The 144,179-nt window shown below is 38.9% G+C and overlaps 9 protein-coding genes and 2 long non-coding RNA genes across 20 annotated transcripts in view; 5 read left to right on the top strand and 6 right to left on the bottom strand.

Moving 5' to 3' along the window:
• LOC129766146 (polycomb protein suz12-B) overlaps window positions 1-4,398 on the top strand; it is a 19,991-nt gene extending 15,593 nt beyond the window's left edge. The window contains exons 6-8 of the mRNA XM_055766611.1: window positions 2,527-2,884; window positions 2,941-3,211; window positions 3,336-4,398. Coding sequence (XP_055622586.1) covers window positions 2,527-2,884; window positions 2,941-3,211; window positions 3,336-3,598 — 892 coding nt within the window. The 3' untranslated portion in view covers window positions 3,599-4,398. The remainder of the gene's footprint in view (window positions 1-2,526; window positions 2,885-2,940; window positions 3,212-3,335) is intronic.
• Window positions 4,399-14,600: 10,202 nt separating this feature from the next.
• Window positions 14,601-16,612, bottom strand: LOC129769535 (RNA-binding protein 28). The gene has a single exon (XM_055771882.1). It carries the CDS (start codon window positions 16,522-16,524, stop codon window positions 14,641-14,643), a length of 1,884 nt encoding a protein of 627 aa, XP_055627857.1. The 5' UTR covers window positions 16,525-16,612; the 3' UTR covers window positions 14,601-14,640.
• A 12,241-nt stretch (window positions 16,613-28,853) lies between these two features.
• On the top strand, window positions 28,854-30,266 carry LOC129769539 (tRNA-splicing endonuclease subunit Sen34). 3 transcript variants are annotated; one of them, XM_055771886.1, is made up of 5 exons: window positions 28,854-28,974; window positions 29,031-29,066; window positions 29,130-29,375; window positions 29,433-29,540; window positions 29,605-30,266. In XM_055771886.1, exons 1-5 carry the CDS (start codon window positions 28,917-28,919, stop codon window positions 29,937-29,939), a joined length of 783 nt encoding a protein of 260 aa, XP_055627861.1. In that variant the 5' UTR covers window positions 28,854-28,916; the 3' UTR covers window positions 29,940-30,266. The 3 variants fall into 3 exon arrangements, with proteins under 3 accessions (XP_055627861.1, XP_055627860.1, XP_055627862.1); XM_055771885.1 differs by having other exon boundaries at window positions 29,031-29,375; window positions 29,605-30,259; XM_055771887.1 differs by lacking the exon at window positions 29,031-29,066 and having other exon boundaries at window positions 28,868-28,974; window positions 29,605-30,265.
• A 1-nt stretch (window position 30,267) lies between these two features.
• On the bottom strand, window positions 30,268-31,260 carry LOC129769540 (28S ribosomal protein S2, mitochondrial). 2 transcript variants are annotated; one of them, XM_055771888.1, is made up of 3 exons: window positions 31,108-31,260; window positions 31,004-31,048; window positions 30,268-30,949 (listed from the first exon to the last, which is right to left on the bottom strand). In XM_055771888.1, exons 1-3 carry the CDS (start codon window positions 31,133-31,135, stop codon window positions 30,321-30,323), a joined length of 702 nt encoding a protein of 233 aa, XP_055627863.1. In that variant the 5' UTR covers window positions 31,136-31,260; the 3' UTR covers window positions 30,268-30,320. The 2 variants fall into 2 exon arrangements, with proteins under 2 accessions (XP_055627863.1, XP_055627865.1); XM_055771890.1 differs by lacking the exon at window positions 31,004-31,048 and having other exon boundaries at window positions 30,268-30,964; window positions 31,108-31,218.
• Window positions 31,261-36,503: 5,243 nt separating this feature from the next.
• LOC129769542 (uncharacterized) lies at window positions 36,504-37,675 on the bottom strand. Of its 2 annotated transcripts, none has more exons than XR_008741899.1 (4): window positions 37,552-37,675; window positions 36,931-37,254; window positions 36,665-36,873; window positions 36,504-36,604 (listed from the first exon to the last, which is right to left on the bottom strand). It is a non-coding gene; the product is annotated as an uncharacterized LOC129769542 (long non-coding RNA). The 2 variants fall into 2 exon arrangements; XR_008741900.1 differs by having other exon boundaries at window positions 37,158-37,254.
• A 3,218-nt stretch (window positions 37,676-40,893) lies between these two features.
• Window positions 40,894-42,789, bottom strand: LOC129766144 (uncharacterized). The gene has a single exon (XM_055766610.1). It carries the CDS (start codon window positions 42,787-42,789, stop codon window positions 40,894-40,896), a length of 1,896 nt encoding a protein of 631 aa, XP_055622585.1.
• Window positions 42,790-42,890: 101 nt separating this feature from the next.
• LOC129766143 (uncharacterized) lies at window positions 42,891-45,098 on the bottom strand. Its single transcript, XM_055766609.1, has one exon. The coding sequence runs from the start codon at window positions 45,096-45,098 to the stop codon at window positions 42,891-42,893; it is 2,208 nt and encodes a 735-aa protein (XP_055622584.1).
• An 8,101-nt stretch (window positions 45,099-53,199) lies between these two features.
• LOC129766142 (uncharacterized protein K02A2.6-like) lies at window positions 53,200-56,676 on the top strand. The gene is made up of 2 exons (XM_055766608.1): window positions 53,200-53,283; window positions 53,428-56,676. Exons 1-2 carry the CDS (start codon window positions 53,200-53,202, stop codon window positions 56,674-56,676), a joined length of 3,333 nt encoding a protein of 1,110 aa, XP_055622583.1.
• An 11,541-nt stretch (window positions 56,677-68,217) lies between these two features.
• Window positions 68,218-68,998, top strand: LOC129769544 (uncharacterized). Its single transcript, XR_008741904.1, has 2 exons — window positions 68,218-68,356; window positions 68,418-68,998. It is a non-coding gene; the product is annotated as an uncharacterized LOC129769544 (long non-coding RNA).
• A 1,421-nt stretch (window positions 68,999-70,419) lies between these two features.
• On the top strand, window positions 70,420-87,614 carry LOC129769534 (probable peroxisomal acyl-coenzyme A oxidase 1). Of its 4 annotated transcripts, none has more exons than XM_055771881.1 (11): window positions 70,420-70,661; window positions 70,761-70,879; window positions 70,954-71,092; window positions 78,842-79,001; window positions 79,070-79,362; window positions 79,419-79,824; window positions 79,885-80,238; window positions 86,589-86,744; window positions 86,802-87,060; window positions 87,121-87,321; window positions 87,381-87,614. In XM_055771881.1, exons 3-11 carry the CDS (start codon window positions 70,969-70,971, stop codon window positions 87,438-87,440), a joined length of 2,013 nt encoding a protein of 670 aa, XP_055627856.1. In that variant the 5' UTR covers window positions 70,420-70,661; window positions 70,761-70,879; window positions 70,954-70,968; the 3' UTR covers window positions 87,441-87,614. The 4 variants fall into 4 exon arrangements, with proteins under 4 accessions (XP_055627856.1, XP_055627852.1, XP_055627853.1 ...); XM_055771878.1 differs by having other exon boundaries at window positions 70,459-70,490; window positions 70,553-70,661; window positions 70,761-71,092; XM_055771879.1 differs by having other exon boundaries at window positions 70,472-70,490; window positions 70,553-70,661; window positions 70,745-71,092.
• Window positions 87,615-109,960: 22,346 nt separating this feature from the next.
• On the bottom strand, window positions 109,961-138,975 carry LOC129765013 (probable helicase with zinc finger domain). 3 transcript variants are annotated; one of them, XR_008741323.1, is made up of 6 exons: window positions 138,825-138,975; window positions 137,943-138,361; window positions 130,302-131,417; window positions 128,408-130,233; window positions 114,301-120,318; window positions 109,961-114,267 (listed from the first exon to the last, which is right to left on the bottom strand). XR_008741323.1 is itself a non-coding variant. In XM_055764770.1 (6 exons), exons 3-6 carry the CDS (start codon window positions 137,998-138,000, stop codon window positions 116,833-116,835), a joined length of 6,486 nt encoding a protein of 2,161 aa, XP_055620745.1. In that variant the 5' UTR covers window positions 138,001-138,168; window positions 138,246-138,361; window positions 138,825-138,975; the 3' UTR covers window positions 109,961-116,832. The 3 variants fall into 3 exon arrangements, 2 of the variants coding, with proteins under 2 accessions (XP_055620745.1, XP_055620744.1); XM_055764770.1 differs by having other exon boundaries at window positions 109,961-120,318; window positions 137,943-138,168; window positions 138,246-138,361; XM_055764769.1 differs by having other exon boundaries at window positions 109,961-120,318.
• Between the last annotated feature and the right edge of the window lie 5,204 nt (window positions 138,976-144,179).

Genomic DNA, 144,179 nt, shown 5'->3' with positions numbered 1-144,179 from the left:
CAGATTTGAATCATCCATATTTCGCTATAAATACTCATTCAGCTACCAAAGAGCACACCAACCACAGCATGACATGCCGCACGTTTGAGAAAATTTGCATTGAAGATGCGTCGTAAGAAACAAGCATAATTCAATTGTGAAGAAAAACAGAAGGCATGAACATTCTTATTGAATTAGTTTCTCAGTTCACATAGGCTGAGCTTCCGAGGTCACGATGAAAGCATAACGTCTGTAAATAGAGGAAACTATAAGGACATGTGTAACTTTTTGGCTACGAAAGATATGTCGGTTTCCGTTTTCATAAATACCACGGTAGTGTTTTCTGGAACATTAGAATAAATTCAGAATGAGTTTATTCTAATGCGTCATTGTAAGACGCATGTTCTCAATATTGTTTTTCTGCACTCTTGCACGAATAATTCAAAAACAAGGAAATGTTTTTCTTCCCTCTCTTCGTTGGCACCATACTTTATCCAAAGCCCAAAGTGCGATTACTTTAAATGGGCACTAATTAGCCCCTTTTGGGCTTCGCTGGTTCACCGTGTAGGTGCAGAACTAGTTAATTTACTCACGAGACGCCACTGGGATATCAATAAAATTCTTTATTCATATGAAAGTACATTTGATGCCATTATGTACGGAATTCGATTTCTTATGCATGACCAACACGAGCTCGCTTGCAGAAGTCCAGACGCTTAACCCAATTTTTGACGATAGCGATACCGATACTGTTGCAATTTCACGTTCAATATTCGTACGAAGTTCATCAATCTTCGCTGGCTTGTTGGCATGGACCATAGACTTGACGTAGCCCCACAGGAAATGGTCTGACGGCGTCAAATCGCACGACCGAGGCAGCCATTTGACTGGGCCATTTCGTGAGATAACACGGTCACCAAACTTGGTTTTCAATAAATCGATTGTTGAATTTGCGGTGTGGTTTGTGGCGCCGTCCTGTTGAAACCACATATTGTCCAAGTCCATATCATCCAATTCGGGCCAAAAATATTCGGTTATCATTGAGCTGCATCGATTCCCTTGATCATCACGGAAGAAGTACGGCCCAATGACGCCGCCGGACCAAACCGTATTTTTTTTGGGATGCAACGGTGACTCATGGAGTACGTGTGGATTGCTGTCTGACCAATAACGCATATTTTGCTTATTGACGAAGCCATTCAGCCGGAAATGAACCTCATCGCTGAAGGTGATTTTTCGATGTGCCTGTGCCTGTGGATTCAAATTTTTCCAATAGGCGCTCAATTGTTGATCTGGCAGGACGATTATGACGACCATAAGTTGGACGTAGCGCTCTTAAAGTTGAGGCCATTGACTCCGAATTTCGGTAGTAGATTTTAATAATTTTGACTCGTTGTTGGATCGTATTTTTTCCATTACGAAATGACAAACCATACTGAAAAGAAATCACTAGAGCGGGAAAAAATATGGCGTAGTTTGCTGTCCCTACCGGTTTACTTCTGTAGCGACTCTTTTAAAATATCCGCTATTAAAATTATTTCAATATATCCACAAAAATTTCATCATTCAATGTGTTCAATATTCCTTGCAGGAAACTTGATTCTCTATTAAGGGATATTCATTCTATATGAAAAATTTAATAATAGTTAATTATTTTTATGTAAAGATGTTTTTTTTCTTTCTTTATTAAAGAGATTTTCAGCCAAAGGCAGATTCATCTCTAAATGAGAGAGTGGAGAATCCTGAGGGGACTCTCCCAAATAGTGGGTAATTTTACCCCTTATTATGTTACACTCTAAACATGGAGCCCTGAGTGGGCTAGACCTATGAATTGGGGACATCAAATTTTCTATATTTTCTATTTTTATATTGGTTTCTGTTCTCGTTGTCCTAGTCCATGCCTGGTCTTTGCCTTGTAGATCCGTCGTTGCTGTTTCCTTTGCGTGTCCTTTCTATTGTTCGCGTCGTCGTGCTTATCCATTGAACATTGTTTCCGTTCTCGTTGTTCTAGTTCATGTCTCGTCTTTATTTTATTGACCCGTGGTTGCCTTTACCTTTATCGTGTCTACAAGTGGCATCACAGAGGAGTCTACTGCCGGTCGGGCCATCGCCCTCCTCCATTCGCATGGTGTGTGTTTGGTGGTGTTATTTACGTCCGGTTGTACATGTTGTTATCTTTTAAGTATGCAATCACTGCAGCAATTGTGGATGTGTATCGTATTGTGGACAGTGACATTAAACATGTTCTACTGACTGGTGACTGCGGCATAAACCGCATTGAATTCGGAAGCTGTCTCTGTTTCCGCCCATGTTGTAGGCAAAAGCGGATGTAAAGATGTGTTTATTTCTCCCTAAAATGTAATCTTTTATGAGCTTCGTGCAAACATGCAGTTTCTCCCAGTTTCGTCTTGGCAAATGAAGAACCGGCTATCCGATCTCGAAGCTTGCCGGATATCCGGTATCCGGCCAAACTACTATCCGATTCATCACTACTGTAAGCCACATTCGCACGTCTAATTTACGAGTCGCTCTTTCTCCTTGGAACAGAATGTATCACCATACGATGACATGCCTGCCGGTTCATCCCAAGGAGCTCGAGATCGATTCAGAGGGTGAAAGTGATCCGCTTTGGCTGCAATATAAAACGATGCAGATGATTGATGAATTCACCGATGTCAACGAAGGCGAGAAAGAGTTGATGAAAATGTGGAACCTTCATGTGATGAAGTATGGCTACGTCGGCGATTGTCAAATCCCCATCGCTTTGGACATGTTCATCGATTGCCGGGGAAGAGAATTATTAAGGAAAAATCTCTATCGTAATTTCGTGCTGCACATGTGTTCAATGTTCGATTTTGGATTGGTATCGCCGGAAGCGATGCAAAAAACGGTTAGAAAATTACAGGTAAAAAACACTATTGGTTATATTCACTCAAATATTTGAAAAAGAAACTTTTTTAGAAATTATTATTTGAGAGTCTTGACTTGCAAAAACAAGTGTCCACGGCCCGCAAAGACCAGATGGAGTATTGGAACAATGTCACTGTGCACAAACAGGTTCAACCAAAGACAGAAAAGACAACGGAGAAAACGAGCGCTGGCGCAAGTGGTACTCCTTTGTCTACTCCATCCTTCAAGATTATCGGTAGTACGGGAAACGAGAAGAAAGTCAAACCCACTATCACACCTGCTAAGAATACTGCCTCGTCTGTTACGGCGATCATTAAAAATGGTAAGTGTTCGCTTTGTTGAATTGGTGTTTTGTGTGGTTTTATGGTACGCAACGCAATCCATTAATCCATCAAAACTCACTCGATGTTTCACCATATCTAAAGATCACGCACAAACTATTACAGCCATCTCACCACCCCGCCGTAGAAGTACAAGCGCTGCGCTTCATTCCAACCAATCATCCACCACCCATCATAACTCATCTCATTCGTCTTCTTCTACCTCACAAACCAACAAACGTTCATCCGCCGCTAATAGCAATAGCGCGAACAAACACCACAACAACAATAACAGCAGCAGCAGTAGCAGCAAAACCTCCACCATTACCACAAGAAGAAAATCTCTTTCGGTAGGCACACATCAGCAGCGTAAGAGATCTCTCAACTGACTCTGGGTTCTGTGACGGGTCGTACGTTACTGATATCGTTAACAAAAACTGCCTGATCTGCCCCTTTGAACGGTACTCTCATGCGTGTGTCAAAGAGGCAGTTGATTCCGATGCGATATCAAAGAAGTTATGAAAGTTTGTGTGAGTTTTTAATAAAGTATGAGTGAGATATTTTGTGGATATATTATTATAGTGATAGGCACAAAAAATAAAGCGATAACACTACGTATTCGTTTTTGAATATAGCTAGAGCGAGGGTATTTCCTATTAGGAGAACACAAAGAACGGTGATTGAGCAGGAACAAAAAAAACCTTTGTTAACAGAAAATGTAGACATATGAACGTTTGCGTAAAACATGCTAACCGGATGGAAGTAGATATTAATTTCGAAGTCGCAATGAAGCAAATACGTTGAAGTTAGATATCAATAGTCTTGATTCCGTACCTCGCAGACATTGCACAGAGAGTACTGGAATGAGTCTATAGCTAATGTAAAAAAAATCAACTTAGAATGAAAGTGATATCTGCAAAATTTAGATTATATTTTATGTTTCTTTGACTGGTAAAACTGTTTTTACAATGCGTTCACGTTTCTATAAAAATTGAAGTTTAAATTAAGCATAAAAGCAGTGTTAGAATAAATATGAAAAATTACATGTTTTATGCCGATTGCGATTTTCTTTTTTAAACTCAGAAATGTATCATTTTTATAAAAGTTGGAGAAACCTTATATTTGTTTTAAATAATTCGATCCTATACTGCAATAAAATGAGAATGTATGGTTTACATTACGAGTAGAATTTATGCTACATCATTTGAGCCATGGTGGTACTATCATAGCCAAAATCTGAAGCCGGGTTTTTACTGAGGCTGCCTTTAGGCAAAATTTTGCAGTCTTTCGATCGAGGCAATACGATGCTAGAATCCAACACTTCAACATAATCGATGTGTCGGATAATATCATCTTCTATCCGCATGGCACATTCCAACCTCCCCCCGGTGGCAAAACAATCCTGGTTTGGTGCGAATGACTGGAGGTTCCTAACTGTTTTCGTCGAGAACGGTATCAGGAACAACTTCCGAGCCGGCGCGAAGCTCGACCGGTCTACTAGAATATTTCATGACCATCAGAGCAGAAAAATACAGTCTAATGGATCAGTCAAGAAGATCCTTGTTCCTTCCCCTCCACGGCGAAGGGGAATAAGAACACTTCGGCATCTTCAACGGCACGGCTGCCTCTCCACTGGCCTGGAACCATGGACCGAAGACAACCTTGCCTTCTGGTCCAGCAAGCAAACAGAAAGATTTTTTTTTGGAAATTATTTTTTGAAAATGGTTATGTGTTTATGTGTTTTATTTTTTGTGTCACTTGAAGTCCAACTTTTTTGTAATAATTTTATGTGCAATAATTTGATCTCAAACGAACCAGCCAAGGAGGCTGAAATAGTGATCCCCGATAATCGTTCGATTAATCGAATACTTCATACAGAAATCGAATATTAATCGAACGAATGCTGGGCATGCGAAGCAGGGTTGCCACATATACAGAATATTCTGTATTTTACAGATTTTTCGCCAAAGGGCCTGGCCAGGTAAGGGAGTAAAAAGTGCCCCCAAAACAAATCACTAGCTGTATGGCAAATATTGTAAAGGATATTAAATAAGAAATTTTGGCGGTTTATTTGAACCCCTATGTGGTTTGACGAAGGATCTTTAGTGAAAAACGTACTTTTTCGTTTATTTCACGCCATCCTCAAAAGATCCGAGATAAATTTGAAAAAAATACTGAATGTGCATCTTACTACGGTGTATCAAGAAAAAATTTCAAAAAAAAATTTCATCAAAAATTTTAGTACCAAAAAAAAAATTGAAATTTTGATTTTTTTTTTTTTAAATTTAGAGATTCAGTACTACTCTAATTCATATTTAAATGTGTTTCTACGGCTTTTCTAGATATGTGTGATTTTTTTCAGTGTTCCGCGGTATCAAAAAATTTTTTTTTTATATTTCCAAAGAGTGGTTAGGTAAGGGAGTAAAAAGTGCCCCCAAACCAAATCACTAGCTGTATGGCAAATATTGTAAAGGATATTAAATAAGAAATTTTGGGTGTTTATTTGAACCCCTATGTGGTTTGACGTAGGATCTATAGTGAAAAAGTACATCCTCAGTAGATCCGAGATAAAAATTTTAAAAAAATACTGAATGTACATCTTACCACGGTGTATCAAGAAAAATTATCAAAAAAAATTTCATCAAAAATTTTAGTACTAAAAAAAATATTTTAACTCTGAAAAAATTTTTTTTTTGTGATTTAGAGATTCAGTACTACTCTAATTCATATTTAAATGTGCTCTTACGGCTTCTCTAGATTGATAAATATCTTCAAACTGTTTTTTTTTTCAAATATCTAATAATAAAAATAAAATAAAAAAAACTAGAAGTGGATTATATCTTTGATATAAACGCAAGGTGGACGTAGGACTAACGTTGACTTAGCAATCAATAAGTAACAAGCATATAAATCTTAGACGTTTCATCTTTCGAATAAAGTGATTATCATACCACTTCGTTTAGCGGGAAAAGAATTATTAACGTTCAAAGGAGGAATCGATTCCTCCTCGGAAATACCCAGCGCAAGTAGTACCAACTCTCCAAGCCCCGACACTTGGAATCATCGTTGATCCGGAGCAGGATTATTAACGCTTGAGAAGGAATGGTTTCCTCCTCGGAATCACACAGCGAAAATAAGACCCCCTCCCAACAACTCCAAATTCCAAATCGATTGCAGCATTCGTTAACAAATAATTTTATAACGCTGCTTTTATAAATGTGATTTCTTCGATACGTAATATAATATCCACTTTGATCATATCCACTACAACGTATCATAGCATATCAAATCCGTAGTCAATCCGAGTACAATAGTACTCGCTGCTTGCATCTAATTTTCTATGCCAATTTAATCTGGCTTCATGGTTTTGAAATCTGCGTTAGGGAAACATTCCGATTTGCAGAGAGTACAACAGTACCCGCAGCTCACATCTATTTTGCAATGCCGATTTTCCCATGCTTCATGATTTTGAAGTCAGTGTTAGGGAAACATTCCAATTTGCAGAAACGCAAACGAGTTCAAAAGTACCCACTGCTTGCATCTAATTTGCTATGCCTAGTGATGTCTAAATTTTTCATTTATCGATTAACCGTTGGGGTATTTTTTAATATTCGATTCATTAGAATAATTGGTTTTCAATATTCGATTAATCGAGCGAATATTTATTTCTTGTAATAATCACGTATCACGTTGTCATTCTGGTCGCGTGGTCTATCGGGTTGTCGATGTTAGATGGTTGGATAAAAAAAATGTTGGAAAAACAATTATATAGCCTAATTCTTAACCTAAAAATGCATTAACCTTGAGAAAGATTTCTTCTTTCATTAATCGCGATTACAGTGACAATTATTCGATGTATTCATATTTTGATTTTAAATTATTCGATACAAAATTACTCGATTATAATGTCAGTTATTCGATTATTTAAATTAATCGAACGATTAACCGACGTCTCTAGCTATGCCAATTTCCCCTGGCTCCATGGTTTTGAAGTCTGTGTTAGGGAAACATTCCGATTTCCAGAAACGCAAGCGAGTACAAAAGTACCCGCAGTTTGAATCTGTTTTGTAATGTTGATTTCCCCCAGGCTCCATGGTTTCGAAGTCTGTGTTAGGGAAACATCCATCCATTCCAGCGATCGTACCTCAATCGTTGCGCAATTATAACTGAGTGGATTTCCGAGCGGCACTCGCTTATATACCGATTGGTGTGATTTCAATAGCCTGTTTTGAAGGTAATTTTAGGACTATTGAAACAAATTTTTGGATCAAAAAGTAACAAGCATATAACGTGTAGATATTTTATCTTTCGAATGAATTGCTTATCATACTATTTCGTTCAGTTGTTTAGGAGCTATTAACGCTCAAAATCTCGATCTCCGGCGTAACGCTTTCGTTTTCGAAAGTTTGAATTTACACCCCAGTATAGAAATGAAAGACGTAGTCCTACGTCAAAAATACACAGTACAAAAAATGTTATAGATTTTCTGGCATTTCGAAATTTTGAAAAAAAAATTACTTTGAGACCCACTCCTGCTCAAATTTTTATTTAAATGCGTTCGTATGTGTCTTTTTTCTACATGTGGCGTAATTTTTCCTGAATTTTTAAGAGCATTGTGTGACACAAAAATAATTTTCTTCATCGTCTGCATTATTATTTTTATTTTTTTGAAATCGATTATTTTATTGTATTCGTGGTTTTTAATTGAAAGATTAAAATTTTAAAAAAACAAATCGGATTTGTGGTCCCAAAGTTATATTTTTTTTCAAAATTTCGAAATGCCAGAAAATCTATAACATTTTTTTGTACTGTGTTTTTTTTATTATTTTATTTTTATTATTAGATATTTGAAAAAAAAAACAGTTTGAAAATATTTATCAATCTAGAAAAGCCGTACGAGCACATTTAAATATGAATAGAGTAGTACTGAACCTCTAAATCCAAAAAAAAAATCAAAATTAAAATATTTTTTTAGTACTAAAATTTTTGATGAAATATTTTTTTGATAATTTTTCTTGATACACCGTGGTAAGATGCACATTCAGTATTTTTTTTCAAATTTTTATCTCGGATCTATTAAGGATGGCGTGAAATAAACGAAAAAGTACGTTTTTCACTATAGATCCTACGTCAAACCACATAGGGGTTCAAATAAACCGCCAAAATTTCTTATTTAATATCCTTTCCAATATTTGCCATACAGCTAGTGATTTGGTTTGGAGGCACTTTTTACTCCCTTACCTAGCCACTCTTTGGAAATATAAAAAATATATTTTGACGTAGGACTACGTCTAACCGGAAGATATAGGGGGTGAAATGGAAATCTAGGCACTGAAAAAGTAGGAAAAAATGCAAGATTTGGAACGCTTATAACTCGAGCGTTTCTCAATAGATCGCAAAGGTTTTTGCATCAATTGATAGGAAATATATCTACGCATCTATCATAACGAATAACATTTCATTTTTCTTGAGATAAATAATTGAATAATTGTGAAATATCAAGCATTGTCCAAATGCACTATGTGCCCATTTTTGATTGGTCCATTTTGTGCTCCTCAAATCGTACCGACCAAAACGGGCAACCAGAGCAGCAGCGAAATAGAATGAAGCACGATTGGAAAGGGAAAAAAAATGAACGAAACATTGGTCGCAGTCTCACACATGCGTAATTCTCGAGCCAGCCAGTCAGCTTAAAAATCCCCGCTCCGCTGCCGTAACGATCATTCTCATTCAAACCGTACACCACATCAGTTCGCATCACACCACACCAACCAGCCAACCCAAGCAGCCATGTCTGGACATGGCAAAGGAGGAAAAGTGAAGGGAAAGGCAAAATCCCGCTCGAACCGTGTTTAGTTTCGGCCGCCGAAGTGATCGAGTTAGCTGGCAAAGCTGCTTACGACGATAAGAAAAACTGCATTCGAATCAGAACACATTCGGTGGACATCAAGACAACAGGCAGTTGCAGCGAGTGGCGAGTGGCAAACGCAATCGCAAAACGGCAGCTGGTAGCAGAAGAAAAAAGTTTGTTCTTTTTACAATCTGCTTCGGTGGCAAATCCAGAACAAGGCGGCATCGAGGGCGTGGTTTTTTTCAAAACCACGAGTACAAAGTTTTCTAAATTGGAACCATTCCATAAAACAAGGCGCTTATCAGGGCCATTAAACCTTTCAAAAAAGAGTTTACGAAATACAGTTCAATGGTTTCTAAAATAATATCCAAAATAATAATAAAACACAAATTGGTTTTTTCATAATTTGTTTGCCAGGATCTGATGAGTATGTGAATTTGGCAGTTGTTCTGAGCTTTTTGATAGTTGGGGACTTTCCTGATTATTCAATTTTCACCTATTCTTAAATTGTTTCCAGATTGAAAGTACAGTAATTCACAATTAGTTCGACATTTAGCTAATTGGACGGACATGTAATGTGACTTATTTAGTTGGACATTTTTGTAAACATAGAGATCCAAATTATGACCCCACATTGAAAGTCGACACTGTACCACTGTCATCGCAAATGTTCAATTACAGGTTAAAATCGCCTCCAATGCGTTACTGAGTGGCGTTTCGGCACGTCGCATTGAATGTAATTTACTGTACAACATGTCACAAAGCTGGATGGGAAGAAATTTTCCAACTGTGAAAGCTGTGGCGAGTGGCAACAAATCCCTAAACAGGAAGGTTTAGCCGAACAAGATGGGGATATCGAGTGATAACAAAACAATAAACTCTTTAGATTAAAGATAATTTTGTGATCCTGAAAAAGACCCTTTTAGCCTGCATGTGAATCCAACGAGCGAACAAATCGTAATGAATGTAATGAATAGCGGTTATAGAATTTCGGCCGCCGGAGTTCTCGAGTTGGCTTGCAAAGCTGCTCACGACAATAAGAAACCCCGCCTACAGAACATACCACATTCGGTTTGGTGGCAACAACTAGTTTCAGCGAGTGGCAAACGTAATCGCAAAACGGCAGCAGGTAGAAGGAAAAAGTTTGTTTATACAGGCTGCTTTGGTAGCAAAACCAGCCACCGTAAAACACGGCGCCTTTCAGGGCCATTAAACCTTTCAAAGAAGAGTTATTAAAAGTTTTTCACAATACCAATGCATTCTAAAGTGACATAATATGACATATAATATAAACTAATTTATTTTGTTTATGCTTGTTCTTGAACTTATTGGTGGTTGGGGTCTTTTAAATTGATCATTCAGTTTCCACAAACCCATGCATGGTTTCCGAATTAAAAGTGACTTCAAATTACAACACATTGTATGCAGGATGGCATTAACGAATTTTCTCGGTAGCAAGAACTGCTTTCTTTGGTTGATAAGTTATGTTGAAAATTGATTGACGTTACATCTGCATTGTATAGAAATAATTAAGGAGCAACATGATGAGATATGTATTTCCTGCTGCTCTGTTCTTATTTTAAAAAACTTCAATCCGAAGGTCATCCGTCCCTGTATTTACTGTTGGTTTTTCAGAACGCTTATAGCTCGTTTATTTCTCGACAGAACGTAGAGTTCGTCTCCAAAACCTCAGTTCTTTTTCATTTTTATTCACTTTGTTTGCAGAGACTACAAATCTTACAATTCATTCGTCTCCGAAACCACAGTTTAAGGTACGGTAATGTGCTCAATAGTGAAATATATGATAGTGAACGAGCTGATGACCACCTGTGCATTCCCTGTCACAGCCATCATTTTGATTGTACGATATGTGTATACGCCGAAAAATGCCCGGCGTTGAACATTTAATAAGTACAAAGCCTTCAGGAAAAAATCAAGAATCAAGTTTGTAAAAAAACGCAAAAACACAACACCAAAGGTTCTTTTCAGAACCCCCAACATGTTCATAAAGAGTAAACAGTAAACTAATCAATTTTTCAGGTAGATAGGTAGGTATTCACGTAGGAGAAGACAATAAAACAATATATTTAAAATATATATTTAGCAAAAGCTGTCCCCTTTGTATAGTCCTACGTCACTCCGGTTATGTCCCCGACATTACCCACCCATCTTTTTTGATACCGCGCAACACTGAAAAAAAATCTGAAAAAAAATCACACATATCTAGAAAAGCTGTAGAAACACATTAAAATATGAATTAGAGTAGTACTGAATCTCTAAATCCCAAAAAAAAAATTTCAAGATTTCAAAATTTTTTTTAGTACCAAAATTTTTGATGAAATTTTTTTTGATAATTTTTTTGATACACCGTAGTAAGATGCACATTCAGTATTTTTTTCAAATTTTTATCTCGGATCTTTTGAGGATGGCGTGAAATAATCGAAAAAGTACGTTTTTCACTATAGATCCTACGTCAAACCACATAGGGGTTCAAATAAACCACCAAAATTTCTTAATTAAAATTCTTTACAATATTTGCCATACAGCTAGTGATTTGTTTTGGGGGCACTTTTTACTCCCTTACCCGGCCAGGCCCTCTGAGATACAGAATCTGTATATACAGAATTACAGATTTTCAGCGAAAATACAGAGTTTACAGATTTTTTCGAAATTCTATTTTAAATCGCAACGCAACGCAACGAGATGGATTTCGTTGGAGGCAGTTATTAAGCGAAATCTTGAGCAACTTAACGAGCTTAAACTAATATTTTTAATGAAAGGATGTTTACGTTAGTATCGATGCAGAAGAAGCTGAAAAGGATTGGATGCAGCTAGGAAGTTGATTTTCAGATCGATTTGTTGTGACTTCTATATTGAACTGGGGAAACATTATTGCAGCCTTGATAAACCCTCAAAATTTCGTCAAGCTACAGGGTCTTTCAGATTGAACGCTCACGTAACAAATTTTAATAACATCTATCAAAGTGAACCGATTTTTATTTTTGAAAAACGAAAATAAAGCTTATTTTAGAACATTTTCGATGGGACCACCCCTTTTATCGATAATGCGTTTTAAACGGTGAACAATATTCTTCATGCACTACTCAATCATTACGACTTCGATGCTGTTGAAAATCCGAGTTTTTTCTTCTTTAACAAGTTCATCGCTCAAAGTTTTTGAGTTTCTTGCGTAGCCCAACTTGCGGATAAATTATTAAATGAATATCAAACTTACTATTTAGACAACTTGTACATTATCTAGCAACATTTTTTTTCAAATTTGAAGACGAATTGACAACATTAACACATGCCAAAGTCGTGGAGGCGATCTGGCGTAGTGGTAACATCCATGCCTCTCACGCTAAAGGTGAGTTCAATTCTCACTCCCGACATTCTTCCAAAAATGGAAGTAAAAAGTGACGAACCAGCCAAATGAGTTGAAAATCACTATAATACAGATAAAAAAAAAAACATGCCAAAGTCATATTATATGGGCTTCGCAAAACACTGCAGTACAAACCATCCATACTATAAGTTAATAAAAAGTATAATGATAATAATGTTTATACTATAATAATATGGTTATGAATTTATTATTTTCCTACATGTCTCCACTTTGGTGCTTATTCTATCCAATTCCTTTTAAAAATTCTATTCAATTCGAACGAGGAAAGTGTCACCCATATCTTGGTGACGGGGCGACGAAAGTGTTAAGTTCCTCCAAATTTTGTGACTTATTAACATAGCAACGGTCCTTAACGTACCCCCAGAGGAAGTAATCGACGACGAGAAATGTTGAAATTCTTACCATAAGGAGACAAAGTTTCATTTAGACTTCGGTTGCTCGAGATCACTAAAAATACACGTTCTTGTAAATTGTACATCTTGACACTAAAAACCCGCCGATCAGATTGAACGAGTAGCCGAATATTATCGAAGTGGGGAACGCAATGTTACAATCGACGGAGCGGAAATAATTTTTTTATAAGGAGCTATTCGATTTTTTTTTGCGTGAGCGTTTAATCTGAAAGACCCTGCACCAAACCTTAATGACTTGATGTGCCAATTTCCTCAATTTGTTGAAACAGGTAACAGACAAGGCTTGGAAAGCGAGAGAGAATATTTTTGCTTTACAGTGCCAATAAAAGAAGGTCTGGAAATCGATTGGCTCCCACAATTATGGACTCTATTTTGTAAGCGAAGAACTATGTATCGGCTCAAGAAGGAGCGTCAAGGATGAAATTGAAGGAAAATTTAAAGGCAAAGTTCAACAAAACCATGTAAAAACATCATACAATTCACAGGCGAAAAACTTTTCTACGATTTATTTTGTTGTATTAACACGACTTTAACAACCCATAAATAAGAAAAATAAGTTCAAAGTGAAACTAAACCTTTATTTTCATTTTTTTCCATTAAATTTACGATACAGATTTTTCATGCAGATTTTTTGGCTTAAAGTACAGACTTTTTCAGAAAATTTTACAGAATTAAATATGGCAACCCTGATGCGAAGTCGATTGCTGCCAGCTCAGCAACATAAACGGAACAAGATTCCTGTAGTAACTAACTACTGTTTATCGAAGGCGCAAACATTTTCATTGAAAATACCGAAGCCAGTGGATCCATTGAGGTGAGACACATCAGTGAAGTATCGGGCCTGATCACGAAGGTCACTTCACGTCGAAAACGAAATGAATTGTATGCATTTCACATCGTTTTCACCGTGAAGTCACGTTCGTCCCATCTTTTCATTCAATTGACTTTTTGGCACTTTCGATTAAAAATATGTGGAATGAAAATTGGTCGAAGCTGATCTGGAATCCCAAGAGTTGCTTGATTCATCAACAAATCGTATCCAATTAAGAAACTGCTGATGGTGAAGTGAGCACAGTTTGGAGTAAACGATGGATGACAAATATTTGACGAAATATAGTGGTGATAAATTCTCATAAACCGAGATTGTATATTCAGATAAAGAATTTCCGAGAGAAAGTTCCCTAAATCGGTTTTGTAGAGGTGTTACTCCTGTCAGAATTTAGAGACACATGTTATGCGTTTAGTGCATATAGCAAAGAGCTATACACAAACAATGACATTGAATTCGTTCCAATTTTAGGTGACTTTTAGCTGCTGAGAGGAAGAAGAAAGAGCCGTACTCCAGAGTAGACAGAATAGTTGTTTTGTAAAGCGTTATGAGATCTCCCGGAAGAACTCCACACTACGTGTTACAAATCGAGCGGAGGAAGTGGACCCTTTTGGCATTTTTGCTTCAAATACGTTATGCGAGTATCCAAGTGCATTTTGAATTAGCTCCCTTAATTGTGTGATAGCAAAATATTTATCTAGATCCAGGTATAAATCACCGGTAGGCTTTTTCAAAAGTCATGCATATGAAACCCACAATTAGACGAGAAAATAATAACAGCAACGTGTGACATCTAAAGGACAAGAACATACTTCAGTTGAATGGGTTTACCGATTGAGTAATTCAATGGAACTGAGGTTTCGAGGTTGTCATCAACGAAAAAAGTTTACAGTTTCAAGTATTTCAATGTATTAACAACTAATTCTTATACATTACTCACTATACCATTTACTGCGTTCGTTCTTATTTGAGGCTTGGCTCAGAATAGTCTTATATTTGCCCACAGTTTGTAGAAAATATTGGTCCTCTTTTTTGATTTCCGCAGACTTGGTTTGCTTAGGCTTAATGCGTCTCGATGCCTTTAATTTCCGATTCCGTTCGTGTTCTCTCTTGACTAGTTTTTTACGAGCTTCCTTCTTTTCTGCCTTCAACCGAGCCATATGCGCATCTGCTTGTGAATTGATTTTTCTATTCGATCGTATTCCCATCCTTCCCTGCCGGGAAATTTCCCCTGTGAAATCCTCAGTGGACTCAAGTAGCTTCCGTTTCCGTTCTTTCTTCGTAGTTTTAACGTCTTGTTTTTTCGAAACTTTCATAGCACTGATCGAAGTGTTAGGAATGATCGCCAGCTGATCATTGAGTGTCTTTTTCTGCTCCTTTTTGAGAAGATTTCTCTCCGCTTTTTTCTTGCGTATTTTTTCCATCTTTTGCTGATACGTAGGATTGTTGAGTCGCGATTTTAGCAGACGTTGCTGTTTTATGTTGTGTACATTGCGATCTTCAATGCTAAACGCAACAATTGGTCGATTGTTAGCTCCGAAAATAGATGGATTGTTGTTCAATTTTCGAAGCACCTCCAATGCGATTTCGTGTTTTTTGAAAGACAAAAACCCATATCCACGAGACTTTCCGGATGGATTTCCAAATGATGGACAATTTTCTCGCATCACTCGACACTCCAGTGGTTTGAAACCTGTATTATTCTGAACCATCTTGTGAAGATCACCGTTTGTGTAGTTTTCTGGAATATTATGTATAGTAAGCCGCTCTTTAGCGACGAATCGGTTCAAATTTTTCAACACTTGAGAATTTCTTTGCTCGAGTCTTAAGCGTTGCGCCATATCTGTCTTTGAAACACCCTGGGCTGCTGCCGAACCTGCCATTATAAGTCCTTCCTTCAATAAGTAGAGGTTCCTTGAATCTTTCCCGGTTTTGTCGGTTTTGATACTCTCCTGCTCGCGTATCTCTTTCTTCTTCAAAGCTTTTACAATCTCAATGAACTGATTGTTTACCTGTATCTTATAGCTTTGTCTCAGGCTCATTTCAGCGGAATCGCTCAACTTGAAAATAACAAAGGCGGTCCCTTTAGAATGCCCCGAAATTCGTTCTTTGTTGATGTGAACCTTCTCAACGATTCCAAACTGAGACATAATATCCTTCAAATCGGAATCAGTTGCATCGTAAGGTACATTCTTAAGGAAAACTGTTCTACCTTCATCTATTTCAGTGTGATTTTGCTTTTTTTCCAACGTCGGCTTTGTATCCTCTAAAATCGAATCCTCAGCGCAGTCCGCATCGGTTTCCATTTTTTCGAAATCTTTTTCTTCTTTCACTTCTGCATCAGATTCCTCAACTTCCTCTTTCTTGGTGTCGGTATTTTTCTTAATCTTGCTGTAGGTTTCCTTGTGCAGGGCATAACACAGCTCTATTTTCCGTCCCATAAATACGTTGTTATTCATTGCGTCGACAGCGCGATCAGACTCCTCTCGTTTGGCATATTGTATGAAGGCACATCCTACCAGTTTCCCATCCGGCCGTTTCAGAATGCTAACCTCTTCGAGGGTGCCATACTTTTCGAATTCCACCCGTAGCTTTTTTTCCGTTATCTTGTAACTCAGATTGCGAATGATTAGACGACACTGGCGATGAGCGTATTCTCGACTACGCACGCGGGTTGCATTTTTACTGAGTTTAGCTTTTCTGTTGAGGTCTCCGTTGCTACCACTATTTTCCTGTTTATTTTCAACACCACGTGGTGCTCCTTTTGAAATACTTTTATCTGTTTTGCAGGATTTTGATTTCTTGGGTGAAATCATTTTATTAATCGCTTAGTTTTCGAAAATATAGTTGAAATTAAACTGAACGCGTGCAACAAAAACCAAACACGTTTGTTTTTATCGTGAATTGAACTGTTTTGTTGATCTGACGTTTGATGGTAGAGGGGTATGCCTCTGATGCAGTGTTTACATACCTGGGTGGAGTAGAAGGCGGAGTATATTTGAATTGGTAAACGAAAGTGGTTCTTCAATTTTTACATTGGTTATAAATTTAGTAAAGTGGCGGCGCTGCGGTGAAAGTGATGATGGTTTTAAATTTTGCCATGTGAGTTTATGGTAGGTTTGTAGTTCTTTCAATAAATCCCAATGTTATAGTCATAAAATATTATTTGGTTGCGATGAGTTTGGAAGAAATTTAATTCTGCGCAATTTTATATATAACATGTTATTTTCTTACCTCTTTCAGTAGTGAAAATAGCATAAATGTTGACAATGGTTGAATCAAAAAAGGAAATTTGAGAACACAATCAAAAACAAGTTTAAAAATGCATGGTTCCTGCATGTGAGACTTACATTGAAAAGTCCAAAAGTAAAATATACGTGATTTGTTTTTGAGTTTTAGGTTACATTATCATCATTTTCTTAGATCAAAAACAAAATTCAGATGTCTCACCGATCGTTTACGTTTTGCGTTACATCGTCAATCGGATTAGTGAGTCCAAGAGATTTTTAAATTCCCAAAAATTTAAATGAAAAGTATTACCTGAATGCATAAACCAAGTAGCACTGAACCCTACTTAATCAATTTTCTATAATTTTTCTGAAATTCCTACCAAGATCCATTATTATAATATATAAATATTATTTTAGTTTCACCATTTGCGAAAAAACCTGTTACTCTACTACCTAGAGCAACATATTTGATGCGAAGAAAATAATTTTCATTTATATTTTTTTATTTTAAAAATTTGTCCATTTCACCTGAAAATCCGTTATCATTTTCGCTTCACAATTGACGAATTTACGCAAAGCTGAATCAGTTCATGCGACATCTGCATTAGAGCTCAGAACCACAAAAGAGGGGCTGTATGTTTATTTTACGCACTGAAAAGCGCGATTCGGTCGTAATTATTAATTTTATTTTTATTTAGATTCATTTCAGTCACTAAATGTCGTCAGTATATGGTTAGAAAATTATTGTTTTGTATATTGCCACTGGTTTCAACAAGCGATTTTACCAAAGTCATAGATAATCTTCGGAAATTTTAGGTTTGATGATGCATACCGGTTATTGATATTATGGATAATTGCGATGAAATCGATGTCATATCAAATTGGCTGATATCATTGATTATGTAGGGGCCGATACGAGAAGGATTTGCAGTATTTTTAGCACAAAACACCCTATTCGTCGTTTACATAGTTGAGAAAAAATTAAAGTTACAATACTTATAACAATCCATTCCTCGTAATGTACATAGCACATTGTAAAATGATGATTTTCTAACCTTTTTAGTGTGGAAAGAATACATGAAACCGGTAAATTTGAAGATAAATTCTGATTTTTCTAGAAAATTACCAAAAAAACAAAACATCCTCATTTTACTCGCTGTGCCATCTGGTTGTAAATCCAACGTAAATTCATCAATGATGGAGCATGAAGCTTAAAATGTTAATTCATGATGGCGACGATATTGTGTCGACATCTGTTGCCCAAATAAGGAGGTGAAGCATACGGGTAAGAGCGGTGTCGACATCTACGAAGGTATTAAATGGTAATGAATGAAGCATAAGCTATTAAAATTACTATGATAAAATACAGTTTTAAACTGTTAATAGATCAATGAAAAGCATTTCAAAATGTTTTATTGAAAGCTCATAATATATTGTGCTGAACCTTTTTCATCCATTACTGAAAGAAATTATAAGAACAGATCAAATTGTTGAAATTATGATTAGAAATCATTATTAGAAACAAGTTTCTTTCAAGATTTTTCCATTATATACACAAAACCTTTCGGATTATTGATGGAGATGTTTATTTGATACAATAAATTTCATTTTCACTTCAAAAATATGTTGGTTTCTCTTACGACTATCAAGGCTAGAGTTGCTGCATTCCTCCAAGAGATAAAAATGATCGTGTATGGTTGAAGAATAATGAGAATTCGGAATGGAGTGATTCTTGCTACTATTGTCATTACTGATAATGTCAATGCTACTGATCGTGTAAGGGCCGCTCAAGATTTTATAATATTTTGTGTCATAATGCTTATTAATTAATAAAACTGTTTCATTTTCAATTGACGAATTTACGCAAAGCTGAATCAGCTCATGCGACATCTACATTAGAACTCAGAACCACAAAAGTGAGGGTGTTTGTTTATTTTACGCACTGAAAAGCAAGATTCGGTGGTGATTATTCATTTTATTTCAATTTAGATTCATTTCAGCCATTGAATGTCGTCAGTATATGGTAAGAAAGTTGGAGTTTTGTATATTTACGATGGTTTCAACACGCGATTTGACCAAAGTCATAGCTAATCTTCGAAAATTTTAAGTTTGATAATGCATACCGGTTATTGATACTATGGATAATTGCGATGAAATCGATATCATATCAAATCGGCTTATATCATTGATTATGTAAGGGTCGATACGAGAAGGATTTGCAGTATTTTTAGCGCAAAACACCCTATTCATCGTTTACTTAGTTGAAAAAAATTAAAGTTATAATACTTATAACAAGTATTGTAACTTTAATTTATAAATTCCTCGTAATATACATAGCACATTGTAAAATGATGATTTTCTAACCTTTTCAGCGTGGAAAGAATACATGAAACCGAGAAATTTGAAGATAAATTCTGATTTGTCTAGAAAATTTAAACGAATTTCATACCAAAAAAACAAAACATCCTCATTTTACTCGCTGCGCCATCTGGTTGTAAATCTAACGTAAATTCGTCAATAGATATCAACAGTATTTTGAATTAGTTTCATTATAGAATTGGTCAAAAGGTACAAATTCTCTAGAGATTATTGAAATATTATCCAATTAATTGTGAGTTTACTTGAATATTGACGAATTTACGCAAAGCTGCATCAGCTCATGCGCCACAAAAGTGATGATATTTGTTCATTCTACGCACTTAAAGGCAAGATTTGGTTGTGATTATTCATTTTATTTCTATTTAGATTCATAACCTGTTTGCGTTATTGTTGTAAATCTAACGTATATTCGTCAATTGCAATCTGAAGTCATTTCAGCTTCCTATTGGCGATTTAACGTAAAACGTGAACGATCGGTGAGACATCTGGATTTTGTTTTTGAACTAAGAAAATGATGCTAATGTAACCTAAAACTCAAAAACAAATCACGTATATTTTACTTCCGGGCTTTCCAAGGTAGTTCTCACATGCAGGAATCGTACATTTTTCTACTTGTGTTTGATTGTGCTCTCGAATTTCCTTCTTTAATTCAACCATTGTCAACCTTTTTATAGTTTTCACTACTGAAACAGGTAAATAAATAACATGTTATATATAAAATTGCGCAGAATTAAATTTCTTACAAACTCATCGCAATCAAATAATCTTTTATGATTATAACATTGTAATTTATGGAAAAAACTACAAACCTACCATAAGCTCACATGGCAAAATTTAAAACCATCAACACTTTCACAAGGGGGTCTCCGTAGCCACATTGGTTGCGCGTTCGCTTAGTAAGCGATCGATCGTGAGTTCAAAACTCAGGGCCCTCATTGACCATCTTTGTGTTGTTACAGAATAACTACGTCCACGCAACAATCATCAGCGATGGAGATCGATCCACGGTCGAAATAAGATCGACTCATCCATACAACTGCTCTGCTCTGCAAGACACATCGGGCTGCTGTTCTATAAATAACTCAACAATGATCAATCAACTGTCTCCGCTGTCCGGTCTAACTGGATAATGGAAGAACAGAACGAAAACTCTTACGCCTATATGGCAACTGTGTAATGTGCTAATTATAGATATGATAAACATGTGACATGTACACGATTGAAATTCGGCTCTGTTACAGCTGAAATGCTAATGAGCCTAAAATAAACAAAAGGGATAAAAAAACACTTTCACCGCAGCGCCGCCTAGGTGTAGATTTGTACGTTAGATCGCCAACTTGAATTGTTCCTTTCTAAGAGGGGTGATTGAATTTATGAAAAACATTATTGATCATCCTTCAACTTTATTCCAAATGTCAAAATATAAATCAAAACAAGTTTATAAAAATGAAAATGGATCGCCAAATAGCAATTCGCGAAGCCCAAAGAAGGAATCGTCCGATTTCAGCCATTTTTATTTTGTCTCATTCGTCTCTGTCCGTAGATCAATGTTCGGGTGAGAAAAAAAAATAAATTCCTCAAAAACTTTGAGGGAATGTTTGAAAAAAATCAATTCTCATATGTTCTTTTTACTTTTTGTATCAAACATTTATTCCATGTAACGGAAAAAACATTTTACTCGCAAGTGAATCAATAATCTTGAGCTGGTCTGGGAGCTGGGAGTGTCGTCGACTGGGGGGTGTGGAGGGGGCGGACCGCCCCCGGGTGGAGAATGAACCGAATCTATATGAAAAAAAAAATGAATAAATATGATTTCTGACAGAGTGGTGAGGATGCAAATCGACTCTTCCGCCCCGGGTGCGATGCAGACTCTCCTCTAGGTGCAAATGTTTATACTTTTCTGGAAATGGAGTGCTTCCGCCTCGGGTACAAAAGCTTCAGTCGACGCCACTGTTTATAGTTATGAATTTTGATAGAAGTACCAGGCCAATTAGAAGATCAATCAATGAAAAGTTCTGTGATCGAACCCACGAACGTTCGCTTGGTAAGAAAACGAGAATGTTCGTAAGAATTCATATTTTACTCTCTGATACGCAATACAGAATCGAATAAGTGTGCCCACTTTGAGATTAGCATGCTCAAAGACAGTTGTAAATTTTCAAATATTGAATGAAAGTTATTTCGAAATGTAGTTTGCATGGTCAGTGCACATAGTCATGACCCTTATATAATAATTATCTACTACAACAACCCCAAAATATTTTCACCAGAACCTATGAAAAGTGGACCTGAAAAGTTGGACGAATTGCTCTAACAATAAAAAAAAAGACAGGTGGGTAATGTCGGGGACATAACCGGAGTGACGTAGGACTATACAAAGGGGACAGCTTTTGTTAAATATATATTTTAAATAAATTGTTTTATTTTCTTCTCCTACGTGAATACCTACCTATCTACCTGAAAAATGAATTAGTTTACTGTTTACTCTTTATGAATATGTTGATGGTTCTGAAAAGAACCTTTGGTGTTGTGTTTTTGTTATCACTCGATATTCCCATCTTGTTCAGTTAAACCTTCCTGTTTAGCTATTGCGTTTGCCACTCGCCACAGCTTTCACAGTTGGAAAAATTTTTCCCATCCAGCTTGGGACATGTTGTTCAGTAAATTACATTTAATGCGACGTGCCGGAGAAACACTTTGCCACTCACTGAAACTAATTGTTGCCTTGATGAGCGCCGAACCGAAGCTGCTCTGTTCTTGATGCGGGTTTTCTGATTGTCGTGAGCAGCTTTGCAAGTCAACTCGAGCACTCCGACGGCCGAAAGTCTATAATCGCTGTTAGGTATACTGGTGCTCCGGCACCAATCCGTTCGGCCTAGTTACCCTTGCGGAGCAATCAGTGAATGCGACCAACAGGGAACTGGAGACCTGCACGGTTCGAGTGAGACTTTGCCTTTCCCTTAACTTGTCCTCCTTTGTTACGTCCACGATGCCGATGCCGTACAACCACGCGGGTTTACGGTTTGAAAGAAAATAAGATATTTTTTGGGGTCCGCGTGTTTTATACTCTAGCGGTGCACACTCACAGGATAGAGACAAATCGGCAGACTCAGCCAGAGGGGCGAGTCCAACGAGACGAACGAATGAGCGTTAAAAGGGGGCGATGGCAAAAAAATACATTCATTACGATTTGTTCGCTCGTTGGATTCACATGCAGGCTAAAAAGGGTCCTTTTCAGGATCACAAAATTATCTTCAATCTAAAGAGTTTATTGTTTTGTTATCACTCGATATTCCCATCTTGTTCGGCTAAACCTTCCTGTTTAGCGATTTATTGCCACTCGCCACAGCTTTCACAGTTGGAAAATTTCTTCCCATCCAGCTTTGCGACATGTTGTACAGTAAATTACATTCAATGCGACGTGCCGAAGCGCCACTCAGTGTCGCATTGGAGGCGATTTTAACCTGTAATTGAACATTTGCGATGACACTGGTACAGTGTCGACTTTCAATGTGGGGTCATAATTTGGATCTCTATGTTTACAAAAATGTCCAACTAAATAAGTCGCATTACATGTCCGTCCAATTAGCTAAATGTCGAACTAATTGTAAATTACTGTACTTTCAATCTGGAAACAATTTAAGAATTGGTGAAAATTGAATAATCAGGAAAGTCCCCAACTATCAATAAGCTCAGAACAACTGCCAAATTCACATACTCATCAGATCCTGGCAAACAAATTATGAAAAAATCAATTTGTGTTTTATTATTATTTTGGATAATGTTTTAAAAAACATTGAACTGTATTTCCTAAACTCTTTTTCGGAAGGTTTAAAACCTGAAAAGCGCCTTGTTTTATGGAATGGTTCCAATTTAGAAAACTTAGTACTCGTGGTTTTGAAAAAAACCATTTCGATAAGTTTGTATAAAGAACAAACTTTTTTCTTCTGCTACCTGATGCCGTTTTGCGATTGCGTTTGCCACTCGCCACTCGCTGCAACTGCCTGCTGTCTTGATGTCCACCGAACCGAATGTGTTCTGTTCCGAATGCGGGTTTTCTTATCGTCACGAGCAGCTTTGCTAACTCGATCACTTCGGCGGCCGAAACTATATAACGCCGACTAGGTGGACTGTTGCACTGGTACTAACGCGCTCGGCCTAGCTACCCTTGCGGGGAACTCCAGACCAACACGATTCGAGCGGGATTTTGCCTTTACCTTCACTTTTCCTACTTTGCCATGTCCAAACATGGCTGCTTGGGTTGGTTTGTTGATGTGTTGTGATGCGAACTGATGTGGTGTACGGTTTGAATTAGAATGATCGTTACGTCAGCGGAGCGGGGATTTTTAAGCTGACTGGCTGGCTCGAGAATTACGCATGTGTGAGACTGCGACCAATGTTTCGTTCATTTTTTTCTTTTTCTTTTCCAATCGTGCTTCATTCTATTTCGCTGCTGCTCTGGTTGCCCGTTTTGGTCGATACGATTTGAGGAGCACAAAATGGACCAATCAAAAATGGGCACATAGTGCATTTTGACAATGCTTGATATTTCACAATTATTCAATTATTTATCTCAAGAAAAATGAAATGTTATTCGTTATGATAGATGCGTAGATATATTTCCTATCAATTGATGCAAAAACCTTTGCGATCTATTGAGAAATGCTCGAGTTATAAGCGTTCCAAATCTTGCATTTTTTCCTACTTGTTCAGTGCCTAGATTTCCATTTCACCCCCTATATCTTTCGGTTAGACGTAGTCCTACGTCAAAAAAATGGTTATGGTAGTGATACAGAAAAATACCAGCATAACACTGAACCCAACTGTTCCTGATTATAAATTTAAATATTGGCCAGGAATATAGTAACTTTTCATCGAAAACGGATGGAACCTCCCAGCAAACATTAAATAGTATAACCAGCGTATATACAGCATCATTTTTCCTAAGTTTTGAGTGGTATACGATGTACCTAATTAGCATATACATGCAAAAGTGGAGGCGATATACGTACATGGCAAAGTCTACGAATTAGTTTGGATAAATATGCGAATCATCTATGTATCTAGTACAACTATTGTCATACGTATATACGATTTATTAGAGACAAATTAAAAAGAAAAAAATGGCGGAAAATATTCGTGAAGTTATAATTATTTTTATAACCTCACGCCATTTGTATACATGAGATCATTTATGTTTGTAGAAATAGAAAATATTCAATTGACTTTTAGAGAGAAAGGGAAATAATGAGTAAACTGAGTGGTGATGATGGTTGAGAAAATTGCTCCGATTAGATTTGAACTCCGGTTGTTTGGATTGTCAAGCAGCAGCTATCTGGGACATAATGCTGGAGCAGTAGTAGAGATGCAATCACATACGTCATTCCTGGTTGCCGATTGCTCTTTTTTAACTGTGTCTGAAGGAAAAGGAAGTCATCCCAATCAAACAAACCAAATACTTAGTTTCGTTTATTTGAAACAATAACCCAGGAACTTCACAGGAACGTTCTCAATTGTAAAGAATTTTCGTCCATTGTTTGAGAACAAATTGCTCTCTCAATGAGTCCTGAATGTAGTTTTACATAATTGGATACTATTTGTAAATCAACTTAGCAACCTTACAAAGCCAGATAAACAAAGGTGCTTGGGAGTATAATACATGCGTGGTTTCTATTATTCTGTATGTTATATTATTTGAACTTTTTTCTTTCATTAATACAACTAAAAAATCGAATTACACAAATTACAACATTTATTTATTTGTCATTATCAAGTATTCCGTTTCCGCTCGTTTGTGCATCGGTCCTTCATTTGAGAAAAATCGGGCTACCAAAACTTACAAACTACGCAGAGAGGGAGATGACGACAATTTTAAGCAGTTGTATAGGTTTAATCGCGAAAAAGTAGGTTTTTCAACAAGAATATTTTTACCCAACTATGGGGAAACCAGAGGGAGAGCGTTGCGAAACATGCAAAAATGAAATGTTTCCAGCCTTATGTGGCCGATCCCGAATTCTAGGTATACTCTTCATGACTAACTTCGACATTGCCAAAACAAAACAGATACAGTGGAACCCTGAATATCCGCGACAGCGAGTTCCATAGTAAATACAGTGACTCAAATCCGTAATCGTACTCCACCATGCAGATCTCTTTTCCCTTCTTTTGGAAATCGAATACAAGCTTTCAGAACATTCTATTTAGATAAAATTATGAAGTCATATGAGAGTTAAAAGGTTTGTTATCTGTTTTTAGAATAATGGTTTTTATTTCTCTAAAAATGGCGAAAGTATGTGCTAATGTATGAAAATGGACTCAAACTCATAATCGTACGCTGGTTGAAATCTCTACTCGATTTCGAAGGCATTGGCCAATTTCCTAATTCCATCATTATTATAGTATCCCTTGTTCATTGCAACTATCTTTAGCTGTCCGTAATCTGTTAGTACGATTACGGATTTGAGTCACTTGAAAGTGGCTCGCGGCTTACACCGCGAAACCTGCCCAGCTTAGCTCACCTCTTTTTTTTATATAATCTCTCAGGGTCGGCCACCGACCTCGGGAGGAGTCTTCGACCCGTATTTTCTCGCAACGGAAACCTAGAATCACCTTTTCTAATGTGGACTGGTTCTGAGAAATGAGGATAGACAACTCGTAGAGGGGGTTAATTTTATATATTTTTTTTATTTTCTAAAAACGTGGGTTAGTCGATGCGGCGCCGGATGTCACAAGTTGGGGCCCGTTGATGACTTCGTTGGCATGAGAGAGGAGGAGTTGACGTACCTGGTACCTTTCCTTCGTGGGGACAATTTGGTGAGGTGTGGCTGAAACGTGGGTGTTCTATTCCAACCGAGAATTCACTGGCTTCGAACGCCTCGGGATGATGAATCGAGTGGACGTCTTCTACACAATCTTTCACACTTTCCACTCTCAACCACTTTCTTTCCGCTTCCTATTTCTCCTTCTTTACTTTTATCAGTCGACTACGTATTTCTTCTCAACGTGTTAACTTCCGCTATGCTTTCTTAGAAACTTGTCTTTTTTTTTTGTAACGTTTTCTTGCTTCCGTTGTTCTCCACAGTCAAAGTCCAAGTCCTCGTCGTACGCTACATCGCCTTCCTTTTCCCTTCTCTCTCTCTCTCTCTCTCTCTCTCTATTTCCTCTTTCTTGATGGTCTAAACCTTCCGGAACTCTCGCTGTTACTCCGAAGTCGCTCGATGTCCGCGGGGTTTCCCAAATACCAGCCCAGAAGTTCGTCACATCGCTAATATCTGGCAAACCTTCGCGGTAGTCGGGCTTCTCGTCGCTAATGTGGTCGTAAAACGCTTTTTCGTTATCTCTGAACATCCGATTTTGTTCCTGGCGCTTTGCAGAGTCAGAGTAACGTTTCAGCCGTTTAGTTAGGACGCTCAAATGCTGTACCAGTGTGTCGAGTTTTTCCGTCAGCTGGTGAGCTCCCAGCTGGCGAAGTTCAGTAGGCCGCACGATCACAGCAACTTGGCGACATAATTTCGCCGATCTGCTGCCTCTTTTGTACGCCATCAGTCTTCCAATTGCGGCGCGCTTGTTTAGGATCCGTTGCTCCAATCTTCTTCGCCATGGAGGCTCACGCCTTTCACGGAGATGTTGGAGCAGTCTGCCTCTTGGCCTAATACGGTATCCTAAACTTTTGGCGGTCGCCACAGCAGCGCAGTAAACTTTCAGTTGCAGCTCCTCCATGTTCTCAGCATCAACCAAGTGCAGCGGAAGAACGTGCTCGTTCATGAGCTTTACTGCACTTGTCAGCCTGCGGGAATGCTGCAACTTCGGGATCCTGGGGCGCGACAATGGGTCTGTGTCGCGGAACTGTGAGATCGCCTCGTCGTAGTGGAAGACCAGATCGCGTAGTAGTTGTTGATCTGGCTGTGGGTCTTCCGGCTCAGGGGGTTGTTGTACTGTGGCCTCCACTGGTGCTGATTCGCGTGCCCCACTCGCGAATGAATTGCTCAGCCGTACTGAACTTCGTCTCGATACATCGCTTGCTCTGTTGTTCCTGGAGCTTATTTCTCTCTGCACCTGCTGCTTGATCTCGTCGATTTGCGTTTGGGAGAGCATGTTGTTGCGTACTATCGCTCTACGCCTCGCGTTCATCGCGTTCTGATCAAGCCTCCCGACGAACTCTGGATACGCTTCCTCGAACATTGTTAGTATTCGAGGGCGACCGCTCATGTCCGTCTCCAAAGCAGTGCAGATGTAATAGGCGCGGATCACGAATTCGTTCATTTCGTGTGTCCACATGATCCGGCGCCTAGTGGTACCCACGAGTGTGGACGACTGCCGTCTGGCAGTCACAACACGCCTCGTAGGCGCAGCGTTTCTTGGGTGATGTCGATGGCTGCTTTTTCCGTGTGGCGGTAGCTCTTCAGGTTGAACCCGGCTGGTGGCCCGCTCTTGCACCTCGCCCTCCAGCCGCTGGCCGCTCGCTCTTACTCCCGTTCCAGGACCAGCTCCAGTTCGGGGACCCTCCTCGGGCGATCGCATTCTAAGTATTCTTCGTGAACGTAGCTCCATTTTCTGGGTGTATCTCCTTTGCCCGGGAGACAGCGGGTTGGCAAGGCCTCCATGACCCGGGAGGCCTTCCCCGGGAGAGATATAGCGCTCTGACTCGCTCGCACCCCCTCACTTAGCCATTTTCGACACCCGTTCTCGGAGCCAAGAACAGGTGTGTGTTTCCAGTTCACGCATATCAACGGTAAGAGTGCCACAGATGGTCGTTGCTCGCCTCGTGCTTCATAATATGGCAAAGATAATAAAAGATGAAGATTTCACGTTGCCGGAAGAGTCACTACAGCCAAACTATGTACAGACCAATAGAGGAGCCGATGATGGCAACTCTATTCACCATCGAAGACAACGTCGTCGGGACGCAATTGGAATGCACATTGTTATTAAATACAAATATTCTGCATTTAAAACTTCATTATTTTAACTTTTTTTTATTAATTTAAAAAATACATACGCAGTCAAAACTTCTTCTTTCAGATGAACATGTTCTCTTTGAGCTTTTTGATTTTTAGAACACCAATTACCTTTTTCAGAACCTACAGCTCCATTTCTTTTTGGTGTCACTCTTCTTGGAAGCTTTCAATACTTCCGTATTATCTTGTTGCTTAAGTTGTTCCTCCTACAGAGTTTATTACGTTATGCCATGTGTAGCATGGAATAAAAAAAGCGTTGAAAAACTATAAAAGTGATAGAAAAAAAAATAAAACACATACCGATTTTTTCATTCATACGGTCTATTAACCTCTTAGCGTTTTATTTAATACGTCGCACATCAAGTGATTTCACTACTCTGCTGAACGTATTAGCGCCTAATGTTAGGCAAGTAGACCACGAGTGAGACTCGATTTTGTACGCGATAGGGTTAATATGAATATTGAATGCAAAAAAATGACGACACCATATTTTGTTTCCGAATATAAATATTCTTCGCCTACCACCCAACCTCGATATAAGACATTGATGGTATGCCAAAATTGCTTTTCCGCCACAACTTTGTTTACAAACACAGATGGTTTCCATGCAACACCGGTTTTAAACGTTTGTGTTATTCCGAAATGGTAAAAATTTCGGTCGTTAGACAACATGATCGTGGTTTTATCTACAATATTGAAGGTGAGATCGTGTTTGATCAAATATTAAAGATGTTTACGCGGATTTCTACTCAATAGATTATTTAGAGTTGCGTTTCACTCATCGAATAATCGGTAATTTGATCGGAGTACCCGTATCTAAACCTCGAAGTGCTCATAATTATGCGCTTCCCGCAGTTTTGTCTCCATATGAGTTGAAGTTGGCGCTCAAGAAAGGATGGATACATCTTGTGGATAAAAGATCCTTGTCACTTCCTCCCGACGACAGTCAGCAGGCAAAAATACGTGAAATGATAGAACAGCAGCTTGCGGAACAGAGAGAACCGTTCGTCGAGAAACGGCTGGCTGAATTTAGAAGACATTTACCGAAAATAATTGAAGGAAAACGAAAAAAGCTGTTGAAAACCCAAATGATTGAAGATAGTATGTGATAGCATAAAACAAAGTGATACGGCAATGTAAGAATCCCTTCTTTTCTAGACGCTTGTGTTGACCCGGAACAACTTGTAAATGATGAGAAACAAAGGATTGAATTGATGGAAATTGACAAGTTAATACAAATACCACTTGAACATCCATTGCCCGGAGGTATGTCGCAAATCGGAATATTACAGAAAACAACAGCGCAATGAATACTCACTATAATTTATAGCATATTCCATGATCAACGACGAATCGATTGAAGTAGATGCCCTAAAGTATAGAATATTTGAAGATATCTGGGAAAATCACAACTTCTACATTTCCAGTGGTGATTCTTTTGGTGGCGATTTTCTGTTATATCCAGGCGATCCCCTTTATTACCATGCTTCGCATGTGGTACACGTTCTGGCCACGCATCAATTAGATGTTAAATATCTTATTCGATGCTGTCGACTATCTGTTGTTGTTAATAAGATTTGCATTTTCGTTTACGAAGATGAGCATGGGAAAATTAATTACCAAACAATGGAATGGATTGGTAATGTAGATAATGACAATAATTAGTACCGATATTACTTATCAATAGAAGATTTTGTGCGATCTATCGAAGTCAATTTAATTCATGAGCGAAATTCAATGCTCCGGGCACATACAGATGATTTTAAGTCATAACAATGAATTAGTATAAAGTTTTATATTTGATAGTAATCTCCGTACGACCATGAATAATACAAAATGAATTGAAACAATAAAAACATTTTGTACTTACCAGAATATCCAATTGATTGTATCTACCAATTTAAGATAATTTAAAACTGTAAAAAAGGCACGACCAAACACAGTGTTGGAACGGTTTTTTCTTTCAAATGAAATGAATCCCAAACAACTTGAATGCTGTTATAAAAATTCTATAGATTTCTATCCACTGTAAATGCAAACAATTCATCACTCATTTTTGCTGTCTTCCTTCATTTTGGCTTTTCCCAACAAAATAGCATTTTTGAACAGATTACAATACAGTTCAATTGCAGACGGAGTATCATCATTCCCGGGTACCGGGTAGGTTATTAGATTTGGATTGCAATTCGTATCAACGACTCCAATTGTTGGTATATTCATTTTGGCTGAATCCTTCACTGCCGTATGCATCTCCAGAATGTTGGTTTGAGTGTTGAGGAAGATACACAAATCGGGGAGACGAGTAACGGCACCGAATTGCACGTTAGCATTGGTGAAAACACCACCTCGCCAGAAGCGTGTATGAGAAAATTCGCCGCATTCCATAGCGGTCTTTTCGACAATATGGGCATTCAGCGCATTTCGATTGAAGAAAAGAATGATTCCACCTCGGTATGCGATATGTGCCGTGATATTTAATGCAAGCCTCAAATGTTGCGCCGTTTTGTCAAGATCTATTATGCAGTGTCCCAATCTACTGCCGTATAGATATCCTTTCATGTTATCGTGCAGAGTTCCTTCTTTATGCCCGAAGTGAACTCTAGCTTTGAACAGATCTTCCACGGTGAACAAACGATGTACCCCAAAATAATCGGAGTGTTTGAGAATCTCGTCCGCTGAAATAACAATCACTGGAATGAATCATAAAAACTAAAACAAACAGTACATACTTTTTCCTGCCAAATCTGGAACAGTCGAAAACTGTCTAAAGGTAACTGAAACACATTGTTGTAATTGATGTAAGTTATACTATATAACCGATAATATTGTTTACCTCGTTTGGTTAATGTTTTGAGTATCATTTCAAACAACTTTTGTATATACTAGTAACGATATAAAGCCGTATTCTACTTATCCTCACGAAGCTGCAATATTTTTTTACTGTCGACGCATTCGATTGACAGTATATTTGGACTGATTATGTAAGGCTTTGTACGGTAGGGTGGGATGTTTTATCTGATATCAAAGTTATGACGTCATAACTTCAAATAACTGAGTATATACAGTGATTCGCCTCTAATTGTACATCTAGCTGATTGGAAAGACCTGTAATGCAAAGAATTGCTGATTTTCAGTCGGAATGAACGTTTTCAAAATTAAAATTATGAATGAAAATTAGCTTTTCCATATCAAATTAGTATTTTTAGACGCGAATGACGATATCGTTAAAGCGTGTATAATAAAAAAAAATTAAAAACTACCAACTACCAAATTTAAAAACTACCAACGGTAACTACCAACCTTTTATACTTCACTAGTACTTGCATCAACGCTCTGGAGGAAAGAGTGCAACTGGACGTAATATATACGGATCTGAAAGCTGCATTCGATAAGATCGACCACAAAATCCTGCTCTGCAAACTTTCGCGACTTGGAGCATCCGAGCATCTAATAACGTGGTTGAAATCGTACTTGACTGGAAGAACTCTTCGGGTGCGATTTGGCTCGTGTATCTCTTCCGCGTTCAGTAGCACTTCCGGCGTACCGCAGGGAAGCAACCTGGGACCACTTCTGTTCACATTGTTCTTCAACGATGTGGCAGCTCTGCTGGGAGTCAGATGCAAACTGATTTATGCTGATGACCTTAAACTGTATGCTGTTGTTTGCTCGATTGAGGATTGCCATCGTTTCAGACTTTGCTGAATACTTTCGTTGACTGGTGCCATCACAATAAACTCAATATCAGCGTTCCAAAATGTGCGGTGATGACGTTTCACCGCTCTATGAACCCAATCCTCTACGATTACTCTGTTGAAAATGTTACGCTGTGCAGAGTAGATCGTGTAACAGACCTTGGTGTTCTATTGGACCCGAAGTTGGATTTCAATCTTCACTACTCTTCTATCATCTGTAGAGCAAATCGACAACTGGGATTTATATCCAAAATAGCTCGTGACTTTAAAGACCCGCAATGTCCGAAAGCGCTGTTTTAGTGCGACCTATCCTCGAGAATGCATCTATCCGTCTGGTCTCCATATGATTTAATTTGGAAACATCGGATCGAGTGTGTCCAAAAAAGGTTCGTGAGAATCGCATTGCGCAACCTACCGTGGCGTGAACCGTTGAATTTGCCACCCTATTCACATCGATGCATGTTACTAGCCTTGGACACGCTGGAAGATAGAAGGAAACTGCACCGGCAGGTATTCGTAGCGAAACTCCTGAACGATGAAGTGGACTGCCCTCAGTTACTTGCACAACTTGACTTCCACGTTCCCCGAAGGACTTTGCGGCAATCATCCCTGCTACAGCCAAGTTTCCATCGAACTCTATACGGATATCATGAACCGATGACAGCGATGATTCGTGAATTTTCTTTGGTGGAATCTGCGTTTGAGTTTGGAGAACCGTCAAACCGATTTAGGAATAGATTGAGGAGAGCATGACTGTTTTTATCTGTGTATTTATGTGGAGTTTCATGTATGTAAACTAGTCTAAGTTTTTATTCATTAACACAAACACAATGTCGGAAGAATTATACAATATACAAAAAAAAAATTTAAATTTAAATTTAAAAACCGGCTTCGTGTCTTCTAATCTGATAGAGATTATACTAACGAGTTTGGGAGCCAAATTATGGCCCTAATTTGAAGTCGTCACCAGACGTCGACACCATGCCATTGCCATCGCGAATTACCAATTTACCACCATCTGACATATCGTGATGTCGATGATGAATTTTTACAGCAGAGTGATAGTGAGATATGCGGTGACGGTAGGTAGAGCGAGATAGCAAGAATCGTGCCATACACCTGGACACAAATAATAGGACATCTAATCGTTCAAAGGTGAATGAACTAAAAAGTTGAAAGCCTCCTAAAAACAAAAAAAGGAGGAGATTTGACCTTTGATTGGACATTTTTGAGAATATACCTTTGTACGAGTTTCAACAACATGATAAATGTTTAGAAGTGCTTTCAACAATTTTCCGATCAAAATAAGTTATGGTATTATAACCAATCATTTCATACCTGAACAAAGTCGTCACCAGAGGCAATATTTTGGGCCATTTATTCATTTTACTAGTTAATGTATTTTGCTCACTTTTAATTTTTTTTCATAGATTTTTAACGATTCTCATGTTTGAAGTTGTTTTTCACATTTTATTTCATATCCATGAGGACTGACAATGAATTTTTCGTCTGGATTGTTTTAACCTGATCGGCACAACGGTGGACTTTTCGTTTGGAGACCATCGGCATTGGGAACGACAGTAATACTTATCATAGACGTACAACTGTACAAGCGTTATAATCCAAACATTGTATGTCTGTCAGTATGTACAGCGCAAGAACCATGCAAGCAACTCGGTACAATCGTTGTGCCTGTACCGACCAGGGTTACCATATCTACAGAATAATCTGTATTTATACAGATTTTTTAGACTTTTTGAAACCAAGAATCTGTAGTTACAGATTTTGTAGTATAGATTTTTTGGGTTTCATACAGAATCTATAGATTTTTTAAAATAACGTTCCAATATTAGTTATGTCTGATGTGAATAATATTTTTTTCCCATCTCACATTTTATTCATATGGCGTTTGAATCAGTCTGAAAGAGAGTCATTTTGGCATTAATATGTAGCGTAATGCCCTGCTTTCTCGTGTTTGATCTAAGGCGGAAAGATACAACAATCTATGTCATCCACTAGCGTTACAATAAATAAGTAACACTGTTTTTTCTTTTCTTTCAGTGAATTTGAATTTCAAAAGTGCGCCTATATTATATTTTTCTTTGAAAAATATTGTTTTAAAAATTGAAAACACATAGGATTACGTTTTCGGAAACATTTAGTTATAACAAATAAAAAAAAATGATATCGGTCAAGAAAATTATCAAATTTTTACTCAGAAATTTCATGAGGGGTTCGTGATATGTTTACACCAATCGTTTTGGGTACTTCCTAACAATATATTGCAATACAAATTGATAAATTTCCAATAGTTTTATGTTAGAATGCTTTGAAAATAAAAGAAAAACTGTCTAGCCGTGTTAGGAAAACGCATTGCGGTCTTTACGTTTATAGTTATTTTAAGGCCCATAGCGCCTAAAGTGAATATTTAAGATTGACTCAACTCAGCAAATATTGGAGCTCAAGTCATTGAAAATAATGATGATGGCTAATGATACTCATAATGAGTCTAATTTTATTTACTGGAATCCGTATTTCAACGCAACCTATAAAGGTTCAACTACGACCGTAAAATTTAGGAAATTTTTAACAGCATCTGATGAGGCTACAAGAACTTACGTCGGATTTGAAGCTGTAGGAAGAAGTGAAGAAGAAGCATTGAATTTTCACTACAGTTCTGGCTCTACGTGGATATCATCGATATTGTCCCATTCATCGAATTCATAATAACTATGCCAACCAATGATACTAAACCAAAGATTATGTTTCAAAATTGGACTTATAAATTACTAACACAGATTTAAATACAGATTTTCTGAGAAAAAACTAAGATTAAGAGATTTTTTGATATTAAAAACACAGATTTTATTATGGCAACCCTGGTGCAAGCTTGCTTGAAATTGGTGGAGACATTGACGGAACGTAGACGTTCTTTTTCGTAACGTTCTATATGAATCGCATATTACCTTCCAATGCGAATATTCGACGCTAGTCATTGGAGGTTCGTAGTTCGTCTACACGATGCCACGATGCGTCGAACCATCGAGCATCCAATATTCGGGGGTGTTCGTAGTATCGTGTGGCGCCGGCTTAACATAAGTACACGAGTTAACTCATGGCATTCGCCGCGCGGATTAAGGGATAAGGGTAAGGGTGACATTGGCTCGGAGTACGCACGAAAATTTGATTGTACGAAGAGAAACAAACAATTTTGTCGATAGAAGCTGGCGAATTAGAACGGAGCAAGGGGGAAGCAATGTGACCACACCAATACAGCTCAATGTGGTTGTTTACTTTCACTATTGCATACAATTCGTACGACCACTTTTCTGCATCCAGTGTCACCGCCGCCTAAGAATTATTTTTTCGATGAGTGTCAGAATCATGTAAACGCACCCTGAAGCGGCCCTTAGGCTAAGGTTACTTTGGATAGGAATACGCACGAAAATTTGATTGTACGAATAGAAACAAACAATTTTGTTCGATAGAAGCTGACGAATACGAACGAAGCAAGGGGGAAGCAATGTAACCACACCAATACAACTCAATGTGGTTGTTTAGCTTCACTATTGCATACAATTCGTACGACCACTTTTCTGCATCCAGTGTCACCGCCGCCTTACACGATCAGTAGCATTGACATTATCAGTAATGATAATAGTGGCAAGAATCGCTCCATTCCGCAATTCGCGTTGACAGTGCGACGGTAGTGCCTCCTGGTGTTGGCAGGTGTTGGCTTCTCATTAGGGGGCAAAACATAAACAAACCGCCATCGAAAATATACAAATTTGATACAGTGATTACTCATTGTAATTCTTTGATTGTGTCGTCTGCTGGTTTTAGGAATCTTTAAACAGCTTTCAAACAGCATATTACGGTGAATAACGAATATTCTGGCCTCATTCAGCGTTTGTAGGAGGCAGAAAAAATAGGCGCATCTGGAGGACTGAGATTTTAGGGTAATTTCTTTAATAAAATTATGAATGAAACTTGAAAAGAAATGAAGTGCTGTTATATTAAACAGTTCTGTCAATTCATTGTCTTTAATAATAAAGCGAAAAACATTACGATACAATTCATTTGCAGTGCAGTGCTTCGTGGAGAAAATGGCCGAGTGGAAGCAAAGTGAACCTTGCAACGAGCCTTGTGATGAAAATATCGGGATTCAATCTATAACACCGCATTCTAGTAAAGTGGTTTGTATAGTTCCTGGATGTCGTACACGGAATGGCCAAGGATATTCATTCCACAACTTTCCCCCGAAGGCGGATAGAAAACGGTATAAGGTTTGGTTGACAAAATTGCGACTGAATTATGAGCCATCTCCGTCGTCGAAAGCTTGCAGCTTACATTTTAGCATTACAAACTTTGTTGTTCCTAGTTCCTAAGTAGTGTTTTTCTGTTGCATTCTAAAATACGAATGTCTAATATTTTATTCTAGCGGCGAGAAGGCAATGGATTTAAGTAGACTGCAAGTCATATTTTCTTCAATAGAAATTAACGAATCAATGGATTCTGTAGAATGACTTTGCACATCTATATCGAGAAGTGTATTCAGAACATCAGATTCATCATTTTTGTCAATATTTTTCATTTCTCGTCCTTTCTTTTCGTATGCCAGACCGCTTTCAGGGAATCCTAATAATTAATAATTAAAATTTTCAATTTTCAAAATCGATCAATAAATTGGAAGCAAACCTTTCACGAAAAGCTGAAGAATGTTGGTACCCTCATCGTGAGTCAAACCCGCCGGCGAGGCAGCTTCAGTCGTATCTTTTGTATTCGTCATTTTTTTGCAGAATGCGGTCAATGGTGTTGTCTTGTACATATCGTCAGCAACTTTTTCTGCAATTTTACCCCACTTTTGTTGCAAATCTGTTACTGTAAGCAATGGAACTGAAGGGAACCTAAAAATAGAAAAATTGATTTTTGACATTTGTATTCAAGAAAATCACAAAAAACACATTAGAAGATGTTTTAAAACGGCCATTATGTGTTTTTCCCATTCCAGTTTTGCACGAACACTGAAAAGACCACTTTTCAAAGGAAGGTCTGGTGCGGATGGAAATTTTGTGTGGATCAGCTCTAGGTGATGATGACTTCAAACAAGTCGCAAATATGGTAAAGCCGTCCTCGTGCACGGTTTGAACTCCGACAAGAAGCAAGTGGTTAGCTTGAAACACCCGTTCACCTTCGACTATCAACCTGCTTCCTCCTCCGACGTATTGAAAAATATCGGCAAGCTGCAAATTTACCGTCATCATCGAAGAGTTTATCGCATTGGATGCCTGTTTAAGAAAGAAATATTAAAGGTTTTCATTAGCTTTTCATTGCATTAGAAATATTCCGGAACTATTTTTTGTTCAAATCGCACTAAAGTAACTAAAGATTTTTACCACAGATTCAGGAAGAAACCTCGAAACATCGATTTTCATTCATAATTTTGATTCGAAACGAGAGATGAAATTCCAATTCGCAAATCATACTAGTTTTTGAATATTAATTATGGACGAACAATACAAGTACGATTTGCACGAATGGTGAAAAAAGATTATGCATATGGTATATGATATTTTCTTACTCACCATTTTTGCAGAAAGCTATAGAATCTCAAGATAACTTTGAACAAAAATTATAGTTTTTCTCACTGCGTTTGTTTACGTTTCACCCCCTAATTTGAAATGTCAAACTCAATGCCGTCAACGCGGATAAGCTTATTATTCAACCTTACACGATCATTCTTATCGTTTGCAGGAATGCAGCAACTCTGGCTTTCATAGTCGTAAGAGAAATCAACACATTTTCGAAATGAAAATTATCAATGAAAATCAATTTATTGTGTCAAATAAACATCCCCGTAATAATTTGAAAGGTTTTCTGCAAACAATGAAAAAATCTTAAACGAAACATGTTTCTAATAATGATTTCTAATTATAATTTCAACAATTTGATCTGTTCTTATAATGTTTTTCAGTAATGGATGAAGAATGTTCAGAATAATATGTTATGAACATTCAATAAAACATTTTGAAATGCTATTCATTGATCTATTAACAATTCAAAACTGTATTTTATCATAGTAATCTTAATTGGCGATCTAACGCAAAACGTAAACGATCGGTGCGACATCTGGATTCTGTTTTTGAACTAAGAAAATGATGAAAAGGTAACCTAAAATTGAAAAACAAATCTCTTATGTTTTACTTCCGGACTTTCCAAGGTAGTTCTCACATGCAAGAACCATGCATTTTTCTACTTGTTTTTGATGGTGCTCTCGAATTTCTGTCTTTGATTCAACCATTGTCAATATTTATACAATTTTCACTACTGAAAGAGATAATAAAATAACATGTTATATATAAAAATGCGCAAAATTAAATTTCTTAAAAACTCATCGCAATCAAATAATCTTTTATGATTATAACATTGTAATTTATGGAAAGAACTACAAACCTTCTGTGTTCTCGAAGGACAAAAAAGGCGCGAAAAGCGACCGATCGCACGGATAGAAAAAGACGCGTGCCGTGTAACTATAGCAATTCAACTGACTCTTTATTATCTCATCAAGATTATATACGCATTAGAAACAATACATCTTCAAAATGTGAATACCATTGTTATCGAGCACTATTGTGCCACAATGGAAGAAAAATAGTGATTGCCCGATTGGCGTGGGTGACATCCTGATAATCCGTCACAACATAGACCGCCCACCAAATTACGATGGGGAATTTCTGCTCCATTCCTTCCTGGCACGTACTCGTCATCTTCCAAAGGGATTCGCTGGATCCGTCGAATATCCCGCCTAGTAATACCGTTGGTTGTTCTAACAGCCACCACCCTAACGTGACCATCGGCTCCAGGGAAGGTGTCGATAATGCGGCCCATAGGCCATTGCTTGAGTTTCTCGTTTCACTGCAATGTTCGGCGCTGCACGTTGCCATCTTGTCATCCGTTGGAGTGTTGAAAGGTACTCGGTCTGCCACCGAGCTCGGAATTCCTGGATAACTCGTTGCACATACTCCCACCTGCTGAGGGATCCGATACGACGCTCCAACTGGTTAATCTCGGGAACAGTATTTAGCGGTCGACCGATGAGAAAGTGTACTGGTGTGAGAGGCTGAGGCTCGTTGGGATCATCTGATAGTGGAGCAATTGGCCGTGAATTCATGCACGCCGCCACTTGTGCGAGAACGGTACTCAGTTCCTCGAAAGTGAAATGACCATCACCTCCAAGCTTGCGGAAGAAAGTTTTCATCACCTTTACACCCGCCTCCCAAAGTCCACCGTGGTGAGGCGATCGAGCGGGAATGAATATCCACTCAATGCCTTTGTCGGAGAAAAAATCTGCAACTACGTTGTCCTGCTCAGCCGTGTTGATTTGTTTGTATAACTCACGGAATTTGGCTGCTCCTCGTAGATTGGTAGCGTTGTCCGAATAGATTTTGTTAGGCAACCCATATCGACTACTGAAGCGGGTGAAAGCAGCAATGAAAGCAGAGGTGGTGAGATCCGACACAGCTTCAAGGTGTACAGCTCGTGTCGAAAAACAGATGAACAGTGCGATGTATCCTTTGCTCGATATAGCGCCACGTGTTCGACGACTGACGATACTAATCGGTCCAGCATAAAGGGTGTGTCACATCAAATTGCATCACGGAAAAAACGCTGTAGAAATTTAATTTTTAGGAATTATATCTTCAGCTTTCGCTTATAACCAGATAAGAGTGTATAGATCACGTTGGCCATGCTTCACTGTCAATTTTTCGTAAATTTGGAAAAATGTCGTCGAACGAAAAAGAGCTTCGTGAATTAATCCTGTGCACTCATTTCGAGAATCCGGAGTTGTCACATCGGGACATCGGTAAGATGCTGGGAATCGTCCAATCCACGGTCAGCAGAGTACTAAAACGATACTTCGAGAACCTAACCATCGACCGGAAGGTGAAGAACGGCAAAAATGGATGCTCCGTCAGTGAAATAGATCACAAGCGCGTAGTTAAGCAGTTTAGACGTGATCCGAGAAGTTCGGTCCGGGATGTCGCCAATAAGCTGAATTTGTCAAGTTCATTCGTCCAGCGGACCCAGCAGCGGGAGGGCCTGCGTACATACAAGGTTCAGAAGGCTCCTAACCGCGACGAAAGGCAAAACATGGTGGGGAAGACGCGAGCCCGGAAGCTGTACACCGAAATGCTGACGAAGCCGCATTGCCTGGTAATGGACGACGAAACCTACGTCAAAGCGGACTTTCGTCAGCTGCCGGGTCTGTTATTCTTCTCCGCAGAGGACAAATTCAGCGTTCCGGAGGAGATTCGCAAGCAGAAACTATCCAAGTTTGCCAAAAAGTACATGGTGTGGCAAGCGATCTGCTCTTGCGGAAAGCGGAGCGCCCCCTTCGTGATGACCGGCACGGTAAACGGGCAGGTTTACCTTAAGGAGTGCCTACAGAAGCGCTTACTACCACTATTGAAGCAGCACGAGGGCCCGACCATCTTCTGGCCGGATCTCGCTTCGTGCCACTATTCAAAGGACGTGTTGGAGTGGTACGAAGCCAACGGGGTCACCTTCGTGCCAAAGGAAATGAACCCGCCCAACGCGCCGGAGCTTCGCCCAATAGAGAAATATTGGGCGATTATGAAGCAGGCCCTCCGGAAGAACCCAAAAGTTGTCAAATCGGAGGCGGATTTCAAGAGAAAATGGATTTCTGTTCAAAAAAAACTACAACCTGACGTTGTACAGAACCTTATGGACGGGGTAAAGAGGAAAGTGCGAGCATACGGGCTTGGGCTCGAAGTATGAATAAAAAGAAAATGCCAAAAGTTGTTTAATAGTTTTTATTTTACTGTCTAAAATTTTCAAAATGATCGGTCTACTGGGCGAATTTCTACAGCGTTTTTTCCGTGATGCAATTTGATGTGACACACCCTTTAGTCAATGCCGGTGATGGAGAAAGGCGGATTCGGTTTCAAGCGATCCGCTGGTAGTTGACCCATCATCTGATGCAATGGAACTGGTCTTGCACGAACACATTCGACGCAGGATCGACACGTCTTCCGAGCTGCACTCGTTCCACGAACAATCCAAAAGCGCCGTGGAACCGCCGCTAGTAACGATTGCGGACCACAGTGAAGTTGCTCGCGATTCTCATGATGGAGAATAAGCGCGGTGAGAGTTGAGTGGCTAGGCAGCAGGATCGGATGCTTCGACTCGTAGTTGAGTTCTGACAGCTGCAGTCTACCGCCCACCCTGAGGAGACGGTTTTCGTCCAGAAACGATTGCAGTTGACGGATCGAGTTGATTTCCCGTTTACTGTCCAGTTGAAAGATTTCCTTCCAGTAGTGCTGGCTCTGTACGTGCCGCACATACACTCTCATTGCGTTGTCTTTTTCCTTTGGCGTTAAACGATTCGTAGTTCTAAATTCTCGATGACTGAAACGTAGTATCCGGGCCGTGATGCGTATAAGAAGCTGAAGGTTTGGGTAGTACCGAGATAACATCGCGTCGAGGAAGTCATTATCATACGTAGCTATACATGCTACGGCAATTGAACGTTGTTCTCTCTCTACTTGTCTCTGCAGAGTCACGTCGAGCGCGGGAAGGACTTGTGAAGATACATGGTCACTGGTTGTGCTTGTCCAGCATGGTCCGTGACACCAGAGTAAATTGTTAATAATTTGCGCTAGTAGAGCACCGCGCGAGATCAAGTCTGCAGGATTGTTGTTGGTGTCCAAGTGCTGCCAGTTGATTGCCGGAAGTAATGTGGTGATTTCAGCCACGCGGTTGGCAACAAACGTCTTCCATCTCGACGCACCGCCATAAATCCATGCTAGTGCCACTGTGGAGTCCGAATAAGCTCGTATTTCGATGAAAGGGGTTGAGATTGCCGCGATAACGCTCGCCATCAGGCGGGCCAAAATCACTGCCGCACACAGCTCCAGGCGAGGTAACGTGGTCCGTCCATTTCCGATAGGCGCCAATTTAGATTTCGCGCACAGCAGATGTGATGATGTGTTTCCTCTTTCGTCAGCAGCTCGAATGTAGACGCACGCTCCCATGGCTCGCTCTGACGCATCACTGAAGCCGTGCAGATAGATTCTGGTCGGTTGTTGAACGCCGATCACTCGTCGAGGTACCTGTAAGTAATTGAGATCGGAAAGGCTTTGCTCAAATGAAAACCAATTTTGAACAAACTCACCTGGGAGAGTTTCATCCCAGTCCACCCTCAGTTCCCACAACTGCTGCAGGATCAGCTTCGCTCTGACGATGATTGGGGCCAGTAGTCCAAGAGGGTCGAATATGCTGGCGATTTGCGAGAGCATAATCCGCTTTGTGGGCTGAAGGATCTTGTTCGGTGTGTTGGAGAACTGGAACTCGTCGCTGCGTGGCTGCCAGTGGATGCCGAGGGCCTTGATGGTGCGGGACTCGTTGATCTCGATGGATGATTTCACCTCTCTGTCTTTCGCCGGGATGTCATTTAGAACAGCTGTACAGTTCGATGCCCACTTCCGTAGATGAAAGCCACCGGATGCAAACATTGTTGTTAATTGTTGACGTAGTAGGATTGCTTCCTCTTCGGATTCAGCGCCCGTTAAGATGTCGTCCACATATGTGTTTTTCTCCGCTTTTCCTACTGCTACTGGATACTGCCTACGATGCGCGTCTAATAGCTGCTGCACACATTTTGTCGCCAGATATGAAGCACTTTTCGTCCCGTAAGTGACGGTGTTTAGGCGATATTCTTTTACTACATCGTCGCTAGACCATCGCCAAAGGATCCGCTGGAAATCACGATCCGCTTCGTGGATTTGGTTCATGCGATACATTTGTTTAATGTCGCCGATAATTACAACGGACGGGAATCGGAATCGGAGAAGAATGTCGACTATGGAGTCTTGCAGAACGGGACCACACATCAGCATATCATTCATTGACTTGCCTTGGTGGTCTTGGCTGAGGCATTAAACACGACGCGACATTTCGTGGTGGAGCTCTTATCCTTAACCGCACAGCGATGGAGGAGGTATACGGTAACTCTCGGAGATGATTCTTCGGCAAGTGTCATGTGACCAAGTTCACAATATTCCCGAAGAAATGCATGGTATTCCTGTTTCAGGTGCGGGTTTCTTTGCAATTTCCTTTCGATTTGAAACAAACGCATTTCGGCCGTTTGTCTGGAGTCTCCAAGTTGACTCGGGGGATGAAGGAAGGGCAAGCGAACAATAAATTTTCCAGTGTCGTCACGAGTCGTGTATTTGTGAAAGTGATCTTCACACAATTTTTCCTCCTCGCTGAAGTGGGCCGTAGATGTGCAGCATTCCTCCAACTCCCAAAATCTACGCAACTGTTGAATGAGGATATCGTCAGAGGTGGTCAACAAACACGTCGAAGACTTCGTGTATGGTGAGATGGTGGGTTCACGATAGCGACCAGCAACCACCCAACCTAGCTTGGTGTTCTGCAAGGTTGGTAGACCGCCATCAGGACTCCGGATGATCTTTCCTGGCTCAAGCAACTGGAAGAATAAGTCAATGCCGAGGAGCACGCTGATTTTACTTGGACGGTGAAACACTGGGTCGGCTAGGTTGATTGAATGCGGCATGGGCCAACCGTCAATGTTCGCTGGTTTAACAGGAAGCGTTTTAGTGATTCTTTCTAACACCATACACGGAACTATGGTGCGATAGTCCGTGCATCGGGATGTTATGACGATTGACACGCATTTGTCTGCATGCGCAGGTGTAGCCGAGATACCTTCAAGGTTCATATCAGCTTCTTGCAACTCGAGACCAAGTTCGTTGCAAAAACTCTGGCTGATAAAACTTACTTGAGATGCGCAATCAAGCACAGCGCGACATGCATGTGGCCGTCCTTGCTTGTCCAGTACGTTGATGGCCACTGTGGCGAGGAGTACGTTGGAAGCATCGAAATCTGTGGGAGCATCGAGGGCCGAAATCAGTGATTGTGCGGCCAGACTACCACTATTGGGGACAGCATGCGATGTTGGCGTGAGGGCAGCGTGCAGCAGGGTGTGGTGGAGTAAGCCACATTTCCGACAATTCCCGGATCTGCACGATTCGCCACGATGATCTTTTAAGCAATTGCGACACAGCATTTGCGAGTTGATAAGGGAAAGCTTCTCCTCTGAGCTCATATGAACAAATTTACCGCACTGGTAAAGCGGATGAGCTGATTTGGAACAGACGTTGCAATTTGAAGAAATGTTGGTGGCAACGAATGTTGTTGCTCCTCTATACGGTGGCTTCACAGGTGGCTTGGATACTATTGTTCGCGGCTTTACAGGTTGCGCAGATTGCAGAGCGAAACTATGCGAATCGATGAAAGAGAGAAACATCTCCAGGGTTATGTTTGCTTCAGGCATGTCAGCAACTTTCTGGTACCAAAGCTGCTTGGTTTCGTGATCCAATTTCTGAATGAGGATGAATAATAACCAAGTATCGCGGTCCTCCCTTTGCATGGCTTGGAGGGCTCGAACAACCTCGTCGGAGACGTCGTGAAGCGAACGCAATCCATGAGCAGACGGTGATGTCAGGGCTGGTTGATTGAGAAAGCGTTCGATGTGTTTGTGAGCTATCTCGAGTGGTTTGTCGTGGCGTGATTGGAGCTTTTGCAAAGCTAGACCGTAATTTACATCTTCAATCTTAAGATGAGAAATGAGCGATGCAGCCTCACCGGTGAGATTGGTTTTGAGGAAGTATGATTTCTGACTATCCTTCAGCGATGGATTTTGATCGACCATGCTCTTAAAGAGGTCGATGAATGACTGCCATTCTAAATAGTTTCCACTAAACGCGGGCAAATTCATACGTGGCAGTTTCAGATCCGTTAGTGGCATGGCTTTTAGCACTTTTGATAACCGATTTTTCAACGCGATATAAACCTTTTCTACACGGCATTGATGCTGCACAGCATCATCGTACAATTCGTCGTTATCACTCACGTCCAAAATTCTTTTGTGCACTGAACAATAGGCACTCCAAATACCACCGAGAACGTCGAGTTCTGTTTCTATCTCGATTTCTTCAGCCGTTTCTGGCTCTAATTTTGTCACCATATCGGACACACGCTTGAGCCGTGGATCAAGTGATTTTCTCTCACGGATAAGCTTTTCCATCATGGAACAGATCACTCACTGTTTCGCGGATTGGAAACGATTGCGGGCGAAAATGCCAAAACACGCGATAGCGATGGATAAAAACTGTGCGGTTCACGACGGATATTCCCGCGATTCGGCTCGAAGGACCAATTTATGTGTTCTCAAAGGATAAAAAAGGCGCGAAAAGCGACCGATCGCACGGAAAGAAAAAGACGCGTGCCGTGTAACTATAGCAATTCAACTGACTCTTCATTATCTCATCAAGATTATATACGCATTAGAAACAATACATCTTCAAAATGTGAATACCATTGTTATCGAGCACTATTGTGCCACAATGGAAGAAACATAGTGATTGCCCGATTGGCGTGGGTGACATCCTCATAATCCGTCACAACACCTTCCATAAGCTCACATGGCAAAATTTAAAACGATCATCACTTTCACCGCACCGCCGCCTGGGTGTAGATTTGTACGTTAGATCGCCAATTGACGAATTTACGCAAAGCTGAATCAGCTCATGCGACATCTACATTAGAGCTCAGAACCACAAAAGTAAGGGTGTTTGTTTATTTTACGCACTGAAAAGCAAGATTCGGTGGTGATTATTCGTTTTATTTCAATTTAGGTTCATTTCAGCCATTGAATGTCGTCAGTATATGGTAAGAAAGTTGGAGTTTTGTATATTTATGATGGTTTCAACACGCGATTTGACCAAAGTCATAGATAATTTTCGAAAATTTTAAGTTTGACAATGCATACCGGTTATTGATACTATGGATAATTGCAATGAAATCGATATCATATCAAATTGGCTGATATCATTGATTATGTAGAGGCCGATACGAGAAGGATTTGCAGTATTTTTAGCGCAAAACACCCTATTCATCGTTTACTTAGTTGAAAAAAATTAAAGTTACAATACTTATAACAAGCCATTCCTCGTAATGTACATAACACATTGTAAAATGATAATTTTCTAACCTCTAACCGCTGAAAAGGTTAGAAAATCATCATTTTACAATGTGCTATGTATATTACGAGGAATGGCTTGTTATAAGTATTGTAACTTTATTTTTTTTCAACTAAGTGAACGAAAAATACTGCAAATCCTTCTCGTATCGACCCCTACATAATCAATGATATCTGCTAATTTGATATGATATCGGTTTCATCGCAATTATCCATAGTATCAATAACCGGTATGCATTATCAAACCTAAAATTTTCGAAGATTATCTATGACTTTGGTCAAATCGCGTGTTGTAACCATCGTAAATATACAAAACTCCAACTTTCTTACCATATACTGACGACATTCAATTGCTGAAATGAATCTAAATTGAAATAAAATGAATAATCACCACCGAATCTTGCTTTTCAGTGCGTAAAATAAACAAACACCCTCACTTTTGTGGTTCTGAGTTCTAATGTAGATGTCGCATGAGCTGATTCAGCTTTGCGTAAATTCGTCAATTGACGAATTTACGTTCGATTTAGAACCAGATGGCGCAGCGAGTAAAATGAGGATGTTTTGTTTTTTTGGTATGAAATTCGTTCAAATTTTCTAGAAAAATCAGAATTTATCTTCAAATTTCCCTGTTTCGCGTATTCTTTCCACGCTGAAAAGGTTAGTAAATCAGAATTTTACAATGTGCTATGTATATCACGAGGAATGGCTTGTTATAAGTGTTGTAACTTTAATTTTTTTCAACTAAGTAAACGATGAATAGGGTGTTTTGCGCTAAATATACTGCAAATTCTTCTCGTATCGACCCCTACATAATCAATGATATCAGCCAATTTGATATGATATCGATTTCATCGCAATTATCTATAGTATCAATAACCGGTATGCATTATCAAACTTAAAATTTTAGGTTTGATGATGCATACCGGATATTGATACTATGGATAATTGCGATAAAATCGATATCATATCAAATTGGGTGATATCATTGATTATGTAGGGGCCGATACGAGAAGGATTTGCAGTATTTTTAGAGCAAAACATCCTATTCGTCGTTTACTTAGTTGAAAAAAATTAAAGTTACAATACTTATAACAATCCATTCCTCGTAATATACATAGCACATTGTAAAATGATGATTTTCTAACCTTTTCAGCGTGGAAAGAATACATGAAACCGGAAAATTTGAAGATAAATTCTGATTTGTCTAGAAAATTTGAACGAATTTCATACCAAAAAAACAAAAGACGGGTGGGTAATGTCGGGGACATAACCGGAGTGACGTAGGACTATACAAAGGGGACAGCTTTTGTTAAATATATATTTTAAATTTATTGTTTTATTTTCTTCTCCTACGTGAATACCTACCTATCTACCTGAAAAATGGATTAGTTTACTGTTTACTCTTTATGAACATGTTGATGGTTCTGAAAAGAATCTTTGGTGTTGTGTTTTTGTTATCACTCGATATTCCTATCTTGTTCGGTTAAACCTTCCTGTTTAGCTATTGCGTTTGCCACTCGCCACAGCTTTCACAGTTGGAAAATTTCTTCCCATCCAGCTTGTGACATATTGTACAGTAAATTACATTCAATGGCACGTCGCATTACCACCACTCAGTGTCGGATTGGAGGTAATTTTAACCTGTAATTGAACATTTGTGATGACAGTGGTACAGTTTCGACTTTCAATGTGGGGTCATAATTTGGACCCCGAACTCTATGTTTACAAAAATGTCCAACTAAATAAGTCGCATTACAGGTCCGTCCAATTAGCTAAATGTCGAGATAAGTGTAAATTACTGTACTTTCAATCTAGAAGCAATTTAAGAATTGGTGAAAATCAATAAGCTCAGAACAACTGCCAAATTCACATACCCATCATATCCTGGCGAACAAATTATGAAAAAATCAATTTGTGTTTTATTATTATTTTGGATATTGTTTTAGAAAGCATTGAACTGTATTTCCTAAACTCTTTTTTGGAAGGTTTAATGGCCCTGAAAAGTGCCTTGTTTTATGGAATGGTTCCAATTTAGAAAACTTAGTACTCGTGGTTTTGAAAAAAAAAACCATTTCGAACGCCCTTGATGTCGCCTTGTTCTGGATTTGCCACCAAAGCAGTTTGTATAAAGAACAAACTTTTTTCTTCTGCTACCTGATGCCGTTTTGCGATTGCGTTTGCCACTCGCCACTCGCTGCAATGCCTGTTGTCTTGATGTCCACCGAACCGAATGTGTTCTGTTCCGAATGCGGGTTTTCTTATCGTCGCGAGCAGCTTTGCCAGCTAACTTCGGCGGCCGAAACTATATAACGCCGGCTAGGTGGACTGGTGCACTGGTACTAACGCGCTCGGCCTAGCTACCCTTGCGGGGAACTTCAGATCAACACGGTTCGAGCGGGATTTTGCCTTTCCCTTCACTTTTCCTCCTTTACCATGTCCAGACATGGCTGCTTGGGTTGGTTTGTTGATGTGTTGTGATGTGAACCGATGTGGTGTACGGTTTGAATGAGAATTATCGTTACGGCAGCGGAGCGGGGATTTTTAAGCTGACTGGCTGGCTCGAGAATTACGCATGTGTGAGACTGCGACCAATGTTTCGCTCATTTTTTTTCTTTTTCCTTTCCAATCGTGCTTCATTCTATTTCGCTGCTGCTCTGGTTGCCCGTTTTGTTCGGTACGATTTGAGGAGCACAAAATGGACCAATTAAAAATGGGCACATAGTGCATTTTGACAATGCTTGATATTTCACAATTATTCAATTATTTATCCCAAGAAAAATGAAATGTTATTCGTTATGATAGATGCGTAGATATATTTCCTATCAATTGATGCAAAAACCTTTGCGATCTATTGAGAAATGTTCGAGTTATAAGCGTTCCAAATCTTGCATTTTTTCCTACTTGTTCAGTGCCTAGATTTCCATTTCACCCCCTATATCTTCCGGTTAGACGTAGTCCTACGTCAAAACATCCTCATTTTACTCGCTGCGCCATCTGGTTGTAAATCCAACTCAGCTCATGCGACATCTACGTTAGAGCTCAGAACCACAAAAGTGAGAGTGTTTGTTTATTTTACGCACTGAAAAGCAAGTTTAGGTGGCGATTATTCATTTTATTTCAATTTAGATTCATTTCAGCCATTGAATGTCGTCAGTATATGGTAAGAAAGTTGGAGTTTTGTATATTTACGATAGTTTCAACACGCGATTTGACCAAAGTCATAGATAATCTTCGAAAATTTTATGTTTGATAATACATACCGGTTATTGATACTATGAAAAATTGCGATGATATCGATATCATATCAAATTGGCTGATATCATTGATTATGTAGGGCCGATACGAGAAGGATTTGCAGTATTTTTAGCGCAAAACACCCTATTCATCGTTTACTTAGTTGAAAAAAATTAAAGTTACAATACTTGTAACAAGCCATTTCTCGTAATACACATAGCACATTGTAAAATGATGATTTTCTAACCTTTTCAGCGTGGAAAGAATACATGAAACCGGAAAATTTGAAGATAAATTCTGATTTTTCTAGAATATTTGAACGAATTTCATACCAAAAAAACAAAACATCCTCATTTTACTCGCTGCGCCATCTGGTTGTAAATCCAACGTAAATTCGCCAAGCAAAACACCCTATTCGTCGTTTACTTAGTTGAAAAAAATTAAAGTTACAATACTTATAACAATCCATTCCTCGTAATATACATAGCACATTGTAAAATGATGATTTTCTAACCTTTTCAGCGTGGAAAGAATACATGAAACCGGGAAATTTGAAGATAAATTCTGATTTGTCTAGAAAATTTGAACGAATTTCATACCAAAAAAACAAAACATCCTCATTTTACTCGCTGCGCCATCTGGTTATAAATCCAACTCAGCTCATGCGGCATCTACATTAGAGCTCAGAACCACAAAAGTGAGGGTGTTTGTTTATTTAACGCACTGAAAACCAAGATTCGGTTGTGAATATCCATTTTATTTCAATTTAGATTCATTTCAGCCATTGAATGTCATCAGTATATGGTAAGAAAGTTGGAGTTTTGTATATTTATGATGGTTTCATCACGCGATTTGACCAAAGTCATAGATAATCTTCGAAAATTTTAAGTTTGATAATGCATATCGGTTATTGATACTATGGATAACTGCGATGAAATCGATATCATATCAAATTGGCTGATATCATTGATTATGTAGGGGCCGATACGAGAAAGGTTTGCAGTATTTTTAGCGCAAAACACCCTATTCATCGTTTACTTAGGTGAAAAAAATTAAAGTTACAATACTTATAACAAGCCATTCCTCGTAATATACATAGCACATTGTAAAATAATGATTTTCTAACCTTTTCAGCGTGGAAAGAATACATGAAACCGGGAAATTTGAAGATAAATTTTGATTTGTCTAGAAAATTTGAACGAATTTCATACCAAAAAAACAAAACATACTCATTTTACTCGCTGTGCCATCTGGTTGTAAATCCAACGTAAATTCGTCAATTGACGAATTTACGCAAAGCTGAATCAGCTCATGCGACACCTACATTAGAACTCAAAAATACAAAAGTGAGGGTGCTTGTTTATTTTACGCATTGAAAAGCAAGATTCGGTGATGATTATTCATTTTATTTCAATTTAGATTCATTTCAGCTATTGAATGTCGTCAGTATGTGGTGTCGCAACGTGCGGTTGCGACGCACCTGCTCCCAAACACCTTGAGAGAAATAAAACGTTCCCACTTTCGGCGCGCTACTGTGTTTCACCGAGAATCAAAAGAAAACACAACAATGATTCAATGATTCAAAAACAAATAGTCAGAAGTGAAAGAAAGTCCTAAATTGATTGTTATAAAAGTATTAAGCCTAATTATTCTTAATTGTATATCCTATATTATTGTAAGTAAGCTAGTAAATCGATTGTGCTATGTCTAATGCTAAAACTAAATTTACAGCTGCAAATCGAGAGAACGAAGATTCTTAAAAATAACCCCACCTCCAACGAACTAAACAAACGAGACACTAAACGTAAGTTCTCTAAATCTAAATCTAGCTGCAACACAGAAAAACTTATGATAGTGTAAAAAACCTTAAAATTAATATGTACAATTTAAAACTACTTCTATTCCTAAAACTACTATGTACAATAGAACCATTTTAATGTATTGATTTATACCTACGGTAGGAATTTTTTAACGTCGTCGTCATCGCCATCGCCATTGTATTGCGTATTGAAATAAATGTTTAAAAAACCGGAAAATTGTTTCTCTTCCGTTGCGGTTGCAACATGTGGTAAGAAAGTTGCAGTTTTGTATATTTACGATGGTTTCAACACGTGATTTGACCAAAGTAATAGATAATCTTCGAAAATTTTAAGTTTGATAATGCATACCGGTTATTGATACTATGGATAATTGCGATGAAATCGATATCATATCAAATTGGCTGATATCATTGATTATGTAGGGGTCGATACGAGAAGGATTTGCAGTATTTTTAGCGCAAAACACCTTATTCATCGTATACTTAGTAGAAAAAAATTAAAGTTACAATACTCATAACAAGCCATTCCTCGTAATATACATAGCACATTGTAAAATAATGATTTTCTAACCTTTTCAGCATGGAAAGAATACATGAAACCGGGAAATTTGAAGATAAATTTGGGTTTGTCTAGAAAATTTGAACGAATTTCATACCAAAAGAATAAAACATCCTCATTTTACTCGCTGCGCCATCTGGTTGTAAATCCAACGTAAATTCGTCAATTGGCGATCTAACGCAAAACGTAAACGATCGGTGAGACATCTGGATTTTGTTTTTGAACTATGAAAATGATGCTAATGTAACCTAAAACTCAAAAACAAATCACGTATATTTTACTTCCGGGCTTTCCAAGGTAGTTCTAACATGCAGGAATCGTGCATTTTTCTACTTGTGTTTGATTGTGCTCTCGAATTTCCTTCTTTAATTCAACCATTGTCAACATTTTTATAGTTTTCACTACTGAAAGAGGTAAATAAATAACATGTTATATATAAAATTGCGCAGAATTAAATTTCTTACAAACTCATCGCAATCAAATAATCTTTTATGATTATAACATTGTAATTTATGGAAAGAACTACAAACCTTCCATAAGCTCACATGGCAAAATTTAAAACCATCATCACTTTCACTGCAGCGCCGCCTAGGTGTAGATTTGTACGTTAGATCGCCAATAGATTATGCTTGATTCATTTAACGAATTTACGTTGGATTTACAACCAGATGGCGTAGCGAATAAAATGAGGATGTTTTGTTTTTTGGTATGTGTTGTATCTGAATAAAATATCTGGGAACACGGGAAGTAAAAATGAGAAGGAAAAGATATAGAAGTTACTAGAGTGAACAATTGAATGTGCGTTTCATTGGTTAAATCCGATTCCATCCGGAAAATACGAATACAACATTTGGCGACAGAGGTTGGAAACAACAGAAAAGTGTTTCGATACGGGTTTTGATTGAATTCGTGCGGGAGAAACGTGGAAAAAAACATTCTGCATATATTGCCGTGAAAAAACGGGGAAGCCATAAAAATAGCAAGCGGAACAAATAAAACGGAACGAAGAAAAAGTGCGCGAAGCGGACTACAAATTGTCCGTCGGAAGAAGTATTATGGAACCAGTAAATTCAGGCTTACCGAGGTTTGATCCGAGCGACACCTCCACCGTTTCAAACCGATGGAAGAAGTGGAAGCGGTGTTTTGAGATATTCTTGGAGGTAAACAATGTTACCATAGCAGAGTGAAAACGTTCATATTTACTACACTACGCCGGCAGCGACGTGCAAGATATTTATTTCAATCTGAAAGGAGAAGATGAGATACAAGTTCCGAACGGGTCGGATATTTACAAAGAAGCAATTAAACTACTGGACGATTACTTTTTGCCGCTGAAATGTTTACCAAGAGAGCGACATATTTTTAGAAATCTGGAACAAGCGGCGGATGAATCAATCGAGAAATTTGTACTACGCTTACGTGAACAAGGAAATTTGTGCGAGTATGGAGAGTGGCTTGAAGAAAACATCAAGGAGCAAATTTTCGAGCGAGGACACTCTGACGAATTGAGAGCCAAGATTTTAACGAAAGGTAACATGACGCTTGCACAGACAGTAGAGATGGGTCGTTCACTTGAGACCATCGCTAAGCATCGACGAAATCTACAGAAGCATGAAGAGGTAAATCGCATTTCTAGCTCGAGGGAATGTTATCGGTGTGGCCGCCAGGGCCATTAAGCAAACGACGAAGACTGTCCGGCACGTGACAAGAAGTGTGAAAAATGTAATCTACTGGGACATTTGAAACGATGTTGCAAAACTAAGCCGAAAAATTCACGCAAGAACAAAGAAGGTGGAAAGAAAAAAGTACGTCAAATCGTGAGCGATAATTCAGACACTGAGGAAGAGGAATGTCGAGATTCAACATCTGAAGATGGAAATAACGTCAACTTTGTGTTTGCAACCAATCCGGACCAAAATGAAATGGTTAAATGTAAGATCGGAGGAGTAAAATTGAATTGGACGATCGATTCCGGAGCAGGAGTTAACGTTATTAGCAGTGAAACATGGAAGTACCTGAAGGATCATGAAGTGAAGGTTCATTACCATACCGGTCATGTTTCGAAAACATTATTAGCTTACGGGAATAATAAACTATCGGTAAAAGGGATGTTTGTTGCAGAAATTGCCATCAAGAAGTCATCGATAAGAGACAAGGTGTATGTCGTCCGCGAAGGCGGCAATAACTTACTGGGACGGAAGACTGCAATGGAACTGGGTATCCTTAAAATAGACACATCTATTTGTGCGGTTCAGTCGAGTGAAGAAAAGATCGGGAAGGTGAAGGATGTCCTCGTCACCGTGCAGGTGGACCCAACAGTCAAACCAGTTCAACACACACAAAGTCGTGTTCCGATTCCTCTGCAACCGAAAGTTGAGAGAGAAATAGAGAAGTTATTGAAGCAGGATATAATTGAACCAGCGCCACGAGATTCGCCGTGGATATCTCGTCTGGTAGTTCGACCAAAATCCGGCACCATAGACGAAGTTCGCTTATGTGTTGATATGCGTGAGGCGAACAAAGCGATTATTCCACAGCATCACCCATTACCCACATTTGATGACATAATTCCACATTTGAACAATTGCAAAATTTTCTCTAAGATCGATCTTAACAAGGCGTTTCATCAGATTGAACTTGCAGAGGAGTCCCGTGCAATAACAACGTTCGCTTCACACAACGGGTACTACAGGTACAAACGCCTCACTTTCGGCATGAATTGTGCGTCGGAGGTGTTCCAAAATGTGATTGAGCGAGTTCTAGCCGGAATACCCGGAGTGAAAGTCTTTATAGATGACATTCTGGTGTACGGTAAAAATCAAGAACAGCATGACAAAGCTCTTTCCATGGTCTTGAATCGCTTGAAGGAGTATGGAATTACGATAAATGAACGAAAATGTGAATTTGGACGAACCCAAGTAACGTTTATGGGACATAATCTGAATGGAAAAGGAATTAGCCCATCGGAGGAAAAGGTCGACTCCATTCGTCGATTTCGCAATCCTGAGAATGTAGAAGAAGTGCGCAGCTTTCTCGGATTAGTGAATTACCTAGGTAAATTCATTCCGAATCTTTCTACGTTGACCGCGCCGTTGAGAGAGCTGCTTCACAAAAATATACGGTTCAAATGGTGCAATAAACACACTGAGGCATTCGAAAAAGTGAAGAAGGAGCTGGCAGACCCGAGGAACCTGGGTTATTATTCGCCGTATGATGAAACAATTCTGATAGCCGACGCAAGTCCTGTAGGACTGGGAGCAGTTTTGCTTCAGATTAAGGAAGGAAAGAAAAGACCAGTGTGCTACATCAGTAAAGGATTGTCATCGGCGGAAAGAGGCTACGCTCAAAACGAAAGAGAGGCCTTAGCGCTAGTTTGGGCGGTGGAGAGATTGGAGCCATACCTCCGTGGATTAACATTTAAGTTAGTAACCGATCACGAACCTTTGAAAGTAATTTTCAATTCAAAGCGGAAGCAGTGCTCGAGGATTGAGCGGTGGGCCCTAAGACTGCAATCATTCCGTTTTCAAATTGTCCATATTCCAGGGAAAGCCAATATTGCGGATCCTCTATCAAGACTTCCGAAATTTCGAGAATGTACTACATATGATGGAAAGGGAGAATCTCAACTACTTGCTGTGTTGGAAATATCAAGGCCGGTGGCGCTTTCGTTGAACGAAATCATTAAGGAAACGGTGAAGGACGTACAATTAACTGCAGTAAAGGAAGCGCTTCGTATTGACAGATGGAGTGAGGATCTGAAGAAATATCATCCTTTTCGTGAGGAATTGAGTGAAATGAACGGAATAATAATTCGAAGTGATCGAATAGTGGTGCCAGTCAATCTCCGACAGCGTGTGCTGAACCTTGCACACATAGGACATCCGGGAATCGAAAGGACAAAACAACGCCTCCGCAGCAAAGTGTGGTGGCCGAACGTAGACAAGGACGCAGAAAAGATGGTAAAATCTTGTCTCGATTGCCAGTTGGTGACAGGAACAATAACACCAGAACCTATGAATATTCGCGAACTTCCTCAACAGCCATGGTACGTGTTGGCAATGGACATATTAGGCCCGCTGCCATCCGGCGACTCGATCCTCGTTTTGATTGATTTGTACAGTCGCTTCCGTATCATAGATGTACTTCGATCAACAACAACTGATGATATATTAAATCGACTGGGCCATACATTCATGAGAATGGGAATTCCAGCAGTATTGATTACCGACAACGCTCGTAACTTCACCAGTCAGAAGATGGAAGATTTTTGTAAAGTTCATGGCATCCAGCTTAAGCATACTACTCCATATTGGCCACAGGCCAATGGAGAGGTAGAGAGACAAAATCGCACCATTCTGAAGACATTGAGAATATCTGCGCTAAATGGAACTGACTGGAAAAGGAATTTGGAGGAGGCAAACTATGTTTATTCCCTAACAAGACATCCGGCAACTGGACGCTCACCAGCAGAAATTGCGTTGGGCAGAAGATTCCGAGATTGGATTCCACAGATTCCGGAATTAATTCACGAGGATGAAGAGATCAGAGACTGTGACAAAATTTATAAGAGCAACTCTATGAAATATTTCGACTCTCATCATAAAACGAACAAGGTGGATCTTCAACATCAAGATATAGTTCTAATGCGTAACCTGTTACCACAAAATAAACTTTCGCCAATGTTTCACGCTAATCCTGCTAAAGTGATTGAAAGGCAGGGTAACAGTGTGTTGGTGGAAACAGGAGATGGTAGAAAATATCGCAGGAATTCCGCTCATCTCAAGAAACTACAACAAAGCCAGGATAGTTTCGCTGGCCAGCAACATACAACCGTTGAGGAATCCGATGTCGCTGAGAGTAACGTGGATTGGGGCACCCCATTTCCATCATCGCATCAGACTTCCAGCACACCTATCGTCAACGATGAGAGGTCACAACGTGAAGGCACACTAGAGAGACCGAGGCGGGAGGCTAGACGTCCTCTGCGGTACGATGACTTTGAACTAGAGTGAAATAATTCGAACATAAACCACTAATTGACAGAAAGAGAAATATGTTGTATCTAAATAAAATATCTGGGAACACGGGAAGTAAAAATGAGAAGGAAAAGATATAGAAGTTACTAGAGTGAACAATTGAATGTGCGTTTCATTGGTTAAATCCGATTCCATCCGGAAAATACGAATACAACAGTATGAAATTCGTTCAAATTTTCTAGACAAATCAGAATTTATCTTCAAATTTCCCGGTTTCATGTATTCTTTCCACGCTGAAAAGGTTAGAAAATCATTTTACAATGTGCTATGTATATTACGAGGAATGGCTTGTTATAAGTATTGTAACTTTAATTGTTTTCACCTAAGTGAACGATGAATAGGGTGTTTTGCGCTAAAAATACTGCAAACCTTTGTCGTATCGGCCCCTACATAATCAATTATATCAGCCAATTTGACATGATATCGATTTCATCGCAATTATTCATAGTATCAATAACCGGTATGAATTATCAAACCTAAAATTTTCGAAGAAATGAATCTTGAAAAAATCTTGAACTAAAATAGTATCTGGGTATAATTTTATTTTATAATTATGAGTTTTAGTAGGGATTTCAGAAAAAATTATAAAAAAATGATTAGGTAGGGTTCAGTGCTACGTGTTTTATGCATTCAAGTAACAACAAGCAATAACTTTCATTCAAATTTTAGAGATTGAAAATTCTCTTGGGCCCACTAACCTGATAGAGAGTAAATTTCCTCACAAACATAGATTTTAACACAAGATGTCGCACAGTATCCTAGACACCACGAATGATAGTGTCCTTGCCCTATTACAGAAATGATGGAGCGAGATCAGAAAATCCGGATATGCATCATTATTGGCGATCTAACGTACAAATCTACACCTAGGCGGCGCTGCGGTGAAAGTGATGATGGTTTTAAATTTTGCCATGTGAGCTTATGGAAGGTTTGTAGCTCTTTCCATAAATTACAATGTTATAATCATAAAAGATTATTTGATTGCGATGAGTTTGTAAGAAATTTAATTCTGCGCAATTTTATATATAACATGTTATTTATTTACCTCTTTCAGTAGTGAATACTATAAAAATGTTGACAATGGTTGAATTAAAGAAGGAAATTCGAGAGCACAATCAAACACAAGTAGAAAAATGAATGATTCCTGCATGTGAGAACTACCTTGGAAAGCCCGGAAGTAAAATATACGTGATTTGTTTTTTGAGTTTTAGGTTACATTAGCATCATTTTCTTAGTTCAAAAACAAAATCCAGATGTCTCACCGATCGTTTACGTTTTGCGTTAGATCGCCAATTGCCCGTCATTTCAATTTTGTCAACTTTACACGATCAATTTCATTGTCATTCTGACGAAGTAATGTCATTATAATTTATCGTGTAGGGGACCCTTGAGATTTTCGCTTTTGCATTCGACACAACAAGAGAAACAAACCAAGGCGTTATACTATAGGTGGATCGCAATGTCAAAATTGCTGTTCGGCCATTGCTCGTGAAGAAACAAATTTGTTTATAAAACAAATCGTATCTTTTGGTGACAAATGCATTCGTTGGCAAAATAGTTGCTCGCGCTTTACTGTAGCTAGGTAGCTAGATAATTTTCTGGATGCCTATTATAACAATTTCTCTATTGACGTAGGACTACGTCTAACCGGAAGATATAGGGGGTGAAATGGAAATCTAGGCACTGAACAAGTAGGAAAAAATGCAAGATTTGGAACGCTTATAACTCGAGCATTTCTCAATAGCTCGCAAAGGTTTTTGCATCAATTGATAGGAAATATATCTACGCATCTATCATAATGAATAACATTTTATTTTTCTTGAGATAAATAATTGAATAATTGTGAAATATCAAGCATTGTCAAAATGCACTATGTGCCCATTTTTGATTGGTCCATTTTGTGCTCCTCAAATCGTACCGACCAAAACGGGCAACCAAAGCAGCAGCGAAATAGAATGAAGCACGATTGGAAAGGAAAAAGAAAAAAATGAACGAAACATTGGTCGCAGTCTCACACATGCGTAATTCTCGAGCCAGCCAGTCAGCTTAAAAATCCCCGATCCGCTGCCATAACGATCATTCTCATTCAAACCGTACACCACATCGGTTCGCATCACAACACATCAACAAACCAACCCAAGCAGCCATGTCTGGACATGATAAAGGAGGAAAAGTGAAGGGAAAGGCAAAATCCCGCTCGAACCGTGTTGATCTGGAGTTCCCTGCAAGGGTAGCTAGGCCGAGCGTGTTAGTACCACTGCACCATTCCACCTAGCCGGCGTTATATAGTTTCGGCCGCCGAAGTGATCGAGTTAGCTGGCAAAGCTGCTCGCGACGATAAGAAAACCCGCATCCGGAACAGAACACATTCGGTTCGGTGGACATCAAGACAACAGGCAGTTGCAGCGAGTGGCGAGTGGCAAACGCAATCGCAAAACGGCATCAGGTAGCAGAAGAAAAAAGTTTGTTCTTTATACAAAGTGCTTTGATGGCAAATCCAGAACAAGGCGGCATCGAGGGCGTTCGAAATGGTTTTTTTTCAAAACCACGAGTACTAAGTTTTCTAAATTGGAACCATTCCATAAAACAAGGCGCTTTTCAGGGCCATTAAACCTTCCATAAAAGAGTTTAGGAAATACAGTTCAATGCTTTCTAAAACATTATCCCAAATAATAATAAAACACAAATTGATATTTTCATAATTTGTTTGTCAGGATATGATGAGTATGTGAATTTGGCAGTTGTTCTGAGCTTATTGATTTTCATCAATTCTTAAATTGCTTCTAGATTGAAGGTACAGTAATTTACACTTATCTCGACATTTAGCTAATTGGACGGACCTGTAATGTGACATATTTAGTTGGACATTTTTGTAAACATAGAGTTCGGGGTCCAAATTATGACCCCACATTGAAAGTCGACACTGTACCACTGTCATCGCAAATGTTCAATTACAGGTTAAAATTACCTCCAATCCGATACTGAGTGGTGGTAATGCGACGTGCCATTGAATGTAATTTACTGTAAAATATGTCACAAGCTGGATGGGAAGAAATTTTCCAACTGTGAAAGCTGTGGCGAGTGGCAAATGCAATCGCTAAACAGAAAGGTTTAGCCGAACAAGATGGGGATATCGAGTGATAACAAAACAATAAACTCTTTAGATTGAAGATAATTTTGTGATACTGAAAAGGACCCTTTTTAGCCTGCATGTGAATCCAACGAGCGAACAAATCGTAATGAATGTATTTTTTCGCCATCGCTCCCTTTTAACGCTGATTCGTTCGTCTCGTTGGACTCGCCCCTCTGGCTGAGTCTGCCGATTTGTCTCTATCCTGTGAGTGTGTACCGCTGGAGTATAAAACACGCGGACCCCAAAAAAATATCTTATTTTTTTTCAAACCGTAAACCCGTGTGGTTGTACGGCATCGGCATCGTAGACGTAACAAAGGAGGACAAGTTAAGGGAAAGGCAAAGTCTCACTCGAACCGTGCAGGTCTCCAGTTCCCTGTTGGTCGCATTCACTGATTGCTCCGCAAGGGTAACTAAGCCGAACGGATTGGTGCCGGAGCACCAGTATACCTAACAGCGATTATAGAGTTTCGGCCGTCGGAGTGCTCGAGTTGGCTTGCAAAGCTGCTCACGACAATCAGAAAACCCGCATCAAGAACAGAGAGGTTCGGTTCGGCGCTCATCAAGGCAACAATTAGTTTCAGTGAGTGGCAAAGTGTTTCTCCGGCACGTCGCATTAAATGTAATTTACTGAACAACATGTCACAAGCTGGATGGGGAGAAATTTTCCAACTGTGAAAGCTGTGGCGAGTGGCAAACGCAATAGCTAAACAGGAAGGTTTAACCGAACAAGATGGGAATATCGAGTTATAACAAAAACACAACACCAAAGGTTCTTTTCAGAACCATCAACATATTCATAAAGAGTAAACAGTAAACTAATCCATTTTTCACGTAGGAGAAGAAAATAAAACAATATATTTAAAATATATATTTAACAAAAGCTGTCCCCTTTGTATAGTCCTACGTCACTCCGGTTATGTCCCCGACATTACCCACCCGTCTTTTTAATTTTCTAATTTAAGTGGTCGAATCATAACAGTGTAGAAGGAAGTTTTTAGTATATCTTTTCGCTTCTAGTCGTGCAATCAATGCCTTTCTATCCAAGCAAGATGTACTTCTGTTTGGCTTCCATCGGCGGGGAAAAGAGTACTATCAGCTTACGGCGATGGTGACAAGAAATAACGCTGATTGTGGCTCCACTGATTTCGCTCAATAAGGAGGAAAATGCTGTACATATACCGGGAAGGAGATTACCAGATCCAGAAGATCCGGAAAGGGCTGTTACAAGTAATTGGTTTTGCATAAAGGCTAGAGCAAAAGGAGGTTGACAATGATTGCAACAGGTTCGTGTTTACTTCTCAAATTAGTTGTCTTTTGTGTTACTAATTTGCCATATATTACAGGAAAGTAACCAGTTGCGTTGGATGCTCTAATCAAGGGAAATCCTGAGCCTTGAATTTTGTGTTTTTATTTCGTAAACACCGTGGCAATACTGCTGATATTTGAGATATAAATTAGATTAAGAGAGTGCACCATTTTTCACGAATATATATTTGCTTATTTTTTCCTTCAGCTATTTTCCCCAGCGAGTTAATATGAAACCATAACCACACAGCCAAATAAAAAGTAAATAATTCTGAAAGCTACGTCTCGCTACCAGGGGTATGACTAAAACGTCAAATCCCTCATATTGCCAGTGTACCCAATATTGCTGCGGTTCACTGACATTTTGGTGCTGTCAATTACTGTTGTTTACAACTCGGTCCGGTTATACAGTCGAATAGTGGCTAACTTTAATAGCTGATTTACACATTGACCAGTAATTGGCGCCAGTTACTTGAACGTCAACGGCACGCCATATTTAGATCACCAGTTGACTGGTGCTGTGCGTTCATACACATTTTCAGCAACTGGACACCTTGGCTGTCACTTTATCCTCGATGACGAATGACAGTGTCCTAGGTAGTGCGGACTGAATCAAAACGGCTGTCAAAAAAGATCCAATTGAAATGTCAAAAGAGATCCAACGATCTGGAGTGTTATTTTTCTTATGATAATCAACACTATAAAAGAGGTATTGTTGTCAAGGGCAAAAATAATTAAAATTATAAAATGACCGAACTACATTTTTCCGTCAATTGTTCAATTAACCATTGCATCTCTGAAAGAGCATCTAAGCCTTTCACTGAGAAACGCATTTTTAATGTCCCCTCTCTTTGACATAACGTTTCTTCCGAACGAAATAAAAACAAACGAAGTCAGAGTCACGTAAATGTTTACTCCTGCGATTTGAAAATATTCGATAAAAAGTGGAAGGAAGAGATGCCAGATGATTTTTAAAAATAGTCTGTAAAAATATGTGAATGTCTGTTAAAAATGGGGAAAAGTCTGTAAAAGTTTGCAGATCTATAGAAATGTCTTTTAACGTTAATTTTCACATATTCATTAATACTTTGTACATCGCGCCAAACCAATATAGTGGTTCTCAGATCTTCGTCAAAAGTTGTAATTTTGTTCTTTATCGCAAAACATTAGACTCGTATTTTTTTAATTTTTCATTAGGGTGCCCATTTCCATTTTAGGGTGATCCAAAAAATCATTTTTTCCACTTTTTCCCAAAATGACTTTTTTCAAAAATTTATAACTTTCGAACCACTTAACCGATTTAGATGATCGACACATCAAATTGAAGCCAATGAGTTTTAATTGAGAAATATTGAACTTGCAGGTAATATGGATCCTATTTTCGTAATTATTGATTGTAGTCGTTTTTTAATGTTTTCATGGTTTTGGACTAGGGGGCACCATATTTTTTTATATTTTTTATTGAAAGCTTAGAATTTTTTTTCATAAAATATCTTGATATCAGATATGCTATTTTTTCGTTTTAGAAATATGATTTTTCAAAACTAATCGATGGTTCGAAAAACAATTTTCCCCATTTTTCCCATTACAAAAAGTCATAACTTTTGAACTATTGGACCGATTCATATCATCGGTATATTAAATTGAAGCTTACGAGTAATTTTTCTTTGAAAAAATATTCCTTCTGCGAAAAAATTGAATTTTTGCTTTTGTAATTATTGATTGAGTTAGTTTTTCATAGTTTTCTCGGTTAAAGATAGGAGCGCTATATTTTTTTATATTTTTTATGGAAAGCTGAGGATTATTTACCTAACATATCTCGATATCAAAGATGCTATAATTATCGTTTTTAAGTTATAATTTTGTAAATTTAACATTTAACATATTCATATGTGACTAAACTAGACCTATGCTACTAGAATCCAATCTTCCCGCAAGTGTGATATTATTGGCTTGGCTTATTGGCTTCAATTTAATATATCGATCATCTAAATCGGTGTATTCAAATTAATCAAATGTTATGATTTTTTGCAGAAAGTTATTTTTGGACAAAGGGGGAAAAATGATTTTTTGAACCACCGGTGAACTTTGAAAAATCATATCTAAAAAAACGAAAAAAATAGCATCTCTGATATCGAGATATGTTATGTAAAAATTCCTCAGCTTTCAAGAAAAAATATAAAAAAATATAGCGCCAAAGTCATAAAAAATTAAAAACGACTAAAATCAATAAATACTAAAATATAATTATTCTTTTCGCAAGTTAAATATTTTTTAATAAAAGGCTAGGTCATTAGTTTCAATTTTATATGTCGATCATCTAAATCGGTTCAGTGATTGAAAAGTTATTAATTTTCGTTTGTCATTTTTGGGAAAAAGTGGAGAAAATTGATTTTTCGGACCACTTAATAACTTATGTGTTGTATGTGTGTTTAAATGTTTCAACGATCTACATATACATACATACACATACATACGCGTTGTTAATTTTTATAAAATTCATTATTTCTTCGTTGATATATTGGACATCCACCAAGGCTTGCGGTGTTGTCGTTGATGAAATTTATAAGAAAATGCAGTGTATACCATCCGCCATGCAAGGCTATACAAGTTTTAGATCACCACACGGCCATGAACCATGTCTGTGGTAACAATATCGAACAGTAACCCATATTTCGTCATAAGCAGACCCAAAAGCGAATGTAAATTGTTGAAAATAGAATGAAAATTTTTATTCGATGTTGTTCAAATACTTAGAAGACATAGTCCTGACCCTAACTTAACTATTTTCAATAAATCTCCTTGCATTTCAGCAAAACAATCTTATCTAGAACAGAAAATAATTATCAGAGACAATTTTCGTTCAAGATTTTTCCTTAACTGCATAGAATGCAATTTTTCATTAATTGTTTATAACCGTATGCTCTCTTTCGTCTGCAATGATGTCAGGGCAAAAGTACTTATGTGTATGAGTTCCAAACTTTATACACACCAGAAAGACTGCCGGGCCGCTGGTTGAGTATCGCTGGTCTAACGTCATGTGTATTGATATAAACTAAATATAATAACTTTTCTGTATTAAAACTGTGGAAAAATGTCATATGGTGAGTCAAATATTTTTGATGTGATGGATAGAGCCTCTTATTTTTCAAAAACCTGTGAAATATTGTTATATCCAAAAAGTCTAAAACAAAAATAGAAAGTGTTTTACAGAAATGTCTGTAAATTTACAAACATATTTGTAAATCTGGCATCTCTGGTGGTCTGAGAATTTATTGCAAGAAATCGCTTGAAAACATGCATGAATTTGCTTGAAAATGAAGTAAATTGAGTCCGCACCACTTAGACAGTGTCGACGTCTGGTGGCGATAACCATTTTGGGAGGCAAATTAATCTTTATCGGTTTTGTAGGCCCGGAGGCAGTTTTATACTGTCAAAATTTGAATGAAAAATGTTACTTCTTGTTAATTTACTAATTAAAACACGTCGTACTGAACCTTCATCAGCTGTTTTTATATAAATTTCCTGATATTTCCATGATTTTATTGTCTATTATCATTTTCGCTTCACAAATCGAACACATGAAGCACAATACCGTCAACGCGAATGAAGATTCTTCCATGTATACGTTGAGGGAATTGAATTTGATGTTCCTTGTACCATCGAGCCATCTAGTGTTGGCAAATGTACAAATTTATCCGGAAAGGTATATTTTTTCAGTTTTGTTTGTTTTGTTCTGTACGGTAAGAACACAGATTTTTCTCATAAAGCACCGATAGGAACTGTATTTAAACGGTTTTATTTAGCTTTCCCTGTAATTTGAATGTTTGTATGTTTGTACGGTTATATGTTTGCAACATGTTTGTCTGTAGCGCTGTACCACATGAATAGAAATTTGAGCCCCTTCCTGTTGACCGATTGATCTGAAATTTGGAACACACCTTTATCTCTGCAGTCATTATAAAACTGGGTATTTCATTATTTTAAAACTCCAAGATGGCTGCCGCTACAAAATGGTTGATTACATATTTTCCCAAACTCCTTCAATATGGGTATTAAATGAAAGGGCTTGGCTAGTAGAACACAATTATTCATGAGGAATGCAAATCCAAAATACCATTTTCTAGCGGCGGCCAAATCAAATTTTCCATGAACATGGAATACGCAGTTTTATAATGACAGTAGAATTAAAGGTATGTTTCGATGTTTGTTGGGATTTTTAATGATCTACTGTGTTGTACCAGTCGAGCACCTTCATTTGATACCCATATCGATAGGCTTTGAAAAAACATGGCGCCATTTTATGATGGCGGTCATTTTGGATTCACATTTTTCATAATTTTCCATAAATTTCTGAAAATATGTAATCCGCCATTTTGTAGTGGCCGCCATTTTAGATTTGTATTTTTCATAAATAACTGTATTCTACTAGTCAAGCTCTTTCATTTGATACCCATATTAAAAGGGTTTTGAGAAAATATGTGAACAACCGTTTTGTGGTGGCGGCCATTTTGGATTTGCATTTCTCTTGAATAACTGTGTTCTACTAGTCAAGCCCTTTGATTTGATACCCATGTTGATAGGGTTTTGAGAAAATATGTAATCCGCCATTTTGTAGCAGCCGCCATATTGGATTTTTTAAATAATGAAATACCCAGTTTTATAATGACTGCAGAGATAAAGGTGTGTTCCAAATTTCATACCAATCGGTCAACAGGAAGAGATAAATTTCTTTTAATGCGGTAAAGCGCTACAAACAAACATGTTACAAACATACAAACATACAAATTACAGAGCAAGCCAAATAACACCGTTTAATAATTGTCTTCACCATAGCCGAAAAAGATTTTTCCCCTTCCAGTACAAATAAATATGTGGCAACACTGAAACTACCTGGCATTTCGATTTCACACAAATGTCTAATATGACGCACTGTCTGGAAGCAATTGTCAGTTATCTATTGGCGCCAGTATCTAGAAAATTTTCTATTCGCTGGCGTGGTCAATTACTTGTGCGATACTTGCGCAAGTAACTGGAGCCGGGTGTTTACATGGCTCTAATAATTAGACTCTAGTGATTGGATTCTTCTACTAGCGCGTTGACTGCCCAGCAAACATTAAATCGCATAACAAGCGTATATATAACATCATATGACCTAAAATTTGTTTGGCATATAATGCGCCTAACTGGCATATGCATGCAAAAGTGGAGGCCATATACATACATGGCAAATGCTTACCGAATTTGTTTGGATGAATATGCAACTTTGACCGGCTATAATAGCGACTTTTGCCATACTCATATACGATTTATTACAGACATAGAAAAAAAACAAATGGCGCAAAATATTTTCGTGAAATGTTTATTATAGCCTCACGAATCGCCATTTTTATATATGAGTATTTATGTTTGCAGAAATAATAATTGTTTGATTGACTTGTGTTGGGAGTGGAATATGAATGTTTAAAATGACACAGATTGATGTTTGGTGAAAACTGCTCCGATGTGGGTTCGAACACCGGTCGTCTGGATTATCATCCATCAACTATCTCGCGCGGCTATCTGAAATTTAATTCAACAGCGGTTAAAACTTTCGAGTGCATCAGCATTTCATTGACATTTCAATATGATGTAATATGTTCTTTATTAGGATCTAATATGATTCACTGTTTCATGATTTTCTTCAGCATGCAACACGATTCACTACAGTACTGAATCGATTTAAATTATACGCTTATACGACACACAAACTGCATCAGCGTAATATACGCATATGATGCGGATTAAATATATTTTACGACAATGTACATCATAAAATTGATGTTTATTATACCTAATTGCAACTTAATTTGATAATGATTTCAAATATACACGATACATACTTTGATTGATATTATATGCGATTATGATTTATTCGGATTTCTTGTAAGACTTGGCACGTGCAAAATTATACGATTTAATGTTTGCTGGGTGGCACCGTCTAAATCAGCCTTAAACTCCATGTTAAATGTGAACACCTCCATGTGAAACCGAAATATGAAAATCGCTCATGCAGTTGGAATTTTTTTTTTTTCTTTATTTTTGAGACTTTCAGCCTCCTGGGCTGGTTCGTCTCAGTATGCAGTTGGAAATAAAGCAGCGCTATCTCCGTGATTTCAACGATTTCAATCCTCGCAAATGATATGTTGGTAAACAAATGACGCCATATTGATTTTGATTTGGGGTGGCCTATATTCAATTGATGTCTAAAGCCGGGTTCAGACGGTGCGAGTAAGCATACGAGTCGGTCTAGTCAGTTACTGCAGTACAGCTACTCACACCGTGTGAACACATCATGCCAGTTAGTGTCATGTGTGATTCGGCGTGCGAGCTACTTCAAATTTTTTTGAATTTACTCGCACTCGCATCCCTCAAAACGTCAAAAACAGAATTTAGCGCTCGAATCAGGGATGCCAAATCTTTACATTGTCTTTACATGTCTCTATTTTTAAGATATTTGAAAATATGCGAAGATTATTATAGACTTGAAAATTATTGAAAAAACAAATAAAACCCTCATAGTTTCTAAGCGGAATCGTTGTTATTAAACGGTTTTATTTAGCTTGCCCTGTAATCTGTTTGTATGTTTGTAACATGTCCCACATTAGTAGAAATTTGACCCCCTTCTTGTTGACCGATTGATCTGAAATTTGGAACACACCTTTATCTCTGTAGTCATTACAAAACTGCGTATTTCATTATCTTGTAAATCCAAGATAGAGGCCGCTACAAAATGGCGGATCCCTTTCTTCCTCAAAACCTCATCAATGTGGGTTTTCCAAAACCCCATCAATATGGGTATCAAATGAAAGGGCTTGACTAGCAGAATACAGTTATTTAAGAAAAATGCAAATCCAAGATGGCTGCCACTACTAAATGGCGGACTACATAGTTTCCCAAAACTTCATTAATATGGGTGTTGGGGGGAAGCAAACTACGCCACTGATGACTTGATCTGAACCTGCGCATCCGGACGGTGCCACTCCATGACGCACCCAGACAATCATTGACAGCTAGCTGTCATCACTGTCATTCTGAAAACTTCTCTCGTACCACACATTCTTTGCTAATCACAAAAAAGGAGTAGAGATAGAACCCAAAATAAAGTTGAATTCCCAAATTGTTAAATAATTGAATCATCCTGTCGTGCTTTGAATTTAAAACGAGGAGATCAAATGTAGGTAAAACCTAATAATGTAAAGTTCTTGTTTAATTATTGTTTCTCTTAATAAATACAGCTTTGAGCTCGCTATACATTGATAAAAACGCGTGCTGAATAGAACCTCCGAAACCCCCGTAACAATGGGTATCAAATGAAAGGGATTGACTAGCAGAACACGGTTATTTATGAAAAATGCAAATCCATCAAAATTCTACCAAATGGCGGACTACATATTATGTCAAAACACCATTAATATGGGTATCAAATGAAAGGGCTTGAATAGTAGATCACAGTAGATCATGAAAAATTAAAATCCAAGATGGCCGCAATCACAAAATAGCAATATACTTTATTAAACGGTTTTATTTAGCTTGAACTGTTCGTATGTATGTATGTATGTCTGTAGGATTGTCCCACAGTAATAGAAATTTGACCAATAGGAACTGACCGGATAGGAACTGCTGTCATTTTAAAACTGCTTATCTTGAAAAATCCAATTTGGCCTCCGCTCAAAATCGCTGATTCCATATCATCTCAAAAAAAAAGGTTGATTGAGATATGTGTATCAAACCAACGAACTTGACTTGGAGAACACACTATGTATTTTCTGCAATCTACTCAATATCGGTATCAAATGAAATTTTTTGACTGATAGAATACAGTGCAATGCCTTTATTGTAGAGAAATATTCTAATGAAACAGATAATGTACTAAAAACTAGAAAATAAAATGAGTAAACAAAAACTTTTTAAATTATAAAATCCATTCATTTTCATTATCCACAATTAGTGATTTCATCATATGTCCCACTATTTTATTTTAGTCTTATCAATGCCCTAGACTAATGAAGGAGAGGTGTGATAACTACTAACTGCAACTTGCCTAATTATTTTCTCTAGCTTTTAGTACATTATTATGTTTAATCACAAATAAACCGTTTAACTTAAAAAGTTTTTTTACTCATTTTATTTTGTTTTGCACGCTGGTGGGGCACGTTTTCTTTTTGAGATAGTTTTCTTGGGATTCTAAATATAAAATCATTATCGGGCACAATTTTCATTCGAAATTCACTCACAACTTCCAAAAAAAGTATTGTTCTAAAAAACAGAATACATATTCCATTTAAAAAAGTAGATTTTCATTCATTATTTTAGTTTTTGAGGCGTATTCATTCCTCCTGCAAATCTACTATCATTTTCATTTCACAAATTGGTACACGAAGCTGCTGTCAAGGCGAAATAATTCAAAATTTGAAAAATCTTTTAGACTGCCATTTGTAGCACTACATACTTTCGGAATTATTTTAGCTATGGATGCTTTCGAGATTCTAAAAAAATATCGACAATAATCTGAACGATATTCCAGAAGAAAGGTACAACATTTCTAGTTTCACTTATGTAGGTATAGCATCCCTCATGAGTGTATCTTGCGTTGTATTTGTGGAGCAATTAAATCCAACAGTTTTTTCACTTTTTCAGGTGTTATTCTCAACACTGCTCTGTACTCTCGGGGATCATCATCGTAGAGTTACTTCAATATTGTATTTGTTGCTCCTTTTTTTTGCATCCAATTCCTGGACCGAATCCTTTTTTCTTTCTGCTTTTTCCGGATAGTACCTTCAGTTCAAAGAAATTCAGCACAAAGTATTTTTAAACACGGCCAGTGTGTGTTTAGCGATAAAATTGTGTAATGATAAATTCAACTGAAAATCTAAGACGAAAACTGCCAATAAAGAAGTCGATTTCGGATCAATCATCTGACAAATTCGGATCTGATTGCTGTTTCTGACGATTTGATGGACATTTGAAAAACCGCCTGGCATCTCTGGAAAACCTGTGCCGTAGTATCTAGTTTCTTGCCAGCAGCTCACATTGTGTGAACGGACAAGGCGAGTCAACCATTTGTCAAGCGAGTTCACCGGGTCAGTAGCTGCTCATTGTGAAGCCAGCTACTAGCAACGTATAAATGGGCCTTAACCCCAGCTCGCTACTCGTCTCACGTCTTGTCCTGAAAATGTCAAGAACGAAACACCTATTATTTTAACATCTTGAAACAAACTATGTACACCGTTGTCATATAATATAATATATTGTTTTCAGTATAGCTGTTGTATACATGTTCATTTGATCGAGTGATATTGTGTTGAGTTGTGCGAATCTTTATTTGAACGAAAAAACATGAAATGATCCTTGATATTTTGTTTTTTATAAGTGTTTTCATTGCTCGTATTCAACCGCTTATCTTATCATCACTTCTTTGTTTTCGTGAGTACTTGGTGAATCTTTCCATCTGAAATCAGTATACAGAGTGGGGCGACTTGGTGAGTTAGCACTTTTCTACTTTAATGTTTTATATATGTATTTTTCTCATTCCAAAGGTTAATTGCGTTGATTATATAACAAGTTAATCTATATTGCAGGAGAACGCTGGTGATTACTCGTCCATTCGATGAAAGTAGATCTAAAAGAAAACAAATGTACTCACTCGTGACCGAAGTTGCTATTTAATAGTTGTTGCTGAGTTTTTGAGTGCAGCCGTGTATGAGCATAAATGTGCCAGTAAGGCAGTAGCATAATCGAATCATTTACGACCGTCGTATCATTGATTTGCAGAGAAAGAGTTCCAAAATGCCAGCTACTGAGGTTAATATGGATCTACAGAATGAAAGAAAAAAATGCACATTCAAAAATAATGAATTCACCCTTTGGTGGGTTGGTGGCGAGTCGAAACTAAAGGAAAAGAAATTTCGAGGTAAGTTTGGTTACTCCAATTTCGTTCTTGTCCGTTTTAGTTTATAACAGCCATATTCAACTTGCGGCCCGTGGGCCGCATGCACTTTGTGTAGAACGATAATGTCGTGATGCATACTGAGTGCGTTACGTCTAATGTTCTGAACGCGGGTATTTTTCTCGCGAGAACAAGAATATACCATGAATCAATCAACTTCAGTTGCGTCCACAAAACAGCGCAAACCCATCGGTCCTTTTCTGGGTTAGCAAAACTTTCGACTAAAGAGTTATTTTAGAAATTTCGATTAATTTTTGACTTCTGCGAATTCAGCAGTGTGTTTGGATTTATTGGTGTAATGAAGTTATTTTGAATTATAAATGTTTTTTACTCAGTTCATTCACTTCTAGCTGGATTTTCTATTGTTTTTCTGCGTCTTCTAAGATGTTTCGTTCTGCATTGTAGATGAAATTTTGCTAAGAGATACTGAAAAACTATTATATATTCAAGATTGACTGAATGATTCTTTGTTTTTAAAAGACTATAAACTTTGCAGTTCATTCACCTCTAATATATTCAAGAAGATTAGTATATAAATTTCAGTGCTCAAGACAGCAAGCAATCGACAGTACATCCCAGCAAACATTAAATCGCATAACAAGCGTATATATAACATCATATGCCCTAAAATTTGGTTGGCATATAATGCGCCTAACTGGCATATGCATGCAAAAGTGGAGTCCATATACATACATGGCAAATGCTTACCGAATTTGTTTGGATGAATATGCAACTTTGATCGGCTATAATAGCGATTATGTTGAAATTGAATTGCAATCTAATATGAATATATTTATGAATTGTCAAAGCACCAAATACGACTTTTGCCATACTCATATACGATTTATTACAGACATAGAAAAAAAAACAAATGGCGTAAAATATTTTCGTGAAATGTTTATTATAGCATCACGAATCGCCATTTTTATATATGAGTATTTATGTTTGTAGAAATAATAATTGTTTGATTGACTTGTGTTGGGAGTGGAATATGAATGTTTAAAATGGCACAGATTGATGTTTGGTGAAAACTGCTCCGATGTGGGTTCGAACTCCGTTCGTCTGGATTATCATCCATCAGCTATCTCGCGCGGCTATCTGGAATTTAATTCAACAGCGGTTAAAACTTTCGAGTGTATCTGCATTTTATTGACATTTCAATGTGATGTAATATGTTCTTTATTAGGATCTAATATGATTCACTGTTTCATGATTTTCTTCAGCATGCAACACGATTCACTACAGTACTGAATCGATTTAAATTATACGCTTATACTACGTACAAACTGAATCAGCGTAATATACGCATATGATGCGGATTAAATATATTTTACGACACTGTGCATCATAAAATTGATGTTTATTATACCGAATTGCGACTTAATTTGATAATGGTATATAAAATCGAGTTTTTACATTTTATGCGATTTCAAATATTCACGATCAGGGCTTGGAAATGGTGAGCTTGCCAAGTAATATTGAAAATATATTTTTATCAGTGTAACGCGTTTATTTTGCTTGTCGATGCTGCTGTCATTCATTCGACGGCAAACAAATTTACAACTGTGCTATCTGAGCTATCCTTAAAGCTTGATTCATGAGAATTCATTCACACTTATTCATTGCCATTGAATTTTCAGGAATGTCGTGACTGTTCATTTTCAATATCCCGATATGTGTGTGATTTTCTCATTGAGTCAGTGCCTTGCTTATTCAGTTATTTTTGAAGTTACTCCGAAAGGGCAACGCAAATGGCGCAAGCGGAAATGCCAACAAAAGAGCAAGATCTGCATACACACTCACAGCTAAGGATTGCATAGACTTGGATGGTGAGGAAGCATTCTGCAGAATCGATCCGAGTAGCGAATGCAAACTTCGTCAGCCAAAGCTGGATGTTGGCAATTTCCTCCGCTAATCATATAGCACAGTTTGATCTGTTTGCAAAAGAAAGCTCGAAATATTCCCATTTGAGTCAAAAATTAAATGTTTGAAATTTGAGTCAAGACGGTATTTTTTACATCGGAATTGGAGTCTTTTGAAGCATTTCTGATAAGTGGAATTCGAATTGCATATTCATTATGTAAAATGGAAGCATTTTAACTGAGACCGAAACCTTGCATGCTTGATCAATTTAATTTCTTGTCACTATTATGAGCATTCTGTACTTCGTTATCATCCTCAACGAATTTCTCCGTTTCGTCAGTATCCGAGAACGATGTTGATAGTGAATGAACTGGTATATTATTATCAATGAATGGCAAAACTAGGGATATTTTCTTTTGCTCACATTCCGTGAACGCAGAACAGAACGAAAAAGAGAATGAACAAAACTGGATGAATCAACTGTAAGGGGCTTACTGTGATTGTGAGGTTCGGTCTTGGTTGATTTTCGGTATCCCAATGCAATGGTATAATGATCGAATGTGGTCGGAAATTCAGCTGAAAAGAATGATGTGATACAGATATTTCCAAGCACTGTACACGATACATACTTTGATTGATATTATATGCGATTATGATTTATTCGGATTTCTTGTAAGACTCGGCACGTGCAAAATTATACGATTTAATGTTTGCTGGAATGGCAATGCTTTGAATTAATTTGACAATCAACTCAAATTGTTTCGCGAAACGTTCGCGCCAATAGCGCAATGAAAGCCTTCATTTATTGGCCCTTGTCATTGCTATAAAATATTTGTATCAAAGAGTTTTATTATTGAATTTGTTTAATGTTTGTTCCCGCCGGCAATAACTTCGTAGTTCTATATTAACAATGCGGTCGTGTCTTGGATATCATCTTTTTTTTGTTATTTGCGGCCCGCGACACCACGAATAACACCTGTTGGTGGCCCCTTTGAAAGAAAGTTGAGTACCGCTGCTTACACCAATTATGTACTTCCAAGGCGATAATTAAAAATAAATATGAACATTGAAGGATTATTGTTTAAACTATTTCGTTTGAAAATCTTCAACCCTTATCTATTAAAAGTTCGTGTCAATCCCTGTCCTAAATTTTTTAGTAGTGGCTAAAAAGTTGGAAGCTGCTTTCATCAAACAATGTGGTTTCTTTGATATGGTGAAATATACATATCAAACATTTCGTTTTCTCCGTTATAAAATCCATAGCCAATGGCACCATTTATACGCAATCTTTACGAATTATCATCGATTCTTCGTTTTTCGCTGAACGCTCGTTTAGTCCGACGGCAGAAAAGAAATGGGATTGGAAGAGCATAGTGCTTAGCAAACGAGCCAGACCATCACATTGCAATCACAACTAAATGTATATCCCCAAACTAATTGACGTGACGAGCCGCCAAAGAAATCGAAAAAATGGGTAATGTAGGATTATTCGCCAAAACAAGGTCCAGTAATCGATCATTAATACAGCAATTCCATGCCAAACAGAGTTACTAGGTCTCAGACTTTCATGAAAAGTGGTAATTTTGTTCTTTACCGCAAAACATTAGACCCGTATTTTTCTATTTTTTCATTTGGGTGACCATTTCCATTTTAGGGTGGTCCAAAAAATCAACCCGCTTTTTCCAAAAATAACTTTTGAAGTACTGGACCATTCCTATAATCAACGCATCAAATTAAAGGCAATGAACTATTTTTTTTTTTGAAAATATTATATACTTTGGAATGGATTTTGTTCTTATAATTATTGATTATATTTGTTTTTTTTTTCATAGTTTACCTTTTTATTTTTTTACTTGCTGACCCGGCAAACTTCGTCCCGCCCAAAATTTATTTTTCGTTGTCACATCCACGTTTTCTTACTAAGGACTGTTCATGGGTCCAATCGAAGAATTGTTCATTGATTGAAAAGAAAAATTACCTTTAAAATAATCTTTTACTATGAAATTCCTAGTACTTCTACTAAATCTCGTCATTATAACATCAGAATATTTTCAGACACAATTCTCGTTCAAGATTTTTCAACCACTTGCAAATAACATGTCTCTCCGTTACATGGAATAAATGTTTGATACAAAAAATATGATAGAATAAAGACAGCCCTAAATCGAACAATTCCTCTCTCGAGTTTCGCTCTTATCTACACATTCGGCGATCCGTTTTTATTTATTCTATCTGTATAAATAAAAACGGATCGCCGAATGTGTAGATAAGAGCGAAACTCGAGAGACGATATAGGCGCGATATAGCGCAAACATCAAATGGACTAAAAAAGCTTGTCAATATGTAATTGTAGAACATATGCGAATTGAATTTTCCGAATTTTCACATTTTCCTTCAGAGTTTTCCGAAAATTTTCAATTGTTATGTTTGGTTGAAATATGTGTATTATTTTTAAGGGACCCCCTCTCAATTCCAGAGGAGGGAGGGGTGTCATACCATCGTAGAAAAATTTCTCGTGCATAAAATTCGATTCTCGAGTAATCCGCAACGTAGAGAGGGGGAGGAGTGTCAAACCACCTTAGAAACATCATGCCAAATTTGGCTCCATTCGCTTGATTAGTTTTGGAGTTATGCAGAAATTTGTTTTTCATTTGTATGACAGCCCACCCTAGGAGAGGGAGGAGGTGTATCTAACCACAATAGAATCATTTATTGCACCCTAAACCCACCACATACCAAATTTGGTTTCGTTTGCTTGATTAATTCTCGAGTAATGCAGAAATTTTGTGTTTCATTTGTATGGCAGCCCCCTCCTTAGAGAGGAGGTGATTAAATTAAAGCCAATGAGCTATTCTTGTTCAGAAAAATATTACACTTGGGAAAAAATAGAATTTTGTTCTCGTAATTATTGATTGTAATTGATTTTCATAGTTTATATGGTTTCGAGCAGCAGGCCTTGGGTATATGCGATGTTAATGAACTGATGACTGGCACACCTCTTTCAATGAAACACAACTGCATGCCAGGTTGATTATAGTCATCGAACAGAAGAGCGGGAGAGTGGATTTTCAAACGTACTGAAACAGAAACAGTGCATTCCACATGCTCATTAATGGCCGTGCTGTCTTTTTCCGGTTATGAGGGAAGATAAATAACGCCGATATCGATACTGATTGTGTTGTGAGGAATTTTGACCAAAATGCATTTGCAGGATCTAGATAACTGAATAGTCGCCTTGTGACAACAATCAATATTCCACCACCACGTGATTTATTGTTGTTTAGATTACTTCTATCGGTTCGGTATGCGGTATACAATGATCCAAAAAGCTGCGTTGAGAAAATATGATCATCTGGTCATGTTTAATGTTGGCAGGCTATTCCGCTTTAGTTAAAGTCTACAGCGAACGCCACAGCAACCCGAATTGTCCATCAACAACTGACGATCCAATGTGGTCTATTGGAAGATATTATATCGAACAAGCTGTACTGGGACCGCACTGTTCAGAAAGTCCTCTCGATCCACTAACGCCGTCCAGATATAATGGTTTACGACAAGTGCAGAGGGAGATCCCAAAAATTGTTACAGTCGTTCTCTTTGAAACTGCCCAAAGACGCTTCTGAAAGCGCTAAAGATGTTGCATATGGAGAAGAAATTGACGTTCAATAGTTCAACAATCATTGTACCTGCACGATTGTCCTACAATTCCTGGGATAAGATTAAGCATGCACCTATATACGTAGATACGTGTATTCTGCAGTGCGCAGTTTCCCTTTTGGTATTAAAAAGCCCGGGAACAGGTGAAAATTCCTGCTAGATTCGTCTACAGGGTGTTCAATAAGTTCGAATACAACTTTTCATCGTTGTGTAGGTACGCGCCATATGCATTCTGTGATCAGCTTCATCCTCATATATAGACTAAACGACGCACGCGGTGTCGACTTGCTGTCATTTGTTGTTTGTTTAGCGCGTCAGGTACGCAAGTTTCACGAGGTAACGAAGGCTACAACGAAGAAGCGGCTGAACAGAGCCAAACTGATACTTTCGCGGTACGCAGATCAGGAGTTCGTGTTTTATGATGAGAAACTCTTTGTCTTGCAACAGCCGCACAGTGTCCAAAATAATCGGCTGTGGGCGCCGATGTTGGCCAGCATCCCCCCGTCCCACATAAACGTCCTGCGGTTCCAGAATGTCGCGTTGGTGATGGTTTGGGGGGCTGTATCCACTGGTGTTTATCGTGAAAACGGGAAAATCAACGCCGCTACTAAAAGAGCGAGGTTTTGGAGATGGTTGTGGCCTCGGCACTTCGGGACCTCTACGGGAAGGGATCATTATGTCTTTCAATAGCACACACCGGCCCACACGACGAATATCGTCCAATCGTGGTGTAAGGAGAATCTGACCGATTTTCTCGATAAGGCTTTGTGCCCTTCCAGCTCCCCGGACCTTAATCTCCAGGACTTTTATGTATGGTCATACATGTTGCCCAAGCAGAGCGAACTTAAAGTGACCACTATGGACCCTCTCTTCCAAGCTCTTTTCCAAGATCTGGGATGGAATGCCGATGGACCAGGTGCCTGTCGCGTGCGATTCTTTTGAGAAACGTCTCAAGCTAGTCATACAGCACAAAGGGAGGGGTGCTCCTAGCTAATATGTCGTAAAAGTTCTCGATAAACATTGCCTCAATAAAAATTGACACAGAAAAAATATCGTGTATTCTAATTTTTTAACACATTTTAAAGTGTATTCGAACTTGTAGTTAAGAATTGTCGAAATATGGCTCTTGTTACACATACATGCAGAGAATCTGTTGGGCAAATATCATTTGTTTACATTCGTAGCTCCTATGCAGCAGACGTGGATTCATTATCAATCGACATTCTTGTCGATGATTTAAATATAGTTGCGATCTTTATATTAGCGCGAAATATTTCACAGAACTAACATGAACTTTGTTAAACAGTTAGGGAAGCTATTTACCGAACAAGAGCTTTTGCGTGACGCATATTGCTTAACTTACTAGCACCTATTTCGCGATGTTCATTGAGCGACTTTCCTACTAGATTTGAATCGAAAAAATAACAGGGAAGGATTATCAGCATGTTCGGACCTAGCTTCAAAACACAGAGGCTCGAGCTCACGTTCGGATGCTTCCTTGTATTTTCCATGAATTAGCCAATTGATGGATTTTCTTCGTTTCCGATCAATTTTCTTATAACCATATTTCACTTCTCCGCAGAGCATTCAGGTACCCGGAAATCATATCTGAGGGTTGGTTGATCTTTCTGGCTGAACATGCTCTTAATTTCAACATAATCATCTGTTTTATCGGCGAAACTAACCACCCATTAAGAATATCTGCTAACGAATATTCATTATAGTTTACTTCTTCACGAGACCAGTATTTTAGGGCAAAAAGCACGAAGCCTAAATGGGAGCACACTTCACACAATCCGGCTATACAATCGCAATGTGCAGTTTGCACTTTTCTTGTGAAACTTTTTGAATAATCAATCTGCTTCGATTGATATGGATTATAGCCATAACAGAAATTTATATTTTTCTCCGTATATATGGTTTTGACGCTAAAAGTAAATATTTTTATGTAAAGAGACATATATTCGCATGTTATTAATGTAGTGTAGCGCGTAATTTCTACAACTATTTCGCAAAAATAATCATTTAAACAAAGCTCAATCTTGTCGATCCATATAAATCCTATGTAGCGATCTATTTTGCCTGTCCAACAGATCACTAATACATATGCACGCTGCAAGCGCCCTATTGCCTGATGAGGAATATTGATTTATAATCGATTTGGTAATTCTATAAAATTCTTCCATTTCACAGAGAAATTTTTCCTGGGAGAACCGGAATTTTTCGACAAGATTCCTCTACATTTCGTTTCGCACAAGGAAGTGTACGAAGAATCTGTTCGTAAAGCCACTGTAATATTCCGCAAGGTGAAACAGATGCAAGAACAAGGCAGAGATGGAGTCGAGAATTACATGTATGTTTTGTTGTAGAGAATTAATCTATTCATCGAAGCTGTGCTGATAAATTTTCATTTATATATAGGGCCCTCCTTGGCGGACTTCTGGGTTCGGGAATACTGAAAGAGGGCAATCCTCTGGGGGTGCATTTTGTTATGTTCCTCCCGGCGCTAATGGGTCATGGAACCCCGGAGCAACAGGCGGAGTGGATTGGAAGAGCATGGAATTGTGAAATCATCGGAACATATGCACAAACTGAGCTGGGCCACGGCACGTTCATCCGAGGTCTTGAAACAACTGCAACTTATGATGAAAGATCGAAGGAAATCGTGCTGAACAGTCCAACGCTGTCCTCGTACAAATGGTGGCCCGGTGGATGTAAGAAATTTTCTCAATAACACTATGAAGTATATTTAATTTTATTTATATTTCAGTGGGTCACACCGCCAATTACTGCGTGGTTATTGCTCAGTTGTATTCGAAAGGTAAATGCCACGGTATTCATCCGTTCATCGTTCAGTTACGTGATGAGGATACTCATATGCCTATGCCCGGTATAACGATCGGCGAGATTGGCAATAAGCTTGGCATGAATGGAGTTAACAACGGTTTTCTTGGATTCAAAAATGTTCGCATTCCACGTTCAAATATGCTGATGAAAAATGCCAAGCTACTCGAAGACGGTACATTTGTCAAACCTCCATCAGCGGTGTTGACGTATGGGACGATGATGTTTGTGCGGGTGGTCATTGTGAGAGATATTTCAAATTATCTTTCTAAGGCGGTGACTATTGCCACACGATATTCGTGTGTGCGTCGACAAAGCGTTATTAACCCGGAGTAAGTGAAAGTTCGTAAGACATTTAACAACAACATGTTTTATCTTATCGCGCTTTACAGACAACCAGAAGTACAAGTCATCGATCATCTCACCCAGCAGTATAAGCTATTTCCAGCTATCGCAAAAAGTATTGTTTTCAAGCTAACTTCGGACAATCTTTGGGATATGTATAATCAGGTGACATCAGAGCTAGATAAAGGAGATTTGGAACGGTTGCCAGAGTTACATGCGATTGCATGTTGCTTGAAGGCGGTTTCCACGGCCGATGCTGCCCAAGCCATTGAGACATGTCGATTGGCTTGCGGTGGCCATGGTTATATGACATGCGCGAATCTTTTCGGCACATACGGTATGGTAACAGCGGCGTGTACTTATGAGGGTGAAAACACCGTGCTTCTATTACAAACTGCAAGGTAAGGTGGACCAATATATTTCTGAACAAAGCATACAAAGTATACAAAATTCGCTGAGTTGAAAGCAATCACTCAAGCCACCGACTTCAAACAAAGTGTAACTAATCACAAATCAGTTACAAGAACAACTTCTACTACCATTGATCTGATTTTTACGAATTTTGACAATGGGATCGGATCATGAAACAATCGGTATGAATCTAGATCGTTCTGACGTTGGTGTTTCTTAGGCCGAGGCATAGTAAACGCGATGCGCATGCACCATGCACCAACCTACACACAGTTGTGGATACAGTTGGAAACAACTGTAATTTATCCATTTCCACTGACACGCAGAATACAGAGACGAGTCAAGTTGTAAGGTAATTTGGGCAATCTTCCTCAGCAAGTGGAATATCTGATCCCATGAAACGATACATTCTTGGAGAAAATGTGACGAAGGCAGAGCTAGTATTGGGTACTGGAAACTGTGTCATCACACGGTTTTGCCTGCATCGGAAGCTCTAGTGTTAAGCTCTTTTCGAATATGTTTCCGGACAGTGAAATAGCACTAAAGATTAAACAGCAGACTATTGGGCTGGGGAATCAGTTTGTAACGTTTTTACGGTATGAAATGTTTTGCTGAGAAAATCCCTTAAATGTCAGCCTGGAAGAATTTTAGCGTAAAATTCCATATTTAAACACGTAGGAACACGGCTTTTCTAGATATGTGTGATTTTTTTCAGATTTTTTTCAGTGTTGCGCGACACAAAAAAAATATTTTTTTATATTTCCAAAGGGTCTGGCTGGGTAAGGGAGTAAAAAGTGCCTTCAACCCAAATCATCAGCTGTAAGGAAAATATTGTATAGAGTACTAAATAAAAGATTTTGGCAGTAGTATCATATATTTGAGTCCTTATATGGTACAGCGTAGGATCTAGGTGAAAAATTCACCTTCTCGTTTTTTTTTCACGCCATTCTCAATAGCTTTGAGACAAAAATATGAAAAAAATGCTGAAAGTACATATTACGAAGCTGTATCGATAAATATCTTCAAACAATTTTTTCATCAAAAAATGTAATTATGAAAAAAAATTAAATATGCGGTACAAAAAAATTTAATATATTTTCTGGCATTTCGAAATTTTGAAATAAATATAACTTTGAGACCCGCTTCTGTTTTAATTTTTATTTAAATGCGTTCGTATGTGTCTTTTTTTCTACATGTGGTGCAATATTTTCCTGAAAGTTTAAGAGCATTGCGAGACACAAACGTAATTTTCTTCATCGTCTGCATTATTATTTTTATTTCCTTTTTTTTCATCCCTTTTGTTTATTTTAAGTTCATTAGCATTTTAGCTGTAACAGAGCCGAATTTTAATCGTGTACATGTCACATGTTTTTCATATCTATAATTAGCACATTACACAGTTGCAAGCAAACCATTTGTCATGACAATTGTCATGCGTAAACGCGAAAACAGAATAGAAACATATGGTATGAGGCATGATGTCGACGCCAACCTCTCTCAGTTTCTATTCTGTTTTCGCATTTTCGCATGACAATTGTCATGACAAATGGTTTGCTTGCACAGTTGCCATTTTTCGGAGTTAGAGTATTCCTTTCTATACCATTTTGAACTCACGATCGATCGCTTACTAAGCGAACGCGCAACTAATGTGGCTACGGAGACCCCCATTTTTATTTTCTTGAAATCGATTATTTTATTGTAATCGTGGTTTTTAATTGTAAGATTGAAATAAAAAAAATAATAATTTGGATGTTTTTAAGTGTTTTTCTCATTAATCCGAATGATCTTTCCACAAGGACTTTATTTTTTCTCACAGAGCTCTATCGTACTGCTGACTCCTATGAATTTGGTAAACCATCTAAATCCGATGTAAAGATAATCTCATATATTTCAAGATATGAGAAAAAAATCTTTGTACAGCGCAATGCTCTAAATATACCGACAAAATTTAGACATATAAAAAAAATAAATATCAGAGTAGTATTGGGTCTCTAAATTCAAAATAAACTAAAAATGCTCAAAGGCCAAAAAATATTTTTTTTCGCGCATCCTCTTAAAACTTAAAAATAAATTACGCTACGCTTAAATGAAAATTAGAGCAAAAGTGGGTCTCAAAGTAAGATTTCTTTCAAAATTTTGAAATACCTGAAAATATATATATTTTTTTTGTACCGCGAAAAACACTCTAAAAATTCTGAAAAAAACACATATACATATACCCAAAATAGATGTAGGAAGAAATTTGAATACAAACTAGAGTAGTACTGAATCTCAGAATAAAAAAAATAAATTTAATTTAAAATTAAAATAAAAATTAATTTTTTTTTTAATATTTGATTTTTTGATGAAGAAATTGCGATTATATATAATCGAGTCCGACCTGTACTGCCAAAATGTTTTATTTAGTACTCTATACAATATTTTCCATACAGCTGGTGATTTGGTTTGAGGGCACTTTTTTGTCCCTTACCCAGCCAGACCCTTTGGAAATTAAAAAAAAAAAAATTTGTACCGCGCAACACTGAAAAAAATCACACATATCTAGAAAAGCCGTAAGAACACATTTAAATATGAATTAGAGTAGTACTGAATTTCTAAATCCCAAAAAAAAATTTTCTAAATTTCAATATATTTTTAGTACATCAATTTTTGATAAAAAATTTGTTTGATAATTTTTATTGACACACCGTAGTAAGATGCACATTCAGTATTTTTTTCAAATTTTTATCTCGAAGCTTTTGAGGATGGCGTGAAATAAACAAGTAAGTACATTTTTCATTATAGATCCTATGTCAAACCACATAGGGGTTGAAATAAACCGCAAAAAATTTTATATCCTATACAATATTTGCCATACAGCTGGTGATTTGGTTTGGAGGCACTTTTTACCCCCTTACCCGACCAGGCCCTTCAATTGAAAAATACTTTCAAAAATTTCTGTTTGTTTTCATTAGTGCGCTTGATCAGTTTCACCCCGGTGATCAATTTGTCCCCGGATGACTGTAATCGGTCGGTACAAGGTCCGCAGAATACGGCAGGTGCTCAAGTGCTCCCATTCGCGCTCTTGGAGTGCGGCTTTGAAGACTTGTGCAGCATGGGGTCTGGCGTTGTCGCGAAGGAGTATGATTTGACTATGTCGATCAGGTCTTTTCAGTACAATAGTCTCATTCACGAATTGTTTTATGATCGCAGTTCATATTTTTCGCCAATTCACGACTGGTTTGGCGACTTTTCTCCTTCAAAAGTGATTCGAGACGTTCTAGACATATGGCATTACGCCATACTTTTTGAACGGCACCCTCCGTTTACTCGAAAATTGCAATTGCAAGAATTCCGTTATCGCATTCGACGAAACGTTAAATAAGATCTCTCAAAAGCAACAGATGGATGTTAGCGTCCGTCCGTATTTTGAAGAAAGCGATTCAACTCATCATGTACGATCCCCATGCTAGTTTGAAAGTAATGAAGCAGTTGAATGAAGAAATCCGTGAAATCCGAGGCAGCCAAAACTACGACCTCAAGAAAATTGGTAGCTACGGATTATATGATGTGCACAATTTATTCAAAGAAGAAATGTGCTTGCTTCAGTGCTTGTACAGGATAAATTGCTGTCGCGGAGAAGTTTTTATCAGGTTTCTGAGAAAAATATCTTAATTTTTCGACAGAACTGTAAAGAGCATTTCTTCGAAAAATGAAGGAACGATCCTTTGTTTTATCCCGTGACACGATGTATTTCTTGGATCGAGAAAGATAGGATCAGTGGTACCGTGGCGGACAAAATTAAACAGGAATTTGTCGAGTTTTATGAATTATTTACAGAATACTATACCTTATGCAAAAGATATAAAACCAATACATTACTCATTAGGCAAGCAAGCGAACTCAGAACTATGAACTTATGGATGTATTGCACCCAAAATTTTCTCTTGATCTCAATTTCTTATCACTCAGGAAATTTTGTAATGCGACAAAAAGGTAATCGCTTGGGGGCAGGTCCATGCTATAAGCATTGAAACTTCGGCACCATAAACACCATTTACAATATCAGCGGCCTGGCTTGCATTTTCATCTTCATCAAAGAAAAACTGTAAAATGTACCGAATTTTCTCTTTGTTGACTTCCATTGTTAACACCCCGTAATTCACAACTGATTGTAACAAACAATAACTGCAAAAAGATTTTTCTAGTGTGAATGTCACCTTCACAACGAGCATAAATTTGAAAATGAAGGGCCTGTAGTATTGACTAGAATTGGGCTTGGGTTTGCTCAGTTGTCTGGGCTCGAGAACGATCGCATCAGCAGACCGTTGTCGGGAATCTAGTAATGCGGAAAGACTCTTGTAAATTCACAGCTGATACTGAAATAGGAATATCCTAATATTTAATTATCTTCAAGGAAACTCGTTCAGTTCAAACCATCGTAGGGGACTGAGGTGGGACCATCATTATGCATCAATCTACTGTGCTGCACTATCGCGCTATCGAAGCACCTTTTTTATAACTTATAATTGTGAATTGAATAACTACAACATTCCTACAGGGTCTTTCAGATTAAACGCTCACGCAAAAAAAATAGAATAGCTCCTTATAAAAACTTTTTTTTGCTCCGTCGATGGTAACACTGCATTCTCCACTTCGGGACGATAATATTCGGCTACTCGTTCAGTCTGATCGGATGGTTTTTAATGTCAAGATGTACAATTTACAAGAACGTGTATTTTTAGTGAAATCGTATTACTCGAGCAACCGAAGCCTCAATGAAACTTTGTCCTCTTATGGTAAGAATTTCAACATTTCTCGTCGTCGATTACTTCCTCTGGGGGTACCTGAAGGACCGTATGTTAATAAGCCACAAAATTTAGAGGAACTTTAAGAAGAAATAAAGGGTGTGTCACATCAAATTGCATCACGGAATAAACGCTGTAGAAATTCGCCCAGTAGACCGATCCTTTTGAAAATTTTAGACAGTAAAATAAAAACTATTAAACAACTTTTGGCATTTTCTTTTTATTCATACTTCGAGCCCAAGCCCGTATGCTCACACCTTCCTCTTTACCCCGTCCATAAGGTTCTGTACAACGTCAGGTTGTAGTTTTTTTTGAACAGAAATTCATTTTCTCTTGAAGTCCGCCTCTGATTTGACAACTTTTGGGTTCTTCCGGAGGGCCTGCTTCATAATCGCCCAATATTTCTCTATTGGGCGAAGCCCCGGCGCGTTGGGCGGGTTCATTTCCTTTGGCACGAAGGTGACCCCGTTGGCTTCGTACCACTCCAACACGTCCTTTGAATAGTGGCACGAAGCGAGATCCGGCCAGAAGATGGTCGGGCCCTCGTGCTGCTTCAATAGTGGTAGTAAGCGCTTCTGTATGCATTCCTTAAGGTAAACCTGCCCGTTTATCGTGCCGGTCATCACGAAGGGGGCGCTCCGCTTTCCGCAAGAGCAGATCGCTTGCCACACCATGTACTTTTTGGCAAACTTGGATAGTTTCTGCTTGCCAATCTCCTCCGGAACGCTGAGTTTGTCCTCTGCGGAGAAGAACAACAGGCCCGGCAGCTGACGAAAGTCCGCTTTGACGTAGGTTTCGTCGTCCATTACCAGGCAATGCGGCTTCGTCAGCATTTCGGTGTACAGCTTCCGGGCTCGCGTCTTCCCCACCATGTTTTGCCTTTCGTCGCGGTTAGGAGCCTTCTGAACCTTGTATGTACGCAGGCCCTCCCGCTGCTTGGTCCACTGGACGAATGAACTTGACAAATTCAGCTTATTGGCGACATCCCGGACCGAACTTCTCGGATCACGTCTAAACTGCTTAACTACGCGCTTGTGATCTTTTTCACTGACGGAGAATCCATTTTTGCCGTTCTTCACCTTCCGGTCGATGGTTAGGTTCTCGAAGTATCGTTTTAGTACTCTGCTGACCGTGGATTGGACGATTCCCAGCATCTTACCGATGTCCCGATGTGACAACTCCGGATTCTCGAAATGAGTGCACAGGATTAATTCACGACGCTCTTTTTCGTTCGACGACATTTTTCCAAATTTACGAAAAATTGACAGTGAAGCATGGCCAACGTGATCTATACACTCTTATCTGATTATAAGCGAAAGCTGAAGATATAATTCCTAAAAATTAAATTTCTACAGCGTTTTTTCCGTGATGCAATTTGATGTGACACACCCTCTAACTCGGTTTTTCAACAGCCTCGAAGTCGTAATGTTGGAGTTGTGCATGAAGAATTTTGTTCACCGTTTAAAACGTGTTATCGAAAAAAGGAGTGGTCACATCGAAAATGTCCTGCAAAATAAGCTTCCATGTTATTCATCACTATTGTCATTTTACAGATATCTTTTGAAGGTATGGAACCAAGCTCTGAGGGGCCAGGAACTGGTACCAACCGTCCAGTATCTGAAGATGTTCATTTCTAGTAAAAATCAGCGACAGCCGTGGGATGACTCAATTCCAGGGATAATAAGTGGTCTGCAAACGGTCGCTGCCGGGTAAATGGCACTGTAAAAGTATATTAGTATCAGCTTTACGACATTGGGTATTTACAGAAAACTACGGCTGGCGAACGAACACATCGAACAACGCAAAAGAGCTGGCTACACCCAGGAAGAAGCTGTCAATCTTACTTCCATAGAGCTGGCTCGTACTGCCGACGCACATTGTCGTGCCTTTTTGGTACAATCTGGATACGAGATGATTGAGAAAGACTGCAAGACGATGTCGTCGGAATTGGGCCGTGTTTTGCGTGATATCTACGAACTATATGCGTACGATGAGGCCATGAAAGCGGTTGGCGATCTGTTAAGAGTAAGGGTGCACCATCGGATGGTATCACAGTTTAGAAATGACCATATTATGATTTTTTAGTTCACCACCATCTCCGACAGCGACATCATAAGACTACAACAGAAGCTGGAAGATGCTCTCGCCGCCATCAGGCCCAATGCAATTGGCATTGTTGATTCTTTTGACATTCCAGATATGGTACTTGGCTCCGCGCTTGGAGCTTATGACGGAAATGTATATGAACGATTGTTTGAGGAAGCCAAGAAAAGTCCCCTGAACCAGGTAAAATCATTTCATTGATTATTAACGATAACGATACATTAAATGAATATGAATTCTAGGAACCCGTCAACAAATCATTCCACTTGTACCTGAAACCCTTTATGAAATCTAATCTGTAGACACGATAGCAGAAGGCTTTTTGAGGGATCGATAGTAGCAATAACCGAATCGTACTGAAATCTTATTATATGGTGATAGACACATGTTATCGTGTATAAAAGAGGGGCTTGGAAGTGATTTATATTTTATTCATTTCAAATGAAATATAGCTATTTTTCTATTTTTTTTCATAATCGACAAACTCAGCTTTTGACATATCACCGATCCTTAGTGTTCAGTAGTATGTTGCATTTTGAACCGCAGATACTCCGTATGCCAGCAGACATAAAATAGGCCCTATTAGAGGTGACACTCGCTTCGTGTCCGGTAACTCAACTCCTATCCATACGTCCTTGCGATGCCGCCTAGAGACAGAATAGCCACTGAGAGTGTAGCCCATCTGAATTCGAAACAGCGGCTGTTCCCATGTCAGAAGTGACTTATCATTGTCCTCATGCCAGCGTGGGCAACAAAATATATAATGTGTATAATGGTCATCGCTGCCAAAGCACGACATTAAAATCGGGGACCTAAACGCTCCGGTTGACCAAGAGAAGGAGTTCAGATCATTAATTGGTGGATACAGCGCCTCGCGGTGCTTCCAAGTACATGGTCATATATAGTTACTTCTTCCAGCACAGCCTCAAATATTCATCCAATATCCAGATAACCATAACAAAAGATTTATTCAGCCTGTAGAAAGCCTCGATTGACGATTGGAAACTTGAAATCATAGAGAAGCTCCATTGCCAGTTGCAAGCGCGGAAATAAGAAGCGTTGTAGTTCATCTCAATGTGAGTAACCCCAATCACAAGGTAATAAGAATCTTGTCGAGGGATGTAAAGTGTTTTACAGTTAGAATTCAGTCGCTTATTTTTATTCACTGCAGCGCCCTAGTTGTCACATCGAGAAACTATTGACAGCGTTTTGATCCGGATGGTTTTTTTTATTCAGTAGTGAAAATTTCATCAAGATTGAAGGACACATTCAAAAGTTATCGACGATGGAACGGGAAATGTTGGAAAAAAATCTGCACACTCACGTTGAGAACCCGACGTGGTCAGGAGAAAAGATCGCCAAATTCCTGAAATTTCCTAAATTGACTGTCAATATCATACTCAAACAATACCGGGAGAACCTTACGTTGGATTGGGCGAAACCAATCAGGCGTGGAAGAGCACTATATGACCGGAATGTACGAGCAAAGGTGATTCGAACAGTTCACAACAATCCTGGGCTCTCCTTGCGGGATTTGGCGAAAAAGCGAGAAGGCTTGCGGTTGTATCATGTCAGCAAACACCCCAACAGGACGTTGAAACAAAACCTGCATCGTGCAAGGAAGCTGTACGAGCAAGAATTGGCCAAGTGCAAAGGGTGCATTTTGCTGGACGAAGAAACATACGTAAAAATAGATTTCGGACAAATAACCGATAGCAAATTTTAAAGGGGTGTTGTGGCTAGGTTCAAATTTGTTTACGCAGATAAATTTGCCCCTAAGTTGATGATTTGGCAAGGCATCTGTAGTTGTGGAGAAAAGACAAAGATTTTCATCACTAAGGCAATAATGAATGAAAAAGTTCACAAGGAGGAGTGTCTTGAGAACAGGATATTGCGATTCATTCGATCATACAAAGATCCCAACTAAGTACTAATAAATATGACGCAAGTAATACTACGTTGAGACGGCGAAGTTTCTCTAGGAACGTTAGTGCCATGTAAGAAGAAGAAGCTGACGTTAGGAGAACGAATATGGTGGCTTCCGGTTCATTGAAAACCGCACTAATAGACCGGAAAGGAAGTTAGGAGAGTTGAGTTAGACAAAGAAATTATTGGAGTGAGATGTAGAAAGTGTCATAACGAAATGGCGGTAGTAAAAGAACACATGCGTAAACGAAAACGGAACAATTAACGCTAAACGGTTAACACATAACGCTAAACACTCAACGCTCAACTCTCAACGATCAACGCGTGAACACAAACGCCCACACACAGAGCAAAAACAAAGGGTCGGTTTGAGCGCCCCTGACTTTTCTCAATGAACAGGCCGTGTACTACAGGTACTATATAAATTCAATTCATATAGGTTGTTTTTATGAGCAGACCATAAGCAATTGGAATTGCCTTGTTTTGTAATTTTTTGACATTTAACTCTTTTTCCGTACAGGACACTTTTCTTTATTAAGGAATTGAAAATACAAAACTGCGCGAAACGCTGGAATGGACGGAAAAAGCGGGAAAAAGGCCACTATACAACCAAATCGTCAGCGTTTGACACTAGTAACAATTCGGTAGTTAGCGCCATTTCCTGGATCCAAGTAGTGGTCAGTTCAATACCTCAGGTCGGATTAGGGAAACCTTCCCCTATGGTTACCAGTCGTACCAGCAGTACAGCACAGAAAATGATGGGTGGTATCACAAGAAATGTTGAAAACTCATCCGAACAGCTGACGAATAATTTTCATGTATTTTTCCCTTAAAGTTCATAAAAAGCCTACAAAATGACATCTATTCTGACATTTTTGTACGTTATTTCTATGCTGAGAAATGTCCTACTTTATGAGACCAAATTATAATTGAAGCAGGCTTTAGAAGCGATGGTCGCGGTTACGCAATTAAGGACTAAAAAAGAGGTGCAAATACGACAAAAAAGACGGGTGGGTAATGTCGGTGACATAACCGGAGTGACGTATGACTATACAAAGGGGACAGCTTTTGCTATATATATATTTTAAATATATTGTTTTATTTTCTTCTCCTACGTGAATTCCTACCTATCTACCTGAAAAATGGATTAGTTTACTGTTTACTCTTTATGAACATGTTGGGGGTTCTGAAAAGAACTTTTGGTGTTGTATTTTTGCGTTTTTTTTACAAACTTGATTCTTGATTTTTTTCTGAAGGCTTTGTACTTATTAAATGTTCAACGCCGGGCATTTTTCGGCGTATACACATATCGTACAATCAAAATGATGGCTGTGATAGGGAATGCACAGGTGGTCATCAGCTCGTTCACTATCATATATTTCACTATTGAGCACATTACCGTACCTTAAGCTGTGGTTTTGGAGACGAATGAATTGTAAGATTTGTAGTCTCCGCAAACAAAGTAAATAAAAATGAAAAAGAACTGAGGTTTTGGAGACGAACTCTACGATCTGTCGAGAAATAAACGAGCTATAAGCGTTCTGAAAAACCAATAGTAAATACAGGGACGGATGACCTTCGGATTAAAGTCCTTTGAAATAAGAACAGAGCTGGGCCGGTGGCTCCACTCAATTATCCCTAAGGTTAGCATCAAACCATGGTTCAAAAGTCTGGACTTGAGTCGAGACTTTATTCGCACCTTCTCCTGACTCATGTCCACCCACTGTTCGTTAGACGCGCTACTCTTTCGTATTAATCTTGCCGACAGCAATCTTTGTGTTTGTGGCCACGGTTACCACACCGAGCACGTTGTTTGGTCGTGCGAGTTGTATCTTGTCGCCAGATCGAATTTAGAAAACTCCCTCAGGGCTAGAGGAAGACAGCCCAATGTGCCGGTGAGAGATGTGTTGGCTCGGTTAGACCTTGATGTAATCCTTGATTTGTCCCAAATCTATATTTTCCTTAAAGCTATCGATGTTCGTGTGTGATTATGCTTATATCCTTATATCCTTTGCGTGCAATTGGTCCCCTTGTTACAAACAGTAGAATAACTTGAAATGTAAATACACAATAGATATACGAATAGATTTAAGAATTGAGTGTGTGAGACTATCATTATTGTAACAATTTCCTTATATCCCATCCTTTTCCTGAACAAATATGTCACCCTACTAAACTCGAGTAGACCGCGAGTAATCGGTAATTATATAACTGAGCCTGTAAAAATAAACGAATTTAATAAAAAAAAAAGAACAGAGCAGCAGGAAATACATAGCTCATCGTGTTGCTCCTTAGGGGCTGTCCACATACCACGTGGACAACTTTAGGGTGGGTAGGGGGTACGAAAATGTCCACGTTTGACCACGGTGAGGGGGGGTGGGAGTTCAGATAATGTCCACGTGGACATGTTAAACAAAAGTTTTTTAAAAACACATTCAGATCTGTTTTCAAAAATGAATGAAATCTGTTCTGCAGTTTTAAGAATGTTTAAACATTCCGCCTATTTTGAGTGCTCCATATTTATCCATTAAACGGTTATTTCGAATATTTTTCCATATCAGCGAACATCTCCGCTCAAATATGTATTCTAAATGAAACTCAAATAAACGGTGAGCGATCAAGTTTCCATTGGAAGTAGAGGAGCATTGTTTTCAACTTCTAAGCTACGTCATTTGAGCATAAACCTAACTCTAGGACCTAGTGTTCTAGGCCCAAGTCTACGGAGAGTAAATTTGACATGGCGACCTGCTGATACATTTTTATCTGCAAAGTATATGTGGGGTTTTGATAACATGATGAAATGACCGCAATATTTGGAGGATTATCTAAATAATTTGGGAAGGACTTAGGGAAACGAGTGCTATCCAAATCTCTATAACTGCACTTGTGCAATAGAAGAACCAGATTCAGTCCACCTTTTTCTGAGTACCCTCGTTCCCGAATATTTCCCGAATTTAACGACGTTATCTTTAATACAGCTGAGTTAAGCATGCTCAGCACCGGAGAGCGGTTTTTTTGCGGATCACTTTGTCCTACCGAACGAAAGATTGGGATGTTACAAGTGAGTTTTCCGTTAATTAATACATGTTATTACAACATCCGTGTTTTTTTCTCAAGAGGCTTTGAATCCGGGATCAGATTACATATTTTGCACCACAGCCAAGAGGAAACTGCTATCAATTAGATCAATGGCATAGTGGAAATCACAAGCGATAAGTTTTCCTATATTTGAAATTGAACTTGACAATTCCACGTTTTATGGAATTAACCGCATCGAAAATATTTTTGCTTCAAATTGGAGCATTTTAGGCATCCAAAATATTGTTTTATTTGTTCTAATTTTCGCTTCATTATCTGAATTTGTGTCTCGCTGTCAAAGTTCAGTAAAGAAGTATGCCGAAATCCATTGGTTGTTTCTTCATTGGAATGCTTTCGACACATTTTCCTTAATAGTATCTTGATTAGCTTAATTCAAACCAACATTCAATTGTGCTAAATCATTTCAGAAGTCTTCAGAAAAACTATGTTCGATAGACACTTGTTTCTCGGAGATTTTCTGCAGGCGAATGATTCTATTGCCAAATAAGTTTCGTTGGATGTTATTTCATGCGTCATTTGATTATAGTTTATTGATTCAGCTGTGATTTTACGATTACAGAAAAAGTTTTTGCTAGATTGTGCAGTTCTACTGCCGTACCGTTTTAACCATTAGAAACGCAGATATTCATTTGTCGTTGGTTTTCTGAGTAATATTTTGGGCATAATACCAGTTATCATATTGGAATCATTACATAAATGATTAAATAGATTTCCATGCACATCAGAACAAATGGGATGAAGAATGAATTTTTGTTTTAGTAAACTTCAACCCGCCATTTCATACAGTTGCCATAACCGAATTTTTCCTGCAGCCAACGATTTCACATATTTTCAAACTCTAAGATATATTGGTAGGAAAAGGTGCAATCAATCAAAGAATAGAAAACAACCGCAACTACTAAGCCTATTCGCATTTTTTTTCTTTTCAAAAAAGGATTTAGGATTATGATCCGAATAAAACGATTTCAATGTTGCAGACTCCGGAAGTGAAGCAGTTTGCGTTGCAGCGAAAGAAAGATGCGCTGCCTGAGTCACGAATTGTCTAGTGTAATTGTGCCTCGCGAGCACTCCGAGAGAAAGCTGGATATTCAATGCAGTATGGTCGCTAGGAATTTGTTATTTTCAATGCGAAAAAAAACCAAAACAAAGGACATCTTTTTTTTTCTTCAATTGTTTTTTCTTGTTTTTTTGTCATTATAAAAACACAAAAAAATAAAGACTGATTTAAAATTGAACACAATGCAATTATTTCTTTTTTCCCAATTAAAACATATGGAAGAATGTCCACGTGGACAACATGGGAGGGGTATAGTCAATGTCCACGCTTGTCCACGGAGGGGGAGGGGGGAGTCTAAAATGGTGCCCCTTAGTTATTTCTCTATACAATGCAGATGTAACGTCAGTCAATTTTCAACATCAGTTATCAACTAAAGAAAGCAGTTTTTGCTACCGAGAAAATTCGTTAATGCCATCCTGCATACAATGTGTTGTAATTTGAAGCCACTTTTAATTCCAAATTTTAAATTTTAACACCAATAAGTTCAAGAACAAGCATAAACAAAAAAAACAGTTTATATTATATGTCATATTATGTCACTTTAGAATGCATTGGTATTGTGAAAAACTTTTGATAACTCTTCTTTGAATGGTTTAATGGCCCTGGAAAGCGCCGTGTTTTACGGTGGCTGGTTTTGCCACCAAAGCAGTCTGTATAAATAAACTTTTACCTTCTTCTACCTGCTGTCGTTTTTCGATTGCATTTGCCACTACCTGAAACTAGTTGTTGCCTTGATGAGCGCCGAACCGAAGCTGCTCTGTTATTGATGCATGTTTTCTGATTGTCGTGAGCAGCTTTGCAAGCCAACTCGAGCACTCCGACGGTCGAAACTCTATAATCGCTGTTAGGTATACTGGTGCTCCGGCACCAATCCGTCCGGCCTAGTTACCCTTGCGGAACAACCAGTGAATGCGACCAACAGGGAACTGGAGACCTGCACGGTTCGAGTAAGACTTTGCCTTTCCCTTAACTTGTCCTCCTTTGTTACGTCCATACGTCCACGTTGCTGCTTGTTTTCTTTTTATGATGTGATGCGATGCGATGTTAAACGATGCCGTACAACCACACTGGTTTACGGTTTGAAAGAAAATGAGATATTTTTTTGGGATCCGCGCGTTTTATACTCTAGCGGTACACGCTCACAGGATAGAGACAAATCGGCAGACTCAGCCAAAGGGGCGAGTCCAACGAGACGAACGAATGAGCGTTAAAAGGCAGCGATGGCAGAAAAATACATTCATTACGATTTGTTCGCTCGTTGGATTCACATGCAGGCTAAAAAGGGTCCTTTTCAGGATCACAAAATTATCTTCAATCTAAAGAGTTTATTGTTTTGTTATCACTCGATATCCACATCTTGTTCGGCTAAACCTTCCTGTTTAGCGATTGCGTTTGCCACTCGCCACAAGATTCAAAGTTGGAAGATTTCTTCCCATCCAGCTTGGGACATGTTGGGTCATAATTAAGACCCCGAACAAAAATGTCCAACTAAATATGTCGCATTACAGGTCCGTCCAATTAGCTAAATGTCGAACTAAATGTAAATTACTGTACTTTCAATCTGGAAGCAATTTAAGAATTGGTGAAAATTTAATAATCGAGAAAGTCCCCAACCATCAATAAGCTCAGCACAACTGCCAAATTCTCATACTCATCATATCCTGGCAAACAAATTATGAAAAAATCAATTTGTGTTTTATTATTGTTTTGGATAATATTTTAGGATACATTGAACTGTATTTCGTAAACTCTTTTTTGAAAAGTTTAATGACCCTGAAAAGCGCCGTGTTTTATGGAATGGTTCCAATTTAGAAAACTTAGTACTCGTGGTTTTGAAAAAAAACCCATTTCGAACGCCCTCGATGCCGCCTTGTTCTGAATTTGCCACCAAAGCAGTTTGTATAAAGAACAAACTTTTTTCTTCTGCTACCTGATGCCGTTTTGCGATTGCGTTTGCCACTCGCTGCAACTGCCTGTTGTCTTGATGTCCACCGAACCGAATGTGTTCTGTTCCGAATGCGGGTTTTCTTATCGTCGCGAGCAGCTTTGCCAGCTAACTCGATCACTTCGGCGGCCGAAACTATATAACGCTGGCTAGGTGGACTGGTGCACTGGTACTAACGCGCTCGGCCTAGCTACCCTTGCGGGGAACTCCAGATCAACACGGTTCGAGTGGGATTTTGCCTTTCCCTTCACTTTTCCTCCTTTACCATGTCCAGACATGGCTGCTTGGGTTGGTTTGTTGATGTGTTGTGATGCGAACCGATGTGGTGTACGGTTTGAATGAGAATGATCGTTACGGCAGCGGAGCGGGGATTTTTAAGCTGACTGGCTGGCTCGAGAATTATGCATGTGTGAGACTGCGACCAATGTTTCGTTCATTTTTTTCTTTTTCCTTTCCAATCGTGCTTCATTCTATTTCGCTGCTGCTCTGGTTGCCCGTTTTGGTCGGTACGATTTGAGGAGCACAAAATGGACCAATCAAAAATGGGCACATAGTGCATTTTGACAATGCTTGTTATTTCACAATTATTCAATTATTTATCTATAGAAAAATGAAATGTTATTCATTATGATAGATGCGTAGATATATTTCCTATCAATTGATGCAAAAACCTTGGCGATCCATTGAGAAATGCTCGAGTTATAAGCGTTCCAAATCTTGCATTTTTTTCTACTTGTTCAGTGCCTAGATTTTCATTTCATCCCCTATATCTTCCGGTTAGACGTAGTCCTACGTCAAAATATATTTCAGCATAAGACTATGTGTTATCAATACAGAAATCATTAGACAATCTTTTTTTTAAAGAGGCGAGGAACGCTCTACCAGTCTTATCTAGAAAGGGTTAACTCAAACGTCGAGTGAGGTTCTCACCTAATAAAATTAAGCCCTCTACTCGTTGCCTACATTCCCCCGGGATCACACATTGACACCTTGATGCTCGCTCCTTCGAAAGGTTCGCAGTGTTCCTCCGTCCAGGCCACGATCAGGTGTTGTCAAGCAGACATTTCGCTGTTCTCTGCGGCTGTATCTGTTGACCCGTCGACACGTGTACCGATTTCACCTGTCACTGTTAGTGCGACGTCGTCCGCGAAATCCACGATCTCCACGCCTTTCTTCTTCTTCTTCTTCAATGGCACTAACGTTCCTAGAGGAACTTCGCCGTCTCAACGTAGTCTTACTTGCGTCATTTTTATTAGTACTTAGTTAAGATTTCTATGCCAAATAACACGCCTTGAATGCATTCTGAGTGGCAAGCTCTAGAATACGCATGATCACAGTGCAAGTCGGAGGAAATTTCTTTGACGAAAAATTCCCCCGACCAGAACGGGAATCGAACCCGAACACCCGGCAAGTTAGTTATGACTCCACGCCTTTGGGAAGCTTCAATGTCAGCACTCCGTTGTACATAACGTTCCAGAGTGTTGGACCAAGAATAGAGCCTTGTGGTACTCCGGCTGTTTATCGGTACCTGCCCTCTGCTTGTCTCGTAGACCGGAACGCGGTTTCAGAAATAGCTTCTTAGGATTCTGCACTGGTACCCAGGAAACCTCATACGATGCAGGGACTCGGCAATGGTGTCCCATTTAGCGCTATTAGACGCATTCCTCACGTCGATCATTACTACTGCGCAGTATCGGTCACCCCTCCGCTTTTCCGATCACCGTCCGGGTGGCGTCAATAGTGGACCTGTCTTTCTGGAAACCGAACTGTATTTTTAACAGATGATGTTGGTACTCCCAGAGGATTTCCTGGTTTCGGCAGCAACACTAACTTCTGTATCTTTCATTGATTCCGTCAGGGCCGGGTGCTGTCTTCATCTGTAGTCTTTCTACCAGATCAGTTCCTCGTTGGAAACTCGTGAGCGTTCGGAAGCGTTCTATTCGTACGGTATGGGTGTCGAAGTCGTTGAATAATGCCTCAGGAATAATCCCTCCACAATGACCTTCAGCCTATCGGGACACGATTCGACGGGCGTCACTGTACCTCTGAATCATCCTCGAACCATCACGACGCGATATGCATTGCCCTATGGATTGGCGTCCGCGTCTCGGTACAGCTCCTTAGAACAGTTCGCTTTGCTCAGTTTAATTTCCCGTTTCAAGGCGGCTCTAGCTGCTCGGTACACCGTACTACGTTCCTCTCTATCAGCGCTGTTTCTTGCTCTCCGAATGCGTCTTCTGGCTCGAGAACCAATCTGTAAGGTACGTAAGGTACACTAGTGGTCAGATAATGTGAATGCCACAATCAAAACAAAAGAGCAAGCGCCTACCACTCACTGAAAAAATCGGGAAGACCTCTACAATTACCATAGAACTCGCTATAGTGATGGATACAATAAAAATTCCATCCCCATCTGAAATCTTCTTCTTGGATTGCACTAACGTTCCCAGTGTAACTTTTGCCTTCTCAACGTAGTATTATTTTTATTAGTGGCAATGAAGTGGCAAGCTCTAAAATACGCGTGACCACAGTGCTAGTTGGAAGAAATTTCTTTGATGAAAAATCCCCCGACCAGAACGGAAATCGAATCCGAACCCCCGACATGATAATGTGGGACGCTAACCACTCGGCCACGGGAGCACATTCCATCTGAAATCAAAGTGTTCCAATATTTTTTTTCAAACCTCTCGGTATTCCAGTGAATACTACGTAGAAGTACGCAATCTGTAGACCATTTTGCCTTTTCAGTATCATTGATTTAATTTTTGAAAAAAAATTATCTTCGTTTCTAAATAATATGACATAAAAAAATCCACCTGCGTAAAATTGTTTTACCATCATTTGTTCACCCCTCTTTTTTAACAGCTGGTTGTTTACTTCTGACACAAACATAATTTTCGTAGCTGTTTAGTCGACTTTTCGTGCGTAGTGACTAAAGTACGTAGAATAAGAAGATAGTCTCCTCCCTGCTTTATTCAAGTAGTGGTAGGTAAAGAAAAAAAGCAAAAAATAGTAATAAACCATCGATCGAATCCATATAAATTAGAACATTTTTTAATTTTTTTGAATAGTAACACAAGAACTATCTTAAAATATATTTTGAAATGATGAAATAGCAGTTTACCTTATCATTTTAAAATTAAAAACAGTCAAATTATCGCACCTGTGTCTTAAAAATGATGCAAAACCAATGAACAAATGTGTGGAGAGGTTATATCGAAGCAGTGTCGTTCTCGCAAATTGGTAGCATGATGAAAGATTAAGTCCCACACTGTTGTTTTTTTTTCTCTTTCATTTGAGGTGAAGGTGGAAGCTAGCCACAAATGGCTGCCACAATGGCGCTCATTTCTTTCATCACCCTCCCTCACCCCTCGCCTGAAAATCAATTATTTTGCGAAACAGTGTAATGAAAATTATCGTTTTCGCACACTTCCCATCAAGTAATATCAACCAAACTCTAATCTAATCTAATTACTCACAAGATATTAAAATTTCATCTGCTTTCGCAATGTATAGTGAAGAACGTCGGAAAACTCGAGCAAGTGCTCTGAAAGTTAAATTTTCATTTTTCAATTTTCGGCAATTAAGGAGTTCGGCTCCTTTAAATACATAGGTTAAACTACACTACACTGAGCCTGTAAAAATAAACGATTTGAATAAAAAAAATAAAAATTTTCGGCAATGGTTTTGTTTGTATTGGTGAAAGCATCGTTATTTTTTCGACACTGATGCCAGACAATATCGTCGAAATAGCTATAAAAACCTCTCAATAAAATGTTATTCGGAACTCTGCCACGGCTGCCTATGCTTTCAACCATACAAATTAAACACAAATTTCTGCATTACTCGGAAATTAGTCAAGCAAACGAAACCAAAGTTGGCATGTGAAGGTTTTAGGGTGCAATAAATGTTTCTATGGTAGTAGGACACTGCTCCCCCTCTCTAAGAGGGGGCTGCCATACAAATGAAACACAAATTTCTGCATTACTCGGAAATTAGTCAAGCAAACGAAACCAATGCTGGCATGTGAAGGTTTAAGTGTGCAATAAATGTTTCTATAGTAGTTAGACACTCCTCCCCCCTCTCTAAGGGGGGGCTGCCATACAAATGAAACACAAATTTCTGCATTTCTCGTAAATTAGTCAAACAAACGAAACCAAAGTTGGCATGTGAAGGTTTTAGAGAGAAATAAATGATTCTATGGTGGTTAGATACTCCTCACCCCTCTCTTAGGTGGGGCTGTCATAAAAATGAAACATATATTTCTGCATAACTCGAAAACTTTTTATAGTAAAAGGTAAATTCAACGGGGTCGATTAGAAGATCAATCAATGAACAGTTTTGCGTTTGGACTAATGAACTTGCTCATAGTAAGAAAACGTTAATGTTTGAAGGTATTGATAACAAAAAACAAATTTTGGGCGGGACGAAGTTTGCCGGGTCAGCTAGTGTCTTATAAATTTGCTCGTGTTACGCTCTCGTATAATCAGAATTTTACTTCATATGCAAATGCACCTTCTATATATATTTATATTTGCAATTGTTCATACATTTTACTTTAGTATTGAATTGTTTTTTTTTTTCAAATGTATTCAAAGACTCGTGTCAATGAAGCGCCATACAGTCTAATAAGTGAATTGATCTATTTACGTGTGCTTTGCTCTTCTCTCACAAACACTATTACCCCATTTTTACACGTGGGTTCCATTATCCACAATTAGCGACTTCATCATATGTCCCACGATTTTATTTTAGTCTTATCAATGTGTAGCGGGATAACCTATTACCATTATCCTTTCCCACTTGTCATAAAATCCCAACGATCCTATTCCCACAAATTCATTCCCACGCCATAAATTATCGTCATACATGTTTGTAGGCCAAATGCATTTTTATGTCACAAGCTCACAGCTGCATACGATAATATTAAATAACAACCACTCACCCTTGCAGCGTAACATTATGCAGAACTAACCCACTTCAACCAAGTGTGAAATGACAACACACAGAAACAACCACTACCCTTTTGTTCTCCGTATTGACCCGTTCGAACCAATCGAACGCGCTCACATATTTCCTTGCTGGCTCCTCCTCCTCTAGAATAGAAGCTACCTTGTGTAGAGTTTTAGTTTAAGCATTATAAAAAGTACATGTCGAATGCAAGCAACAGGTCTTTTACATTTCCAACCAATCAAGTTAACAAGTGTCGAATGCACGCGAGGACGGAACTAAGAATATAGTGATATTTATATTAGTGGAATGTGCCTGAGTTCTTTCATTCCGAAATATATCACAAGTGCCCCAAAGAGATAGAAATTGTATACTACATCGGGTTGAACATCCACATGGCGACCGAGACTTTAGCCTGAATCTTCGGCTATGAGTGAAACCAAACAATTTTTTTGTTTTGACGAAACAGTGAACGTTCAAAAATGGGCTTTTTCTCGGCAGACGAGATAGTGTCGAGCGCCCCAGTGTCGAGTTCACCGCAAACGACTGCTTTATGCATCCTTGCTGGTGCTGCGCTAGGTTACGGTGTTGTGCGGTTAATGCACACGTTTTATAAGAATCACTCGGAGAGAGTAGCCTCCCGAGCAGTGAGAGCGGCACAGCTCAACCAGGTATAAAGGGCAGAAGTGAACTATTTTTTTTTTCAAAATTTGAACAAAGTGAACTAATCAACGAAGACGTGCCAACTAGACCAAAGTGAACTAATAAACGGAACTGTGCTAACCACCCATGTGAACGAACCAATAGAAACTCATTACACGAACTAGTGACCATTGGAAAAACTAAACATGTGGAACGAGAACATCAAGGACATCTTGGCCCAGGCGGAGGCCCAAGCGGAACACATCGCATTAGTGGAAAAAATCGGATGGCGGCAATATAGGAAGCAACACCCGAAGCAGCCGAAAAGAGGTTTCAATATCAAAATTGAAGACATCCATGGAGCAACCATCTATGTGACACCTTTCACAAAGCTCAGCCTTACTGATACTGTAGTAGGATACCGCCGACAGAGATGGTAAGTCAATTATAAGATGTAAAATATGAAAAAAAAATTTTTGAAGTAAAAATTGTTAATGAAAAAAAAAAAAAAAAAAAACACAAAATGTTCATGTAAAATATGTGCTAAGCTGTAAGACTACTTGTTGTAGACATCAACAAAAACAGAAATAAAAAAAAATTTCACCTTTAATTTAATGGCAAGTTTAATAGAAAACAAAATACAGAAATTACAAGTAATTGCAAAATCACTGCGATCCGAGCAAACTAAAAAGTTAAGAAAAGCTACATTGAGAACCAAGCTCGCAGAAGCTGAAAAATTAGCTGAAGATATTAAAACAATAGTAGACCCTCTCGTACACAATAAAGAGGCTGAAGAATTGTTATTGCTTGCCGAAAATGCTAATCTAATATATCAAGATATTAGAAATAAAATAAACATTATCATTAAACAAAAATCTTTCAAAGAAGTAGCTCTTGCGATATTGTTCGTTGTTGGAATACAAAAACCGAAAATGTCCAAATTCGATTACAAAGAGGCAGCCGCAATGGTGCCAATCTACGACGGCTCACCTGATGGACTCGATATGTTCATCAGTGCAGCCACACTACTAAATGAGATCTCCCCCAGCGCAAACAAAGCGTTGGTATATCAATTCCTACTGACCAGACTCGACAAAAAGGCCCGAAGAGCAATTAATAATAGCGTGGATATACCTTCACTGCTAACAAATTTAAAAACTACATGTATATCAAAGACTAGCGCCGACAGCATATTAGCGAAGTTGAAGTCTATAAAAAAACAGTCAGCAGACGAATTATGTAAGGAAGTTGAAGAGCTGACCGAACAACTCATCGACTTACACATCAAGGAAGAGACACCACCGCAACGAGCAGCAAAACTCGCTTGCCAAGCAGGAATCGATGCCCTCATCGAAGGCATTGATAACCCTGAATTAAAAACTATATTACGTGCGGGAGCCTTCACCAGCATAGCTGACGCAGTGGAGAAGGTCAATAAATATAAATCGCTGACAACCAAATCAGCAAATGTGCTTATTTACAATCGCGGGCAGCGACAACCGCCCTACCCGCATCCTAACCGTTTCAACCAGAACAATCGTGGTAGAAATTTTAATAACTATAGAGGAAGAGGTGGTAGATTCAATAATCAACCTCAACAAAACCAAAATTTTAACCAAAATCGCCAATATCATCAACAGAATTTCCCTAACCAAAACAGAAACTTTAGGGGCAATGGCAGCCAAAACTATTACAACAGACCGCAACATTTCATTAGAATTGCGGAAAACTCCGAAAACCCGGCTGCGAACCTCCGCGCGTTGTCGGACGAAGAACAGGAGGAAAACCGAAATCAACATCAAATATTTTCAACCTAAATATTACTTGTTCAATGTTTATTATAGTTAAATTAAGCATGTGCGAACAACCATGCGTTCTTATTCTTGATACAGGGGCAGATATATCAATCCTAAAGGAAAATTTGATCAAACGTACCCAGAAAATTAACAAAAATAATACATGCATAATAAACGGCGTGACCGAAGGCAAACTTGAAACAATAGGTAGTACCAACACTAGTCTACTTATAGAAAATAATAAAATTCCACACCAATTCCATTTGGTGAATAAACAATTCCCAATTACAGCTGACGGCATTCTAGGAAAAGACTTTTTAACAAAATATGAATGTAATCTGTGTTTGAAGACATGGTTACTATCCTTTTTCTTCAATGAGACTAATCTAGAAGTACCGATCCATGACACATGGGACGATCATCTAGTCATCCCCCCCAGATGCCAGATTATCAAAGAAATAAAAATTCCACATATAAAAGAAGACACTGTCATAATTTCTCAAGAAATCAAACCTGGAGTATTTTGCGCAAATTCCATAGTTAACTCTAAAACACAATTCGTTAAAATCATTAATACCAATACGTCTGAAATACTTCTACCCAAAAATTTCAAGCCACTAACCCAACCGTTAACACATTTTACAATCAACCACAACACAACTAACAACCCTAATCGTATACCAAAATTAACTGAAGAATTAAATCTAACTAACACTCCCCGTGAAGCCCAACACAAACTGATAAATCTCTGCAGAAACTATAACGAAATATTCGCTTTAAAAGATGACTTCTTAACTACCAACAACTTTTATAAACAAAACATTCAACTCAACGACAAAAACCCCGTCTACATAAAAAATTATCGAACTCCAGAGGCCCAAATAACAGAAATAAATAAACAAATATCAAATATGTTAGAAAATAGAATCATCCAACCATCAACCTCTCCATATAATTCCCCTATACTTTTAGTGCCAAAAAAATCTAATACACAAGATAAAAAGTGGCGATTAGTGGTAGACTTTCGCCAGCTCAACAAAAAAATTACACCAGATAAATTTCCCCTTCCAAGAATAGATGAAATACTCGATCATTTAGGAAGAGCCAAATACTTTACTACTCTAGACCTAATGTCAGGTTTCCACCAAATAGAACTTGACGAAAATTCCAAAAAACTAACAGCATTCTCTACTTCAAACGGTCATTTCGAATTCAATAGACTACCTTTCGGATTAAATATTTCCCCAAACAGCTTCCAAAGAATGATGACAATTGCACTCAGCGGCTTACCACCAGAGTGTGCTTTCCTTTACATTGACGACATTATAGTAGTCGGATGTTCCATAAATCATCATTTAAGTAATTTGGAAAAAGTTTTTAAACAACTCCAAAAATATAATTTGAAACTTAACCCCGCAAAATGCTCATTCTTTAGACCAGATGTCACATACCTAGGTCATAATATATCCGCATCTGGCATCCAACCAGATAAATCAAAATTTTCAGTCATATTAAATTACCCTACACCAAACACATCGGATGAAGTCCGTCGATTCGTTGCTTTTTGCAACTATTATAGAAGATTTATTAAAAATTTTGCCCAAATTGCGCATCCCTTAAACAAACTCCTTCGAAAAAATGCAGTCTTCGATTGGAGCTCTGAATGTCAGCAAGCATTCAATTCTTTAAAATCAGCACTGATTTCTCCCACAATTTTACAATTTCCCGATTTTAAAAAAGAATTCACACTAATAACCGATGCATCAAAGACTGCCTGTGGCGCAGTATTGGCCCAAGATTGCGATGGAATCGAATTACCGATCGCTTACGCAAGTAAAGCCTTCACCAAAGGTGAAGCAAATAAATCAACAATTGAACAGGAACTTACTGCCATTCATTGGGCAATAACATTCTTTAGACCATACTTATACGGAAGAAAATTCACGGTAAAAACAGACCACAGACCGCTTGTTTACCTTTTTTCAATGAAGAATCCATCTTCCAAATTAACACGAATGAGACTAGATTTAGAGGAATTTAATTTTGACGTACAATATGTACAAGGAAAACTAAACGTAACTGCCGACGCATTATCACGAATAGCAATTGATTCTGAAACTTTGAAAACAATAAACGTCCTAGCCGTTCAAACGAGAGCAATGACAAGAAAAGAACAAAATATGAATCAGACGGAATACGAACATTTGAATAATAACACTGTACTCGATGTCAATGAGCCTGATCAACTCAAAGTATACGAGGCAGTTGAACCAACCGAATGGGAAAAACTACCCAAACTTCAATGCGGACGCGCACTCGAAGATAATGAAAACGCTAGCGAGAATGAATTTAATAATATGAAATGCGCAATTAAAAATAAAACAGGATTCAAAGAATTAATGTCGACAAATACAAAAATTGCAAGCAACTCGAAAGAGACCTTAGGGAATCTATTACAGAAAGTTGAAAATATGGCCAAAAAATTAAGAATAAGCGCGATAGCTCTAGCGTTATCAAGCGTGATATTCCAATTATGCAGCGTTCAATTCTTCAAGAAGACTTGTAACGACTCGCTAAAAGACTTGCAAATAGTGCTCTACACACCCAAGCGTGTGATAGAAAGCCAAGAAGAAAAATTAAAAATCCTGAAAAATTATCATGATGCACCAATTGGAGGACATATAGGTGCCAATCGATTATATAAAAAGCTCAGTAGACTCTATTCCTGGAGCAAAATGAAATCAGAAATTTATGAATATGTTAGAAATTGTATACAATGCAAACAAAATAAACACAAAACCCCGACCAAGGAAAACTTTATAAAAATACCCACCCCAGAAAAACCTTTTGATTGTGTATCTATTGACACTATCGGACCTTTTAACAAATCTAATTCAGGAAATAGATATGCATTAACTATCCAATGTAACCTCTCCAAATACGTAATAATAAAACCAACCCCAGACAAACAAGCATCCACAATAGCGAGAGCATTTATAGAAAATTGCATTCTCGTATACGGTACTCCGTCAATTGTTCAAACTGATCAAGGAACCGAATACAAGAATGAATTATTTGACAATATTTCAAAATTACTCCAAATTCAACAAAAATTTTCTACCCCCTATCACCCGCAATCAATCGGAAGTTTAGAAAGAAACCATCGTTGTCTTAATGAATACGTGAGACAATTCATCAACCCATCGCAGAGCGACTGGGATGATTGGTTGCCTTACTACGCATTCTGTTACAACACCACTCCGCATACAGATTTTTCATACACACCTTTTGAATTAGTTTTCGGCAGAAACGCAACACTGCCATACAACCTAAAATCACACATTGAACCCGTATACAATATCGAGCAATATCATAAAGAATTACAATTCAAACTCAAAACGGCAACAAAATCAGCAAAAGAAATAATTGACAGAATCAAACAAAAGCGTCGTGAAGATCAGCAGAAAGATACAAACCCAATACAAATACATGAGAATGATTTAGTTATGATGACTAACGAAAACAGAAGAAAACTAGACAAGGTATATCAAGGACCATACAAGGTCATATCAATAAATCACCCAAACGCGACATTATTAGATGAGAAAACCCAAAACACTCATACTGTACATAAAAATAGATTAATTACTTATAATTCCCTCCTCCGTTAGGGGGAAGGGGGTATTAGAAATTTGGTACGTATCAGAGATTAAGTTCATTTTTACTCAATTATTTCCCAATTATAATTATTATTAAAATCATCACTGTTATTATCATCATAATTATCGACAATCATTAAATACAAATATTATACAATAAGCATCACAGAACAAATTAAAACTATTATAAATTAAATACACTATATAATTAAATTTACGAATTTATCACAACCTGTAAATATAGTTAGATAACCATATGTAAGAGGAGAAGCTATAACACCCAATAATAATGAATATAATAATAATAAATGATTCCACCCGGTTACATCATTCTCCCAAAGAGGGATGGTGTAGCGGGATAACCTATTACCATTATCCTTTCCCACTTGTCATAAAATCCCAACGATCCTATTCCCACAAATTCATTCCCACGCCATAAATTATCGTCATACATGTTTGTAGGCCAAATGCATTTTTATGTCACAAGCTCACAGCTGCATACGATAATATTAAATAACAACCACTCACCCTTGCAGCGTAACATTATGCAGAACTAACCCACTTCAACCAAGTGTGAAATGACAACACACAGAAACAACCACTACCCTTTTGTTCTCCGTATTGACCCGTTCGAACCAATCGAACGCGCTCACATATTTCCTTGCTGGCTCCTCCTCCTCTAGAATAGAAGCTACCTTGTGTAGAGTTTTAGTTTAAGCATTATAAAAAGTACATGTCGAATGCAAGCAACAGGTCTTTTACATTTCCAACCAATCAAGTTAACAAGTGTCGAATGCACGCGAGGACGGAACTAAGAATATAGTGATATTTATATTAGTGGAATGTGCCTGAGTTCTTTCATTCCGAAATATATCACAAGTGCCCCAAAGAGATAGAAATTGTATACTACATCGGGTTGAACATCCACAAATGCCCTAGACCAATGAAGGAGAGGTGTGATAACTACTAACTGCTACTTGCCTAATTCATTTCTAGTTTTTTAATTTAACATTATTATGTTTAATCACAATTAAACCGTTTAACTTAAAAAGTTTTTTTTACTTATTTTATTTATTACTAACTTCTTTGTGTGTGTAACTCATTCGCTCTTCGTGTGTATACTGCCAATGAATGTATGGGAAAAAATCGACCCTTAAATTTCAAAAAGGTACCCTATACAAAATGATTACCACCTCAAAAAAACACCCTATGACAAATATCAGCTCATGTCAACGTTTAATGATGTTTCCTTCGTTGTGTCCCTGTTTCATATCCCTCCTATCCGATCTATAAACTTTTACTTAGTCGCGGCAATACATACACACACTCTTTACAGATACACGGGCCAAAGGTTGTGCAGTCCACTGAACATTCAACAAGAGCCAAAGGTTGTACCGCTCTTGACAACTCTACACGAGCTGATATTTGCACCGGATAGTGACCATTCTATCCTGGATTCCTCGAGTCGAGAAGACGCACCACGCTAGATATGGGGTACAGACTAGGGGGCGTTGCTGATTAATGGTCAGCTGCATCCCAAAAGGAAGTATCCCGTGTCGGGCACAGGTACAGAGCATTGGAGACAGCAACACCACAATTACGAAAACACTTGTAATACTAACCTCGAGCCAACCGCGAGTAATCGGTTACATATTACTAACATAGTTATAAGGCAAACATTGTCGAAATATTGAAATCCCGGCCCCGTCAGGTTGACGCCATATGAGCCTAAATAAAAATATATATTTTGGATAAAAAAAAATATATCAGCTCAATCGGACTTAAAGGGTGTGTCACATCAAATTGCATCATGGAAAAAACCCTGTAGAAATTTAATTTTTAGGAATTATATCTTCAGCTTTCGCTTATAATCAGATAAGAGTGTATAGATCACGTTGGCCATGCTTCACTGTCAATTTTTCGTAAATTTGGAAAAATGTCGTCGAACGAAAAAGAGCGTCGTGAATTAATCCTGTGCACTCATTTCGAGAATCCGGAGTTGTCACATCGGGACATCGGTAAGATGCTGGGAATCGTCCAATCCACGGTCCGCAGAGTACTAAAACGATACTTCGAGAACCTAAACATCGACCGGAAGGTGAAGAACGGCAAAAATGGATGCTCCGTCAGTGAAAAAGATCACAAGCGCGTAGTTAAGCAGTTTAGACGTGATCCGAGAAGTTCGGTCCGGGATGTCGCCAATAAGCTGAATTTGTCAAGTTCATTCGTCCAGTGGACCAAGCAGCGGGAGGGCCTGCGTACATACAAGGTTCAGAAGGCTCCTAACCGCGACGAAAGGCAAAACATGGTGGGGAAGACGCGAGCCCGGAAGCTGTACACCGAAATGCTGACGAAGCCGCATTGCCTGGTAATGGACGACGAAACCTACGTCAAAGCGGACTTTCGTCAGCTGCCGGGCCTGTTGTTCTTCTCCGCAGAGGACAAATTCAGCGTTCCGGAGGAGATTCGCAAGCAGAAACTATCCAAGTTTGCCAAAAAGTACATGGTGTGGCAAGCGATCTGCTCTTGCGGAAAGCGGAGCGCCCCCTTCGTGATGATCGGCACGGTAAACGGGCAGGTTTACCTTAAGGAGTGCCTACAGAAGCGCTTACTACCACTATTGAAGCAGCACGAGGGGCCCGACCATCTTCTGGCCGGATCTCGCTTCGTGCCACTATTCAAAGGACGTGTTGGAGTGGTACGAAGCCAACGGGGTCACCTTCGTGCCAAAGGAAATGAACCCGCCCAACGCGCCGGAGCTTCGCCTAATAGTGAAATATTGGGCGATTATGAAGCAGGCCCTCCGGAAGAACCCAAAAGTTGTCAAATCGGAGGCGGACTTCAAGAGAAAATGGATTTCTGTTAAAAAAAAAACTACAACCTGACGTTGTACAGAACCTTATGGACGGGGTAAAGAGGAAGGTGCGAGCATACGGGCTTGGGCTCGAAGTATGAATAAAAAGAAAATGCCAAAAGTTGTTTAATAGTTTTTATTTTACTGTCTAAAATTTTCAAAAGGATCGGTCTACTGGGCGAATTTCTACAGCGTTTTTTCCGTGATGCAATTTGATGTGACACACCCTTTAAGGGATGAGGTAACTTTTTAAAATTAGAGATGACCATTTTCATTGGCACCCTAGTGCATACACAGGCGATTTTCCTTACCTTCTATTCTACGTACTTTGCGTAGTGACGGGTTTTTGAAGCTGAGAAAGCTTCCAGAAAATGGGTAGAAAGCAAATCTCAACACAGGTCCGAAACTTGATTGTGTGTGACTCCCAGCGTAAGTAGTCTCAACGAAACAATGCTGGGAAGAACGGAGTAAGTCGTGGTGAGATCCAGCTGGTAATTCGGAAGCATCAGATGCGCGGCAGCGTGGCCGATCGATCGGGAAGAGGACCGACACATAAGAATGATGCAAGAACGGACATTCTAATCATACGGGAAGAAAAAAAAACCCACGAAGGACCAAGGGAGCATCACGATATTTCACTTGCCTTTTTGGTGAAATTTCGTTCTATAGTAAATCTATAGGCATTCCCGAAACTAGACAGCAAATGGTAGGCTCATGCTTTTTTGTTTTGCTCAAGCCATTCTTAATCCTTTTTTGTTTTATCTGCGACTTTCGTTATACGCGGTGATCTTGTCCGACTATTCCGCGAATAATCGGGATTTTTGCTGTACACAATCCTAGAAATGGAGGTTGTGATATTGAAACCACGATTAAGCAATGTGTTTTTTCCATCAATGATGTGTAGTAATGTATTTTTTAAATATGCTTCGAATAATTTCACAAATGTTTATTTTTTCAGTGACAAACAAATTCATGTGTACCACTATAACTTAAAAAAAACTAACGCCCTATCTTCTGCTCTTATCGTAAACGATTAAACAATTTTTTTTTATTTCTAATAGTGTAATGATACAATTATCAATGAAAAATTTACTGTTTTTTATCGGCCTACACCTGAACAGATTTTGTTTGTTTTCGTTCAAATTATACTCTTCCATTGATTTTTTACATTTTTTCTAATACTGCTTCATATTGTTGTTAGTACTGACAAACAAAAAGGCTGCTCACTCCCGAGAAGTAACAAGAACAAATTTTATTCTACCAGCGCCGTTGGTATAAGGGGTTTGAAGCCATTTATGTTGTTTCTGAAGTATGTCGTGTGGTGGCGTCCAGATCGTAGTGAACTCTATACAAATTTTTGGTTGGTATCAAGAAAGAATATTGGGAACAAATCGAGCAAGCTTTAAATAGTCCTATATTTCGAAAGTTGTAGTATTTACCCACATGAGCAAACTTAATTTTCACACATATGTTGAGTCAACATCGTTTGCCAGCGAGTGTCGAGCGGGAATGAATTATCTTGCTCAAGACATGGAGACGAATTTAGTGTAAGTTGTCCACAAGGGCCTTCATCAAGGCGAGAGACGAATGAACTGCAAAAGTTTGAAGTCCCTATAATTCAACACGGACGGATAGACGGCCTTCTCCAGACAGAAAATGGAAGTGGATGGCGCGCAAATCTAATCGAAAGGAGAGAGGTTTGTAAAATATTGAGAGTGTCGAGAGGATATCTCGGTATATGCCATTGGAGACGCTGTTATTTTCCAACACGAGAGAATTTTCGATTTTTCGCCTTTAATCATATAAAAAAACTGACCAAATTTTGTTCAATTACTTCTGAAGGTTCAAAATAATATTATTTGGCCATCAATTGTTTCCTAAATTTCACTTATTGAAAAATGTATACTCTACAAGTATTTGTAAATGCAACATCTGGACGTGTTAACATAGGTTGTTCACTTAGACATATTTATCATATAGATGGTTTGCATATTTTGGTTCTTCAATAGCAATTTTAGGGTGTTAAATCACCTTTTTAGATACATGCTATAACTGGAGATTTGGATCAATTGTATTAGAAGATTCAAACTGAGTCTGAGTATCGATTAGTTTGACGAAAATGTTTCAGCAAGTCTCCAGATCTAGCTGAAACCACAATTCTATTGAAATGATTGTTTATTGCCAAGCTTTTTACTTGTAAACTAGTCCATACAATCGTCTGAACAATATTAATCAATTCTTGAGGCGCTTGCAAAACACTTTCTGAATGACATGAAACAGTATTGAAACTTGAATGTTTCGACAAACTGAACCAATATCAATGGGAGAAGTTGGTCTATTGAATAAAACTGTAACTCGAAATAATAGCATAATTTGCCTGGGGCTGGGTATTTAGGAGTTTTCCCTTCTGAGTCGAATCTTTCAACGTAACGTATTATTTTTGTGTCATTTTTGTTAGGACTTGGATGCTTTTCCGAAACTCTCAACATTACTCGTTGAAGAAATTCTTTTCATTACACTTATTTGAACGTTAATATTTTTTCTTTAGAATGAAATTGGAAGCTTTTTCTTATATGCACCATAAGACTTTGCACGAAGTTTATCATCCAAAAACACTAACTAGGAGAGCTACAATTTGGTCAATAAAATATTGTCTGCCAAGCCAAGTCGGATAGGTCTGACGGGCCAAGAAAGTGTTCATGGAGAGAACGAGGTGTCCGAAAAATTGGACAACAGCTAGAAGTAATTCCACAACTCATGGGTCATAAATTCATATACCAGAGCTCCATAATAGCAGCAGAAATTGTAGCACACTATTAAAAGTATGTGAATAGTGCATATTTTTCTTTAACTGCTTGGAAATATCAGGCAATATCAGAGACTCAGAAGGAAATCCTTAATCAGTTTGGTTTTAAATACTACATTTCGCTCGGGTGCTTCAATGATAATATTTGTATCGAGACTGCCTCTGTAAAAGTGGTCACATTAACACAATAATGTTTCATTCGTACTTCTCTTTAAGAGTTTGTTTTCCTTTTTGTCCCGTAAAAGTATGTTCATATGACTTTTTTTCAGATTTTTATTTGAAATATACGTTTTGCATCTTCTTGTTTAATTTTTATTTATGTTGTATCTAATATATATTTTTAATCTTATCCATATACAATTACATTAATCGCTAATACTCATCAATAATAGTTTTTTGAATTTTTTAAAGTTTTTGTGTTTTTTTTGTTGGTTTTTATTTGTTTTTTTCTGTGTTACAGTATAATTTGTTGATAGATGTTAATTTCTACATGTGACCATTTATTTGTTTTCCTTATTGTTTGATCACGGTATGGCAAATACTAGTTTCTCATATTTTCGAATTCCAATACCAAAGGAATAAGGGTTCAATAAACTCATCTAATGAATTCAATTTGAAGAGAATCGACATCGTTTAAATGAAGCAAACAATCTCACAATGTTGTTTTGCCCTTGGAAAAGATGCGTAGCTGTATTGTTATAGGTATGTATAGAAGATTTTCTATCAAATTCAGTCTTTAAATTCAATTCTTCGCATAATGCGTTATTTATTTATTTACAATGATGCTACATCCCATGAAGAGATTGGATCTTATTCACAACATTGTTCCGTCAATGAACTCGGTCCGTTGCTGCAGTTTTCCAACTCTCAACCGCACCGATTTTTGTCAAGTCCTGCTCCACCTGATCTAACCACATCACACGCTGGCCTCTTCTTATTCTTGTTTCCACCGGATTCGATGTGAACACCATCTTTGTATTACTGCTCTCCGGCAATCTTGCAACATGCCTTACCCATCTAACTCGTCCAGCCTTGGCAACTTTCTGGATGCTGGGTTCGCCGTAGAATTGCGCTGATTTGTGGTTCATTCTCCTTCTCCATACTCCGTTTTTCTGTACACCGCTGTATATTGTTCTGAGCACTCGGCGTTCGAAAACACCAAATGCTGTCCTGCTGTCTTTTGAGTCCTTCTCGAGCATCGTCTATGATTCGTGCCCACAGAGAACAATCAGTAGAATCAGGGATTTCAATATAGTACACTTCGTACGGGGTCGGAGTTTGTTGGACCTTAAAGATTTGCGGAGCCCATAGTAGGGCAAATCCATTGACTATGCGTCTTCCAATTCCACAGCCGTTGTTTCTGTCAGTTATTATCAACGAGCCAATGTAGATAAATTCCTCGATCATCTCGAGCTCGTTGCCGTCGATCACAACACTATTACCAAGAAGAATTCTGTTGCGATTAGTCCCTCCTGCTAGCATGTGTTTAGTCTTAGACGCATTGATCACGAGCCCAATCAATCCTGCTTCGTGTTTCAGTCGGGTATACAAGTCCTATACCGTCGCATGTGTTCCTCCGATTATGTCCACGTCGTCGGTGAAGCAGATAAATTTACTAGACGCATTGAAGTCCGCATAACAGTTTGCCAGACGCCAACGCCACAGTGAAGAGCAGATAGGAGAGTCCATCGCCTTGTCGAAGTCCCCTGTGAGCCTCATACGATTCCGACAGATCGTCATGTTAAAACCCGCCTTCTGCATAACACCTTCCAGCGCCACAGACAGGACCGTTCATCGCCTTGTTGAAGTCTCATACGATTCCGACAGATCGCCTGAGATCGGCACACTACCCCGCACTCCGTTCATCGTAGCCTGAACCAGTTATCTCAGCTCTCGTGGAACGTCGTGTTCGTCCATGATCCTCCATAAATGGAAGTTATGTATACTGCCATATATGTATTGTGCATCGGAGTGACAGCAACAGTTTTCCAAAATTTTGTGAAAATACCCTCTTTCAAGGTACGATTGAAGAGGATGATAGCGGGAATGATAATTGAGTCCGCACAGTTTTTCATAAATAGCGGAGGTAGGCGATCTGGTCCCGCGCCTTTGGTAACATCTTTCAGTGTTTCAGTTTGTTCAGCACACCATCGGCAGAAATCTTGAAAGGCGCCACGCTCAATTCATATCAAGGCAAACTGTTCGGGTACGCTTCAGACGAAGGTGATCGGTTATTACTTAGAAAGACGAGAACAAGTTTGCTGAGTCGAGTGGAGTTTCGGCTGCAATTCCATTGTAGAATACATGCCGGGGAACTCTTCTATTTTGATTCCTCACGTAGGACCAGAACGATTTGGGATTCTGTTTTATACTTTCTTCTGTGCGATGAATATAGCTCCTAAAGCATCGCGCATGCAAAGAGTTGTACTCGCTCTCTAAGTCACCCAGCTCAACTTTACGCAGTTCACTTCTCGATCGAAGATAACGTTTTCTAACTTTGCGAAGACGATTCCGTAGATACAACTCGTTGTTCTACAAAGGGTGTCTCTTTCCACCGCATTAGCGTCGTTTCTTTAATGGAACGACATCAAGGACTATTGAAAGCACTCGTTGATAAAAATTTGAGACAGCCTCATCGATAGTGCATCCGTTCAGACATTCGTCCCAATGAACAGCGAAGATCATTGAATCAAGCGACGCAAAATCATATTGATGAAAATCAAAATGTTCAAGTTGGCACTTACACTAGTGGATTCGAGTTTTAAAACGAAGGGTTTATGATGAGGTTCGATGTTGAGCATTGGCAACGATGGCTCGAACAAATCGACATTCTTGTTCTCATTGAACACCAAATCAAGTAGCCTCTCATATACGTTTGTCAGATCATCAATCTGATAGAGAGTGCAGCCTACAACCGATTCTATTAAGGTAATCTCCTGCTCGGAAGAAACATTAACCGGCAACAAAGAGTTAATGCCCTCATCATACATCCAACGTAAGTGAGAAAGATTGGAATCCCCAACAATCAATAAATGATTTTTATCGCCGGCAAGTTCCAGTAGGTTCTGCACACATGTAGAAACGTTCTCGTTCTGTGGACGTTGATAATGCTGATGTTGAAGAAGTGGCCTCGAATCCTCAGTCTGCACGCATAATGTGCAGTTGTATTGATTTTTTTTCTTCCAAGATAGTCAAATTCTTGAGTGCAAAATATAACACAAAACATTTTATGTGCTAATATAACCAAAGAAGGAACGATTTTTATGTCTAAACTGGTGGTTTGCCTGACCCGCTGTGATGATGCATCTTTAAATGTTGGCTTGTAATTGAGGGGCTTAGAATGAAAGGGGTGTAAGTGATTTGATCGATTTCTCTACATCGACTCTCTCTTCTGGTCATAACTTAGCTGCAAATACATTCCCAGTTGTATTTGACAATGTGGAAGATAGTTCAGAACCTCATCTATCGGATTCTATAGCGAACTTAAATTGGAACTTTTTTGCAGTTGAGTTATTAACTAAAGAAAAACTTGATGAAGAGAAATCGATCAAGTCACTTACACCCCTTGCATTCTAAGGCCCTCAATTATAATATTTTATTCCACCAAGTCGTGTCTTTGCAACCATGTAACAAACATTAAGGAATCCAAGCAAGCTAATCATCAGTAATTGCTATTATGTTCACATTTATATTTTTCTACTCTTTATGTTTATTTTTTTTGTTTTTTTTTCTTCATATGTTCATTATCTGCAAAGTATTATAAAAAATGAGAGCTTTTTTTAGATTAGTTTCATTCAATTTGAAAAAAAAAACAAAAATGAAAAACAGTTGACATCTCTGAATACTGGATGCAGCAGAAATAATAAGTTCAATAACCAAATTTGTTTCGCGTCATTAAGTGTAGCCTTTCATCGTAGGCCCTAAGGGCCGGAAATAATTTTAGGTGAAAACGGTGTCTCCTTCTTTATTGACACTCGAAAAGATTCGTTACAATTATATCACTGTCGGTTTTGTTTGTTTTGAACCAATCATAAAGAAAACATACAATTGTTGTTAAAACCGGGGCGAGAGGTGAGCTGCTCACATTTTCGAAACCACATCTTGGATAAAAAGGAAAATCAAATTATTTAGTACGCGAAAAAAGACCGAATATTCGTATGATTGGCTAAGTATCGGAGACTAAAGCAAGATTAGATTACTAATGTTTGAGTTGGTTTTCTATTCCAACCAATGTAATATAATATAGTTTGAATTTTTTGTGGATTTTGTTCTCCTTTTTCATTTTATTTTTATAAATTATTAATAGTACTGTGTTATATAAGTGTTTAGATAAATATAAGTAGACATAACTTTTTGGATTTTTAATGTTCTTTTTCATTTTTTTTTTGTTAATTTTCTCTTTTTCTTTTTCTTCTATCAATTTATACTTTACTCTTCCGTAAACCATCAACCTTCACTTTGATGTTTACCAATCCCCTCCTATTTTACTCAATAGATTAAAATTATACTATAAAAATTGAAATGAAGGGGAAATCATCACAAATGATGTGTGCTATATAGTCAAACGATCATGTTCGAAAAAAAAACAAAATCGAAAGATTGACAGAGAAGTCATAGCGCTTCGTGTTTTCATAGTATTATTACAGTTCAGAGAGATACAATCCTAAATTTTGCTAGAATGGGACAATTTGAATAATACATATTTCCAATACAAATGATACAAAGAATTAAAATTACCATCATTTGACCTCAAATGCACTTATTTCTGATGATTACCTCCCCAATTCAACGCCAGTTATTTTATCTCTCTCTCTCGCTTTCGCACTCTCGGGATGTTTCCACCAATCCGATCCATATATACTCATATATTGTATAGACTGTTTTACAGAGAATAGTTATCACCATGTTTAAACCGCACACAAAATAAACTCATCCCATCCCGCCCGTGTTTGCTCTGTGTTTACTGAAAGTAGTTGTAGAAGCCATTACTCTTCCTGCCTAGATCCCGGAGATTGGCAAACGGATCCCCAATGTTGGCAGACCCGGCGCTGCCATCGGCCCCACTTCCAGCGTCATCTTTCGATGGGTCAAGCTGTTTGTTGGACTGGGCAAACCCGCCTCCCTGACTGAGCACACTGGCGTAAGTTTGATTTTGACGGCTCAGCATCTCTTCCACGCTGCTAGCCGTTGAATTACGACTATCGTTCAGATGTTGCTGTTGCTGGTGCTGGTGCTGGTGCTGCTGATGCTGCTGATGCTGCTGCTGTTGTTGCTGCTGTTGCTGCTGCTGCAGATGATGCAAGAATTCACGATTGTTAAGGTTGTGCTGTTGATGCATCAAACCAGCGGCTATATTATGGATAGAGGTAAACCCTTGAAAGCCACTTATTTGCTCTCCGGTAAGTTGGCTCTGGGTTTGATTTCCAAACAACATAATACTGCTCGAGTGCATTTTGTTCTCTAGAGAGTCGAATAGTGACTGCTGGAGATGATTATCTAGCAGGTCCGGAGTGGATGATGCTACCGATTGGGCATTAGATGACGATGCGGTACTGTTTTGGTAGTTCTGTCCGGCTTGACGGCGATACAGTGGCACCGACTGCTGGGCAGACGGGCACGCAACATTCGAACTGATGAGTGGTATTTCCGTCTGTAGGGAGGATGACAGATTCCCGAAAAGATCAACATTTTCTAGCAGACTTTTGCCACTGTTCGGTCCGAGCAGCGAGCTACCGTTGGGAATTCCAGGCACGGGGTTTTGCTGTGGATGCATGATTGGCGGATGCTGCAAGTTAGATGTTCCGAGCAAATCCTTACTGGGATTCAGTATATTATCCAATATGATATCAGCTTGGGATGGCAGAACCGGGTTTAGTTTTTTCTGTTGTTGCTGTGGGTGATGCGCGCTCGAAGGTGCCACCGTCGGAACCTGTCTAAGAATGTCGGTAAACTTGTTTGCGGCTTCAAGACCCTGTGTTTCAACAAGTTTGATAAACCAAAGGTATTGGAATTCTTTCGACTGTAGAGCCACATCGAGAAAGCTCATATTCGGCGGCAGTAAATGGTTGAAGTCGGTTGTGGTGGCAGCTGTGTTGGAATGATGGTGTTGCTGAGGCTGCTGTTGCTGCTGCTGCAAGGGAGTTGACTGAGTTGGAGCCTGGCCGATTTTTTCCGGGAAATGAACATTCTGCAGAAACTGGATATCTTTGTCGAGCGCATGTCGTTCGTCTACCCGAAGGGGGGCTAGCTTTTGATTCTGCTGATGCAAAATTGTCGACTGTGGATGCGTTGGAGGAAGCTGCATCTGGTTGGCTCTTGCTGTGATTGAGGCCATCAAATCATTCGACAAATTTGACAAGTATGGATCTTGCTGAGAAAATAGCGACTGTTGCTGCTGTTGTTGCTGTTGCTGAGCTTGTTGTTGTTGTTGTTGCTGTTGCTGTTGTTGTTGGTATGAACTTGGACTGATAGGACCTCCAAGGATGGGACGAATATGATTTTGATGCAGTTGGTGGGGCTGATTTTGTTGCTGGTGATGGTTAAGTGTTGGAGGATGTTGTTGGGAGTGGTGTGGAAAGGGACCATAACTTTGAAGAGCTTTGTTCTGTTGCTGGTAGTAAGGCATTTGTGGAACAGAAGGGAGCTGCTGCTGTTGTTGTTGTTGCTGTTGCTGGGATACTGGACTTCTCATTGGTGGTGGAATCAGCGGTCTCCCATTCATTGGTAATGGTATATGTTGATGTTGAGACATTTGTGGACGAATTTGTGGCGCTTGATTTTTCTGAGGAAGGCGCCATCCAGGAGGTGTGTTCCTTCCACCAGGAGACGTTACCATAGGAAAATGACCAGCTGATCCAGAGGCACCCCAGAGATTGGCCGGATTGTTCTGCTGGAAGGCAGCAGGTCCTGCCTGTGGGATATTCGGTGGAACAGGTGGCCCAAGTGCATTTGGATGAGGAGGAGGCCCACGAATAGCTTGCTGGGGTTGCTGTTGTGGTGGTGGAGGTTGTTGCTGCTGTTGCTGTTGTTGTTGCTGTTGCTGCTGCTGTTGTTGTTGTTGATAGAAAAACATTGGATTCTGGTAAGAGAACTGTTGTGGCGTCGGTTGCGGGAGGGGCGGATGACCTGCGTGTCCTCCAGGACCATGACTTATGAAAGGTGGTTGTGACTGCTGCATAGGTTGTTGTGGAACCATTGGACGTATCATTCCACTTGCCGCAATAGCAGGTCCCCCGGTAAAATTTTGATTCACTTGATGATGATAATTGTTCGGATGTTGTGCATGATGTGGCGGCTGTTGATGAAACTGTCCTGTAGCAGTTATAGCCTGATCCCTCAGGTATGCCTCGGCTTGTAAAGCACGCGGTATAAACTCGGGAGCCAACGGGTTCAGAACATAGGTCTTCTTCAACTCCACTCCGTCAAGTTGTGACCTTAGCAAGGACCAGGTTATCCCGAACAAACTTTTATTTTGATAGCAAATTTCTATAAACCGCTCCCATACTTTTCTGCAACGCCCAATCGAACAAAGTGCTACCGGATCACCGACGACAGCAACCAAACTTTGAGCGCGTGTTATAGCGGTATTGAGCAGCTTAGAGTTGCTCAAGAAACCATAATCGACATCCTCGGATGAATTGTTATTCTCGTTCGCATTCGCATTACATGTTCTTCTTGTTCTAACCGTTGAGAGGAAAATCGCTCGAAACTGTTTACCTTGTACGTTGAGCACTCTTTCCACACTGATTCCACCCATTCTCCGCTTTCTGAGTTCCGATCGAATCCGAAAAACTTGATCGGCATACGGTGTCATGATTCCTATGCTCTGATCATTTATCTTCCCCCACGAGCTGGGCCACTTCTTTCGCAATTCACACACTCTTTCGACCACCTCGTACACCTCCGAATTATTGTAGAAAGCCGTTGAATTCTTATCTTGAACATCTTCTCCTCTCGTTGTGAAAAACGTCAGCGGATAGAATTTTTCGTGTCTTGGCTGCTTACCGGAGGCGATGAGCTTCTGTTCGTAGAACAGCTCCGAAGTAAATTTGATGATCGCCTCATGCGCACGGTAGTTTTCACACAGTAGAATTTTACACGGAAAATCATTAGGATAGTGATCGTACAATCGCTCGAGCAGCGAGATGTGAAGTTTCCTTTCTTTTGCAAAATTTGAGAATAGCTCCGGAGACATCTGCATATGATCACCGGCAAGCACGATTCGTGTTTTGTCGGTCGCCAGTGCCAGTGGCATAATCGCCTCGCATTCCATTGCTTGTGCAGCTTCGTCTAGAAAAATGTGAGTGAAGTGACCCTTGGGAAGATCAAGAGATGCCAGTTCCATCGAAATGTTGAGCGTGACTACCACAATACGATGTCTTAGGATGTCCTCTACGGTTGGTCGACGGAAATTGCGCACATTTATGTTCAGGTCAATCAGGCAATACTGTTGATAAGATATTATGTTGACGAATGATTCTGTGTATGAGAATACGATTAAACAATTCCACGCCAAATCAGTCGCCGATTTCAACGCGATCACATGAGGAAGCATATCCACAATTTTCATTATCAGATGACCAATTTCAATTTTTTATAAGGTTGTATCCATCATCTCTGACCTTTTAAGCAAAAAAAAAAACGACGCATGAAACCCAGATGTCTGATTAAAATATGATGTACAGAAAACTTGTTGTAAAATCAATGAACCATTTACTAAAAATAACATTTTAAATACTGCGTAAAAAATCTTAGTCGAAAATTGAATTTAATATTAAAAATGTTTATGAATGAAAACATGTCTCCTTCGACTTTTTAAAAATATTTTTATTAAAAAACCATTTTGGGGGTGTTTTGCGCGTCTGTCTTCGGTGGTATAGAACGTATTTCTTTGGTTTTCATACCGTTACGGTACTTTACGTTACGTTACGTTACGTACGGTTTGTTGATCTTATTCGTTATCAAAGAGATAACGGTGGTGGGGGTCAAATATGTAATCGCCTCGGGCCGCACTATGTCTATCATGACATGAATAACCGCAATGCATACTAAGTGCGCTATTATTTCATGAATGTCGATGCATTCTAAAATAATATTCAAAGTAACCAAAAGCGGATTGATTTTTATATTTTTTTTGCCGGAGGAGAGCTTCTGTGAATTTTAAAGCGTGTTCGAATTTGTTGGTATAATGTTTATAATGTTTTGAATTATAAAAGCTTTCTCAGACTCTCAGTTCCGTCCTTTTTCAGTTCCTCTCTAGCCTTAGAAAAAAAAACAATTTGGAAACTAAACTAAACTAACCAACATTTGGAAAGCCGTTGTCATCTGGTCGCCATCGTGAATGACTTTTTTTGTGATTTGTGACCTATCGATCAATTGATTTTCGTGAATTCGAGTATTCGAATTCCGTTGTTCTAGCTGCTACGTCCACGCAACATTCATCATGTGTTGGTAATCCCAGCCTCTCACCTCACATATGGTCTGTTGCATCGGTAATATGTGCTTTTAAATACACCAACAATGGAAGCCTTATATGAACTGTTCCGCTGTGTATGGTCCAACCGTGAACATTCGAACGATAGGGATATTCTTACGCCGAAAATAGGCGACATTGTGTAATTTACAAAATGTGTATCGACTGTCGCCAACTCGGTAAAGTCTCCCAAGAAAAGGAAATAACAAAATTCACGCCGTCCGACTCGTTTAGAGTAACTTTTGCTGGTTCCGCTCTCCCGGACTACGTTATGGCGGACAAATTGAGGCTACCGGTGCGACTCTTCGTGCCAAAGCCATGACTTGCCAAAAATGCAAGTCAGTCGGCCACACTTCAGCTTATTGTGGCAACAAGGAGCGCTGTGCAACTTGCGGAGAACAATATGTGGGTGAATCTTGCAGTGCGACTGAGCATAAGTGTCCATATTGTGGGGGGAATCCACATGTGCTCTCAGCTTGTGAAACTTACAAGAGTCGCTGGGAGAAACAGAAGCGCTCTTTAAAGGAACGCTCGAAGCGCACTTTTGCGGAAATTTTGAAGGGCGCTTCTCTACTGGCCCAACAACAACAACAATCAATGTCAACACACAATACCTTTTCCACGTTGCCAGTTGACGGAATGGAAGCGGACACAGCTAGCGGGGGCACACCGTGTATTTTCAAAGGGAATCCCCGGCGCAAAAATGTTACCACTCCCAAATTTCAAGAACAAGTCCCCCCGGTGAAAACCCCTGTTAGCTTGCCGACTCCACCAGAACCATTGTCATCTCAATGCTTCCAGTATTAAAGACAATTTTGCAACAATTGATTCAAACATGGCCCCTCCTTGCAATGATTATCTCTCTTGATGTCTAATTCAAATAGAGAGGTCGGAGATATCACTGTTTTACAGTGGAATTGTCGTAGTCTTATACCTAAATTGGATACGTTCAAATTTTTAATTCATAACTTCAACTGTGATGTTTTTGCTCTGTCCGAAACTTGGCTCTCTTCTCAAAATGATCTCTCTTTCCACGATTTTAATATTATACGCTTGGACCGTGATGACAGATACGGAGGGGTGCTATTGGGGATCAATAAGTGCCACTCATTTTTTCGAATTGACCTTCCACCTATTGGAGGGATCGAAGCTGTTGCTTGTCATGCAAACATCAGAGGCAAAGACCTCTGTATTGTCAGCTTGTATTGGCCTCCGAGAGCTGCGGTTTGCCGCAAGCAACTTGCTGACATGTGCTCACTCCTTCCTGAGCCACGATTGATCTTGGGAGACTTCAACTCTCACGGAACTGCCTGGGGGGAACAGTACGATGACAATCGTTCATTGTTGATATATGACCTTTGTAACAGCTTCAATATGACCGTTTTAAACACTGGGGAAACAACACGTGTACCTAAACCTCCTGCTAACCCAAGTGCTCTTGACCTCTCGCTTTGCTCGAATTCACTATCGTTAGATTGCAAGTGGAATGTAATCCAGGACCCCAACGGTAGTGATCACTTGCCAATCAAAATTTCCATCACCATTGGGTCGAATTCTTCTGAATCTATAAACATGTCATATGACCTCACAAGACACATTGACTGGAAAAAATATGCGGACGCGATTGCTCTAGCCATCAAGCCTCCATTGGAGGAGTATAACTTCATTTCTCGTTTGATATATGACAGCGCGGTTCGCGCTCAAACGAAACCCATCCCAGGCTCCACTATTCGTCGAAGGCCTCCCAATCCATGGTGGGATAGCCAATGTTCCAAGCTTTATCAGGATAAATCGAATGCATTTAAAGCTTTTTGGAAACGTGGAACCCCTGAAAATTTTCAATTGTATTTAGCCCTTGAGAATCAGTTCAAAAATTTGATGGAAAAAACGTGCTTATTGGCGAAATTTCGTGGGAGGTTTATCACGAGAGACGTCAATGAAAAAATCATGGAAAGTGGCTCGAAACATGAGAAATCGCTCTTCATCGAATGAAAGCGAGGTATATTCACATCGATGGATTTTTAATTTTGCACGGAAGGTTTGTCCTGATTCCGCACCTGTGCAAAAATTGTTCGAGGTATACCACAAGATAGAAAGAATTCTCTCTTGCTCTCCTTTCTTGTAACAATTCTGCTCCGGGATCGGATAGAAATAAGTTCAACTTGCTGAAAAACCTCCCTGATGTGGCGAAAAATCGCTTGTTGAATTTATTCAATCAGTTTCTGGAGCATAATATTGTTCCAGATGTTTGGAGACAAGTGCGAGTTATAGCTATTAAAAAACCCGGAAAACCCGCGTCCGACTTCAATTCGTACCGCCCAATAGCAATGCTGTCTTGTATACGGAAATTGTTGGAGAAAATGATCTTGTTTCGCCTTGATCGTTGGGTTGAAACGAATGGCCTACTCTGAGATACACAATATGGGTTCCGTAGGGGCAAGGAGACGAATGATTGTCTTGCGTTGCTTTCTTCAGAAATTCAAATGGCTTACGCCGAAAAAAAAAAAGGGCTTCAGTATTCTTGGACATAAAGGGGGCCTTTGATTCTGTTTCAATAGAGGTTTTGTCAGACAAATTACACTCTCGGGGTCTGCCGCCTCTATTGAATAATATGTACTTGAATAATAACTTGCTTTGTGAGAAACATTTGAACTTTTCTCACGGAGATTCGGCAGTAAGTCGGTTCTCGTACATGGGCCTTCCCCAGGGCTCATGTTTAAGCCCCCTTTTGTACAACTTCTATGTAAGCGACATCGACAATTGCCTTACACAAAATTGCAGCCTAAGACAACTTGCAGATGATGGAGTGGTGTCTGTCGTAGGATCAAACGAATCCGACCTGCAAGAACCCTTACAAGATAACTTGAACAATTTTTCAACCTGGGCCATTGGGCTAGGGATCGAATTCTCCACGGAGAAAACAGAGATGGTGGTTTATTCTAGGAAGCATAGACCAGCAAAACCAAAGCTTCAACTTTTGGGTAAACCGATCACTTATGCTATGTCATTCAAGTATCTTGGGGTATGGTTCGACTCCAAATGTACTTGGGGGCCCATATTAGGTATCTGAGCAAAAAATGTTAACAAAGAATAAATTTTCTCCGTACAATTACCGGCACCTGGTGGGGAGCCCATCCCGAAGATCTTATAATGTTGTATCGAACAACTATTCTCTCAGTGATGGAGTATGGCAGTTTCTGTTTTCAATCAGCTGCCAAAACACACCTTATTAAACTCGAGCGAATTCAGTATCTTTGTCCCCGTATTGCGTTGGGATGTATGCCCTCAACGCATACCATGAGTCTCGAGGTTTTGGCAGGCGTACTCTCACTAAAAGATCGCTTCAATTTATTATCTCTTCGGTTCCTCATCCGGTGTAAGGTTATGAACCCATTGGTGATCGGAAATTTTGAGCAGCTGATCGGGCTAAATTTTCATTCTGGATTCATGACTTCATATCATGAATTCATCTCCATGCAGGTTGATCCTTCTTCGTATATTCCCAACCGTGTTTGTTTTCCTGACTACGTCAATTCCTCTGTACATTTTGATCTGTTCATGAGGGAAAAAATCCATGAAAATTCAGATTATCTTAGATTGGGGTTCGTTCCTACGATCTTCAATGCAAAGTATGGGCGTATCAATTGTGATAATATGTACTTTACTGATGGGTCATCTATGAATGAGTCCACAGGATTTGGAGTGTTCAACGAATTTTTTAGCACCTCCTATAGTCTTCAGAATCCTTGCTCAGTGTATATTGCTGAATTGGCAGCGATACACTGGGCTTTGGACAGCATCGCCTCACGACCTGTTGAACACTATTACATTGTAACGGATAGTCTTAGCTCTGTCGAAGCTATCCGTTCAGTGAGGCCGGAAAAGCACTCGCCGTACTTCCTTGAGAGAATACGAAAAATTTTGAGTGCTTTATCCAGACGCTGTTATGTCATTACCTTTGTCTGGGTCCCTTCTCATTGCTCAATTCCGGGTAATGAGAGGGCTGACTCATTAGCAAAGGTAGGTGCAATTGAAGGCGATATTTATCAGAGTCAAATCGCCTTCAATGAATTTTATTCTTTAGTCCGCAAAAATACCATCGCTAACTGGCAACGCAAGTGAAATGAAGATGAATTGGGCCGTTGGTTTCACTCGATTATCCCTAAGGTTAGCCTCAATCCGTGGTTCAAAAGTCTGGAATTGAGTCGGGACTTTATTCGCACCTTCTCCCGACTCATGTCCAATCACTGTTCGTTAGATGCACTACTCTTTCGTTTCAATCTTGCCAGCAGCAATCTCTGTGTTTGTGGCCAAGGTTATCGCGACATCGAGCACGTTGTTTGGTCGTGCGAGGTGTATCTGGTCGCCAGATCGAATTTAGAAAACTCCCTTCGGGCCAGAGGAAGACAGCCCAATGTGCCGGTGAGAGATGTGTTGGCTCGGTTAGACCTTGATTACATGTCCCATATATATGTTTTCCTTAAAGCTATCGATCTTCGTGTGTGATTGTCCCTATATCCTTATACCCTCCTTTCCTTCCTTTGCGGGTAATTCGTCCCCTTGCTATAAATAGTAGAATAAGTTGAAATGTAAAAACACTATAGATATACGAACAGATTTAAGAATTGAGTGTTCATCAACATTGTTACAGTTTCCTTATACCCCATCCTTCTCCTAAAAATATGTCACCCTTCTAAACTCGTGTACACCGCGAGTAATCGGTTTTCCACCTTACTAACCATAGATGTAAGAAAATTGTTTATATATATATAGTTTTGAAATTATATTTAAGTATTCGGCTCCTTTAAACTTAAGTTACTGAGCCTGCAAAAATAAACGAATTAATAAGAGAAACATGTTATTTGCAAGTGGATGAAATATCTTGCACGAGAATTGTGTTGGAAAATAATTTGATATTATAATGTCGAGTTTTGGTAGAAGTACTGAAATTTTATAGTAAAAAATAAATTTAAAAGGTAGATTAGAAGATCAATCAATGAACAGTTTTGCGATTGGACCCATGAACGTGCGCTTAGTATGAAACCGTGGATGTGATAACGAAAAAAATTTTTAGGCTGGACGAAGTTTGCCGGGTCAGCTAGTTATCAATAAACAGAGTGATACGTCTCTCTTCAGTCCATTCTTTCATCCTGTTTGAAAATCCATTCTTCAAATAACGCACTCACCATCCACGCATTTTTGTTCTGGAAGGTTCCTAATGTTTTTAAAACATCTAGGTTTGGCTGAGCTGAGTTTTGTGTTGAATTCAGAAGTCTGCCAACTATACAGAAATAGCTTAGTCAACTTGCTTCTCTTTAGCCCTGTTTTGGATTAAGTTTGCGCCAGAATCATTTTGAGTATTTTGAGAAAACGTGATCCACGACAGATAATATCTATTGTGTTCCTTTTTATCCACACATCATCGCTTAGTTTGTTTCTCACTGTTTATCAAGAGAACTTCAGAGCGATCACGTCTCTTTCGAGAGTTATTTTTTGGATTGCTCTTTTGTTATACGAAATGGTATAGCTGATTATGTGCAGCAGTATTTTGAGCAGAATTTTAAAATGTGCCGTCAGCAGAATCGCATGTAAAAATGTGTTCAGGTTAAGTACCATGTTTCAAATTTTAATTTGCCTGTTTGTATCCGAAAACTCATATCAGTTACGCGTGAACAGATGATTAATGTTCACAAAACATAACGTAGACTATTTTCGTTTATAGTTGTTCGCTATGCCACTGAAGGGCAACAGAAGAAAACATGTATGTTCGCCCAATATAAAAACAGCATCGTTAGCTAAGAAGGCGTTATCATTCTTCGTGAGGACACCGACTGGACAAAGTCGTTGCTGGACGAGCTGGATGGCGAGGGATCGAGTGGCTTTCTCAAGGCAGTGAGGGTGGAGGTGTGGTGTTGGAAGTGTAAAGTTTGTCAAGGGCCTTTTTCAAGGCTAGAGACGAATGAACTGAAAAAAATTCAAATGCGACAGGCAACCTTTTTACCGATAACATCAAGCAAATAAATATAAAACCTATTCGAACAGTGTTAATCCTTTCAGACCAAGTTTGTAGATCCACATACGAACCCCACCCGTGGAAATTCTGTGCGGACACCTAAATTCGGCCTAAGGTCTATTGGAACCGGGTGAGCCCAAAATTACAGTCCACCATTGCAATTATTCTGCGTCCGCTCCAGGATAGAATAATAGTCATATACTGAGTTCAATTCAGCTAATTGTCATAGCACTTTGAATGAAATAGCATTGAAAATTGTCTCAATAGAGATATGTATGAGCGGTAATGTGTCGCTACAGGGAATGGTCTTATAGAGAAATGTCGCAATAAAGAAAAGAATTTCTATGCGATTTTGAAGGGACCTTTGGACATGTCGTTATTAGAAGAGTTGTCGCTATAGAGAGCTTTGACTGTAATAAAAAATTATCTTCAGTTGCAATTTTCATATAACATTTTTCCACTTGCAAAAAAATGTGGTTTTCATGTACATTAAATACATATTTGATATAGAAAAGTTATTTTTTATTCATAATTTTCATTTTGAGTCTATTTTCATTCCACTTGAAAATTCATTATTGCCATTGTCGCTTCCTTCCTTCCTTACTTATGATACGAAGCTCAATGTCATCAACTCGAATTTACGTTCTCACTCCAAAAAACAAATATCTCCGTTCCGTCTGCGCTGCCGGTCAGAACTCAGAATCCGCTATGTCTGATAATATAAATACATCATGTATCTGTCGGCCTGTGCTTTGATTCTTTAATGATGTATTTAAAATGTTGTTTTTCCTCAATAGTTCATTGATTTTCCAACAACTTTTCTGCACATCATATCATCTGGATTTCGAGTTATTCTTATTTTGCAAAAAAAAAAAATCAATGATTCTGGATACACACTTATAAAAATCAGTTGTAATTAAAATTGGTCATTTGATAATGAAAATTATGATTCTACGTAACTGCCACAATATGTTGAAAATTTAAAAAAGACAAGTTGAATCGGGACAGCGGCCGACTGATTCGGCGTGGAATTACTCTATTCCTACATACCTTTTGCACAATGCTGTTGACCGTAGCAACCCATCGTTTGTGGTAGTAAACTCTCAGAGGCTTCGCTTCTTCCATGCCTTCCTCCACCCATGGATGGAGGTAATCTTTAATGTACAAATCAGCTGCCGAATTTGAATGCGTACAGATGAGAATTTTCGTATCAGATTGCAGCAACAGCTGTTTGATAGCCTGAGCTAAGGTATACGTTTTGCCTGTGCCGAATGGTCCGATCAGCAAAATTGGAGGGAGGGCAATGTTAACCGGTGTCGTAACCGCTACGACTGCTTCTTTCTGTTTTGAGTTTAGTTTCGGATCAAGCGATGCGTCCCACTGACGTTGAGGTGTCCACGGAATGCTGGGCTCAAGGTAAATATCTGGGAATATTATTCTGAAGTCCGCAATTTTGTCGATTGCGTGATGCCACTCGCAATACGTCAATCGATTCGGTTGAAACTGAATATCTGCGGTGAACTCTGTTTCTGGCTTCAAACCTAGTCCGGCAACCGCTTTTGCCGAAACCTTTAGATATATCATGTTTTTTCCTTTGTCCTCAATGACAGCCTCGTAGACTTTTCGTTTCTCGCCAGGTGGAATTGGTTCTCGGGAAGCGATGAACACTGCCTGACAATTGTTTAGAATTAATCGACCCGCAGATGTGTCCTCCGAAACATCCTTCCCCAGTTTCATCAGAGCAAACAGTTCACCCGAATGAGAATATTTGGCCGTGCTGGTGGCCATGCCACTTGGTGTCAACAGATAATTTGTTGCAATCGTTAGTTTCGTTTGAAGATTATAGCGTGCGATTTGTTCATAACGAGCAATTTCTTCCACATAGAGAAGCTCGTGAATGCGGTTGCGGTAATTATTTTTCGTTAGTTTCTTTTCGGTGATAGTTGACTGTGTCAGGACGAATGAGGACGCTTTTGGCAAAGGGTATCTCAGCAGAAGATCTTTCTCCCGTTCCGCGTCGGCAGCGTAAGCCGGCGTTTGCATGTGTGGGATGATGGTCGTCGTGAAATCCACTATTTCCGAGTTGGTCTCATCCCATCGCTCCGAAGTGGACATCACTACATCCTTCCGGATTTCCTGAATTTTATCTGCCTCCGTTACTGGGACCACGTCTACGCATAGGTGTTTAACCAACACGGGTTCACTGCCAAAATCAAAAACAACCGCCTGACGAAACGTGCCATAAATATCGGTATTGAAAACGACCTTCACTCTGTGTTCTAGGAGAGGACTCGTTTCGTACATTACATCATGCTTTGCGTCCGACGGTGCGACCCATTCCTGGTCAGAAGTTAGCTCGGCTTCCACTACCTTGTTGCCAACAGCTGTTTGGCTAAGCTTCTTGCCAATGCTTCCACTTCGCGGTTCACCCGGAAATATTTGCTTGATTGTAAAATGATTGCGATGCGCATCTTGTAGCAGCGCTACAGCCTTCAGTAGCTTCCGGGTCTTCAGTACAAAGGTCCACTCACGTTTGCTGACTTTCGAGCTTACCGTTGTTACCAGATCTTGCGAGAACGATTCTTCCACACCTTCGATCTTTTCCTTCATCACCTTATCTGGACTTGGTGCCAGAACCCACCGTTCGAGCAGTTGTTCGGTGTAACTTTTTCCATACAACTCTTTATCCCGCGCTCGTTGCAATTTTTTCTTACGATACTCGAAGCGTTCCTTCCATTCGTTCAGCTCGTCTGTGCCGTGGGCTTCAACACATTGATTTCCATAATGGCAGGCTTGGTTGTCAACGAATTTCTCACACAATGTGTATGATTCGGCAATGAATCCGCGGGGTGGAGGACGCCATTTCCAGTCACGGCCTGAGAAGAAAATAACAATTTAAATAAAACAGCTGCACGGAAGCCCTAACATTCCAAATTTTTCTTACCTTCATCGGACATGATAATATTTTGATGACTTTCCGTCTGACAATGAGCTCTTAGTTCCGAACGGTCGGCGAAAACCATTGTACAATAAACACAGCTGATGTTGCTGATTTTGTCAAGTTGCTTCTGGAAATTGTTAATATTGGGATTGCTTGTCGAGCTCGAAGCCGATGATGATGTCGCTACAGCTGCAGTCGAATGAGTGTTTGCAGAAGCCGAGTCTCCGCTCGGTATTTCGCTGCTACTGGTTATGTTCACTGAACTATCTTTGCTGTCTTCATTCCCGTTAACTGATGTGTTGCTACCGTTTGAAATTGATTCTTTTTCAACTGATTGGTCATCATTCGATTGGTTTGGAACGACGTTATTCGCATTACCATTTTTACCGATGTGATTATTATGGTAGTCAGCATTCGCTCGCAGATTATTTTCGATTTGGTTCAACTGTTTAGTATACCGATCTGGAGGGAGATTGTTGATAATCAAGTTTTCCAGTTTGGCCTCAATCTGCTCGTATTCCTCGTTTAGAGATGACAGGGAGGAAACGGTCGACGTCGGTGTCGAAGACGGATCAACTGAAGAATCAGATGATGCCGACGATGATGTGGACATCGCTGTTGAATCAACCGGAGTTGACACTTGATCTGCGCCGACAAGAACTGTTGTTGGAGAGGAATTTGCCGACGCCATTTTCAATACGGACCGTAATCTTTCCAGATAACGATTGATGTCCTGATGTTGTTTGTGACATGTAGCCCACTCCTGAAGGATGACCTCCGCTTCGGCATATTTCTGTTGCTTATATAGTGAATGGATTAGACGCTTCCGTACTTTAGATTCTGTTGTTGCGGTTGGGCCATTCTGTGTAGACGAATTAGATGTTGTTGAAGAAGTAGAAGACGCTGATGATGGTATTGGACTGGTGGAACCCGTCGCACGACTGGTACCTGCATCACTAGCACTTAGAAGCTTCAGCAACTGACGGCAGTCTTGGGCAACGTTGTCATATTTCTTCAACTCTAAACAGCATTCAGTTCGACCGTACAAGCATGCTATAGTGCGTTCTTTAGAAAGTTTGTAGTTGCTAGAGGACGCGTGCAATAGTTGGTCGTAGATATCTGCAAATAAAGGGTAATGAATCGAGAATTATTGTATTGATCAATAAAAAACTTTTTTTAAATCTATGTTTTTCAGCCAAAAAATATCCTAAATATCAAAATACCAATATATGATACAAAGCGAGTTGACGCCGCCTGATAAACTAAAACCGCGCAACTTTGAAGTCGTAGCACTACAGGAGCTTCGCTGGACAGGAAGAAAGGTGAGAAGGGGCAGGAGATGGGATGTCACTTTCTAACATAGCGGCGGTACAATCATCGAGCTTGGCACCGGCTTTGCTTGTGATGGGCAAAACGCAACGACACGTCATCCAGTGGGTACGTTTACCGATCGTTTGTGCGGATTTACACACGAAGGAAGTACTGTAGATAAGAAGGAAGAGTTCTACGCACGGCTTGAGCAAGCCTACAATAGATGCCCGCGGCGTGACTTCAAACTCGTCATCGGTAACATGAACGCTCCAATTGCAAGGGAGGAAGACTGGTAGTTGAGCAGAATAGCTTCTGTAAGTAGCCTAATGACAATGGCGAACTGTGTACAGCCTTCCAGGTGTAGCCACGAGTGACGAGCGGTCTTAGGCTTTCTTTCATATATTATTGATCACAAGATCAAAGGACAGTGAACCGAATCGATCACGTGCTTCTTGAAGGTAGATTTTTCTCAGAGATCGTGAACGTTTGCACCTATCACAGTGCGAATATTCATATCCTCGGAAGCTGCATTAGGTATTCTGCAGTTCTACGCATAGTTGTCCCATGTTACTTTTTGGTGATTTCTTTTCTTCATAAAACGTTGTTTTTTTCGCATAATCTTATGGAAAAAACAAAAAAAAACATATGGTTTATTCCCAACTTTAAAAAAAACAACACCAAGCTCAATTGTCCCATGCTGATATTCGGTTCATAACTGTCCCACCATGTATTTTTTGTAGATCCATATCGAATAAGTCGGTTCAAGTGCAAGAACTTCATGTCACACTTTCAGCAGGCGTAATGCACTATTTTCTGGTTTGAAAGAACGAACTAATTCTCAAACAATTAAGAAAAAGTTTACAGAACACGTGTACAGCTTGTTAGCGAATGCCTAATAACAATTAGATTTATATTCTGCGAAGGTGTTGCAGATCACTCATTTCTTCATAAAACGATGTTTCTATGCATATTCTTTCGAAAAAAACACAAAAAAATTTTTTGTTCCAGGTATATCAAGAAACAACATCAAATTCAATTGTCCCATGTTGATATTCTAGGCGTAACAGTCCCACCTTGAATTTTTAAACCCGTAATCATGCTTGATTGATTCAGTGAGGGGATCTCATCACATTTCATTAAACAATAGTATAGTGCTTATAAAAAACCCGGTGTATTGCTAAATTGCAATGCTTAAAGCTTTTGGTAGACAAATATGCGAGAAAACTTTGATTGCGTTTTTCTCAGTTGCGGATTTTGGAACATGGGACAACTATGCGTAGAACGGCAGTATTGTTGTGTTGAGAGTGCTGCAAAACGAGCTAACGAGAAACACATGAAAATCATTCGGATTCGCCAGACCTTGAATTTCAGAACAAAAAAGTGCCAACAGGAGAATCAAAATAGTGAACCGTACACGTGGAGGCTTCGTACCGCGTGCCGATATATGCAAATTTTATTTGATTTGATTATGGTCATACACAACTTGGAACGAAAAGAATAGTTTAAGCTCTTCAAATCGCTCAAGATTTCGCTTAACTGTCTCCAACGAAAACCATCGTGTTACGTTGCGTTAAACATTTTCATAAATCAAGGTATTTATGTATACACTGTAATAAATTTAATATTCAAAATTAGTGATTAAACGGATAGAGGTTTGGCCGGATACCGGATATCCAGCCAGCTTCGAGGCCGGATAGCCGGATAGGCCGGGTAAAAGAAATTTCTATTTTTTCCGTGTATATGGCTTTGATGCTAAAAGTAAATAGGGTGGATAAAGGCAATATGGTCCTCCTATGAACGAAACGTTCTAAACAATGTAGGAACATTGATAAATCATGCCACTTGTCGAAACCTTATTGATCGATGTACATTGTAGGAGTAGTATGCTTTAAAGCAGATTTTTGTGGAAAATTTCTGCCATTTTCGTCGATCGGAAGCACTACGGGGCAAAATGGGCCACCACGCGGGACAATATGACCATGTTAGTTGATTCAATTATTTAAGCATGTCTTCGCCAGGAAATAACGTAACAAATTCATAAAACGAAAATTTATTCTATTTTGTGAGAGGCGTTTTTGAAAACCATCCAACTAATTCATTCCGGCTAATTACTCTTGGCTATTGGAAGGGTGACCAACATCCAACACCAACATCCGAATTTCTTTCGTCATAACACCTTAGAACCGTTGTTCCATAGCGATAATATAATCTATAAGCTCATTCTCTTACTTCGTCGTAGAAACATTACCAAATGATCCAAACAGCTGGAGCTGCAAATGATCTTCACAATGTAAATAACGTTTAAGTGTTTCTCACGGGACACAATGAACCAAGGCTACATGTCGCACTGATGTACCACTTTTCACTGATTCGATGGCCGCGTTCAAATTGGTCTGTGACCACTTTTTACGATCAGATGTTCTGGTATAATTCCGCACCATGATTCCACATCTAGCTATTTCCAACATTGTTTACAAATTTTGACAACTGTATTTACAGGTTATGTTGAAAAAATACCTGGTCATACTGCCCCAAGCAGGTTTTCCATTTCACCCCGTACATTTACGCTTAATAAAAATGAACTGAACTTTTACATGAAATGACGAAGTAACGCAATGAATCAGTGGAAATGTTCAGAGATAATATCTGTACGGATTGATATAGAGAACAGAGTCATAAATTTCAGTATGAAACGTACAGAGCTTATTTTGTTGATTGCTTTATTATGGGGTTTTTTGTGATAATCAGTTTGTATGAGATTTCGTTCAATGTTTTTACAAAATAATTGAATTTGAATACGGTTTTCACGGACATACTGAATAAGAGTATTTCTAACACAAATTGTTGGAAAATATGTGTTATTGATTCAATAACAAGCCCAAACGAAGGGTGGCCCATTTCGCCCCGCCTGGTCATATTGCCTATCTACCCTATTTTTATGTAAAGATACATATGTTCGCATTTTATTAATATAGAGTAGCACTTTTTTTTGTAACTATTTCGCTAAAATAACAAATCACATCTTGTCGATCCATATAAATCAGTTATCACTTTTGGAAACAGAACGTCAAGTGTGAACAAATACGAACGAATACTGGGCAGGATCGGTAGAGACCGAAGATGATCTTGGTTACCTAACACATAGGGTCTGATCACGAACGTCACTTCACGGTGAAAATGAAATGAAGTGTATTATTTATTTATTTCTTATTATATTTATTTTGGTTTAACGTCTTTACAACATGGCCTGATTCACATTTTTCTCCAATTAACTTGGATCGTGGCTATCTCTCTCCAATTCCGCGGGCACCCCGTGCTCACCATGTCATGCTCCACATGGTCTAACCACCTAGCTCGTTGCGCTCCTCGTCATCTCGCACCATTCGGATTTCCGATGAACACCATTTTTGCACAATAGTTGTCCGACATTCTTGCAACATGTCCTGCCCGGCATATCCTTCTAGCTTTGATCACTTTCTGGATACTGGGTTTGCCGGTGAGTTGTGCGAGCTCGTGGTTCATCCTTCGCCTCCATACGTCAACCTCCTGTACACTGCCAAAGATGGTTCTTAACACTCATCGTTCAAAGACTCGCAGGTCCTCTTCGAGTATTGTCCAAGTTTCGCGCCCGTAGAGGACAACCGGTCTTATGAGCATTTTGTACAGGGAACATTTCGCACAATTGCTAAGTCTGTTTGACCTTAAGTGTTTGTAGAGACCATAGTAGGTACAACTCCCATTTATGCGTCTCCGGATCTCGCGGCTGGTATCATTGTCAGACGCTACCATTGAGCCAAGGTAGACAAATTGGTCCCCTACCTAGAACTCATCGCCGTCGATCATTACACTACCACGTAATCGGGTCCTGTCGTGCTCGGATCCGGAAGCCAGTATGTATTTGGTTTTAGACGCATTGATTTTCAGTCTAATTCTCACTGTCATCAGCGAAACAAATGAATCGACTGGATCTATTGAAAATCGCACCACGCAAGTTAAACGTCGCTCGCCTCATACCACCCTCTAGCACAATGTTGAACAGCAGGCAAGAGAGACATCGTAGCCTTAACCAGTTTTGTCAGCTTCACGGGGAAGCCGTTTTCGTCCATGATTCTCCATAGCTCTTTCCGTGTTATTAAATCGTATGCGGCATTAAAGTCGATGAATAGATGGTGCGTGGGGATACCGTATTCACGGCATTTCTGGAGGATCTGTCGCAAGGTCGACCTTCGATGAAGCCGGTCTGATAACCTCCCACGAATTTGTTTGTCAGTGGCGATAGACGACGGAAGATGATTTGGGAAAGCACTTTGTCAGAACAGTGATTGCACGAAAGTTTTCACAGTCTAATTTGTCCCCTTTCTTGAAGATAGGGGAAATATCCCCATCTTTCCACTCCTCCGGTAGCTGTTCTGTTTCCCAAATTCTGACAATCAGCCGATGCAGATAGCTAACCAACTTTTCTTTGCCCATCATGATAAGTTCCGCTCCGACACCATCTGCCAGTTGATTTGTTGTTCCTCAGCTGGTTGGTAGCATTCCTAACTTCACCTATCGTTGGAGGTGGTACGTCTTCATTTTTACTGCACCAACGTAATCGCTTCCACCGTTATCTTGGTCCTCTGCCTGTACGCTATTCAGGTGTTCATCGAGGTGCTGCCTCCACCTTTCGGTCACATCACGTCCGTTCGTCATTATACTCCCATCCTGAATCTGACACATTTCTGCTCGAGGTGCGAAGCCTTTTCGGGATGTATTGAGTTTCCGAGAGAACTTTCGGGTCTCATGAGAACGGTGCATCTATTCGAGTTCTTCACAACCCTCCTCTTCCTGGCGACGCTTGTTTCCCTTGAAGAGTTGGGTTTGCTGTCTCCGCTTCTGTCTATATCGTTCCACATTCTGACGGGTAGCATGACGCAGCATTAGCTCCCGCGCAGCGTTCTTCTCGTGTAACACTTGCTGACACTCATCATCGAACCACTCGTACCGTGGTCTTCGTTCTATGTGTCCTAGGATGTTCTCCGCTACGCTATTTATGGCTGTTTGAATCATGCTTCAACGGTCCTCAAGAGAAGCTCCGTTAATTGGGTTCTCTTCCGGCAGCGCAGCTCCAAGCGAATGTGCGTAGTTTTCAGCGACATCTGTTTGTTTCAGTCACGTAAGATTGTACCGTCGCGGGCATCGGTACCGAATGTTGTTCACAACGGAGAGTCTTGGGCGCATCTTAACTATCACTAGGTAGTGGTCCGAGTCGATGTTAGCGCCTCGATAGGTTTTGACGATAGTTATATCCGAGAAATGCCGACGTCTATCAGAACATGGTCGATCTGAGATTCTGTTTGATTTGGTTACCTCAAGGTGTATTGGTGGAGGAATTTGTGTTGAAAGAATGTACTGCGTACGGCCATATTCTTAGAGGTGGCGAAATCGATGAGATTTGAACTCCTCGTCTTTACCAATCTGGGCATTAAAATCTCCGATAATGGATCTCGATGTCGTGTTCTGGGCAGCGTTCCAGTTGCGCGTAGAATTCGTCTTTGTCATCATCGGGACTTGCAAGGCGAGGGCTGTGCACGTTAATGATGCTGATGTTGAAGAATCGGTCCTTTATCCTCAATCTGCACATTCTTGGTTTGATTGGTCACCATCCAATCACACGCTTCTTCATATTACCCATCACAATGAAAGCTGTATCTAGCTCGTTAGTGTTGCCGCAGCTCTGGTAGATGGTATGACCATCGCGAAACGTCCGTACTGTAGATCCTCTCCAAAACACTTCCTGCAGCGCTACGATGGCAAACTTGCGGTTTTTCAATAATTCGGAAAGCACACGAGTACTACCTATGAAATTGATAGATTTTAAAGATTCTACGTTCCGAGTTTCCAATCGTTAGTCCGTTTTCGTCGCCTGGGTCTGTGTCGATAAGTCCGGTTCAAATTTTCTTGTGTTTTCTTGTTCGTTGCTTGGCTTTTTTTGCGGTGCGGCTTGCAAGGCCTGCGACCAACCTCACTATCTCGCAGGATACTGCTGTTTTACGTCCCGAGTACCACCAGGACTGGACAAAGACGCTTTTATCGGCGTCAATTCGCTTAGAGAAGCTAGCCGGATTTTTGTGGCTTTTCTTGGGGACTGGCAACGCCTCATCCCAACACACCCTACACAGTTCCCCTGAACCAGTGCAAGCCAGAAAAACGATCTATGACGATAGAATTTCTGACCCGAACGGTAACGATGTTCGGAGACATTCGTTAACCCCAATGAACATTGCGTTCTTTGACGTGAATTTCGTACATGTGCTATACAGAGAGAAACGAGGTGACATTTGGCTCACTTACCTTTCGCCTTCTGCCACTGCTGATTTCGAAGATGCTCATTGGCTTGATTCTCGGTCATTGTATAATTCCACCAGCTGTAGCTGCTGTTCGTCCTCGCATTGATATACCCGAGGACGACGGCGGTGTTGATATCCTATATGGTCCAGTGCTACGTGCTTTACACTCATTTAAGGATTTGGAAGATCCCACTGATTGTTCTACTGAGCTAGTTCATTTATCTCGAGATCTTTGCGAAACGATACGATTTTTCGTCATTTACTCAAAATATATCTAAACTGATATTCACTATTCCTTGAAACTCACACGGTGTCTTATTTCAACTTGAGAAATTGAATCCGGTCGGTCGCTTGTTTTAAATCAAATCACTTTTAGATGGCACAGTTCAATAACTACAAATGATTCCAGCCTTTATGCAATTCCTAAAAGCAGATAAAAGATGAATGTATTTTTGTTTTCGTTATTATATCAAAGTTCTATCAAATGTCATCGTATTTAACACATGTGTAGTACATTTCTATAAAATGAGCAGTGTTTGTAATTATTTTTGAACACGCTTTTCGAGTCTATCAAGCCATCCGGTTTTAATGAACCATCTATTTTTTTCTCACTAAAATAGTGCTATAGGAAACACAACAATATATTTCATAGTTAACCATGTTCGTCCATTACATTAATCGCTTGAACAAAAAGTTCAATTTTCATAGAAAGGTACATTTCATTCAGATTCAAAATTAACTTTAAGTTTGTCTGCCTTTTGCTAATGATGACGATCTAGTGACGAAAAATGGTTTTTGCGAAAACCAACTATTACGGTAGATTACTGGTCGCTAGCGAACACTGACGATGTGAAGCGCCTGCTTGCACCAAAAACATCGCACTCACCTATTAAAAAGTAAATGAAATGCCGATTTTCTCGACAAAATATCATTTTGACCATCGATGTTCTACGCGAAAATGAAAAGATGTCGTTTTTTACACTTTTGACACAATGGACGACTCGCAACCAGAAAAGAGATACAGAGAGAGATACAAGTTGACAGCTTCAATCTTGAATCGCATTTGAGCACCGCTGATCCCTGTGGCTGGGAATAGTCCTATATTTGTTGTTTTGGTTCTGAACTGTCGAAAATTGACATTAATGTGAAGTAAACTGCATTTTGGTCGAAGTAAGGGATTGGTCAATACTGCCACAGCGGCCAAAAAATGAAAATGTAGATTTATTTCAAATGTCTTTCGTCGCATTGTTTTTCTTCAACATTCGGTAGTATTTCCTGTTCAGGTTGTTCAATTTAAAACGCAACGTATGGAGCAGTGGCGTAGCGTGACCGGATGGGTGACTTGGGTGTCACTCCTCCAACCAAATTATGTTATCAAATTTTCGTTTCGTTTTTTAACGAAAAATCGTTATTGCCTATCCAATTTACTCAAATTTAAGAATTAAATAAAAAAGGTGTTGAGAAGCAATCCTTCATGTAAATGTTGGTCACAACTACGTCCAATTTCGAGTTACTTTTTTAAGTATATCGGCTGGTATCTTAACAATATCACGTGTGATGTTTTCTTCAAGTGTTTGAATTGATGCTGAGATTTGGCTTACCCCAGTCCAAAAGCATCAATCCGCACGATTATGGTGGTCAATTCACTGGTCTAAAATGAGAGATGAGTTGCTCATCAAATTCATTGCGGAATAGGTTCATCATTTCGTTTGCTGTGTGACATGTGGCCCCGTCTTGTCACATGTTGACCCGATTTAGCTTTTTCACTAGGTGTCACAAAAACGCAATTTTTGAAGCGTTTCTTAAAAGCCCCATTTCACGATGAACTGTAACACTTCACATTGTAAAGTGCATATTTTCTTAATAGACGGAAATGCAAAACAAACGAATTGTATTTGTAGTTATGTTCAAACTAAGACTAATATGAAATATAATAATCTTTATATATAAAACAAGGTTTTTCCCACGTACGTATCACTCATCATCACAGGAGAACGGCTGATCAGATTAGTGTCGTCTATATATCGTTGAGTTTGTCTTCACTTATATTGGAATGAGAGAATACTTTGGAGAAAATTCAAGATAAAAAGGAAAATTCGAAAAAAATGAGTTACATATTAGTACTGCAGTGAAAAGTGAGATAGAAAAAAATGATTGTGGATTTTTTCTATAATGATAAGTTTGTCCAATTGGAGGTAATTTCTGCAATTGGAATTAATTTTGACGACATTGAGATTAATGTGTCGTTATTGTGAAAATAATGATGGATTTTACTTTACTTACTCGCACTTTGGCGGGTATTTGAAATAAATAGGAGTGCTTGAAAGAATCAACTACATATATGCAAAATCTTCAATCTGATTAATTTTACAGACCTGAACGATAACATACAAACTCGCTTAAAATACATTCGTTATTTTTTCTAACCAACAAAAATAGTATCTAGAAATAATTTATATGGCAGAACAACGTTTGCCGGGTCAGCTAGTATAATATACAACAAATACTGAATGCTGAAATCCAACTTAAAAGATGCTGAATTTAAACAACGGAAAAATGAAACCGTAAACGGGTATAGTAAATATGAATATTCAAGATGTTTGGTTTTCCTCATATTCAGGTTTCTCATATTTTCTTTTTTCCTTTCCTTAATTTTTTATTTTCCTTTAGAAATATAACCCGACAACGGTTTAGATAAAACTACCGAGATATTTTTTTTGCATTCACCCACGCAAAAAAATATGAAAATGTTTCCACTAATAGACGCAACGCGAAATAATTATTGGCGCTGACAAAGGTCACAAAGAGACAGCCACCATCTATCTCTATCAGATTAGCATATGCGAAGATAGTAGAATTTGTTGTACATATTTGTTCCACATGGAAGTCCATTACCATTATCAAACCATTACCAATCAATCATCAGCATCGATGCCGGGTGATTTTTGAATTGTTTTGATTCGGCGCGTGGAAATAAATGTTTGTGTCATCACGGCCTCCACAGTCATGTTTAAATAAAATATAATATATTTATTTCATTTGCAAACAATTATTGATATAGATAGAGTTTTTCTTTTTGTAATGTATTGTATGGAAAATGTAATTAAAAAAACGAGCGATTTAATATTTTCAAATTAGCAACGTTTTCCTATCTGGCATCTCTGATACTGCGTTCGCTTAGTAAGCGATCGATCGTGAGTTCAAAACTCAGGACCCTCATTGACCATCTTTGTGTTGTTACAGAATAGCTACGTCCACGCAACAATCATCAGCGACGGAGATCGATCCACGGTCGAAATAAGATCGATTCATCCATACCACTGCTCTGCTCTGCAAGACACATCGGGCTGCTGTTCTATAAATAACTCAACAATGATCAATCAACTGTCTCCGCTGTCCGGTGGTCTAACTGGATAATGGAAGAACAGAAAGAATACTCTTACGCCTAAATGGCTACTGTGTGAATGTACCATATGTAATGGTATAGAAGGAATACTGGCGAACGGCAACTGTGTAATGTGCTAATTATAGATATGATAACCATGTGGCGTGTACACGATTAAAATTTGGCTCTGTTACAGCTAAAATGCTAATGAGCCTTAAATAAATAAATGGGATAAAAAAAAATCTCCGATAGGATTGGGCGATCTGGGATTGATTTTCAGAAGATCGATCATTCCGATTTCCGATTTTTTGAAACGATCTTTTTCACTCAAGAAAATCGAGAAAATCAATTTTTTTGCTTTAGATTTTTTCGATCTTTTTGTAGATTTGTTTATCAGTATACATCGATTTCAATTTCTCCAAAGACCATCTAACAATTTTTCCAAACATAATGGTGACTTTTGGATCGCATCTTGTACTTATAAGTTTTCGATTTTCAAGGATTCATTCAACAAAGATCGATTCTTTGGAACCCATTTAATCAGCGGATCGATTGCTATACCGTTTGGAAAATCAATTCGACAAGATCGATCTTCTCACAACTCACACTATCTGCATCTTTGCCGCTCCACAGCTCAATCGCTCAGCACCCTATCCACAAATTGATGCCACAATGGCGCTCATTTCTTTCATCTCCCTCCCTTACCCCTCGCCCGAAAATCAATAATTTTGCGAAACAGCGATTTAATATTTTCTTGTTGATAACAAAAGAGCCCCAATTCGTTTGTGTTATAAATTTGCTCATGTTACGCTCAGAATTTTACTTCATATGCAAATACACATTCTATATATATTTATATTTGCAATTGTTCATCGGAACATATCGTTCATACATTTTACTTAAGTATTGAATTGTTTTTTTTTTTTTCAAATGTATTCAAAGACTCGTGTCAATGAAGTGCCACACAGTCTGATAAGTGAATTGATCTATTTACGTGTGCTTTGCTCTTCTCTCACAAACACTATTACCTCATTTTTACACGTAGATTTATCTATGCTACTACAATTGCTAGCTTCCACTTTCACCTGAAATATAGGAAGGGACGCGTCTTCTGAAATTTCTTCGAACGATAGCTGAAAAGATTTGTATTGCGTCAACGACAACGGCCAAACTTAGATATCGTGGCTGAGCATGAACGTAGTTTAGGGAACTAAATCGAAAATTGAAAGTAATGATGAGGATGGTATTTGCTGTGATCGATTATATTCCGCAGTGACGAAAATCACCGCGTAGAAAAGAACTAGATCACCAGATCACATCAGTGTGTGTGTGTGTTCTGCTTTATATTTTGAACATATTTGTTCTTTAACATTTCTTTTTGTTTTTTACTAATCAAAACATATTATATTTAAATAAAATCATCTCAAAAGGAAATTTAGGAAATTTTTGTATTCGTTATGTTTTTTTCACAACATTGCAGAATGTCTCCATTGTATATAGAGGGAGGGGTAAAGTCAATGCCCACACTTGCCCACGTAGGGGGAGGGGGCGTCTGAAATTGTGCTTTTTTCGGTTCACATGGTATATGAACAGTCCATCACTACTGCATACGCTAGGGTTCTATCTTTTCCATGAGCCCATTTATCCTTCTCCTTAAATCTTAGTAGTATTGTCCAAACCACCAAAACATTAAATCGTATGAATAGCCGTAATTGGAGGCGATATACATACATCTAAGACACATTTGGATGATATATGATGCATATAACTGGCATATACATGCAAAAAGGGAGGCGATATACGTACATGGCATATACTATATGCCATATTTTTTTGCGCACATACAGCCGTATATAACGATGCTTTTTACACTAATTTATGGCTAAACCTTAAAAACTACATAAAATATATAGAACTTGCGAATATGATACTGCATATCGAAGTACTAGTATGATCGTTATAACGATATATTACTTAATCCATTAATAATAAATTTTTTTTTGCATTTTCTGCAATTTCGGATACACATAATGCATCCTTTGATTCATATTTTATACGATTGTAAGTTGATACGAATTTATATGCGACCTAGCATGTGCAAAAGTTATACGATTCAATGTTTACTCGGTAGAGCTGAGGCAATTTGTGAAGATTTTTATTTTCGCTCTCTGTTAACATCATTATTCTTAGCCACCGAACCTATGCAACTCGTGAGCATTTGTTGCTCTACGAAAGGAAATACCAACTCCCCCGATCACTTACGTCTTCCTGCTCTATGTTATGCAGCAGTCAATGCAATTAGTGCATCACATATTTATGATATTGCTGTTGTTTGTAAACAATTCTTGCCGCTGTCAATTCGTATTCAAGTAATGTCTAGACAGCAATGAGGTACACATGAAGTGAGTTAGTAGGCGAAATATATTTGGATTGGTAAACAAAATATGGTGTCGTCATTATTAGCATACAATATGGTGTATATATGGAGAAAACAAACAATGTTAAAAATACTCACGGTGATGACACCGTGGGAAGCAATGTTATGTTATAAACCAAATTGTATTGTGACTTATTTCCATCATTTAATGGACAAAAAGATCCAGAGAACATCATTATATATATAGTCCTGTGGAGCAGTAGCATTTTCAATTAAATGTTGGTCGATTGTAGACTATTTTCTTAAATCACATACAACAACACGGTGAGTCTTGAAAATACCATTTAAAAATTCGTTTGTTTCTATGAATGTGAGAAAGTAAAATTTGAAACACAGAAATATCACTTTTATGTGCCTTTTCCGACTTAATTTTACATAAATCTAATGCGTATTGTCACATTATACTCATATTCAGCAGG

Source organism: Toxorhynchites rutilus, chromosome 2 (assembly GCF_029784135.1).
Source record: "Toxorhynchites rutilus septentrionalis strain SRP chromosome 2, ASM2978413v1, whole genome shotgun sequence".
Taxonomy (NCBI): domain Eukaryota; kingdom Metazoa; phylum Arthropoda; class Insecta; order Diptera; family Culicidae; genus Toxorhynchites; species Toxorhynchites rutilus.
Note: the sequence above shows the minus strand (reverse complement) of the source record. Positions and strands in the feature narration are given on the sequence as shown.

Bases quoted from the DNA above. Each gene is read 5' to 3' on its own strand.
- LOC129769540 (XM_055771888.1), bottom strand. From the start codon at position 31,135: ATGATACTCAAAACATTAACCAAACGAG. The intron at 31,049-31,107 runs GTAAACAATATT...AATGTGTTTCAG, and splicing joins CAAAACATTAACCAAACGAG to TTACCTTTAGACAGTTTTCG. The intron at 30,950-31,003 runs GTATGTACTGTT...TTGTTATTTCAG, and splicing joins TCCAGATTTGGCAGGAAAAA to CGGACGAGATTCTCAAACAC.
- LOC129766144 (XM_055766610.1), bottom strand. From the start codon at position 42,789: ATGTATCGCATGAACCAAATCCACGAAGCGGATCGTGATTTCCAGCGG.
- LOC129766142 (XM_055766608.1), top strand. From the start codon at position 53,200: ATGACGCTTGCACAGACAGTAGAGATGGGTCGTTCACTTGAGACCATC. The intron at 53,284-53,427 runs GTAAATCGCATT...TGCAAAACTAAG, and splicing joins ATCTACAGAAGCATGAAGAG to CCGAAAAATTCACGCAAGAA.
- LOC129765013 (XM_055764769.1), bottom strand. From the start codon at position 138,000: ATGACCGAGAATCAAGCCAATGAGCATCTTCGAAATCAGCAGTGGCAG. The intron at 131,418-137,942 runs GTAAGTGAGCCA...CTTTATTTGCAG, and splicing joins GCAGTGGCAGAAGGCGAAAG to ATATCTACGACCAACTATTG. The intron at 120,319-128,407 runs GTATGTAGGAAT...TCTTATCAACAG, and splicing joins TCAACAGCATTGTGCAAAAG to TATTGCCTGATTGACCTGAA.
- LOC129769534 (XM_055771881.1), top strand. From the start codon at position 70,969: ATGCCAGCTACTGAGGTTAATATGGATCTACAGAATGAAAGAAAAAAA. The intron at 79,363-79,418 runs GTAAGAAATTTT...TTTATATTTCAG, and splicing joins CAAATGGTGGCCCGGTGGAT to TGGGTCACACCGCCAATTAC. The intron at 79,825-79,884 runs GTAAGTGAAAGT...CGCGCTTTACAG, and splicing joins CAAAGCGTTATTAACCCGGA to ACAACCAGAAGTACAAGTCA.
- LOC129769535 (XM_055771882.1), bottom strand. From the start codon at position 16,524: ATGATTTCACCCAAGAAATCAAAATCCTGCAAAACAGATAAAAGTATT.
- LOC129769539 (XM_055771885.1), top strand. From the start codon at position 28,917: ATGGTAAAAATTTCGGTCGTTAGACAACATGATCGTGGTTTTATCTAC. The intron at 28,975-29,030 runs GTGAGATCGTGT...TCTACTCAATAG, and splicing joins TTTTATCTACAATATTGAAG to ATTATTTAGAGTTGCGTTTC. The intron at 29,376-29,432 runs GTATGTGATAGC...CTTCTTTTCTAG, and splicing joins AACCCAAATGATTGAAGATA to ACGCTTGTGTTGACCCGGAA.
- LOC129766143 (XM_055766609.1), bottom strand. From the start codon at position 45,098: ATGGAAAAGCTTATCCGTGAGAGAAAATCACTTGATCCACGGCTCAAG.